At 41.7% G+C, this 144,179-nt stretch overlaps 1 long non-coding RNA gene across 1 annotated transcript; it reads left to right on the top strand.

Annotated features, from left to right (window-relative positions):
- Positions 1-47,570: 47,570 nt before the first annotated feature.
- On the top strand, positions 47,571-114,779 carry LOC132820157 (uncharacterized). Its single transcript, XR_009645175.1, has 3 exons — positions 47,571-47,686; positions 103,189-103,482; positions 113,367-114,779. It is a non-coding gene; the product is annotated as an uncharacterized LOC132820157 (long non-coding RNA).
- The last annotated feature ends 29,400 nt before the right edge of the window (positions 114,780-144,179 follow it).

The following is a 144,179-nucleotide window of genomic DNA, read 5'->3' as shown; positions in this document are numbered from 1 at the left end:
ATTGGAACTTCCATGTTAGTTCCTTAACTGATAAGTCATCAATGTATAATGTATTTCTTAAGCTCCAAATTTTCAAGATATGTTACTCCTACTGATTCACTATATATACAAAAAGATTTTCAACTCATTATTACTTTATTTTTCAATGTGAATGGGTTAGTAGTGAGCCACAATGTTCAAGAATTTATTGTTTGCTCCTGAAACCCAACTGCATTGCCCAATGCAATTTAGATAGCTAGCCTTATATCCAAAACAAGCAGAAGCCTGGTTGCTTTACTTAAATCCAGGTCCAAAGATAGGATTAGGATATTGATGAAATTCTGACTTTCTACATGATGCAGAGCAGCCAAACCAAGGATTGTTTAAGGATTGTACCAAGAATGCTTATGCAAAATCTTTACCTGATATTTGTAAGGCAGACAAAGAGGGACATTCTTCTGTGGCCACAAACATCTTCCCATCCGCTGTTTACCTCTGCATGCTTTGCACCCCTGTCTTTGCCTTTCCTTCCACCATTACTGAGAAGCCTTTGGATCAGCTCTGCACTGACAGTAACAGAGCTCCCATTCCCCTAATGATTTGCCCACATAGTTGATTGGGACCAATTGCCAATATTGTCAGGCAAGCAAAAGTTGGGCCAATATGTGGTAATTATTAAAGTTAATACCCAAAATGTGTTTGAGGTATGGACGGACAGTTTATCAGGAAAGATTAAGTAGATTGGGCCTGCATTCATTGGAGTTGAGAAGAATGAGAGGTGACCCTATAGAAACATGTAAGATTCTCAGGGGACCTGACAGGTTAGATGCAGAAAAGTTCTTTCCCCTTGCAGGAGGGTCTGGGACTGGAGGGCATAACCTCAATGTAATTATCAGACATTTTGGGGTAGGTTAGCTCAGTTGATAGGATGTCTGGTTTTAGATGTAGAGTGATGCCAACAGTGTAGGTTCAATTCCTACACCAGCTGAGGAACTCTCCTTGTAGGACTCTCTTTCTCATCCTCTCCCCTCATCTGAGGAGTGGTAACCCTCTGGGTAAATCACTATCAGTTATCTCTGTCTTCTTTTTCTGATGAGAGGGCAGCCCGATGAGCCAATAGGACTGTGGTGACTTTATTGGGAAGATTGAAATAAAATGAAAATGCTGAATCTACATAATGGTTTCTTCAACATCTGAGAGATAAAGCCATGAAGCTTTATATTGCAGGCGACACCTTTCACCTGCTGTGCACTGGTCAAATTGTCAGTTTTCAACAGACCCATCAATAACAAGTATTACGGTAATAAGTGCCTTCTAATCTCACCAAAGAGAAGCAGTCTATAAATTTAATAATAGCATTTGAATGGTCAGTTAGGAACTGAGGAAGTGTGGCAGAGAGAAATGCAATGAGGCGAAACAGGTCATTTCCCATCAGCATGGCCAACATCTGCTGTCAGGTTTCAGATAATGCAGGATGAAAGGCACTGTATAAAATTCTTTTAGTGCAGATCACAGTATGTGTACTGACTGATACACTGGGTCTATTTTCAGAAACTACTTAGAATGCAAATTCATAAATACCATTGACAAGATACAAAGAAGCATAATTAGAACTGAATCAATATTATAAATAAATGGCTGATTTTGTACTGAGCTTTGTTGCATCTTCCACAGATGAAAATATATAATATCAGTCATTTAATGTTTTCCCTGAGTTTTACCACAGGAAGCTTTTTAATATAATTTCAGTTTCCTAGGCAATGCAATCACTTGTGGTGTTTGTCATGGATAAAAAAGATTTGCTACAGATGCTACAATCTGCTGCCAGATCAATGAGTTCAGTTTCTACTGAGTGAGGATGCAGTCATTCTGTCAAGCAGATATAAAAGCAACATTAAGAGGCATTTAGACAGAAGCATGAACAGGCAATGAATAAAGGGATACAGGCCATGTGCAGGCAGATGAGATTAGTTTAGAATAGCATCATGTTCAGTGCAGACGCAGTGGGCTGAAGGGCCTGTTCCTGTGCTGTACTGTTCTATGTTCTTATTTTATATTCTGTGTTCTGTACATTTCAATCAGCTCAGAGAAAGCTCATTAGGTTGGTTTCTAGGTCGAAGAGGATGTTTTACTCTCAGTGCTTGAACAAGTTTGGCCTATATTCGTTGGAGTTTAGAAGAATGAGATGTGATCTTGTTGGTCCCTTTAAATTCCTGAAGGGGCTTCACAAAGTACAAACTGAAAAATGCTTTACCTTGTCGAGGGGGAATTGTAATTTATGACAAAAGGCTTAATTTCAGAATAAGGGTTCTTCGATTTAATATGGGGATGAGGAGAAATTTATTCGCTTAGAGATTCATTAATCTTTGGAATTTTCCATCTTAGAGAGCAGACAACCATTCCAGATCGAATTGGATAAAAAGTAGTTAAGAATTGGGAGATGCAGTTATGAAAATTAAACAATACAGAGAATGCCGGAAACAGTCAGCAAGTCTGGCACCATCAGTGGAGAGAAATAGGGTTAACCTTTTTGAGTCTGGTTTGACTCTTCTTCAGGATTGAAAGATGTTGGAAAATGGAGTCAGGGCCAGGATTAAATCAGCCATGTTCTCAGTGAGTGGTGGAGCAGATTTGAATGATTGACACCTGTTCCTATTTCTTATGTTCTTACATGATGTGAGTTGGACTTGTTTCACCAACCAGAGCAATGTCTTATTCAAATAAGCATTGGGAACAGAATTATGCACTTGTGCATGATTGATATTAGGAGGAGAAATTCAACTCTTTAAAAGTTGTTTTTTATAAAATAAAATTTTATATTGAATTCGAATATGGTGACTTCCTTCTCTATATTTTCTTGAATGTTCAGTCCCACTGTCAAAGTGCTGTAAAATTTCATATTATTGGATGCTTCTGTTACTCTAAGTATGCAAATTGTGGAGAATCAATGGGAGGTGGTGGTGTAATGGAAAATCACAAGACTGTTGGATAAGGTAATTGTCCTGTAAGCGTTATTCTTTATATTAAATTGGTTCCATTCAAACTATTGAGGGCACACACGGTCTGTGTGTGGAGACAGGGAATTATATTGTAGTTTTTTGCAGGGAGCAGACGCATCTGAGCCAGCTACCTAAGGTACTACTAATTGTGCCTGACTAAATGTAGTTGTACTTATGGTTTTGCTATTCAGGAGCTGAGTCTCATCTGTAGATACTGTACAACGATGTGTCACTTATCACTAACATTAGGTATGTCCAAGACAAAGAAAGTTCTGAGGCAGCAAACTCCCTCAGACAATCCCTGCCCAGTCCTACCTACTGCAAGGGCTGGCAGATATGACAACGTACCAGGAATGATCAACCAAGAAAATACTTGGACTACTAAGCCAGAATTCAGGCTCCCGATTTGGGCTAGGAGAAAGTGAGGACTGCAGAAGCTAGAGATCAGAGCTTAAGAATGTGTTGCTGGAAAAGCGCAGGAGATCGGGCAGCATCAAAGGAACAGGACAATCGACGTTTTGGGCATAGGCCCTTCTTCAGGAATGAGGAGGGTGTGCCAAGCAGGCTAAGATAAAAGGAAGGGAGGAGGGACTTGAAGGAGGGGCGCTGAGAATACGATAGGTGGAAGGAGATTAAGGTGAGGGTGATAGGCCGGAGAGGGGGTGGGGGCGGAGAGGTCGGGAAGAAGATTGCAGTTCAAAAAGGCAGTGCTGAGTCTAAGGGTTGGGACTGAGAAAAGGTAGGGGGAGGGGAAATGAGAAAGCTGCATTCATCCTTTATGGTTGGAGGGTTCCTAGGCGGAAGATGAGGCGCTCTTCCTCCAGGCATCATGTTGCCATGGTCTGGCGTTGGAGGAGGCCAAGGACCTGCATGTCCTTGGTGGAGTGGGAGGGAGAGTTAAAGTGTTCAACCACAGGGCAGTTGGCTTGGTTGGTGCGGGTGTCCCAGAGGTGTTCTCTGAAATGTTCCGCAAGTAGGCGGCCTGACTCCCCAATGTATAGGAGGCCACATCGGGTGCAGCGGATGCAGTAAATGATGTGTGTGAAGGTGCAGGTAAATTTCTGATGGATATGGAAGAAACCCTTGGAGCCTTGGAGGGAAGTGAGGGAGGAGGTGTGGGCACAAGTTTTGCATTTCTTGTGGTTGCAGGGGAAGGTGCCGAGATTGGAGGTTGGGTTGGTGGGGGGGTGTGGATCTGACAAGGGAGTCGCGAAGGGAGTGATCTTTCCGGAATGCTGATAGAGATGGGGAGGGAAATATATCCTTGGTGGTGGGGTCTGTTTGCAGGTGGCGGAAATGACGAAGGATGATATGATGTATCTGGAGGTTGGTGGGGTGGTAGGTGAGGACCAGTGGGGTTCTGTCCTGGCGGTGATTGGAGGGGCGGGGTTCAAGGGCAGAGGAGCGGGAAGTGGAGGAGTTGTGGTGGAGAGCATCGTCAATCACGTCTGAGGGGAAATTGCAGTCTTTGAAGAAGGAGTCCATCTGGGTTGTTTGATATTGGAACTGGTCCTCCTGGGAGCAGATGCGGCGAAGGTGGTCATCCGAGATAGAAATGGAGAGGTCTAGGAAGGGAAGGGAGGAGTCTGAGACAGTCCAGGTAAATTTGAGGTCGGAGTGGAAGGTGTTAGTAAAGTGGTCTGAACTGGTCCTCACTCTGAACAACTTCTCTTTCCGATCCTCCCACTTCCTCCAAAGCAGAGGAGTAGCCATGGGCACCCGCATGGGCCCCAGCTATGCGTTCCTCTTCGTTGGATATGTGGAACAGTCCATCTTCCGCAGCTACATTGGCACCACCCCCCACCTTTTCCTCCGCTACATCGATGACTGTATCGGCACTACCTCATGCTCCAACGAGGAGGTTTAACAGTTCATCCACTTTACTAACACCTTGCAACCGGACCTCAAATTTATCTGGACCATCTCAGACTCCTCTCTCCCTTCCTAGACCTCTCCATTTCTATCTCAGACGACCGACTCAACACGGATGTTTACTATAAACCAACTGACTCCCACAGCTACCTAGGTTACACCTCCTCCCACCCTGCCCCCTGTAAAAACGCCACCCGATATTCCCAATTCCTTCACCTTTGCCGCATCTGCTCCCAGGAGGACCAATTCCAATACCGAACAACCCAGATGGACTCCTTCTTCAAAGACTGCAATTTCCCCCCAGATGTGGTTGACGATGCTCTCCACCGCATCTCCTCCACTTCCTGCTCCTCCGTCCTTGAACTCCACCCCTCCAATCGCCACCAGGACAGAACCCCACTGGTCCTCACCTACCACCCCACCAACCTCCAGATACATCGTATTATCCTTCGTCATTTATGCCACCTGCAAACAGACCCCACCACCAAGGATATATTTCCCTCCCCAGCCCTATCAGCATTCCAAAAGACCACTCCCTTCGCGACTCCCTCGTCAGATCTACACCCCCCACCAACCCAACCTCGACCCTGGCACCTTCCCCTGCAACTGCAAGAAATGCAAAACTTGTGCCCACACCTCCTCCCTCACTTCCCTCCAAGGCCTCAAGTGATCCTTCCATATCTGTCAGAAATTCACCTGCACCTCCACACACATCATTTACTGCATCCGCTGCACCCGATGTGGCCTCCTCTATATTGGGGAGACAGGCCACCTACTTGTGGAACGTTTCAGAGAACCCCTCTGGGACACCCGCACCAACCAAGCCAACCGCCCCATGGCTGAACATTTTAACTTCCCCTCCCACTCCGTCAAGTACATGCAGGTCCTTGGCCTCCTCCATCGCCAGACCATGGCAACATGATGCCTGGAGGAAGAGCGCCTCATCTTCCGCCTAGGAACCCTCCAACCACAAGGGATGAATGCAGATTTCTCCAGCTTTCTCATTTCCCCTCCCCCCACCTTTTCTCAGTCCCAACCCTCAGACTCAGCACCGCCTTCTTGACCTGCAATCTTCTTCCCGACCTCTCCGCCCCCACCCCCTCTCCGGCCTATCACCCTCACCTTAACCTCCTTCCACCTATCGTATTCCCAGCGCCCCTCCCCCGAGTCCCTCCTCCCTACCTTTTATCTTAGCCTACTGATTTGTGCTACAGATCTGGGGGACAAGGGTTCAAATCCAACCTTGGCTGTTGGAATTTAACACCAATTTTTTAAAAAACTCAGGAATTGAAATCTAGCCGCAGTAATTGTATCCGTGAGACATTCTCCAATAGTGGTGAAAATCTGCTGTTTCACCAATAGCCAATAACAAAAGAAATGTGTCAACCTTACCTGTCCTGGCTAACGTATAGTCATAGAGATGTACAGCATGGAAACAGACCCTTTGGTCTAACCCGTCCATGCTGACCAGATATTCCAACCCAATCTAGTCCCACCTACCAGCACCCAGCCCATATCCCTCCAAACTCTTCCTATTCATATACACATCCAGATGCCTTTAAAATGTTATAATTGTACTTTCCTCCACCACTTCATCTGGCAGCCCATTCCACACATGCACCACCCTTTGCATGAAAATGTTGCTCCTGAAGTCTCTTTTAAATCTTTCCCCTCTCACTTAAACCTATGCTGTCTAGTTCTGGATTTCCCCCACTCCAGGGAAAAGACTTTACCTAGTTAGCCTATCCATGCCTCTCATGATTTTATAAACCTCTAAAATGTCAGCCCGCAGCCTCCGACGCTCCAGGGAAAACAGCCCTGGCCTATTCAACCTCTCCCTATATCTCAAATCCTCAAACCCTGGCAACATCCTTGTAAATCTTTTCTGAACCCTTTTAAGTTTCACAACATCTTTCCGATAGGAAGAGTCCAGAACTGCATGCAATATTCCAAAAGTAACCTAACCAATGTCCTGTACAGGCTCAACATGACCTCCCAACTGCTATAATCAATGCTATGACCAATAAAGGAAAGCATACCAAAGACTTTATTCATTATCCATTCGAGGTGTGACTCTACTTTCAAGGAGCTATGAAGCTGCACTCCAAGGTCTCTTTGTTCAGCAATACTCCCTATGACCTTACCAGTCAATGTATAAGTCCTGCCCTGATTTGCCTTTTCAAAATGCAATACTTCACATTTATCTAAACCAAACACCATCTGCCATTTCTCAACCCATTGGGCCATCTGGTCAAGATCCAGTTGTAATCTGAGGTAACCCTCTTCGCTGTCCACTACACCTCCAATTTTGGTATCATCTGCAAACGTACTAACTGTATCTCTTAGGCTCGCATCCAAATCATTTATATGAATATTGAAACGTAGTGGACGCAGCACCGATCATTGTGGCAGTCCACTGCTCACTGGCCTCCAGTCTGAAAAACAACCCCCCACCACCACCCTCTGTCTTCTACCTTTGAGCTAATCTGTATCCAAATGGCTAGTTCTCCCTGTATTCCATGATATCTAACCTTGTAATCAGTCTCCCCAGGGGAACCTTGTCGAATGCCTGACTGAAGTCCATTTGGATCACATCTACTGCACTGCCCTCATCAATCCTCTTTGTCACTTCTTCAAAAAACTCAGTCAAGTTTGTGAGACATGATTTCTCACGTGCAAAACCATATTAACTATTCCGAATCACTCCTTGCCTTTCCAAATACATCTAAATCCTGTCCCTCAAGATTCCCTCCAACAACTTGCCCACCACCAACGTCAGGCTCACTGGTCTGTCATTCCCTGGCTTGTCATTACCATCTTTCTTAAACAGTGACACCACGTTAACCAACCTCCAGTCTTCTGGCACGTCACCTGTGACTATCGATGATGCAAACATTTCAGCAAGAGGCCAAGCAATCACTTCTCCAGCTTCCCACAGAGTTCTAGGGTACATCTGATCAGATCCTGGGGATTTATCCACCTTTATGCGTTTCAAGACATCCATCACTTCCTCCTCTGTAATATGGACATTTTTCAAGATGTCACCATCTATTTCCCTACATTCTATATCTTGCATGCCCTTTTCCACAGTAAACACTGATGCAAAATACTCATTTAGTATCTCCACCATCTCGTGCAGCTCCATACAAACCCTGCCTTGTTAATATTTGAGGGGTCCTATTCTCTCCCTAGCTACCCTTTTATCATAGAGTCATAGAGATTTACAGCATGGATACAGACCCTTCGGTCCAACTTGTCCATGTCGACCAGATATCTGACCCAATCTAGTACCACCTGCCAGCACCTGGCCCATATCCCTCCAAACCCTTCCTATTCATATACCCATCCAAATGTCTCTTAAATGTTGCAATAGTACTAGGTTCCTCTACTTCCTCTGGCAGCTTATTCCATACATGTGCCACCCTCTGTGTAAAAAGGTTGCCCCTTAGGTCTCTTTTATATCTTTCCCCTCTCACCCTAAACCTATGCCCTCTAGTTCTGGATTCCCCGACCCCAGAGAAAAGACTTGGTCTATTTATCCTATCCATGCCCCTCATAATTTTGTAAACCTCTATTAGGTCACCCCTCAGCCTCCGATGTTCCAGAGAAAATGGCCCTAGCCTTTCCAGCCTTTCCCAATAGCTCAAATCCTCCAATCTTGCAACATCCTTGTAAATCTTTTCGGAACCCTTTCTTGATCCACATCATATTTCCAATAGGAAGGAGACCAGAATTGCATGCAATATTCTATCAGTGGTCTAACCAATGTCCTGTACAGCCGCAACATGACCTCCCAACTCCTGTACTCAATACTCTGACCAATAAAGGAAACATACCAAATGCCTTCTTCACTATCCTATCTACCTGCGATTCCACTTTCAAGGAACTATGAACCTGTACTCCAAGGTGTCTTTGTTCAGCAACACTCCCTAGGACCTTACCATTAAGTGTATAAGGCCTGCTAAGATTTGCTTTCCCAAAATGCAGCACTTCACATTTATCTGAATTAAACTCCATCTGCCACGTCTCAGCCCATTGGCCCATCTGGTCAAGTTCCTGCTGTAATCTGAGATAACCGTCTTCACTGTCCACTATACCTCCAATTTTGGTGTCATCTGCAAACTTACTAACTGTACCTTTTATGCTTGCATCCAAATCATTTATGTAAATGACAAAAAGTAGTGGACCCAGCACCAATCCTTGTGGCACTCCATTGGTCACAGGCCTCCAGTCTGAAAAACAACCCTCCACCACTATCCTCTGTCTTCTACCTTTGAGCCAGTTCTGTATCCAAATGGCTAGTTCTCCCTGTATTCCATGGGATCTAACCTTGCTACAGTCTCCCATGGGGAACCTTGTTGAATGCCTTACTGAAGTCCATATAGATCATATCTACTGCTCTGCCCTCATCAATCCGCTTTGTTACTTCCTCAAAAAACTCAATCAAGTTTGTGAGACATGATTTCCCACGCACAAAGCCATGTTGACTATCCCTAATCACTCCTGCATTTCCAAATACATGTACATTCTGTCCCTCAAGATTTCCTCCAACAACTTGCCCACCACTGACGTCAGGCACACCGGTCTACAGTTCCCTGGCCTGTCCTTACCACCCTTCTTAAACAGTGGCACCATGTTAGCCAACCTCCAGTCTCCCAGCTCCTCACCTGTGACTATTAATCATACAAATGTCCTTAATGTATTTGTAAAAACTCTTTGGATTCTCCTTAACTATATTTGCCAAAGCTATCTCATGTCCCCTGTTTGTCCTCCTGATTTCTTTCTTAAGTATACTCCTACTAACTTTATACTCTTCTAATGATTCACTCAATCTATCCCGTCTATTCCTGACACATGCTTCCTTCTTTTTCTTAACCAACCCTTCAATTTCTCTCGTCATCTAGCTTTCCGTACACCCACCAGCCTTCCCTTTCATCCTAACAGGAATGTACTGTCTCTGGACACTAGTTTCTCATTTCAAGAGGCTTCCTGTTTTCCAGCCGTCCCTTTGCCTGTGAACTTCTGCCCCCTATTAGCTTTTGAAAGCTCTTGCCTAATACCGTCAAAATTAGCCTTCCTCCAATTTAGAACTTCAACTTTCAGATTAAGTCTATCCTTTACCTTCACTATTTTAAAACTAATAGAATTATGGTCCATGGCTCCAAAGTGCTCCCCCACTGACACCTCAGTCACCTTCCCTGCCTTTCTCCCCAAGAGAAGGTCAGGTTTTGCACCTTCTCCAGACAGTACATCAACATATCAACGTACAATTTTTCTTGTACGCACTTAACAAATTCTTCTCCATCTAATCCCTTAACACTATGGCAGTCCCAGTCTATGTTTAGAAAGTTAAAATCCCCTATCATAACCACCCTATTATTCTTACAGATTACTGAAATCTCCTTACAAATTTGTTTCTCAATTTCCCTCTGACTATTTGAGGGTCTGTAATACAATCCCAATTAGGATGATCATCCCTTTCTTATTTCTCACTTCTACCCAAATAACTTCCTTGGATGTACTTCTGGGAATATCCTCTGTCAGTATGCTGTACTGCTATCTCTTTTCAAAAATGCCACTCCCCTCCTCTCTTGCCACCTTTTCTGTTCTTCCTGTAACATTTGTATCCTGGAACATTAAGCTGCCAGTCCTGTCCATTCCTGAGCCACATTTCTGTAATTGCTATGATACCCCAGTCCCATGTTCCTAACCGTGCCCTGAGTTCATCTGCCTTCCCTGTTAGGCCCCTTGCATTGAAACAAGTGCAGTTTAATTTATCAGTCCTAGCTTGTTCTCTGCTTTGTCCCTGACTGTTTGACTCGCTTCTGTTCTCAACTGTACCAGTTTCAGATTGAGCTCTTTCCTCACTATCTCCCTGGGTCCCACCACCCTCCCGTCCCCCCACCTTACTTGTTTAAATCCTCCCAAGCATCTCTAGCAAATCTCCCGTTCTGTATATTTGTCCCCTTCCAATTTAGGTGCAATCCATCCTTCTTTTACAGGTCACTTCTACCGCAAAAGAGACTCCAATGATCCAAAAATGTGAATCCTTCTCCTAAACACCAGCATCTCAGCCAAACATTCGTCTGCTCTCTCCTCCTATTCCTACCCTCCCTAGCTTGTAACACTGGGAGTAATCCAGATATTACTACTCGCGAGGACCTCCTTCTTAATTTCCTGCCTAACTCTCTATATTCTCCCTTCAGAATCTCATCCTTTTCCCTTCCAATGTTGTTGGTTCTAATGTGTACAATGACCTCCTGCTGGTCTCTCTTCTCCCTTGAGAGCATTCTGCACCCTCTCTGAGGCATCCTAGATCCTGGCATCAGGGAGGCAACAAACCATTCTGATTTTTCAGTGCTGGCCACAGAAACATCTGTCTGTGCCTTGGACTAGAGAATCCCCAAACACAATTGATCTCTTGGAATCCGACATCCCTATTATTGCATTAGAGCAAGTCTCGATGTCAGAAACTTGGCTTTTCATGCTACATTCCCCTGAATAATCCATCACCCCTTACATTTTCCAAAACAGCATACTTATTTGACTTGGGGATAGCCACAGAAGTCTCCTACCATACCTGCCTACCTCTCTTACTTTTCCTAGAGTTGACCCATCCATGTGACTGTATCTAAAACTTTTCTCCCTTCCTATAACTGCCATCCATCACACACCCTGCACCTGTAAATTCCTCATTGCCTCAAACTGTCACTCCAAACAATCCATTCGATCTGATAGGATTCACAACCAATGGCATTTATTGCAAATATAATCCAAGGTAACACATAAACTCCCCTTAAACTCCCACATCCAACAAGAAGAGCATATCACTCTACTAAGGGCCATTTTTACTTCTTATAATCTGCAGACCCAGAAAATAGCATTGTCTTATTCCTCTACAAAACGCTGCTTCAGGTTAACGTAATACTTATGGCTTATATTTTTAAGTTTAATCAAGAGACTTATCTTAATAAAATATATAATTGAGAAAGAACCCACTCTACTCACTACTGTAGACTTACAGTAATGCCACACTTAAAATATTCAATTACCTGGTTCTGTGCTGTGACCTCTCTCAAACAGGTTCCTCCAAGATTAGTTGTGAATTTCACTGTTTGTTAATTTGCCCAGATGCACTCCAATGTCCAGCAATACATGAATTCAAACAGCAAAGGCAGTAACTGTGCAGGTTCACTGCTGTGTCAGTTAGCAGTGTGGGTTTCTTTCTCTCTCTCTCTCTCTCCTTCATTGACCTCACCGTGTGCTGCCTTTGTCTGTTCCCCTCCTTTTTAAAAGTGCCATTGCTTTGACTTATTTTTTCTCCAAAGTTCCATGGCAACAGCATATAAAACAGTAATTGTTGCTCCTGGAATTCAAGGAAATCACCTCCAACACCTAAAATACCTCAAAAAACAGTAGCCTGTTACAGCCAAAAGTTTTTCCCGTCCTCCATCTTGGATTGCCCAGAACTTATTTTTTTTTTATCCAGAACTTGATTATGACTCCAGATCCACAGCGAGGTGGTTCATTTTTAATTGATTCTTGAAATGGCCTGGCAAATCAGTCAGTTCAAGAGCAGATCAGGATTGACAACAAATACCAGCCTTGCCATGACAACCACATTCCATGAAAGAGTACATAAAATGTCAGGCCTTGTGGTCTAATTTTCCTGTTCATCTATTGCCCAGTTTGAACCTACATCCATCATGCAATTTGAATGACATTCTGGATACAGTTGAAGAGAAACAAAAGCAATCTACTCAGAATCAGCTTTTAAGAATGATTTCCAAGAAATATGTATTCATTCGATCAGGTAAGTGAGATTAGGCTAACATGAGAAATTATGGCAGGCAAATATTTGAAAAGAAACTTTGAGATAAACAACAAAAGATTGAACATTTAATGATGGAGAACTATAACCTCAGATACTGAAAGATGAGAGAAGAAAAAAACTACTAACTACAGTTGAGAGCGGAAAGGTAGAAGAAAAAAATCTAATAGCTGCAGGAAGAGTAAAAACAGAACATGAAACAGACCTCCATACAACAAGGGAAATTATTGAGGAGGTATGAGCTAAGGTGAATGATTTTGTGAGTGGACTATATCTGAGATTGTCAAAATGCCCACAATAGCAAATATTCACTGTGGAGTAAAGGGTCTAATAGTTACTGAGTATATGTGTTAGGAGCTATGTCACTGATGGTGTTTGGTTCATATGGTATTCAGATCTGATGGAAGAAGGCAACAGCAAATTCTTGGTCAACCATGCTTCTGGGCATAGTTTATACACAATAAATTTTAACTGTTTCTACAAACATTGTGTTTAGTCAATGTTTGTCTCAAGCTCCTTGAAACTCCTTATGATATTCCTAAATGGTGATAGGTAGTGCAAAGACTAAGAAAAATGATGGTAAGTGGCAAAAAATTTCTAAAAAGAAACATACTAGCTGCAAACAGTCGCAGGTGAAGTGTTGTGAGGCCAATCAAATAGTTGAAGTAGATAAACTGGCAACACAGTCCAAAACCAACACATGTAACATGTGGGAGACTCAGATTTCAACTAAAGTCAGCAATGAATGCTGCATGAACCCCCACAAAGGTTTACCAGAGTACAGAAAGTCCCAGTCAGGCTAAGTTAAGGCAGATTAGTTGTAAGACTTCCAAGTCATCCACTACAGAGAGTGCAGGATTGAAAGCTCATTGTGACAGTAACAGGAAAATGAGTGTGGAAAAGGTATTAACTGTATGATAGTCCGAAGAAGGTCCACACTCAGAAGGAGTGCCTTGCCAATACCCTGGCAGAGATAACAATGGTTGTTTTAAATCAGTGAATGGCTTTAAAATAAAAACCCTATGTTTATAAACATGCAAAAAAACTGCCTTTCGAGGAAATGTAGCACAAGAATTCACTTTTCTTTGAGAAGTCAAGAATAATCAATATTGCAAGGTGAACGTTGAAGTGAAAAGACATCATCAAAATGAACATAGGGATAGAATCACTGGTTGCCATTAAAAAACCCAGCATAATTCATTTGTCAAACTGCAAAGACCGTGATCAATTCTCCACAATGTCAATGACCATCTTCAGGCAATATGAGACTGGTAAATCTCAGAAAAAGTGAACACAATCAGGTAGGTTCACCAGCAAGCATGGGAGCACGTATACACCTCAGTCTCAGTCATAAAGTGAAAGACGTCAACAAAGAGGAAACAATAAATTAATTGAAATGACAATTTCCAGAAGTCTTTCAAGGTCTGGGAAAACGGAACACTTCAATCACACATCACTGAAAGCATATGCCAAACCCATCTGCCTGTTTCCACAAAGGAATGTCATTTGTCTAATTCTTAAAAGAAGAAGAAGTGTGACTGAGGCAATGCTTTGCTCGGGAATTATTTTGCAAGTCACAGAACCAACCATGTGTTGCTTTGCTGTGGTGCCATTTCTTAAACTGAACAGTTCCAATAGAATAGGTGTTGACTTAACACATTTGAATAAGAGAACACAACAAAAAAATATACTCAATGGTAACTGTAGATAAGAGTCCAGTTAAACTCACAAATAACATTTACCAAGCTGGATTTCAACTTCAGGGATTTTGTCAACTTCTGCTAAATGAGGATCCAAATTAGTAACAACTTTTGAAACACTCCATAAAACTGAATTAACTTTTGAATTCATGTATGCATCTTAGATTTTTCAACAAAAGATATTCAACACGCTAAAATGCACATAAAGCAACATATAGATGGCATTCTCATCCACGGATCCACTGTAAAACAACATGACACAGATATATGGAGAGTCTTGCAAACTTACAAGGTGCAGGATTAATACTTCAAAATAGTATCAATTTTCAAAGCCAATGATAACATTTCTGGGCTACATTGAACCAAGCAATTGTGTCACAGTTGAACTGCTGAGGACAAAAGCCATCAAGGGTTCACAAGCCAGAAATATTCTAAAACCCAAACAGTTTTTGATAATGGTGAACCACATGGGAAAATTGGGTAATGGAGAATGTACGTAAATGCTTCAGTAAAACTGGCTGGTGTCACTACAGTGAACGTTACCATCATATCAGCATTATTGATAGCCTTATAATCAATAATGAGAGATCTTGATCCCACAAGCTCTTCCTCTGGATTCTCCAAATGATTCACCAGGGACATCTTGATATTTTCAAGTGTTGAGCTAGGGCATAACAATCGAATTGGTGACGAAATATCTCACGTTTCCTTGAAAATATGGTCTCCAATTGTACCACCTGAGCTATTAATAAACAGCAAGAAAAAGCTTTATTTTTCTCCTTTTCAGTTATGCATAGAAATACCTTTGTATTTACCATTTTTAATTCAAGAGGATAGTTTTTCTCATAAATACCTGATGATTATTGGACACTGTAGTGATTATAATGAGGTCAGCCAAGTGGACCTCATAGAATATGTGTTCCCTGATTGGGGATGTTAATCTGGTCCAATCAGTGGGCTCTGACTGACAGATATAAACAGCAGTTTCAGAGATTCTATTCATGCTGAAAGCTAGCTCTCAGAGAGTAGGATCAGTATCAAGAACTTCCCGCAAGTAGATAAAGGATGACTTTGTGAGGGGATACTGGCCTTTCTGGAATTATTTCAGATGCCTGAACAAAAGGTACCTTTCAGCAGCAGTGTCTGTAACTGAAAAAGACTCTTCAGAATACACTGTACTCACCTCATATGGAGATGTGGCTATTAAAAGTGTTTTAAAAATAGGCTGCTGCACTTAATGTCTGGCTGGGGAACTAAGCCTTGCAGGAATACCATCTTTGTTATCAAGGAAAAAAAATGTTCAATTTTGCAATTTAGAATAGTTTAATACACATGGACAATCTCAAAAGCGATAGTCAAGAAAGAAGAGCCTCCATCCCATCACGGGTCATAGCAAAGATCCAAATGGGCATCATTGCTTGCTGAGGAACCTGTCTTCCCAATGAGTGGGTGGGGTCGCTGAAGGAACAAGCTGGGGAGAAACATCTTCTCGTGGAAAGACAGATTTATAGAAACCCTTATGTTCACAATTTGGTTTTGCCATCCAGATTAGGATCATGGGTGCCTTGCCAGCAGATCCCAGTTGTGTTAATGAAAATCTTATGCCATTTTACCCACAGCTCTGCTGTAATCATTATGCCAGACCATCAATGTTTATGTCATGGTATTGACTCCATTGAAGATGGTCAAGGAAATGTTCTGCTCTGACTTGATGAAATCAATTGAAGGAAAAATTAACTTTCTGGAGAATTTTAATCCTGTATCTGGAAAAGAGTCATTGAGAAAAATTAGGTGGGGAAAGTCAATGTAAACGATATCTTCCTGCCGACAAAGAATGCTCACGGGTGTGTTATACCTCACAACAAACATGTAGGTTTACCTTTAAAAGAATGCTGATGGTATCATCACTGGGTCCAAGTGTGTGACTTGAGGGTATAAAGGTTCTTGCTACTCTTTGTAGCAAGCTCACTTAAAACAGCCCAGATGCTGAAGTGCCTACGATTATGATATGTGCATTTATCAATGAACTGTAATAAATGTCTACATTTCAACATTGTGGGAAGTGTCTAAGCATTGCTATATTGTAGGTGAAGATAACCTGCTGTAGCACACAACACACCGTGATCTTATTATAGCAAACATTCTGTTTTGCCAGAAGGATAAATACAAAATCACATGAAAGCGTCCGAGATCAAAGCACTGAAACCTCGTAGATTATGCTATCATTCAAGTCAACATCCAAGTGATGCTTGCATCAATCGATCCATCTGGGAGATTCATGCCTGTTGGACAAAATATTGACTTTACATGACCCGAAACTCCAAGGGAATAATGTTCAATGTCTCAGTCATGTAACAGCTAGACTAAATGAGGAATTCCAAGTGCAGCTCACGATCAATCTGGAAAATTGTCACACATCTAACACAATTTCATGAGAATAATGAAGTAAAATAAAATCAGTTGTGCCAGACTTCTGTGTCCAGGCCGTTGGTTTCTCACAGGGTTGTCACCAGGACTGGTTTGATGAAAACAATGCTGAACTGTGTGTCCTCTTTGAATAAAAAACAAGCAGCTGCCCTTGTCTGGGAGAAGAATCCAAGATTGCAAGTCAAGAAGGGAGCAGTCTAATGGCACAAGGCTGACAGCCAAAGACAAATTCTGAGGATAAATAACATGTGATTGGGCAAGAAAATCTGAGATCCAACAATCCATAAAGTCTTAGAGGGCTATAGACTGTGCCAGCCATAAAAAAAACTATTCTAATGCCACTTACCAGCACTTGAACCAAAGCCTTGTATGCCTTGGTATTGCATCTGTACACGTACTTACCGTTTAAATATTATAAGGGTTTCTGCCTCTACTGCCCTGAAAAGCAATGTGATGATTGCGTTAGCTTTACGAGCTTTATTGTCACATATTCAAATGAGTACAGTGAAAAGTTTACAGTCACTGCATTACAGTGCTATTTTAGATACAAAAGTATTAAGATACAGATACTCAGGATCAAATTCTTATGGAAACAAAAAAAAAAAAAGTAAATGAATAGTCCAGCGTTATAGGTCATAGGAATAAATTAGAAACATAAAAAAGTAAGCAGTTCAGAATATCAGTCTTTCCGACCCAGTCCATACTAGCACCAAGCCTCGAGGGAGATCTCCACTACCCCACCACCTCATTGCCTCTGTGCCAGACCCACCAATGTAGGAGTTGCCCCACTTTAGGCATCATTTTTTGGCAGCTGGGTCCCTTTGGCGACGTCACTGAACCCAAACTTGCCCCACAAGCAAAAGTCTCTGGCTCTGCTGCTAGGCCAGGCTGCCACTGGGCCACGATTCCCACTTCGGCTGCAGATGTTGCCTTGCTGGTGCCACCATCTTGAAGAGTCCATTACTGCTATTCCCGATCGCTGGAGGAGCTTTGCTGCCACAGCCGCAACATGTAAGGTGTTTCTGAATCCATCAGAACCATCTCGCAACCAAGGTCAAAGGGACCAACCTCCCCTTACTCGCAGGGTGGTGTTTCTTTTTTGTAAGGATGATAGTGCTGCCATTTTCAGCAACTCCTCAAAATTGAACGCATGGTGACAGTTAATGCACTCAAAGCTTTCCCCAAGTAAGCAATGGGGGAATCCATGGGTGAAGTATCCGTAATGAGAGAGTACACCACCAAGTTTATTCAAACAGCTGAAGATTCGGCTACTTTCATGGTAATTCCAGTTGAGGTGCACAAAACTGGAGGCTTTTGACCAATCACATCAAGACACCATGCATTCATCTCATAAATTCAGGATGGAAAGAAAAGCTGTCCTCAACTTCAAGATGGTAACAGTTGGAGCTATCTTCAATATGGTAGATAAATTATTTTGTGGAAACTGTTGTTGTATTTCCATTTTGTCCGTAAACAGGAAAATCGTGACATGAATTCTAAACCACCTGCTTCCTGTGACTAAGAAAATCCACCCAAAGACATTGTGTGGCTTAAGGCCTCCAAGAGGAACCTCTGACATGACATTCATTTCCAGCTTAATCCAAAATAAATGTAAAGAATAACAGCAAAAGCCCTTCATCACATTCATGATGTATACAATTACCATCCTGTAGCAATTTAATAATACTTTAAACTAGATTGTTCTACAAATGTCACCATACATGCAAGCAAATTGTACTCTTCAATTCCAAGGAAATAGCAAATTGATCAAAGGACATTTGTTTTGAGAAGCAATGTCTGATGAAGGGTAATGATAAAATTGAAAGGGTTTCAAATCATGATAAAACAGTGTGAAGATTGTGTTATGAAAGCCTGAATATTGAAAAGGGAATGCATCAGGAGCTTTATGGAGTTGAATTTAAATGGAGGAGTCAGGGCTCTGATTTAAGGGGAGAAAAGCGACTCCCAAGGCAGCACTTTCTGGCAGTGGGACCTGCTGAGCAAGGTGACTACAGGTGACCTCCCAGCTAAATAGGGCAAGCCATTTACAAACAGGGCTGGTGGATAGTAAGCCTCAACTGTGCCATTAGGAATGGTGAATACTGCCAAAGAATGAAGGTGGCCTGGCACATATTCTAATGAATTTTTAAAAGTTTTTAAAAATGATGGGAGCCAGTGTTGGAGGGGAAATTGTTGGAGCCACAGAGACTTACTCCTCGCTCTTTGCACAATCAACCTTCCTCCCAGTCTGCCCATGAGAAGTCATCTCCTTTAACTAGCAAAATATTGTCAGTATCATAAAAGTGTCTTTAACTTGGCTTTTTTTAATTAAGGAAGAAGACAGCCACTCCACATTCACTTCAGCTCTCAGTAAAATTTCCCAAAGGTGAGAACCTAATCGGAAACTGTTCCCTATGATTCTCTTGGCCTCTGACAACTCCCTGGTGCCTGGTAAAATCTAGCCGTTGTTGTTTTGAAGTACTGAGGAAATAGAGGTTAGAGAAGGTGATGGATGAATGAGTACAGGAATCAGTCAGTGTGACTGAAAATGTTTCAGTGACTTTAGAGAAAAGAAATGATAAAAATTCAGTGGAACACTTATCACAGCAAAAGCACGAAAAAAAGGAAGGAAAGGAAGAAGGGCATATTTCCATTTGTATGTTGTCTTATCTTGTTTTCAAATGTTTCAAAATACTTTTAATACTTACTGCAAAGTTCAGATAATGTTCCAAAGGCTTCACTGTGCAAGGAGAGGATTGCTAATGGTAATAATTGGTCCTTTGAGGAACTCCGAGTCTAACAGAGAAAGAAACAGATCATTGTCTGTATCAATAAGTAGTGACTTACCAACCTCCATTTGACACAGTTTGCGCTGTGACTTCAGAAATATGTGCAAGAAAATGCAAGTCATTATTGCAGTGTCATTGCAAGATTATGTTTTTGTTCTGAAATCTTTTATTTATGCATCTTCTAAAAATCTCAGAATGAATAATGTTTTGATTTGATGACAAAGTCAATATTTTGAAAGATTTAAGAAATGTTACCTCTTGTTCAAGCTGTCTAACTTAAAACAAAAAAGGTGTTGCCAAATGATGCAAGGTTTGTGACACTGTAAACGATGCCAAGAATTTTCAGTTGAAACAAAAAGCCACAATCAGGAAAGAAAGCTGATTCTGCCAGAGTAAAGAACTGCTATTATGTGATATCCTCACATTAACACTCCAGTCCTTTGCTGCCACATCAGCAGTTGTGTCACTTTGCAAAACTAGACATGTTAAAAAGCAATAAATCAGCAACTTGACAAATAAGTAAATCAAAAAAAAAGACTGAGATGATGTAATTTATATGTTATAGTGCCACACATTGCAACTCTTTTTCCAAAGGGCATTCACTGATGTCATCAATCAATTATTCCAGTGAAAGTAACATGTGGCATTGATTCCTGTCAGATCTTTAATAAGTTCTGGGCCTCTAGAAAATGCATCTCTCAAGTAAACCATTATAAAAGAACTGAGATATACTATTGTTGAATCATATTTATGAAAGGAATACATAAATATAGAAAAATGAGCTATTTCCAATCACTGAAAGTTCGGTAATAGCAGTGTAGAGATTTGAAGTGATCGGCAAAAGAATTGGAGGAGACATAACGGGAAAAAAGTGTTTCACAAATGTGGTTAACCTTTGGAATGAATTGCTTTGTGAGACAAAGAATAGAAATTTAAAAGGAGACCTCAAAAAGGAACTGGGTAAATACTTAAATGGAATAAAATTGCAGGAATATGAGAAAATGGAGAATGAAACTAATAGAATTAGTATTCTTAAGAACTGGGACAAATTCAATCAGTCAATGACCTTTTTCTGTGCTGTTAATTTTGTAAGGGAGAAAGCGAGGACTGCAGATGCTGAAGATCAGAGTCGAGAGTGTGGTGCTGGAAAAGCACAGTAGGTCAGACAGCATCCAAGCAGCAGGATAATCGACATTTTGGGCATAAGCCTCATTCTTGATGAAGGGCTTATGTCCGAAATGTTGATTGTCCTGCTCCTTGGATGCTGCCTGACTGGCTGTGCTTTTCCAGCACCACACTCTCGACTGTTGATTTTATGCCTCACAGCTCCAGAGACCTGAGTTCAATTCCCGCCTCAGGCAACTGTCTGTGTAGAGTTTGCACGTTCTCCCTGTGTCTGCGTGGGTTTCCTCCGGGTGCTTCAGTTTCCTCCCACAATCCAAAAATGTGCAGGCTAGGTGAATTGGCCATGCTAAATTGCCCGTAGTGTTAGGTGTAGGGGAATGGGTCTGGGTGAGTTGTGGGTCGGTGTGGATTTGTTGGGCCAAAGGGCCTCTTTCCACACTGTAAGTAATCTGATCTAATTTAAGAGAAAATGCTACAGAGTATAAGCAATTTATTATAATAATATTTATTTTCAAACCTGACAAGGTTTGTCATTTTGGGTCTCGTCACCCTTCCTCAGAACTATCTCTGAGGATGGGTGGCTGAACCTGGAAAGTTAACTCTGTTCTTTCTCCACAGATGCTGCCAGACCTAATGAACTTTTCCAGCAATTTTTGGTGTCTAGATTCTGCAGTTCTTTCAGTTTTTAAATAATCAGCAGATGACTTAGATTTCCTACAACGTGGAAACAGGCCCTTCAGCCCAACCAGTCCACACCGACCCTCTGAAGAGTAACCCACCCAGACCCATTCCCTCTGAATGATGCACCTAGCACTATGGGCAATTAAGTATGGCTAATTCACCTGACCTGCACATCTTTAGACTGTGGGAGGAAATCAGAGCACCCAGAAGAAACCCACGCAGACACAGGGAGAATGTGCAAACTCCACACAGACAGTCACCCGAGGCTGGAATTGAACCTGGATTCTGGTGCTGTAAGGCAGCTAACCACTGTGCCACCCCAAAGGTACATGTCAGAAGTGGGATTCAGACCCATGCCTCCAGTTGGAGACCAGAACACACAGCCTTTATACTGAAGGATTTAATTCCTTGAGTCTGGCATCTTAGACCACATGGTCATCCTGACACCTGTTTACCTCGAAGACCAGTTAAAATTTTGTATTCAATGTTTATTAAGGCTTTCAGGAAGCTATGTACAAATTACATTTTCCCTGTATTGCATCATTTATATATATATTTTATCATTTTTATACAGTTTTGTAGTTAATTTTTTTTATTTTGTGGTGCATGCATTGTGGGCAGCATGGTGGCAGAGTAGTTGGCACTGTTGCCTCACAGCTCCAGAGACCTGATTTCAATTCCCGCCTCAGGCAACTGTCTGTGTAGAGTTTGCACGTTCTCCCCGTGTCTGCGTGGGTTTCCTCCAGGTGCTTCAGTTTCCTCCCACAATCCAAAAATGTGCAGGCTAGGTGAATTGGCCATGCTAAATTGCCCGTAGTGTTAGGTGTAGGGGAATGGGTCTGGGTGGGTTGTGGGTTGGTGTGGACTTGTTGGGCCAAAGGGCCTCTTTCCACACTGTAAGTAATCTGATCTAATTTAAGAGAAAATGTTACAGAGTATAAGCAATTTATTATAAGCAATTAACAAAAAAAAATCTCATTTATGGATTCGAAGTTAAAAGGTTTAATGTATCAATACAGTATTTGGTACTTGTTGCTTTATGTAGATAAGATAGAAATTCCTCCCTAAACATCAACTCAAGTACAGAAACCAGTTTACTTTGGAACTACATCACCTGATAAAGGAGTTAGTAAGCATGAGAAATAAGCCTCTGGAGAGAAAGAAATGTCACTCCTAAAAAACTCAAGAAGAGCCCATAAGTATTTCTTTAATTGGCATGTTGATTCCTGCTACATATTAGATTACTTACAGTGAGGAAACAGGCCCTTTAGCCCAACAAATCCACAATGACCCGCCAAAGCAAAACCCACCCATACCCCTACACGGTGGCACAGCGGTTAGCACTGCTGCCTCACAGCTTCAGAGACATGGGTTCAATTCCTGACTCAGGCAACTGACTGTGTGGAATTTGCACATTCTCCCCATGTCTGCGTGGGTTTCCTCCAGGTGCTCCGGTTTCATCCCACAGTCCAAAGATGTGTGGGTCAGGTGAATTGCCATGCTAAATTGCCCGTAGTGTTAGGTAAAGGGGTAAATGTAGGGAAATGGGTGGGTTGCGCTTTGGCAGGTTGGTGTGGACTCGTTGGGCTGAAGAGCCTGTTTCCACACTGTAATCTAATTTATCCCTTCACCTAACACTACGGGCAATTTAGCATGGCCAATTCACCTGACCTGCACATCTTTGTGACTGTGGGAGGAAACCAGAGCACCCGAGGAAACCCATGCAAACCCAGGTAGAATGTGCAAACTCCACACAGTCAGTCGCCTGAGGCGGGAATTGAACCCAGCTCTCTGGCACTGTGAGACAGCAGTGCTAACTACTGAGCAACCCACGGTGGTGCACTTCTGCTGTTACTCATTGCTCACAGTGTTTCTATATTCTCAGCATTATATTACTGGATTTATTCTGAATCTAACCCATTTAACATTATGTCTTAGGTAGACAAGGTGGTTAAGAATGCATTTAGCACAATTGCCTTCATTACTCAGACCTTTGAGTATTGGAGTTTGGATGCCATATTGAGGTTGTATAGGACATTAATGAGATCTCTTCTGGGTATGCTGTGTGCAGTTCTAGTTGCCCTGTTATTGGAAGGATATTATTAAATTGGACAGGATTCAGAAAAGATGTACCCAGGGTGTTGCTAGGAATGGAGGTTTGAGATGTAGGTGGGGTAGGCTGACTTTCTTCACTGGAGTGTAGGAGCTTGATGGGTGACCTGATAGGGATATATAAAATCATGAGAGGCGTGGATAAGGTGGCTAGCAAAGGACTTTTCTCTTAATTGAGGAAGGTCAAAACTAGGGGGCATAGTTTTAAGGTAGGAAAAGATTTTGGAAAGGACATGAGGGGCAACTATTTTACAGAGAGTGGTTTGTGTATGGAATGAACTGCCAGAGGAAGTGGTGGATATAGATACAGTTACAACATTTAAAAGACATTTGAATAAGTACATGAATAGGAAAGGATTGGATGGATATGGGCTAAGTGCAGGGAAATAGTATTGGTTTAGTTTGGGAACATGGTCAGTATGGCTGAGTTGGACCAAAGGGTCACTTCCCATGCTGTATATCTTTATGATTGTATGACCCATTGCTAGTGCTGTCAGCCCACTTGAACAGTAATGGTGCAATCAATGCCGATGATGATCATCAAAGCCGTGTTCCCAGGTTACATTCCCTTCTACCAAGAGAAGTACTGCAGCTCTGGGGGAATGGTGGTTGGTAATCAGTGGAAAAATTTCTTGCCCGTTGTTGACCTGCTCCTGTGAGTCAGTTTCTTTTAATATCCCAGGCCAGTCCCTCCCACAAAGCTGTCTCCTCTAATGGGGCAGGATAAATTGAGGGAGAATGATGGATGTTACTGGAATGCTGTTTGTTGGTACAATTTGCTGTGAGTGTGACAATATCAAGTTGTGCCCGAATTCAATGTCTAGTTGATAGTTCAAGGGATAGATAAAAGTCATACACCTGTAGAACAAAAGGTAAGGGTGGAAGACTTCTTTCTGAAGGGACATCCGTGAACCAGATAAGCTTTTCTGACATCTTCATGTTTTTTTGATCACGATGAAAGGAATTATTTGAAGGCGATGTGAGTTTCCATCATCAGCTGGAAGCAAGAGCTTTGCATCACCTCTCATTTTTTTGGGAGGAGAGTGTGTGTTATGCCTTGAGTAAGTCTTGAATCCAGCCAAGGCCTCAGGTCAAATAGGGACACAGGTGCAGGTAAATACATGAGTTGAGGTCATGGGAAGAGGTCATGGTTTGACAGCAAAGGCAGAGAGTAGCTCTCAAGAGGTGCCTCCTTCTTGATGCCGCATCTCTCTGACTGCCACTAAACGATTCCTCAAAAAAACAGTCTTATTTCCTGCATGATGTGCTCCCACACAGTACTGGGTTAGGTCCTTAATGGTCTCAATTGGTGGAAGGATGGGAAGAACACCCACGAGCTTTGCAAAAAAGCACTTAATCAGGATGCAGGCAGAAAGGTGGCAGAGTTAACCCTCTCCATCCCACCCAATGAAGTGCCCTCTGCTAGCAAATTCACCATATGACCAGAAGTAAACTTTTACTCCATTTCTGAGACTTTGCCGGGTGTGAGTAAATCCGATTTAAAAGCCTGGTTGACTTTTTTCAAAGAGCCATCATTGAGTCACAATGATTCTATTTCCCCCAGTTATTTGTTTTAATTTGTTTCCCACTTTTATTATCTGTAGGTTTCTGCTGGTATTGTACTTTTTTTCTGCTAACATTGCTTTCTTTAACAGATTATGTTATATAATTAACTTAGGAGTTTTCCTGTGTACATTATGTTAGCAACCTAATCTCCTGGTACTCTGACAATATAATAGGCTGTGCAGCGTCAGTATTGTGTGCAAAAAACTCAATGAATTGTCATTGTCTAGTATAGCGAACACTGCTGGATTTAAATGAACTGATTTTTTTATTTTGCAACGCTGCAGGATTTTATCTTTCCCATTTCCCCCATTCATGGACATCTGCTGCTGAAAACAATCAACCAGTCATCAGCTTGAGGGAAATAAAACTCACATATACTATTGAATGGTGCCTTTTTTTAGGTTTTATTGTGAATTCACATACTTATGGCTGAATATAATGATACCACAAAACTCAGGTAAAAAGCAGATGGTTGGATAATTTTTCTGTCAATCATGTCCAGAAATATCACTGCAGTAAGAATCTAGGATTGCATTTTAAGCTATAATTTGCTCTGTGCAACTAATCTTCCCTCACTCCACTTTGCTAAAGAAATTAGCTTTTTCTTTGGGAGAATTTTCCATAGTTCTTGTTTGCAAAGTGAATGGGCATTATTTGCTCAAGTCTGTAGAATCGGTTGACTTCATCCTTGCCAATCTGCCTGCCACAGATGCTTTTGTCCAAAACAGTATTGATACGAGTGATCACTCCATGATCTTATAGAAATTGAGATACACTTTCACATCGAGAATACATCCATCATTACCAACATGTTCCATGGGCCCTAGGCCCAACCGTTTTCAGTTACTTCATCAGTTACCTTGTCCCATCATAAGGTAAGAAGTGGGAATGTTTGCTCATTGATTGACAATATATAGCACCACTTGCAACTCCTCATATTCTGAAGCAATCTTTGTTTCAATTGCAGCAAGATCGAGACAACATCCAAGCTAATGTTGACAAGTGGCATATTAATGTTTGTGCCACACAATTGCCAGGTAATGATCATCTCCAGCAAGAGTGAATCTAACCATCACCCCTTGGCATTTAATGTCATCTCTATCACTGAATCTCCTACTATCAAAATACTTGAGGTCATTATTGATGAGAAACTGAACTGGACTAGCCATTTCAATACATGGCTAAAACAGCAGGTGAGAGGGGAGGAATACTGCAGCAAATATTTCAAGTACTGATTCCCAAAGCCTGTCCACCATCTAGAAGGCACAAGCTAGGATTATGAAGGAATGCTCCCCGATTGCCTGGATAAGTGCAACTCTCAACAAATTCAACATCATACAGGACAAACAGCCCACTTAATTGGTAATGCATCAATATACATTCAATCCTCTGACAGCAATACTCAGAAGCAGCATTACATAAAGTCTACAAGATGCACTAGCAAATTCATTAAGGATCCTTAGAGAAAACACCCTAGACACACGATCACCTCCATCTAGAAGGACAGTACAGCAGATACATAGGAACACGATGATCTGCAAGTTCCCTTCCAAGCCACTCACAATCCAGACTTGGAAATATATCACCATTCCTTCACTGTCCCTGGATCAAATTCCTAGAATGTACTCGCTAATAACACCATGAATGTATCTATACTATTTGGAGGGTTTGAGCTATAGGCAGAAGCCGAGTAGACTGTTTTCTCTGGAACGCCAGAGGCTGAGGGGTGTGCTTATAGAGCTTTATAAAGTCATAAGGGGCATGGATAGGGTAAATAGAGTAGGTCTTTTCCCCGATGTGGCGGAGTCCAGAACTAGAGGGCATAGGTTTCGGTTGAGAGGGGAAAGATTTAAAAGAGACCTAAGGGGCACCTTTGTCATGTAGAGGGTGGTGTGTGCATGGAATGAGGTGCCAGACGAAGTGGTGGAGGCTGGTTCAACTACAACATTTAAAAGGCATCTGAATGGGTATATGAATAGAAAGGGTTTAGAAGGATATGGGCTAAGTGCTGGCAAATCAGACTAAATATATTTAGGATATCTGGTCGGTGTGGACAAGTTGGGCTGAAGGGGCTGTTGCCATGCTGTACATGTCTATGACTCTATGACTATATGGATTGCAGCGATTCAAGATGGCAGCTCACCACCACAATCTCAAGGTCAATTCACAAAGTGGACATCCCCTGAATTAATAAAAAAGAAGTAAGGATGTGAAAACAAGGGATTTCAGCCCAATAGGTGTGAGGTGAAGAGGGCTGTTGGATCACGAGGGGTGAAGCACAATGTTTGAAACTCCTGGAGGAGCAAGTCATTTCCTCCTCGCCTAAGACGATGCTGAAAATGTACTTAACTAATGGATCCAACTGTTTTCATCTGCAGTCAGCCATCAGGTTTCCTGAGCACTAGGAAACCTAACCTGGAGCTTTTAAATTATAAAATTTTAGCATGCTACCTCAATCAGATATTTTACTGTTTTTCTGAAGAAAAGTCATGTTGGACTTAAAACGTTAATTTTATTTCTCTCTCCATAGATGCTGTCAAAACTGCCAGTTTTCTCTGCGTTTTCTGTTTTTATTTGAATAATTGATCTGCCTTCAACCTGATAACACTGGATATTCCAGGGAGGCTGTGCTGAAGTTTCAGATTTTTGGATGTCTAACCTAGACTCACCCCTTTCCTTTTTTTAACCCATTATGGCTGTTTAAATTCTCCTCCTTATTTAGATTTAATTGTGGATAGTGCCCATTCTATGATCTACTGATTGTTTTTATTGTGGTTACATTGGTTTCCCAATACCTTTAGTAAAAAGAAAATCAGAGATAACAGAGAAAGCAATAAAAGTATCTGAAGCTTATTTGTCCCATCAAGCTCAGTCTTCCATAGATATTTTCTCTCTCACAGATGCTCTGATTCAATCCCATGTGAAAGGAGCTCTGAATAAATACTGCCTAATTTTATGGAACATAGCTGAAGCAAGAAAAGGTTCTAAATGATAATGTACTGAGTCTTACCTCTTTCCTATGCTTCAATATTTTTCAAGTCCAGAAAATAGTGGATTGATTGTCCTCTGTGGCTTGTTACCCTCAAAGATAAAACTGTTTTTTGTTTTTATATTACTATGTCTGTTCACAGAAACATCAACAATTACTGCAGCATGTGAATACTCAAATATGATATTTTGAAAAAATGTCACTGCACTGCAGAATAATTTGGGGAAGTGACATTTGTGGCACAGACTCCATCAAATGCCTTTGCGCAGCAAAGTGCCCTGTAAGGCTCCAGCAACCCTGTACCCTAAAATACAAAAGCACAACACTGTGAACATTGGCTGTCTGGAGTTTAAATGCTGGAAGTGGTCAGGATTAAAGGAAATCAAAACAGTATTCAGCACTTGACCAAATTCATACTGAATTAGCCCATGATGATTAGGATATGACATATTCCACAAAGTTTATATTAGTATAAAATAGCAGCTGGCTCTGAAATTATGAAAAATTATTATGCTACTAGACTAGCTCACACTATTGTATGCAAATTGCTGTGTAGCATTGTTTATACACAGACTTATGAATATTGTCATTTTCAAATTTGTCAGTTTATAAATAGATCACTTCTGTTTACAATTCACTAATAACTTGAGTATTTTGGATTAAACTTTCTAAAATACATTGAGAATTGTGTAACATCCTCAAAATTGAGAAGATTAACTGTTCACTTTGAAAGTGACGTCTCCAATATAACAGGATGGTAGGTTTTGTATTCATCGAGACCATTCTGGTGTGACTACATGACACCATGAGAGATTTAAGTTATAAATACATAGTGATCTTCCAATCTGAATCAGGCCTACAAAGCTGGGAGGACTGGCTAACCATATACAGCTGCAGTGAAAGGGTTTGGTTAGCTTTGTAGGGAAAGACAGAGAAATAGATGCAGGAAAGAGCACATCCACTTCAGATTTAATGTTTGGAGACAGCAACCGTCAGAAAAAGGGGTAGGCTGTTTGAGGTGCAGCAAAATTCAGACAACATGGAGACAGATTTAAAAATAACTGCATTTATATAGTACCTTTCTCAATCTCTGGCCATTCCAGAATGCTTTCAGGTTTGAATAAGTTTTTTTTTATTTGTAGCCACTGTTGCAATGTAGGCACATGGAAGTTAGTTGTTACTCTGCTAATTCCCACAAAGACCAACCTGATAATCTGCTCCCATGAAATCGTTGCTAAGGGCACCGGGGATAACTTCCCTACCCCACTTTGAAACATTGGCGTGAGATATTTAGACCTACTCACAATGCGAAAAACAAAGACAAATTCAATCTGGCCATTTACCACCCCCATTAGTCAACTTTATGAAACTGTAAAGTCATTGAAGGTGTCTGATGATGCTTAGATAGCAATAATCTATTCAACCTGTTTTATTTGGCTTCTGCCAGTGCTGCTTATTTGCTGACTTTATGAGAGCTTTAGTCCAAGCATGTCCAAAAGAGCAACTCAGTGAAGTGAGAGTGACTGCCCTTGACATCAAAGTAGCATTTGACAGATTGTGGCAAAAAGAAACCTCAGAAATTTGAAGTCAATGGGAAACATGGGGAAATTTCTTCATATGCTGGAGTCATATCGAGCACAGTGATAGATGCTTGTGGCTGTTAAAGACCTATTGTTACAAGTGATGTTTGTTCAACAGTTGCCACGATCTGCACATAAAGACACTTATAGCATGCAGTCACATAACAATGTCAAGCCAACCAGCAGATTAAGTGCAATTGGATTTCTTCAAGAATTCCCATTTCCATACAAAAAAATCAAACAATCGCATTTACCATTATTTGTAGTTTTAAGTTACATGTTACCCAAGGTTTGGTTGCAAAGAAAATTATTTTTAATTCACAGAACATTTTGCTAACTCTCATAAATTTAATCAATCTCTGCACATTCATTGCATACATAGAGCTCCTAATGGCATGCATGTACATTTTTGTTATTTTTTTCTCTCTGGTATCCACTTGCTCTTAGTTTGATGTTGACTCTCAGGGAATGTTGTTCCATGAATAATGCTGCTGTCATGCTAACTGTTGTGACTGATTCATTTCTGTGGCTGGGGAACTCATAGAACTCGAGGATTGATGGTCATTCTGTATTTTGTGAAGCTGGTGTAATTATATCTTCCAGGTTAGCAGCCTGCAGTGAGGGCAGAGCTCCTTTAGTTGTACCTGGGTGTCTACAATTGCAATTGTATATCTAGTTATTTATATTCAACATATATGATCAAGGTGAGAACTGCTCAACTCCGGTTCCAATTGTCCCATGAGCTGACTTTGTTTGGGAATGTTAAAGATTTGCACTCTGGCTAGCCCTTCAATGCTCAGCTCTGGAAATATTTGACAATTTCATCAAAGTCAAATTTAGTCTTTTGTTATTTCTTCCTGCATTTATCATTCACATCTATTACTACTTTGTTTTAGTAGCTTTTTATCATTATTGCAAGATTTGCTTGGGTGCACTGTCCTTTAGTTTTTAGATTGGCCTACTTTCTGATGCCCTCACTGGATGTATTTCTCCACTCAAGGACTTCTTCTTGTAAATCTGTGGTTGATTCGCTCAATTACTTTGTGATACCTTTTGCAGTTTCATTGCCTCAGCTTTTCCATTTAGAGTCATAGAGTCACAGAGATGTACAGCATGAAAAAAGACCCATTGGTCCAACTCAACCATGCTAACCAGGTATCCCAATGTAATCTAGTCCCACTTGCCAGCACCTGGCCCATATCCCTCCAAACTCTTCTTATTCATATACCCATCAAGATGCCTTTTAAATGTAATTGTACCAGCCTCCACCACTTCCTCTGGCAGCTCATTCCATACATGCATCACGCTCTGCATGAAATCATTGCACCTTAGGTCTCTTTTATATCTTTCCCCTCTCACCCTAAACCTATGCCCTCTAGTTCTGGACTCCCGGAGCCCGACCCCAGGAAAAAGACTTTGCCTATTTACCCTATCCATACCCCTCATAATTTTGTAAACCTCTATAAGGTCTCCCCTCAGCCTCCGATGCTCCAGGGAAAACAGTCCCAGCCTGTTCAGCCTCTCCCTATAGCTCAAATCCTCCAACCATGGCAACATCCTTGTAAATCTTTTCTGAACCCTTTCAAGTTTCACAACATCTTTCCGATAGGACGGAACCAGAATTGCACGCAATATTCCAACAGTGGCCTAACCAATGTGCTGCAGAGCTGCAACATGACTTCCCAACTCCTGTACTCAATACTCTGACCAATAAAGGAAAGCATACCAAATGCCTTCTTCACTATCCTATCTACCTGCGACTCCACTTTCAAAAAGCTATGAACCTGCACTCCAAGGTCTCTTTGTTCAGTAACACTCCCTAGGACCTTACCATTAAGTGTATATGTCCTGCTAAGATTTGCTTTCCCAAAATGCAGCACTTCACGTTTATCTCAATTAAACTCCATCTGCCACTTTTCAGCCCATTGGCCCATCTGGTCCAGATCCTGTTTAATCTGAGGTAACCCTCTTCGCTGTCCACAACACCTCCAATTTTGGTGTCATCTGCAAACTTACTGACTGTACCTCTTATGCTCATATCCAAAACATTTATGTAAATGACAGAAAGTAGAGGACCCATCACTGATCCTTGTGGCACTCCACTGGTCACAGGCCTCCAGTCTGAAAAACAACCCTCCACCACTACCCTCTGTCTTCTACCTTTAAGCCAGTTCTGTTTCTAAATGGCTAGTTCTCCCTGTATTCCATGAGATCTAACCTTGCTAATCAATCTCCCAAGGGGAACCTTGTTGAATACCAATCTGAAGTCCATATAGATCACATCTACTGCTCTGTCCTCATCAATCCTCTTTGTTTTTTCTTCAAAAAACTCAGTCAAGTTTATGAGACATGATTTCCCTTGCACAAAGCCATGTTGACTATCCCTAATCAGTCGTTGCCTTTCCAAATACATGTACATCCTGTCCCTCAGGATTCCCTCCAACAACTTGCCCACCAACGAGGTCAGGCTCACTGGTCTATAGTTCCCTGGCTTGTCCTTATCACCTTTCTTAAACAGTTGCACCACGTTAGCCAACCTCCAGTCTTCCGGCACTTCACCTGTGACTATCGATGATGCAAATATCTCAGCAAGAGGCCCAGCAATCACTTCTCTAGCTTCCAACAGTGTTCTCGGATACACCTGATCAAGTCCTGGGGATTTATCCCGTTTCAAGACATCCAGCAGTTCCTCCTCTGTCATCTGGACATTTTGCAAGATGTTACCATCTATTTCCCTACAGTCTATATCTTCCATATCCTTTTTTACAGTAAATACTGATGCAAAATACTCATTTAGTATCTCCCCCATTTTCTGCGACTCCACACAAAGGCTACCTTGCTGATCTTTGAGGGGCCCTATTCTCTCCCTTATTACCCTTTTATCCTTAATATATTTTTAAAACCCCTTTGTATTCTCCTTAATTCTATTTGCCAAAGCTGTCTCATGTCCCCTTTTTGCTGTCCTGATTTCCCTCTTAAGTAGATGCCTACTTCCTTTATACTCTTCTAAGGATACATTCGATCTGTCCTGTCTATATTTTACATATGCTTCCTTCTTTTTCTTAAGCAAACCCTCAATTTCTTTAGTCATCCAGCATTCCCCACACCTACCAGCCTTTCATTTCACCCTGACAGGAATATACTTTCTCTGGATTCTTGTTATCTCATTTCTGAAGGCTTCCCATTTTCCAGCCATCCCTTTACCCGTGACCATCTGCCTCCAATCAGCTTTCAAAAGTTCTTGCCTAATAACATCAAAATTGGCCTTTCTCCAATTTAGAACTTCACCTTTTAGATCTGGTCTATCCTTTTCCATCACTATTTTAAACTAATAGAATTATAGTCGCTGACCCCAAAGTGCTCCCCCACTGACACCTCAGTCACCTACCCTTACATATTTCCCAAGAGTAGGTCAAGTTTTGCACTTTCACTGGTAGGTACATCCACATACTGAATCAGAAAATTGTCTTGTACTCACTTAACAAATTCCTCTCCATCTAAACCTTTAACACTATGGCAATCCCAGTCTATGTTTGGATAGTTAAAATTCCTGCCATTCCCACACTATTATTCTTACATATAACTGAGATCTCCTTACAAGTTTGTTTCTCAATTTCCCTCTGACTATTGTGAGGTCTATAATACAATCCCAATAAGGTGAGCATCCCTTTCTTATTTCTCAGTTCAATGCAAATAACTTCCGTGGGTGTATTTCTGGGAGTATCCTCCCTCAGCACAGCTGCAATGCTATCCCTTATCAAAAATGCCACTCTCCTTCCTCTCTTGCCTCCCTTTCTATTCTTTAAAAAGAAGTAGTGTGGAGATGATGCATGGTGTTTAGTTTCTCAATCCTTTATAAAACAGAATAATGTTTCACTCATAAAACCATAAGATGTAGGTGCTAAAGTAAGCCATTCAGCCTAGCAAGTTTGCTGCACCCTTCAATGATGATCTGATAATCCTTGACCCTGCTTTCCTGTTTCTCTATGATCGTCAATTCCATTATTGATTAAAAATCTATCTCAGTCTTGAATATACTTAATGACCCAGCTTCAACAGCACCCTGAAATAAGTATTTCCACAGATTCACTACCCACCCTCTAAGAAAAGAAATTCCTCCTCATCTCTGTTTTAAAAAGGGTTATATCTTATTATAAGATCATGTCTTCAGTCCTAAATATTCCCACAAGAGAAAACAACTTTTCCCCATCTTCCTATTAAGTCCCCAAAGAATCTTACATGTTTCAATAGGTTTGCTTCTCATTCTTCGATATTCCAATGAAAATGCGCCCAACTTACTTAAGTTTGCCTCCAAAGACAATCCCACCATACCTGGTATCGACCTCATGAACCTTCTCTGATCTGCCTCCAAATACAATGTACCTTTTCTTCACTAACTTTTTTGTGTTTATTGGACAAGGACTCCCAAATCCCTCTGGCCCATAGCTTTCTACCATCGTTCTCCATTCTCTATTCTTCCTGCCAAAGTGCAGAACTCACATTTCCCACATTATAGTCTATCTGGCAACATTTTTGTCAACTCCTTAACTGTCTATATTCCTTTGCGGACCTTTGTGCAATCACCAGTACTTGCCTTTTGCTGCTTTGGAATTATCCGCAAACTTAGCTATAGTACATTCACTTTCCTCACCCAAGTCATTATAAAAATTGTAAATAATTGCAGCTTGAGCACTGAATCCTGTGGCATATCCCTTATTACAGGTTATCATTGTGTCTGTCTACTATTAGTTGGTCTATTCTTTAATCATGCTAATATATTACCTCCAGTACAATGACTGCTTATCTTAAGTAGTATAACCATAGAATCCCTACAGTGAGAAGCAGACCATTTGGCGCTTCGAATCTACCTTCCAAAAAGCACCCCACCCAGGCCCAACCACTCCTTCAATTCCTGTAATGCTGCATTTTCATAGCTAATACACTAGCCTGCACATCCCTAGACACTCTGGTCAATTTAGCATGGCCAATCTTCCTAACCTGCACATCTTTTGACTGTGGGAGGAAACTGGAGTACCTGGAGGGTTAGATAGGGTGGACAGGGAGAGCCTTTTTCCAAGTACGGTGATGGCGAGCACGAGGGGCATAGCTTTAAATTGAGGGATGATAGATATAGAACAGATGTCAGAGGTAGTATCTTTACTCAGAGAGTAGTAAGGGTATGGAATGCTTTGCCTGCAACGGTAGTAGATTTGCCAACTTTAAGTACATTTAAGTCGTCATTGGACAAGCATAAAGACTTATATGGAATAGTGTAGGTTAGATGGGCTTCAGATTGGTATGACGGGTCGGCGCAACATCGAGGGCCGAAGGGCCTCTACTGCGCTGTAATGTTCTATGTTCTATGAAACCCATGCAGACATGGGGAGAATGTGTAAACTCCACACAGTTACCTGAAGATGGAATCAAACCCAGGTTCCCATGCTGTGAGGCAGCAGTGCCCACCACTGAGCTACCATGCAGCTGCAGTGTTTGGGAACTTATCAAATGGCTCCTGAAAATGCAAATGTATTGTATCTTTCACTTCCCCTTTATTTATCCTGCTTGTCACCTCCTCAAAGAATTTGAGTAAATGTGTCAGGAATGGTTTCCCTACATGAGTCATGTCAACTCTGCTTGATAATACAAAAGTATTTCTATAAGCTCTGCAATTGCATCCTTTATGTATCCAAAGAAATGTATGCAATTGGCACTCATAACTCATAATGGTTGAAGTGTACTTTCAAGCACTCCACATGCCCTTTGAGGAAAGAAGTTTACCACTCTTACCTGGTCTGGCCTGCACACAACTCCAGTCCCACAGCAGCATTTTCTTTTATCAATTCACAGGATGAGGGCATTGTTGACTATGCCCAATTGCTGTGGATCTTAAGTCACCAGTAGACCAGACCAAGTAAGGATGGTAGTTTTCTTCCCTAAAGGACATTACTGAACTACATATGTTCTTCTAACAATTGACAATGGTTTCATGGTCACCATGAGACTCTTATTTCTAGATTCTTATTGAATTCACATCTGCTATAGTCAGATTCAAATCTGTGCATCTAGAACATTACCCGAGTCTCTGGATTAACAGGGAGAAAGTGAGCACTGCAGATGCTGGAGACCAGAGTTGAAAATGTGGTGCTGGAAAAACACAGCAGGCCAGGCAGCATCCGAGGAGCAGGAGAATCGATGTTTCAGGCATAAGCTGAAGGGCTTATGCCTGAAACATCGATTCTCCTGCTCCTTGGATGCTGCCTGGCCTGCTGTGTTTTTCCAGCACCACACTTTTCATCTCTGGATTAACAGTCTAGAGACAATACCACTAACACTGTTGTCTCCCCTAGTGTGGTTGACAATTAAGTGCCCTCTGAAATGGCTTAGAAAGCCATTCATTTCAAACACAGTCAGAGATGGGCAACAGATGATAGCCTTGCCAGTGATACTTGAACATCCCAAAAAAAGGATAAAGAAAAAACAAAATCTCACAAATAGTTAATGACATCAGTTGGTCTACTGTCAGGGGTCATAATAACAGTCAATATCACAATTTAATCAGTTTCTCTAAGAATGAACAGGTTCACAGCATATTTCAACCATGATATGTCTCGGATCTCAAGCATCAATGGCTTGCTATCTACTGCAGTGGTTAATGTGGTCCTTAATCTCATTGCTCATGCTTAACCAAGTGGAGTGTACCTATCGTCTTCTTTTGACTAAACTCAATTCATTCGTACCTTGTGTTCTTGGCCACTCAATTTTTATAAATTACTGCAGGGGATAAATCGTTTCAGTGTTGCTGGTTTTATCCCATGTCATAACAGTTTGGGGCTCAGGTCCGTGATTTGAACTGGTATAGACAGATTTGAATAGATTTGGGGGTACAAAAATCCCAGCAGATTTAAACACTTGCAGGTTAGTATCCTAGATCTTTAAATAAAACGTAGGTGAGACAATTTGTTTAATTTTGGTGACATGTGGTTGATTAAATTACAAGTGAGAGAAATGCTGAAGAGGTTGGGGTGGCATGGTGGCTCAGTGGTTAGCATTGCTGCCTCACAGCGCTAGGGACCCAGATTCAATTCCCACCTAGGGCAACTGTCTGTGTGGAGTTTGCACATTCTTCCCATGTCTGTGTGGGTTTCCTCCAGTTGCTCCGGTTTCCTCCCACAATCCAAAGATGTGCAGGTTAGGTGAATTGGCCGTGTTAAATTGCCCGTAGTGTTAAGTGTAGGGAAATGGGTCTGGGTGGGTTGCTCTTCTGAGGGTCAGTGTGGACTTGTTGGGCCGAAGGGCCTGTTTCCACACTGTAGGGAATCCAATCTAATTAGGTTCTGGGATTTTGAAGATGATTCTCAAATTTGCCACTAAAAGTTTAGAAGGAAAGAAAAAGGCCATACTTCTAGAATTAGCAAAGAAGTTAGATTTGGGTTTTATCAAGGACAACAATAAAGCTGAAATTGTAAGGGAATCAGTTAAACACTCAGGTGTATCAGAGAAACAGACAAATGCAGTTGAGGTATAAAAACTTAGATTACAATTGAGGAAAATGGAGCTAGAAGATAAACAAAGAGAGAGAACAGATAGAGAGGAAAAAGAGAGAGAGAATGTTCTTGGCTGAGCAAAAAGAGAGAGAAGAAAGGGAAAGCGAAAGAGAGAGAAAAAAAACAGAAAGAGAGAGAGAATTTAATCTTGAGAAGTTGTGACTTAGTCAGCAAAGTCAAATTAACAGGATGGAGATTAAAAGAGAAGGTAATGATATATTTAAACATGTCAAAACTCTGCCACATTTTGATGAGAAAGATGTTGAATTTTTTTTATTTCATTTGAAAAATTGGCTAGGCAGATGGAGTGGTCTGAGGATTTATGGGTAATGCTAGTTTAGACTAAACTGGTAGGTAGAGCTAGTGAGATATTTACCGCACTGTCAGATAAGGGGTCAAGGGATTATGAAGAGGTCAAACAGGCTATTTTAAGTTCTTATGAATTGGACTAGAAGCATATAGGCAGAGGTTCATAAGCATAAAGAAGGAACCAGGTCAGACCTATGGTGAGTTCGAAAGAATTAAATGTAACCAATTTGATTGATGGGTGCATGCTTTCAAAATATTTAGGACATCTGAGGCTCTAAGAGATATTGTTCTGCTGGAGGAGTTTAAAAACTCACTTCCAGAGATGGTAAGAATTCATATGGAGGAACAGAAAGTTCAGGAAGTGAGAAGGGCAGCAGAATCAGCAGATGAGTACATATTGGTGCATAAAACAAGCTTCTGGCCAGAATTTCATCCTGTAAGGGATAGAAGTTGGGAGAAGGGGTGATCCTACATTACAAAACCAAGAGTAGAGCGCACTAGTAAGATTTTACCACTGGATAAAAAGCAAGCCCAAGAGGGTGGAGAGGAGGTGAAAGGCCTCAGATGTTTCCACTGTGGTAAAGTGGGACACGTAAAAACACAGTGCTGGTTGTTAAAGAAAGGCACTGTGGGAAAAGATGTCGCAAAAGAAGCTAAGCCAGTGGCATTAGTGAAGGTAGTAAAGGAGACCCCAAGAAAAATCAAGGAGCTACAGGAGAGTGCACAGCCTATTCGCCTCTGTGAGTAAAGTTTACTCAGAAAGAACTGGGGGAGAAGAACAAGAAGTTATAATTTTGAGAGATAAGGATCTAACCAGTCACTGATGGTAAGAGATGAGCGAACACCTAAGGGGCAACTTTTTCACACAGAGGGTGGTGCGTGTATGGAATGAGTTGCCAGAGGAAGTGGTGGAGGCTGGTCAATTGCAACGTTTAAAAGGCATCTGGATGGGTATATGAATAGGAACTGTTTGGAGGGATATGGGTCGGGACTAGATTGGGTTGAGGTATCTAGTTGGCATGGACGAGTTGGACTGAAGGGTCTGTTTCCATGCTGTACATCTCTATGACTCTATGACTGATCTGTTATGCGAAGTGTGGTAATTTGTCAGATAGATAGACATAAATTTAGCATTCCTCTGTGTACAATCAAGCTGGAGTGCCAACTTAAGACTGGGGATGTAACAGTGGAAGTGATTTACAGAGTGTCAGTTCCATGAATTCAGTTTGTTCTTGGGAATGATTTGGCAGGATCCAAGGTGGGAGTGACACCGCTTGTTGTGGAGAAGCCCAAGGAAATCCAAGAAACTGAGGAGTTAAAACGTAAGTATCCTGGTATTTTCCCAGACTGTGTGGTAACCATATCCCACTATCATAGTCACAGCATAAAGTGAAAAGCAAAGAGGAAGATGAAGGTGTTAAGGTTCATTTAGTGGACACCCTGTTTGAAGTAATGGTGCAGGAAAAGCCTGAACACGCAGAGGGTCACACAGAAATGTTTAGTCCTAAAAAGCTAAGAGACTTGCAATAGCAAGATAAGACGATAAAAGATATATATGTGGATGTGTACTCTGGAAAGGAAGCAGAGAACATTTCAGAGAGTTATTATCTAAAAGATAGAATCCTCAGATGGAAAAGGAGACCACAGCAGGTTAGTGCAGAGGAGAAATGGGTTAAAGTGCCCCAGATTGTGTTCCTGATAGCATACAGACAGGAAGTGTTACAGGTTGCACATGAACTACCTGTAGGAGGTCACCTAGGGGTTCAAAAGACTCAGGCTAAGGTACAAAAACATTTTTATTGGTCTGAAATGCACAAGGATGTGGCTAACATTTGCTGTACGTGTCATATATGCCAAATGATAGGTAAGCCATGAGCGGTAATAAAACTACCAGCTTTGTTGCCAATTCCCGTATTTGAAGGCCTTTCCTGCAGGTTATAATTGATTGTGTAGGTCCCTTCCCAAGAACTGAATGTAGGAACCAGTACTTGTCAATCATAATGGATGTATCTACCAGATTTCTGGAGGCAATTCAATTACGGTGTATCAAGGCAAAAAAGGTGATAGAGGAGTTAGTCGCTTTCTTCACACAGGATGAGCTACCCAGAGAGATTCAGTCAGACCAAGGGTCAGGTTTTACTGCTCAGCTGTTTAAGGAGGTTATGAATAGCTTAGGTATACAGCACTTTAAATCCAGTGCATATCATCCTGAATCCCAGGGAGTTTTAGAAAGGTAGCATCAGACCTTGAAGACCATGTTGAGAGCATACTGTCAGGATTACCCGAATGACTGGGATAAAGATATCCCATTTGTATTGTTTAACATTAGAGTTGACCCAAATGAATCTACTCAATTTACTCTGTTTGAGTTAATATTCAGTCATGAAGTGAGAGGCTCTTTGAAATTAATGAAAGAAAAATTGACAGGACCAAAGTAGGCGATCTCACAAATAGATTATATAGTGGAGGGGAGGGAGAGATTCAATCGAGCAGGTGAGTTAGCTAAACAGCACCGAAAGAGAGCACAGTGCGGAATGAAGCAGGTGGCAGATAAAAATTCTGAGACTCAGATGTTTTCCCAAGGGGACAACATGTAATTACCGTTACCAATGATTGAAAATTCCTTCAAATTCAGGTTCTAGTGGTCTCTATCAAATTGAGAAAAAGTTTTCAGGTGAAATATTTAGTAAAGATGCCAGATAGAAAGAAAGGGTATCAGATATGTCATGTGAACATGTTGAAACCGTATTATATTGGAGAGAAAGAACTGGAGAACTGTTAGTTACTGCCCCTCAGCCTGAGGAATCAAACCAGATGATACAGATTTTGAGGTGCCTCAACACTATTTAAAAATGAAGAAGTCCTTGAGGAATGGATAGATTAGTAAGTTATCTGTCTCAAGAGCATGGAACAGAATTGAAAGATTTGTTGCTACAGTTCAGGGACATATGTAAGAATCAGGCGGGGAGGACGAGTGCTGTTGTGCATGAAGTAGGTGTAGGGAATACTGCTCCAATGAAACAACACCCCTGTCGGCTTAATCCTCTCAAAGCCAGACAGGTCCAGATGGAGGTGGAGGCCATGCTCGAGGAGGGCATCATCGAACCAAACCAGAGTGAGTGGAGTTCGCCGATTGTCTTAGTTCCAAAATGGACAGGACTCAACGATTCTGTGTGGATTATCAGAAGGTCAACGCTGTTACAAAATCAGACTCATATCCAATTCTGAGATTACAGGACTGTATTGAGAAAGTTGGACAAGCCAGTTACATCACCAAGTTTAACTTAATGCTTGGTTACTGGCAGGTACTTTTATTGGAGATGGCAAAAAAATTTCAGTGTTTGAAACACTAAATGGGCTATATCGGTTTAAAGTAATGCCCTTTGGAAAGAAGAACACACCTGCCACATTCCAAAGACTCATGAATGGAGTTGTGGCTGGGTTAACAAACTATACAGCCTTTAGATCAGAGTGGTGCTGGAAAAGCACAGCAGGTCAGGCAGCATCCAAGGAGCAGGAAAATTGACATTTCGGGCAAAAGCCCTTCATCAGGAATAGAGGCAGGAAGCCTCCAGCGTGGAGAGATAAATGGGGTTGGGGAGTTGTTGGGGGGCTGAGGTGAAGGTAGCAAAGAGTCTAATAGATGAATTTGGGTGGGGATGGAGGTGATAGGTCAGAGAGAAGGATGGGGGAAGGTAGCAAAGAGTATAATGGGTGAATGGGGTTGGGGATGGAAGTGATAGGTCAGAGAGGAGGGTGGAGCGGATAGGTGGGAAGGGAGATTGGCGGTTAGGACAGTTCATGGGGATGGTGCTGAGCTGGAAAGTTGGAACTGGGGTAAGGTGAGGGGAGGGGAAATGAGGAAACTGGTGAAGTCCACATTGATGCCCTGGGTTGAAGTGTTCCGAGGCGGAAGATGAGGCGATCTTCCTCCAGGCATCAGGTGGTGAGGAGAGCGACGGTCTGTTTGGACGATGTAGTGATCTTTAGTAATTCCTGGAAAGATCACTTGGTACAGTTGGCAGAGCTCTTTGAATGACTATGAGAAGCAAAACTGGCGATAAACATAAATAAAACCAAATTTGCAAAAGCAGAGATGACGTTCTTGGGACATATCATCGGTCATGGAAGGTTGACCCCATGGAATGCAAAGACGAAGGCCATTGAGGAATTTCCACTACCAACCTCGAAGTAGGAGGTGCTTCATTTCTTAGGACTCAGCAGATTCTATCAGAAGTTTATTCCAAACTTCAGCAGTATGGTGGCACCGTTAACTGATTTGCTGAAGAAGAACACAAACTTTCAGTGGACAGAACCATGCCAGGAGGCATTTGACCAATTGAAATTGATACTAACCACCAAACCAGTTTTAGTTACACCAAACTTTTTTAAACTCTTTAAAGTCACCATCAATGCTAGTAACACTGGAGTTGGAGCTGTACTCCTCCAGGAAGATGAGGATGGGATTGAACCACCAGTTGGTTACTTTTTGAAGGTCAACATCCAGCAGAAGAAAATTGAAAAGGAACTATTGTGTTTTGTACTGGCCTTACAACATTTTAATGTGTATGTCACAAACAATGTGTCAGAGAGGAGTGTGTACACTGACTACAATCCACTTACATTCTTAGAACATTTCAAAGATAAGAATATGAGGCTATTTTGTTGGAGTCTTATGTTACAGATTTTTAATTTAAAATTCATGTTGTGGGTCAGAAGAATGTAATCGCAGGTGCGTTATTGTGGATTTAACTGATAGAGTTTAGATGAGATTTGTCTTTATATATTATTTTATGTATATACACAGGTATATGGGAAGAGGTTAAGGTGAACTTACATTAAAGTTATCTGTATGTTAGCATAATGTGTTTAAAAAGTAGAGAAAAAGTGAAGCCATCTTTTCATTACGATGGTTTATTTTTTCTTAAAAGGAGAGGTGTTATCAAGATATGGATCTACCTTTAAGAGAGCTAAAGGCAGCAGAACTACTGGACAGCACCATGTGTTCTCAATAACGCAACAATGCATGTAACACTGGGGTGATCAACTCGAATAGTTCGTTGGCTGGAGACAAAAACAAATTTGAATTCGGTCAATCAGTTTAAATTATACCCCAACAAAAATACCAATTTCCAAGCAAGCTTGAATTGAGTATATTGGGAATCTTAAAAGTCAATGACACAATCCAATGCTCTGGGGTATAAGACCAGGAGAAAATTGATCAGTTGAGAGATCTGCCATGTCCTAGCATGCGACAGACTGCATGAAAAAATGTCCCTCTAAAAAAGTCCCTTTTTAATCAGTAACCTGTGACACAGAAATTCCTAACAAGGAGAAAAAAAGACACAGGAAGATCCAAAGACAAGAACCTATAGCTGCCTGGTTTTGAAATAAGAAGAGTTTTGAAAATTTTAATTGTGAGTTTTGTTGGACTAGTATTATAGAAGGGAAGCTAAAAGATAGGTTATAGAAAGAAATTGTAAATCATGGTTAGTTAATGTAACTCCAAGGGAGAAGCAGTAATATAATGGTCATGTACCAAAAGCAAATGTTGCTGGAGAAACTCGGGTGTGCAGCATCTGTGGAGAGAAAGCAGTGTCAATGCTTCAGGTCCAATGAAGCACTTGTTACACTTTAAGAAATAAAGTTGTTAATTTTTACTTTAAATAGTTCTTGGCTACTTGGTTTTTACAGATTACTGCAAGGGACAAATCTTTTCTGTGTTGCTGGTTTTAAATTAAGCAGGAGGGCTTACCCCGTGTCGTAGCACCTATCATTGCCTGCCTTCTTCACACAGTTAACTTGCTGTATTTGTTATGGGTATGATACACTCAACACGTGTGCAACCTCAGGAGTAGGAAGAGAGGATGTGACAAGACCAACAGCAACATGATCAGCAAGACAGATTGTTCAGAAGGCAGCGATCCACTGTGGGAGATAGGCACTGTCATGTAATTTTGTCTTCAAGATGAGAATCAACTATTTATAAACGTAAGAGAGACAATGCCAGGCAGGAAATGAGGCTATCCAGGGAGGCAGTGACTGAGGTACGTGTAATTCTGCAGCAAATTGTGTAGTCACATGGATTTGACTGGAATCTTATGCCTATAGCCCTAAGCTGACTACAATATTCAATTTTCTCACCAGCGATTATCCAGGGACTTGTGGGTGACATGTAAAGCATTTAAAAGACTGGCACACATGGGTATGTAAAGGGGGTAACAAAGTTCTTTTCTATGATGCAACATCAATTTCTTCACAGAGGTGGGCAATAGTATTGGGCTTTGCGACCATTGCTTGTTTCTGTAGAATGCCAGGGTTCATCGATCTGCACCTATGTGATTATTGGAATCCCTTCGGGCCAGCCATAAAATTGTGAGTGGCAAGAGCTTGTCTCACTTTGGGCATGCAGTTGATCTGGAATCACAGGAAAGTTTCATTCATGTGTGTTCCCATTCCCAGGGAGCTCTCAAGATTCTTACATTTTGTGTGATTAGCAGAAAGCTACCATCGGTCCCCAACAATACAACCTTGTCCTGAAATTTCTTGAGGTTCCAGAACAAGTTGATAGCTGGAGACTGGATGATGCAGAAGCATCTTAATTCCTGCACCAATATGGTTAACAACTCAGCTTCTCCAAAAGTAATGGGAAAAATGGCCAACTTTAAAGGCAGAGTCATGAACCGGTAATTGCTGAAAATGTGTTGCTGGTTAAAGCACAGCAGGTTAGGCAGCATCCAAGGAACAGGAAATTCAACGTTTCGGGCCAGAGCCCTTCATCAGGGCTCTGGCCCGAAACGTCGAATCATTCCTGATGAAGGGCTCTGGCCCGAAACGTCGAATTTCCTGTTCCTTGGATGCTGCCTAACCTGCTGTGCTTTAACCAGCAACACATTTTCAGCTCTGATCTCCAGCATTTGCAGACCTCACTTTTTACCCCATGAACTGGTAATTAACAGACATCTAGTGATAAGCGCTGCCTGAACTTTGTAATTATCAAGATCACAAAAGTAAAGACAGAAGGGAGGACAATGAAACAGATGTATTTTATGACCTTTGGATGGATGATCTCAGAGTCATGAGGACCATCCGCAGAAGTCAAGCTTTCTTGAAAATCAAGAGAAAACATATGAAAGTAGTAGTTTTGAAAACATTGAAAGTGGTAACTAGGATCAACCATCGCAGAAGCATGACCCTGACCTCAGAGCTCAGAGACAAAGGACACAGCCAGCTGTATGACTGGAGCCTGATCAACTGTGCTGGTAGTGTCTGAGTCTCTAGTGAGGCAGAGGCAGCTTTATGTTTTAACATGACACATTTTTATGCTTTAGTGATTTCAATAGGTAGATTGCAATGACAGTGCAGACTGTAATCATTGTATCCACTGACATTGATCTGCGGAGGACAATGGACAACAGTGACCAGGCTATCCTCTCCGTACATGATTGTTGACACCAGAGAGGCATTCCCATATACACCAGAAGAGTGTTACAATGCAGCTTGTATCTCCACTAGAATCATCAAATAAACTATTGACTAATTGAAAAAGCATATGCTCTGCCTTGACTGGTCCACATGGGCTCGACAGTGCACATCACAGAGAGCAACACAAGTATTCTTGGTGTGCAATGCACTGTGACCATGTGACATGGAAGACTATTGTAAATTGATGTGAGGTGATGAACAGCATTCCTCCTCAGGTGACAATAAGTTGGATGAGCCTGTGGCAGAGGCCATGAATGTAGTTGATTTCAGGGCAATGGAGAAACATGCAAGAGATACCGGGTCAGTAAGCCACTTGGTTCACCCAGGAGAAAGGTATCTAGATTTAGCTTTTATTGTCATGTGTACTTGAATACAGGAGTACAGTGGAAAGTACACAATGTCACCATTCTCCCATGCCATTTTAGTATACAAAAGACAGAATTAAAAACAGAAGCAGAAATAAAAGAAAAAGCCAAATGAAAAAGAAATGTCCACATTATCCCCACACCTCTGCCATGAATCCTCGCTGCCAGGAAAACAAAGCTACAAAGTCCATCCCTCAGTCGATGAGCATTCAGTTGCCCCAAGTCCATGCACACTGCCACAGCCAGAACACCTTCACCATGGGGTACCTGGCCTATGTCCTGGAACCATGCCACTGGAAATGTGTCACCATTCTTCAATGCCATCTTGTCTCCATTGATGTCGCTGCCATGAATCCACGCTGGGTGACTCTCGCCACTGAAGCTGGTGGGTCCCGATCTGGGCTCAGACCCAACAATAAGCCCACCCCACACTGAAGTTGCCAAATCCCAATCTGGCTTACTTTGCTGCTGCTGCTGTCTTCCCCACCATTTCAGCCACTATCGACGCTGCTGAGAAAAGAGAAAAGGAAGCCAAACGAAACAGTAAAGAAAGAGAAGGAAAAAATAAAGGCAGATGGAAACGGATGAGCCACGTGTCCCATCTCTGGAATACCATTGCATTCTTGGGAAATCCTATCAGCTCCTGTCAGCATCTCTCTTTTAACTACTTCTGAACTTAAATTTTATTCCACTTGGAACAGCAAGGTGAGTGAAGCTTTGTTCCAAACAATCTCTAATGAGACATGTTTCACTCATATTGATATCTGTATTTTTATCATTAATATTAGCCAGTTTACCACTCATTCTGATCCTGCACCAACATTACAGAACCTTGAGTGTATTTACAACAGTCTATTTATCCGCATTAGAAACAGTCTCCAACTATCTTTCCTTGGTGATGCATATAAGGGAAGGTTAGCCAAGCTTACATAGTCAGCTGTGTTCACAGGGCAAGTGAGTATGACACTGGACAGCAACATGATCCTCAAATAAAGACCAAATGCAAGCTTTGTTTCCTCTATCTCTCTCTCTCTCTTAGATAGACAGTTTCTTGGAGTCAAGAATGATTTGCTGCTGAGGTGGCTGATCAGACCTATCGCACAATCTGGATACTCTGCCAAATATGGAATAAGTCATGCTTCAAAGTTTGTGCAAGGTTAGGGTTTATCACGGTGGCACAGTGGTTAGCACTGCTGCCTCACAGTGCCAGAGACCCAGGTTCATTTCCCACCTCAGGCAACTGTGTGTGTGTGGAGTTTGCACATTCTCTGCGTGGGTTTCCTCCGGGTGCTCTGATTTCCTCCCACTGTCCAAAAATGTGCTGGTTAGGTGAATTGGCCATGCTAACTTGCCTTAGTGTTAGGTGAAAGGGTAAATGTAGGGGAATGGGTCTGGGTGGGTTGCTCTTCAGAGGGTCGGTGTGGACTTGTTGGGCCGAAGGGCCTATTTCCACACTGTAAGGATTGTAATCTAACTTATGATGTGTCAGCCCTTTTGGGCCAATCACATGTGAGCAAAATCAGAGTACACATATTCCTAGTAAGAAACATGGAAACTTGAAAGCTTTACAAATAAGCCTCTCAATCCCAAATGTGGTGAATTACAAGAGATGCAAGAAAATGTTATCTGGGAAGATCAATTTCCAAGGACCATTTGAGCCTCCAATACCAGTCAATGAGACAGGAGGGCTCTCCTTGTGATGACTATGGATAGGAGTACAGAATGGGGTTAAATTTCCATGGAAGCTGCCTGTTATAGATTCATTATATAATCTAAGGACACTTTGAAAAAAAAAGGCATGGATGGATATTGCACTGAAGTTCTTGTCATTGACCAGGTAAACCACAAAGCAAGTTGATAGCCTATAGCTTGCTGGAACAACTGATTAATATCTAAGTTTATTTCCCATTTGCTGATGTTGTTCAGTCGAAGATATTGGCTGGTTTTCAAAATGAAACTCATAATTTCCCTTTCCCCGCTTCACAAATATATTATTCATTTCAAATGCTGTAATACTAAATCCCCCAGCTTCCCAGTTGCTGGATTTCTTTTATGTCTGCTGTGTCTGTGTTTCTGTAAGGGAAGAGATAACATAGCCAGGAAGCTTGACTGCAAACATCAGCATGAATTCTCAAAAATAGAACATCATATCATGTTCTATATAGTTACCAGTAGTCGCACGTATCATTTGATACAGCCAAGGGACTGTATGGCACCATCTGGCCTGTCATTTACTACAGTCGCTGTCCAGGACAGGAACGTCTCATCTGAGTGCTGTATGAAGAAACTTTTGGTCAATTTCTTTGATGGACAAAGCAGCATTACAACACTTGGTAAGAAGCCCAAGTTGTACTCCTGACTGTTTGATATAGAGGCATGGCTGGCTGGGTAAAATAATGGTGTAATATTACAAATATTCCAATGCATTCTTTCAGCCCACTACTGTAAATGCACAGTTTCCATAGGTGGATGAGGCCATGCCTCTATCCTACAGGCATGCATAGCTCTCATGAGTAAAGCTAACTTGAGAATCGCAGCGCTATTTTACCTAAAACTAATTTTGGTGAAAGTTGAAAGCTTGACAGAATTGTGTGGGGAATAGAAAATGTATTGAGAAGTGAAGAAAGACAAAATCAGCCACAATAATATTGAATGGTAGAGAAGGCTTAACATGCTGTATGTTCCTCTTGTGCTTCTGTTTCTTGTTTTCCACCTTATTACTAGATTTTGGGCACAGCACTGTATAATTTTTGTCATAAAGCTTTTGATTTACTAACTTTGGTGACTCTTATAGAACAAAGGAGCCAAAATTGTTTAATAGCTTTTCAGAGCTGATGGACTGAAGGTGGCAGAAACCCTTTTGTTAAATATTGGGTTAATGTGGCATAGAAGTAATCAGGAAAATTTCCAAAAACATGTACTTCAGGATAATCAATTCACATGCTCTTTAATAGCAGATAAAAAATGTAAGATTATCAGTCCACTCTGATTCAAAATAAAATAAACACAATACAAACTGGACACTCCTTAAACCAATTTAGAATGATGGATGGTACAAATAAAGTAGCCAAATAGCCTCAGTGGGATATAAAATATATTACAACTTAATAGATGCAGAAACACATTCTAGTACAAATGATACAGCATGGATCGAACTGAAACTTGCAAAAAGAGAAAGATGCCGATGGTAAAGTTTGAGAACAATTACCTCCATAGACTCAAGGATGAGGCCGTTGTCAGCAAGGTGTGCTTGTTTTCCAGTCTGGAGGCTGTTGATCTTGATCACAATGCTGTTGGGTATTGTGAACTGATGGGTTCTCCATCTCAATACATCCTCCACGTTTATATTCTTAGAAGAGTTTCAAAAGGAATAGCTGTAAATAAATAGTATGGTCGATATTTGAACTTACACACTTTCATAGTGCATTGGGGACAATTTCTTAGAACAATATGTTGTGGACCCAACCAGGAATTAGGCTACTTTGGATCTGATGGTATGTAAATAAGCAGGCTTAATAAATGATATGAGAGTAAAAGGTCCCTTAGAAAACAATGATCAAAATTTCTCTGGATTTAAATCTCTGTAAAGAAATGATGTTGGAAAATGTGTCAAATGTTTTTTTGTGTGTGTTTAAAGATCTTTTTAACCATGTTCTACACTGAGTTTTTTAAAATTTTTTTTTACATTGTGTTCAAAGTTTCAGTTTTGTTGTTAAAGAAACTCTGCAGTCTTATGTGACTAAATTTTGACTGATCATGTTAACTAAAATAAAATTTTAAATAATCCTATCAAGCTGGATATCTTTTCGGGATCTGACCTGTCCAGTAGTACTAGAAATGAAAACACAATGCACAATGACCCTACCAAATTCACATCAGAGTTCTGCCATAAAGATATGGCTGATCATTCACTTTTGGAGTGAGGATTCTTGTTTTCATAGTCTTATTGTTTGAAGGGCCATCTAGAAAGAAATCAATGGTAGGTAATGGCATTACATGGACTAACAGGTTATGTTGCCAGAACCCACTTTGAGGATACTTTGACAAGTATTTACTTTCTTTTAAAGTTAGTTTTATGTCCCCAAACTTGCAAGATAAAGTGATAGAAGCAAAATCTTATTAAGGTTGCTGAAGTTTATTGTTATGTTAGCAGGTTGTTGTGGAGCTAACAGGAGATCAATAATGAGAAGATCGAGTCCATGAACAACTTTTGCTTTTCCAATTAACATTATCAAGGTGAATTGCAAATTGGCCATTTACTGTACAGTAAAAAGTGAGGTCTGCAGATGCTGGAGATCAGAGCTGAAAATGTGTTGCTCGTTAAAGCACAGCAGGTCAGGCAGCATCCAAGGAACGGGAAATTCGACATTTCGGGCCAGAGCCCTTCATCAGGAATGAAGAAGGGCTCTGGCCCGAAAGGTCAAATTTCCCGTTCCTTAGATGCTGCCTGACCTGCTGTGCTTTAACCAGCAACACATTTTCAGCTCATTTACTGTACATCCTGTCAGTGTAACTAGTAGTGCAAAGAAATGTTGACACTCTTAAAATGGTTTTTTTGCAAGTCTGACACAGAGTTTTTATTGTACTTTGAGATGCAAAGTTATAACCCAGTCAGCATTTTGAACTTAATGGGAAAACAGTTCATTGAATATAAACCTTCATGGACATCAGTTATTTGGTTCGGAGTTGTGTGCAAATTTGTAATCTGTTAAAGTTTTAGAATTACTTGAGTTAATAGTTATGAAATAATTAATTATTTTGTGTGGCAAGGAACACAGCAATGAAAAAGATCGCAAAAAATCTGGAGGCAAAGTTTGAAGTATAATAAATTGATAATAATTAAATTGTTCCTGATGGGAAATATATTGCCCAGCATGGACCTGATATGTAAAGGCAAACAAGTGCAGATTTTATACTCAGTTTTATGCCAAGTTAACTAATCTCGAGCTGTATGTCTACGATATTGTTGCTAAGTTTGCAGATGGTGCAAAGATAGGAGGAGATACAGAGATGATGAAGTAGGAAGGTGACAGAAGGAGCTAGGAGTGTAAGCAAAGAAGTCACAGATGTAATATAATGTTGGAGAGTGTCAGATCATGCACTTTGGAAAGAAGAATAGAGGTGTAGACTATTTTGTGAACAGGGAAAGGCTTCAAAAATCTGAAGCACAAAAGGACTTAGGAGTCCTAGTTCAGAATTCTCTTTAGGTTAGCATACAGGTTCATATGGCAGGTGAGAAGGCGATTGAAAGGTCAGCATTCATTACAAGAGAGCTAGAATACAAGAGCAGAGATGTACTGCTGAGGCTGTATAAAGACGGTCAGATTGCATCTTGGAATGTTATGAGATGTTTCTGGCCCATATCTAAAGAACAAAGTGCTAGTCTTGGAGGAGATCTAGTGGTTGTTTACAAGAATAATCCTAGAGATGAAGAGCTTGTCATATGAGGAGTGGTGAAGACTCTATCAGGGGTGTCTCATTGAACATTACAGAATATTGAAAGGCCTGGGTAGAGGGAACTAGTTTGATCCTGGAATTAGAGGGACTTTTTTATGAGGACAGATTGGGCTTGTACTCAGTTTAGAAGAACAAGAGGAGATCTTATTGAATCATATAGAATTCGTAAGGGGTTTGTCATGGTGGCAGGGGAAGAATTTGTTTTCCACTTCAGAGAATGTCTAGGAACAGAGGGCATAATTTCAGTGTAAGGAATTCTATCAAAGTCTACAAGGTGGTTCCTCTATTGATCTTTGAGCTTTTTTTTACTGTTTATTAAATGCTCAGTCACCTCTCCTGGTCCCAATCTCTGTTGTGTCTAAGACCAGGAGTGACATTCACAATTTTGGAATAGAATACAACAGGAGCAGCTGGAACTTTATCAGAATGAGATTTCTACCCTTAACTGGGACTAGATAGTGGGTCAGCTTTGAACTGGACCCAGAGCCTTGCTACAATATTCTTGGACCCTTCGGTGCTACAGGTTAAAATCAACCTTTTATAAAGTGCAAATCTGACAAAATCTAGATGAACTGACTGCTGGTGTGATACAAGCAGTCACTTGCACTCTGCAGCTCAGGACAGGAATTCATCCTATTGTATTGATAGGCAAAGCAGCATAGGATTCCACTTAGATTCAGTTGAAAAAGTTTGATGAAGGTGAATTTACTAAGGATGCATGTACTGAAGCATGATAATGCTTTTACCACCATGAGGACTCAGGCATAACTACTTACCAATCACTTAAAAGCATCTTGCTTTTCCTTCCAAAATCATTTTCTTGATCATACTAAAAAAGAATAATAGGTATCCTTTCTTTTTCATGTTAAAAAGCAAGCAATCAACAATCCAGCTGTTTGGCTGAAATCCAGGAAAGATCCTATCCAAAGTCAGCTGACCTTAATTGTAAAGTACTTTGAGAGGTATTGGAATCAAAAATGATACAAAGCTGCCACCAAAACTCATTCAGCTACCAATAAGCCAGCAGAATGACTCCAAGCTAAGCAACCCACCATCAGGCAAATAGTTAAGGGAACTAAATGTGACATTTCAGAAGATCTGACAGACTCCATTCTTTAAAATAGTCTGATATAAAACTACTGGGACGACATTCACAAAAGTCTGTAACAAAAACAGTCTGGCTCATAAATCCTTTAAAATTGGAAGCACAAAAGGAACACACAGCATCAGCTTTATGACTGAACACAAATAGAAAATGGCAAAAAGTATGTAGACTGTAAAACAGAGCCAAAACACAAATGGTAATCTACATAATATAAATTGACAACAATTAAAACTTATTCAATTAAGGACAAACTAAACATGTTCATTTGCAAATAATTCTGAATAAAACTACCTCAAAACCATTGAAGGTTATGTATAGTTAACAAGACCTATGCTTACAATTCAAACAACCTTCAATTTGTTTAGTGATCAAGCTGGCCATGCATTTACATGACTCTCTGAGACTCTCATCAGATATTTATTGCCAATCTGCAGGAGCAGAGTTGCTCCCACTCAATTTTCAATTGCGTGTTTCTGTTATACTCATGCGATTAGTTAAGGATATTCCTTCATCTGCTATTCTCATACAGTGATTATTCTGTCCCTTTTTTTATAGTTTGCTGCCAATTTAGGAGGGAGAGGAAAATATGATGAGAAAATTAACTAAATATAAATGAATGAATAACATTTTTGAATAAAGAATCATTATTAGTTGTATGTCAGGAAAGGTAGTCTAAAAAGCAGAGGAATAGATTTGATAATGATATCATTAAAATGGATGCCCAGCTGCTCAGTTGATAAATTGGCTGTATGGTCTGTTGTGAAGCTTGCTAAACTCACCTCCCCCATTCCTAACAAACATTCTCAAATGCAAGGCAATATTATTTGTAAAACGAACATTCTTTTCAAAGAAAACATTTCATTTACAGCCTGTTCTATAATCAGACTTTCCCTACAGCGTGGAAGCAGGCTATTCAACCAATTGAGTCACATTGACCTCTGAAGAGCATCCCACCCAATCTCTGTAACCCTGAATTTCCCATGGCTAACCTAACCTACACATCTCTGGAGACTATGGGCAATTTAGCATGGCCAATCCAGCCAGCCTAACTTTGGACTGTGGGAGGAAACTGGAGCACCTGGAGGAAAGTCGCGTCGACTTGGGGAGAATATGCAAAATGTACGCAGTCACCTGAGGGTGGAATCAAACCTGGGTCCCTGTTGCTAACCCCTGAGTCACCCATTATATGGAAAATAAGGTGCTGATAAGGCATTCTACAATCTCCCTCTGTAACTTTGGCAGAAGATCAGAAGAATCCCTGGAAATATTTCCTAAATAATCATTCACAGCACTTAGTAATTTAGAAAATGGGAACAGGAGTAGGCTATTTGGCCTTATGAGCCTGCTCCACCATTCAATATCATCATGGCTGATCATCCAACTCAGTACCCTGTACCCACTTAGACCCATACCCATTGATCCCTTTAGGTCTCAGAATTATATCTATGATGTTGATCTATTTCTCTGGATTTCAACTGATCTTCCACTGAAGTTAAGTAAGCTGGCCTAAGAATCCTTTAAGAAATTACTGCCTATATTCTCATATTTTCTGCCATCTTTTAACAATGTGTTCGTATCATCACCATTCTTTTTCTTCAAGTTGTCTTTTCAGAAAGCTTTAATGAGTGTTGAAACAAAATCTAGCTGCATTACCTGCTCAAGTAGCTCAGTCCCTGAGAACTCACTGTTCTTGCCCATAAAATGTATTGGTAATTACCTGTTATCTGTAAGACATCAGCTCTGTCTGTTGAACTCTAAAGTTCACTTTTATACAAAGCTAATCTTCCAACATTGCCCACAGCTTAGCAGGATCTCCAACACCTTTCAAAAAGGCCTGAAGTATTGACTGTCTGCAACTCTTGGCTCCAATGGTTATTTTTATTTTCATTGCTTGCTGACCTGGTTGTGCAATGGCTAAATCTAAAATGCACTGCCCCATCTTCTATTTAAGAAACTTTCATTCAGAATAAGATATCTATGGCCTTCCATTTCATGCTTGGGAATTTGGTTGTTGTCTTCCTGTTCTCTTTTTTTTTCAAATGCTATCAACATAAAGTATATTTAGAAGCAAGACTAAAGACTACTCTGTGGAGACTCAGCAGTGCAGCTGCTGTACATCTTTGCTTTTTTTGTGAATGGTTCCCTTTACGAAATTCAGCTGCAATACGTTTCCTGTAATAAGTTAAGTTTTTTTTAACTTGCATGTATTCTTCTTTTTGCACAAGGATGGTATATGTGGTCTCAACAGCCTTGCAGCTTTTACCAACCAGTTTGAGAATGTCTCACCATCTGGCTTGACTCCCAATTTGGCCCACTCACAAATCAAGTACTCGCATTTCACCTCATGTATGGTGATTTTTTTTATCCTCTGGGGTCACGGTGTAAATGTTACTCCTGTGTTGCTTCAGATCTTATCTCAGGCTTTTTCCTGTGGTTTTCAAATGTGCACCACTAGCTTCGATTTTTGGGGAAAATCGCTACTGTTCAAATTGTCTAAATTATTCCAGTGTTGGGTTTCTTAACACAGGAAACGCCATTCTTAAACTGGATTGATAACTCGAGTAGGCACAAATTATTTAAGTCTCAAAAAGTGCTTTCAAACAAAACTGGTATTTTGCAGCAACTTGTGTGTACATAATCCACCATGCTGGTGCTACTCCTCATGGGTTCATAATGGCTGTTGGCCATGTTGTGTTATCTTGGTCTTTGCCTTATTAACAAATTCAGCTGTTAAAGGAGATACATGACACTATACAAATTCAGCTTGTTGTTGCTGAATACTCAGGAATTAAAATACAATTCATGGATAATTTAAATAAATTTTGGAGTAGGCTTTAAGAATTAAATCTGCAAATGTGTTGCTGGTCAAAGCACAGCAGGCCAGGCAGCATCTCAGGAATAGAGAATTCGACGTTTCGAGCATAAGCCCTTCATCAGGAATAAGAGAGAGAGAGCCAAGCAGGCTAAGATAAAAGGTAGGGAGGAGGGACTAGGGGGAGGGGCGATGGAGGTGGGATAGGTGGAAGGAGGTCAAGGTGAGGGTGATAGGCCGGAGTGGGGTGGGGGCGGAGAGGTCAGGAAGAGGATTGCAGGTTAGGAGGGCGGTGCTGAGTTGAGGGAACCGACTGAGACAAGGTGGGGGGAGGGGAAATGAGGAAACTGGAGAAATCTGAATTCATACCTTGTGGTTGGAGGGTTCCCAGGCGGAAGATGAGGCGCTCCTCCTCCAGCCGTCGTGTAGTTGTGTTCTGCCGGTGGAGGAGTCCAAGGACCTGCATGTCCTCGGTGGAGTGGGAGGGAGAGTTAAAGTGTTGAGCCACGGGGTGAGTGGGTTGGTTGGTTCGGGCGGCCCGGAGGTGTTCTCTGAAGCGTTCCGCAAGTAAGCGGCCTGTCTCACCAATATAGAGGAGGCCACATCGGGTGCAGCGGATGCAATAGATGATGTGTGTGGAGGTACAGGTGAACTTGTGGCGGATATGGAAGGATCCCTTGGGGCCTTGGAGGGAAGTGAGTGTGGAGGTGTGGGCGCAAGTTTTACATTTCCTGTGGTTGCAGGGGAAGGTGCCGGGGGTGGAGGTTGGGTTGGTGGGGGGGTGTGGATCTGACGAGGGAGTCACGAAGGGAGTGGTCCTTGAGGAACGCTGATAGGGGAGGGGAGGGAAATATATCCTTGGTGGTGGGGTCCGTTTGGAGGTGGCGGAAATGGCGGCGGATGATACGTTGTATGCGGAGGTTGGTGGGGTGGTAGGTGAGAACCAGTGGGGTTCTGTCTTGGTGGCGGTTGGAGGAGCGGGGCTCAAGGGCAGAGGAGCGGGAAGTGGAGGAGATGTGGTGGAGGGCATCGTCGATCATGTCTGGGGGGAATCTGCGGTCCTTGAAGAAGGAGGCCATCTGGGCTGTGCGGTGTTGGAATTGGTTCTCCTGGGAGCAGATGCGGCGGAGACGAAGGAATTGGGAATATGGGATGGCGTTTTTACAGGGGGCAGGGTGGGAGGAGGTGTAGTCCAGGTAGCTGTGGGAGTCAGTCGGTTTATAATAGATGTCTGTGTTGAGTCGGTCGCCCGAGATAGAAATGGAAAGGTCTAGGAACGGGAGGGAGGAGTCTGAGACAGTCCAGGTGAATTTCAGGTCGGGATGGAAGGTGTTAGTAAAGTTGATGAACTGTTCAACCTCCTCGTGGGAGCATGAGGCAGCGCCGATACAGTCATCGATGTAGCGGAGGAAAAGGTGGGGGGTGGTGCCAGTGTAGTTGCGGAAGATGGACTGTTCCACATATCCTACGAAGAGGCAGGCATAGCTGGGGCCCATGCGGGTGCCCATGGCAACTCCTTTAGTTTGGAGAAGTGGGAGGATTGAAAAGAGAAGTTATTCAGGGTGAGGACCAGTTCAGTCAGTCGAAGGAGGGTGTCAGTGGAAGGGTACTGGTTGGTGCGGCGGGAAAGGAAGAAGCGGAGGGCTTTGAGTCCTTCGTGATGAGGGATGGAGGTGTACAGGGACTGGATGTCCATAGTGAAAATAAGGCGTTGGGGACCGGGGAAGCGAAAATCCTGGAGGAGGTGGAGGGCGTGGGTGGTGTCCCGAACGTAGGTGGGGAGTTCTTGGACTAAAGGGGACAGGACCGTGTCGAGGTATTGGGAGATGAGTTCGGTGGGGCAGGAGCAGGCTGAGACAATGGGTCGGCCGGGGCAGGCAGGTTTGTGGATTTTGGGCAGGAGGTAGAAACGGGCGGTGCGGGGTTGTGGGACTATGAGGTTGGAGGCGGTGGATGGGAGATCCCCTGAGGTGATGAGGTCCTGGATGGTCTGGGAGATGATGGTTTGGTGGTGGGAGGTGGGGTCGTGGTCAAGGGGGCGATAAGAGGAGGCGTCCGCGAGCTGGCGTTTGGCTTCAGCGGTATACAGGTCAGTGCGCCAAACTACCACCGCGCCTCCCTTGTCTGCGGGTTTGATGATGAGGTTGGGATTGGAGCGGAGGGAGTGGAGGGCTGCACGTTCTGAGGGTGAGAGGTTGGAGTGGGTGAGAGGGGTGGACAGGTTGAGTCGGTTAATGTCACGGCGGCAGTTGGCTATAAAGAGGTCGAGGGCGGGTAGGAGGCCAGCACGGGGTGTCCAGGTGGATGGGGTGTGTTCGAGGCGGGAGAAGGGGTCATCAGAGGATGGGCGGGAGTCTTGGTTGTGGAAGTAGGCACGGAGGCGAAGGCGGCGGAAGAATTGTTCAATATCTCGCCGCGTGTTGAACTCATTAATCCGAGGGCGTAGGGGAATGAAGGTGAGGCCCCTGCTGAGGACTGATCTTTCATCCTCAGAGAGGGGGAGGTCTGGAGGGATGGTGAAAATCCGGCAAGGCTGGGAGCTAGGACCTGGTGTGGGACTGGAGCTGGAGCTGGGGCTGGGGGCGGGGTTAGGGGCGGGGACAGAGATCGAAGTGGGGCGGAGTTAGACGTGGTGACGTTGCTCGATGTGGGGGCACAGCCCAGATGGCCTCCTTCTTCAAGGACCGCAGATTCCCCCCAGACGTGATCGACGATGCCCTCCACCGCATCTCCTCCACTTCCCGCTCCTCCGCCCTTGAGCCCCGCTCCTCCAACCGCCACCAAGACAGAACCCCACTGGTTCTCACCTACCACCCCACCAACCTCCGCATACAACGTATCATCCGCCGCCATTTCCGCCACCTCCAAACGGACCCCACCACCAAGGATATATTTCCCTCCCCTCCCCTATCAGCGTTCCGCAAGGACCACTCCCTTCGTGACTCCCTCGTCAGATCCACACCCCCCACCAACCCAACCTCCACCCCCGGCACCTTCCCCTGCAACCGCAGGAAATGTAAAACTTGCGCCCACACCTCCACACTCACTTCCCTCCAAGGCCCCAAGGGATCCTTCCATATCCGCCACAAGTTCACCTGTACCTCCACACACATCATCTATTGCATCCGCTGCACCCGATGTGGCCTCCTCTATATTGGTGAGACAGGCCGCTTACTTGCGGAACGCTTCAGAGAACACCTCCGGGCCGCCCGAACCAACCAACCCAATCACCCCGTGGCTCAACACTTTAACTCTCCCTCCCACTCCACCGAGGACATGCAGGTCCTTGGACTCCTCCACCGGCAGAACACAACTACACGACGGCTGGAGGAGGAGCGCCTCATCTTCCGCCTGGGAACCCTCCAACCACAAGGTATGAATTCAGATTTCTCCAGTTTCCTCATTTCCCCTCCCCCCACCTTGTCTCAGTCGGTTCCCTCAACTCAGCACCGCCCTCCTAACCTGCAATCCTCTTCCTGACCTCTCCGCCCCCACCCCACTCCGGCCTATCACCCTCACCTTGACCTCCTTCCACTTATCCCACCTCCATCGCCCCTCCCCCTAGTCCCTCCTCCCTACCTTTTATCTTAGCCTGCTTGGCTCTCTCTCTCTTATTCCTGATGAAGGGCTTATGCTCGAAACGTCGAATTCTCTATTCCTGAGATGCTGCCTGGCCTGCTGTGCTTTGACCAGCAACACATTTGCAGCTGTGATCTCCAGCATCTGCAGACCTCATTTTTTACTTTAAGAATTAAATGACTTACTTCCATGTTTTCTAATACTGATGGTATGCAGTCCAAGCTTAGAAGCCCCTCTCTCAAACCTTCCATTATCTTTGAGGTGTCAAGACATTTTTCCAACATCTATTGTTAGATGAACAGAATTTTTTTCTGTAGTCTTCAGGCTCTATCATAAGCTCAATTCTACAGTCACTAACTCCATCTGCACCCTGGCCACTTACACGCTTGCCAGCAAAGCTACATCTTATTTTGAAATGCTTGCCATCATTTTGAAATCTTTTCATTACTTCACCCTTCCTTCCCTCCATAACCATCTACATCTCTGTGTTCCTCTAATTTTTGGTGTTTTGAGCATACCTGATTTTTAAAGACTCTATTTATAAGCTTTTAGCTGTTGAGAATTTGTGTTCTGAACTACTTTCCTTAAATTATTCGGCCTCTCCAGCTTTCTCTTGCTCTTTGTATATTTCAATGTATTTAGATGAGTTTTTGGCTATTTATCCTATCATCACTCAATTAGCCTGGAGGTGTTGGTGTTAAACTATGTTACAGGCACAATAGAGATATGAGTTGCTACCTTTTTTGTAGCACACACAAATGGAGTATGAAGCCATAAATTGACCAAAATGTGTTTTATATCCTTTTTGTAATTCTGTTCCTGATTATTAGTAATTAACCAAACTTTGGAAAAATAAGATAAAGTAGTTTTTCCAACTTATTACTGTCATGAAATCAAGAATCATGCTGTTACCAGAATAAAACAGAAAATACCTCTCACAGTTTTGTGTAAGGAACAGATTCATAAAGCAACAAGTTTTCTCTCTTTGTTTTAGTTTTTGATGTTTGAATTTAATAATGTTCTTCAACTTTGTGAGTTTGCAAATATAGGAATAAGCTTTGCATTCATGGTTTGAAACATGGATGTTTTCTTGAGATGTTAGATACTTGTATTTATTGTATATAACAGTTCAAGTGCAACTCTCCACTAAATTTCAATAAATGCCTTTCTAACTCCATGGTAAATGTTTCAATTGACTGTCTAGCCTCATTAATGCATGCTATGGGCCAAGTCACAAGTTCTCCTTGTCTACATTGAGCCTCAGTAGACTTGAGTCTGCAGCACAAACATAGCTGGAATTGACCTGATTTTATCTGATTTGCCAGATTCGTCATTGAAAAATATTGCAAGTGTGAGGATTAGAATTACTGAAATTAAAATGTAAAACTTTGGAAATATAGCATCTGGAGAAAAAAAATTAAAATTTCAAGATTCATCAAAACTTGCTTTGGACTAAAATGTTAATATTGTCTCCCTTCACAAATGTTGGCTCACCCCCTACTGAAGATTGCTGGCATTTAATCTTTTTATTTCAGCTTTCCAGCATTTGTATTATCTTGCTTACCTATTAGTTGTAAAGACAGAAAAGATATTATTGTCTTACATGAGATTTTTAAAGATTGTAAACAGTACAAAGATGCAGACTTTTCTAGCTGCAGCAATCTCAATAAAGGGAATTGATTTTTAATGGATTATAAACTAATTTATCCACATTTTCATACATAAAGATTTTGGGCATCAAGTTTACTTAAAAGTAGGGATGAAAGGAAGGTGGAACCCTGAACTCAAGGTGGATTAGTTTGGATTACTTTATCCAATCCTAAGGTTTTGATAATTATTAGAGTGCTGATTAGCTGAATCCTTTCCAAACATGTAGTTCATTGAGTGGGAATCATTGAATTCCTACAGAAGATTTGTTAATCTGCGGATTTTCAACTGTATCCAACTAATTCATAGTGTTTTACTGAGAAGAGAATTTAATAGAAACTTAGAAACATCGAATTAAGAGCAAGAGTATGCTATTCAGTTATTTGAGCCTCCTCCGCCATTCATTATGATCATGGCTGATCCATCCAACTTTCTCTGTAACCCTTTAGCCCTAAGTGCTGTATTCAACTCTTTCTTAATAAATTCAATATTTGGCTTTGACTGTTTTTTGTGGTAGTGAATTCCACAGGCTCCCCCCCCCTCTCTAGGTGAAAACATTTCCCCTCATCTCAGTCCTCAATGGTTTATTTTGGAACCTCAGACTGTGACACCTAGTTCTGGATTCCCACTGTCATTAGGAATATCCTTCCTGTCTATACCCAGTTTTGTCTTCTTTGAATTTTACAGTATTCTGTGAGATCCCCATTCATTCTTTTGAATGCCAACAAATATAAGTTTAAGCTATTCTGCCTTCCTCATACAACAATTTTGCCATCCCCAGAATTAATTGGTAAGTCTTCACATCAGTCTCTCAATGGCAAGAAGTTGAGATAAGGTAACCAAAAGTGTACACAATATTCTAGGTGCGTTCTCACCGAGGCCCGGTATAATTGCAGAAGACATCTTTGTTCCTGGACTCAAATCCTCTCACTATGAAGGCCAGCATACATTTGCCTTCTTGACCATCTGCTGCACTTACATGCTTACCTTCACTGACTGGCGTACAAGGACAGGGTTGTGAGTGTGGTGGTGGAAAAGCACAGCAGGTCAGGTAGCATCCGAGGAGCCGGAGAATTGATGTTTCAGGCATAGGCCCTTCATCAGGAAGACTCACTTTCTCCCTGGTACAAGGACATCCAGGTCTCAGCCATTCAGATAATAACCTTCCTTCTTGTTTTCTCCCTCAAAATGAAAAACCTCACATTTATCCATATTATTTTTCATTTGCCTACTCACTCAACTTTTCCAAATCACACTGAAGCATCTCTGCATCCTCCTCACTGCTTACCCTCCCACCTAGCTTTGGGTCATCTACACAATTGAGGATATTACATTTAGTTTCCTCATTAAAATCATTAACATGCATTGTGAATAGCTGGGGTCCAATCATTGATCCCTGTGCTAATGCACTCGTCACTGCCTGCCATTTGTTCAAGTACTCATTTATCCCTACTATGTGCTCCCTGTCTGCCAACCATTTTAATTTTCCATGCTAATATCTTATGTGGGTCTTTATCTGAATCGTGTTGGAAGTCCTACTAGATCACATCTACTGGCTTCCCCTCAACAATGCTACGAGTTACATTTTCGAAGAATTTCAGTAGATTTATCATGCATGATTTTCCTTTCATAAGTCCATGCTGTCTCTATCTGATCCTGCCACTGTTTTCCATGTTTTCAGCTTTTAAATCTTTTAAAATATATTCCAGCACACTCCCTACTATTGACATTAAGCTGACTGGTCTATAATTCCTGACTTTCTCTCTGCCTTCTTTTCTAATAGTTATATTAGCTATCCTACAATCTGCAGTAACTGTTCTAGAGTTCAATAAGGGGCCTTGCTCAACTAGCTTGCCAATTATTCATTTCCCATTATGCAATATCCAGTCTCGGATGGTTTGTGCTCAGATTGGTTCCTCAATGTATTGGTCCACAAAACCAAACCATAAGCACTGCAAGAATTCTTCCTTTACAGCATTGTTCCTGAATTGATTTGATCAATCTACATGCAGATTAAAGTCACCCATAATTACTGATGTTCCTTTATTGCATATATCTCTCATTTTTTGTTTACTGCAATTTCCTTCAGTTTGAGGGGGTCTACATACAGCCCCCACTAAAGTTTCTCACCTGTGGTGATTCTCAGTTTTATCTATACAGATTCCATGTTGTTAGAATTAACATCTTTCCTCATTATTGTATTAATTTTCTCTTTAACCAGAATTATAAGTTAGGCACCTTTTTCCTTTCTGTCTGTCCTTCCTAAATACTGAATACCTCAAGACATTCAGTTCCCATTCGCTGGTCAGCCTGCAGCCATGTCTCTGTAATCCTGGCTATATCTTACATGATTTTATTCATTTGTGAGATTAATTCATCTGCCTTATTGTGAATGCTCTTCTCATTAAGGCACAAAGACTTGAGGCTTGTCTTTTTATGATTATTTGACCCGTTCCTTTTATTTTTAACTGTGGTACTGTTACATTCTCGCCCTTGACTTCTCTGTCTATCACATTTGTTTTTTTCCCTTGTCTGCTGTTTGCTCTTGGTTCCTGATTCCCTTTCCTCTGATTCCTTTCATACTTTCACATTTCACTGCCATTTAGTTTTAAGCTCCCCAAACCACTCTAGTTAATACTCCCCCGAAGGCATTGGTTCCAGGCCTGCTCATATAAACAGTCCAGTTTGCATTGGTTCCATCGAACCTAAAAGTGCTCCCAATGCCCGAGGAATACGAAACATTTCACCTCGCACCATTTCTTCTTGTATTCATTTAATGAAGCTTGCTATTTCATCTCTGATGAGCACCTTGCTTGTAGTAGTCCTGAGATCGCTATCTTTGAACTCCTACTTACAGTTATGAAGGTATAAGTGTACTGTACCTTCAAGAGAGAGAGGAAGCTGGTAAGGACTGACTGAAAACATGGAGTGTGATGAGCAATTTTAAAATATAACATTTGGTTGAAACAAATAGCTGGAGTTGCGTCGCCATGGAACAAAACAGTTAGTAAGTTTGCAGATGACACCAAAATTGGAGGTTTAGTGGACAGCGAAGAGGGTTACCTCAGATTAAACAGGATCTGGACCAGATGGGCCAATAGGCTGAGAAGTGGCAGATGGAGTTTAATTCATATAAATGCAAGGTGCTGCATCTTGGGAAAGCAAATCTTAACAGAACTTATACACTTAATGGTAATTTCCTAGGGAGTGTTACTGAACAAAGAGACCTTGGAGTGCAGGTTCATAGCTCCCTGAAAGTGGAGTCGCAGGTAGATAGGATAATGAAGAAGGCATTTTTTATGCTTTCCATTGTTGGTCAGAGTATTGAGTACAGGCGTTGGGAGGTCATGTTGCGGCTGTAGAGGACATTGGTTAGGCCACTGTTGGAATATTGCGTGCAATTCTGGTCTCCTTCCAATTGGAAAGATGTTGTGAAACTTGAAAGGGTTCAGAAAAGACTTACAAGGAAGTTGCCAGGGTTGGAGGATCTTAGCTGCAGGGAGCAGCTGAATAGGCTGGGACTGTTTTCCCTGGAGCATCAGAGGCTGAGGGGTGACCTTACAGAGATTTACAAAATTGTGATGGGCATAGATAGGATAAATAGACAAAGTCTTTTCCCTGGGGTCAGGGAGTCCAGAACTAGAGGGCATAGGTTTAGGGTGAGAGGGGAAAGATATAAAAGACCTCAGGGGCAACATTTTCAAGCAGAGGGTGGTACATGTATGGAATGAGCTACCAGAGGATGTGGTGGAGGCTGGTACAATTGGAACATTTAAGAGGCGTTTGGATGGGTATATGAATTGGAAGGGTTTGGAGGGATATGGGCCGGGTGCTGGCAGGTGGGACTAGATTGGGTTGGGATATCTGGTCGGCATAGATAGGTTGGACCGAAGGGTCTGTTTCCATGCTTGTATATCTCTATGACTCTATGACTCTAAAAACAAAGTCAAATTTGGCCAATCAGTTTAAACGATGCCACAGATACCAAATTCCAATCGAATTTGAATTTTCATGTTTGGAATGACATCAAACCAATGATCTGATGTGTTGGGCTATAAAATCTGACATTTTGAATAGTTAGGGGAGAACAGCAAAGAGTGCCCACAGTAAAGACTACCACAGAATAGGTCTCTGAAAGCTACCCGTCCATAAGAAATTTGTGCAGCAGAAGACTAAAGCTTGATCTAGAGAATCCACAGAGAAAGTTTGACATCTGAAGATGACAGCTGGGTTTGCAATTTATTTGCTGTTAATGTAAGAGGGAAATTTATTAGATCAATATTGTAGAGTGTGCCCTAAAAGATAGGTTTACGAGAAATGAGTTGCAAATAGCTGTTGTTTTAATGTTCTCTGCTGGACTTAAAAAATAAAATTGTTAATGTTTACTTTAAGTAATGAAATCTGGGATAGTTCTTTGCCTCTTGAAATTTAACAGATTATGGTGTGAGGTGAGATTCTGTGTCAGGTTTAAATTAGCAGAGGAGTTTACCCTGTGTTGTAACATTATCAACTTACCTCCTACCTCCCTAAATTCTGCTTTTAGTGTAACTTGATGTAATCTTAAGCCTCTGTACTTCAGCCTGATGTACACAGCCAGCAACCAGATTTTGCTGTTAAAGTAAGAGTGAACCTAATGATGTTTGCCCTTATTTCTAGGTTAAAGTGCAGCAACTTCAGACAAGGGCTGGGTGTATGACTAAATGAAAAATATTTAAACATTGATGTCTGAGTTGCATTGTTCTCACTTTTAGTGTCATGAAGGTTGAATTTTGCTGCCTGCCTTATTGTTGAGTGTTATGAAATTGCTGTATTTATGGTGTTTATGCAAACAATACGAGGTACAAGTATTTAGGGCTAATGATTACAAATGCAATCTCTCTTTTAACAGTGTACATGCCCAGCAAAATCTCAGGCAATGAAAGTTAACAACAAGAAGAGTACAGTCTTCTTTTATCAGAGTTTAAATTGTCTTAGATAGCAAAAATACCAAATTCTAAATTTTCAAATTATTTTTCTTTTCTTTTTTGTTCCTTTCCCTTCTCTTTTAGTCTAATAATTATCTACCCCCAGTCTTTCCTTTCTGTAATTAATTTTACATTGAGTTCACCCACTCTGCTTCATCTTTTTTTCTCAACCATTCCCCTATTTATTTCCCAGCCCCTAAATCCAATTGGTTGCTGGTTGTCTATTACTTGGGTCTCAGATGCCTGATTTCCCTCACTGTGCTATTTGCAGCTAATGCTACTCACAATGATTTGAGCAAAATGTTGTTGTGCCAAAAGGTGCAAGGGCAAGATTAAGCAAATTGCAGGTGCTGTTAGACTCTCTGCTACTTAAAATCTGGCCAGTATATCTACTTCACTACAACATTTTGTAAGAGTGTATGTTTTACTTAAAGTAAAACTTATTATTATTAAATCTCTATCATTAACTGGATTTCCTTGTATCCCCATTGAGTGACCTGTAATGAAGCCATCAAATCTAGTGTTAGTAAATAATCTCAACTAATCTCAATCAGGAAACCAAACAGTGTGCCAAATGGTGACAACATCTGGATAGGTTTGATTCCCTCTAATTGAACAACCATGTATATTCATTTTAATAAATATATGAAGAGTATCTGCTTGAATACAGCTATATGAACCTAGGAAGAGGAAAAGGGCCATTTAGACTCTTAACTGGGTCCCAGTGTTGAGTTTTGGCTGATCTGTGATATCAATACTAACTGTCTCTGTTAATTCCATTGGTTCACAAAAATCTGTTAATTGTAGATTTAAATGTTACAATTATCTTTCACCAACTGTTATTTACAGAAGGGAATTCTAATTTTCAATCTTCTCTTGTGTTTAAGAAGTGTTTTATAATTTCACTTTTGTAGGGCCCGACACTAATTTTTGGATTTTTCCTCTCTTCTATACTCTCAACCAAGCTATTTTTTTAATATCTATTTTTATGATCCTAGCTGATGGTACTGCTATCAGAAACTTTGTTGCCTCAGTGTATGCATTATCTAAGAAATAAGAACGGAAGAATTTCAGGTTATTCAGGCCAATGAACCTGTTAGCTGTCACAGCAGTTTTTTAAAATCCTAGCCTCTTGCTTTTGCTCTATAATCACCTAATAATCTCACTGCTAAGGTAGTAGCTACCTCTTTGTCAAACAGCTTAAGCAATTCTGCCTCAATAACCCCTGGGTAATGCATTCTTTAAATCTTTTTGTGTGAAGACTTTTCTTTTGGGTTAGTTTTGGTCTGAGTTTATAAAAGTATATTCATCAACCTTGTATTTACAACAGGCTGGCTTTACATTTGAGTTTAGCAGATGTAGTGAAGCATTCAGGGAATTCTATTAATGCATATTACCCTTTCCTTTTCCTTTATTTTAGAATTCAAATAAAGTTCTCACACATTTCAAGAAGAACACATGCAAGCAAATAGTTCATGCAATTTGTGATTAAGGCAAATCGATGAATATCCTAGGAAAGAAGTACTTTGCTTTTTACTGGTATAATTTTACAAGTTTCCTGCCAGTCAGACCTCAGCCTGTAATATGTCCTCTGGATCACACTGTTGAACTTAACTTTTATGGTTACAATTAACTATACTGTGTTAACTGAGATAAATTCAACAAAATTGAAAGAGAAAAAAATCCTTATTTGACTGAGATAAGATTGGTCAGCTTAATTTTAAAATTTCAGCGGCACATTTCTTGTGTTAATTGTGCACATAAATAAAACCCTGCAGGTTGATAATATTGCCTCTTTCAGAATCCCTTGTGATTCTCAGTGAGATAAATCAATGCAAAGTATTTTATTGTGAAAGTGTAACCCATGGAACTGCAAACCATTGCCTTCAAGCTGTGAAACTTCAGTGAATTAAGATGTGAAAGCAGTAATATCTTTTCCTCATTTATCTTTTCGCATCAAATTAGATAATCTCTTATTATGAATCAGCTCGCTGGAAGATATTAAAATGTGTTTGTACTGAAATCAAAAAGCCCATATGCTCCACAATTTTTTTTATCAAATTGCTCCTTGGTATCAGCATTATCAACAATGTATACATAAAAAAGAAGGCAGAGAAAGAACTTATATTTAGTCCATTTGTGTTTCTAATTATTTGCTGTGCCTGCATGCTGACACTTTGTGATTCACGCACATTAACACCCAGATCATTTTGTACTGCAACATTCTGCTTTCTCTCTGCATTTAAATAATGTCCGGCCTCTCTATTCTTCCTGCCAGAATCTTTGCCTTTTTTTTTACAGAACATCTCCAAGTGTTACATTTGCTTTTAAAAAATGTAGCCTATGCCAATATACACCATTAGATATTAGAATATGATTTTCAAATTAGGTGATAAAATGGAAATATTTTACATGAGAATAAAGAGGGACAATTACTTATCTGGGATAGAGCACATTTTGGGGTGAAACTTCAGGTTCTGTATACTATGGGTTTTTACTCTCACATCATACATCTTTTACCCTTAGTGGATTTCTTCTCAGTAGTTAGTGTCATTGGCAGAATTGGCGTTTAGGCAAATAAGGTGGAGGATTCCAACATAGGTCCAATTTTTAAACCTTGGGCAGAAACATGGTCTTGAGGTGGACTTGATCATAATCTTGGGAAGGGAGTCCAATCCCAGATGTTGAAGAGAATTAGATTGATAATCCCAAAGTGTTCAGTCCGAGGAGACATTTATTCCTTGATTCTGCAATCTTTCTCTTGATGGGAGGACCTGGGTTAAAGGACGGAGTGCATTGGAACCAAGTTTGCTGGTATAAGAATGTCAGCTAAAAGATAAAGTTTAAATATAAGTCGTGAGTAAGGTATAAAAGGTTGTCAAAAAACATAGACAGTTTGAGTGAGAGGGGAATAATTTGGAAAATAGAGCAGGCAGTGGGACAATGTCAGGTTATCCATTTTGGCAGGAAGAATAGAGAGGCTGGACATTATTTAAATGCAGAGAGAAAGCAGAATGTTGCGGTACAAAATGATCTGGGTGTTAATGTGCGTGAATCACAAAGTGTCAGCATGCAGGCACAGCAAATAATTAGAAACACAAGTGGACTATTGGCCTTTATTGCAAGATGGATGGAGTATGAAAGTAAGGGGTATTTCTGCGTTTACACACTATTACATACTATTGTCTCCTAACTTAAGAAGAAAGATTACTTGCATTGGAAGAAATTCAGAGAAGGCTCACATGGCAAAAACCTAGCATGAAAGGGTGTCATGTGAGAAGATGTTGGGGAAAAAAAAATACTTATTGGAGTTTAGAAGAATGAGATGTGACCTTATGGAAAAGTAAGATCCTGAAGGATCTTGTAAACCCAGATGTTAAAAGGATCTTGCATCTCATGGGGCAGATTAGATTTAAAGGACTTAGTTTAAAAATAAGGGTGCCCCATCTAAGATGGAGATGAGAAAGATTTTCTTCTCTCATTCTTAATCAATCCATCTGGCATGATCTTGTCAAAAGTCTGACTGAAGTCCATGGAATTCTCTGTTGTATGACTGGAAGCCAGCTGACAATATATTTAAGACTAAGTTATGCAGATTTCTGATCTACAGAAGAGTCCAGAATTTTTAAAGACAGTCAGGAAAGGTGTTTTGTGGCTAAACTCAGTTCTTCATGCTTTAATTGGATAGCAGAGATGTTTCAATGGACCAAACAATCTACTAATGCTCCTATTACTTTTGATCTTTTACATTGTACTTCACAACTAACTTTGCTCAGCTATGTTGTGTGTGATCACCCAACTCGTACATTAATTTCTTGTGACACATTGGTTGATAGCAAAGAAATCACTGTGAACATAGCCAACTGCAATAAAACACACCAAGGTCCTGCAATAAGGGACCAATCATTCCTTTCCAAACTGTTCAATTTTGACCCTCATTCCACACAATGCCATTAAATGCCAAAATACGACCTTGTCTGTACAAATACAAATGTACAGATCTAAAAGATCGGTACTCTTAAATACTTTATTGAATATCAACAAAATACTTCAGAACTACATAAACAACTCACCAGACCAACCAATTGAGAGCATGCACAGTCCAGTCAATGTTAATGTCTGCCTCCTGCTGCACCTGGATGTACATTTCAAAAGAAAATGCTCAAAGTCACAAGCCCTCAGACATTTTAGAATTATTCATTAACTGAAGAGATTACACATTTTAATTGTCATTTACTGTACTCATCACTTTGAAGTTAATTTTATTCTTCTTTTCCATTGTATTTCGGTATCAAGTACCATTAGGTTTCACTTCTTCTTCTCCTCTTTCAGTATCAGGCATTTTGCCTCTTTTTATAAGTTGGCTTAGTTGATGCTTGACTCCATGCTCAGATTTATTTTCACTTTCACCTGAAGCATCACTTTCAGATCCAGATTCATACATTCTTTTTGTTTCTCCTCTTGATTTTTGTCCTTCCTGTTCAGTTTTATCTTCCTCGGATTGACCCCTGCTTTAAAATGCTGGAACAGATTTGTGGAGAGAGAACTGCATAAAATACTTGAAATGAATCATTGTTTGATTTGCAATGTTCATAATATTTAACATAAGGTCCAAGTAAGCTTACAGGTAAAATTAACTCTCAGAATTATTTGCACTGTTCAAGGACAGTGTGCCTGTGTGGTATGCTATCAAATTTGCCACAAATGTAACATGGTGGAGCAGTAAGCTGCATTATGTTTCTTGAAATTAAGTGTTCAGGCCTAGGAACAGACTACCTCCTTTTGGGTGTGGGCAATCTTCTCTCTCTGAACTGGATTCTTCTCAGCTCATTGCATCTGTATGCTTGGACATAACACAATCTCACAGGCAGAAAGTTCTGCCCCCTATAGGGACCTTTTAAGCTTAATACTTAAAAGGCAACCAGGTAGCATTTCACTCCCTATATCTCAGGATCATCAACTCAACTTCTACTCATCACCCTTCCCCACCTCACACTCTAGAGATATCAAGGACCAGGCAAAAATAGAGTCATAAAGTCTGGAAACAGGCCCTTCAGTCCACCTTGTCCATGCTGACCAGGTATTCCCCCCAAGCTGAACTAGGGTCATTTGCCTGTATTTGAACCATATCCCTCCACACCTTTCCTATTCATGTACCTGTCCAATTTTCCTTTTGAATATTGTAATTGTACCCACCCCTATTACATCCTCTGGCAGCTCATTCCATACACACATCACCTTTTGCATGGAAAGTTGCACTTCAGGTCCGTTTTAAATATTTTCGTTCTCACCTTAAACCTAAGCCCTCTAGTCTTGAACTTCCCTACCCTTGGAAAAAATACTTTGGCCATTCGCCTTATCTATATCCTTCGTTTTTTTTTCAACAAAGCACTAACATACATTTGAAACCCTTTGCTAGAGATTCTCCTTAAGGTTGCTCAGGAGAGAAAGCAAGTTCACTAGCCTATGGAGGGCACGAGGAGGCTGTTCTGACTGATGGTGGCAGCCCAGACAAAGGAGGGTGTGGAGCACAGCAGCTGTGGGCAATTGAAGAGACCCTGTTGCAGAGCCATAAGAGGATGAAGGGTCTGCTACACTGCACCAGATTATATACCATTGTGTATCCAATTCTTCATCTCACCTCTAAGTGTGAGTTAGCATTATAGGTTTGCCACTCCAGAGAACTGTCACACAAGATTGGGTACTATTCAGATGCCTCATGTGCGCTCAATGCTTGTCACTTCATTGCAATGTAACACCACTTACACCACAGTGGTACTACCTCTCATATCTGCCAGACTTAGGCAAGTATGGATAGGCAATAAATTGTAGGCTAACCAGTGACATCCACAACCCATAGATAATAAAAAAGTGGAAATTTTCTGAGCATTTTACTCAAATTCAGGAGGAAACCAATTTCTACTGATTTCACTATGTAGAGAAATGTGAGGATGAGTTAGTGGAAATCAATGACCTTTGTTAAAGATCATACATAACGACTGTCATGTGTAATTGGCTTGTTGATAGCCACTGAACAGTTTGTGTAGAAAAGACGCAATATTGCAACTCTAACACAACATTCGCAGATGCTCGTGAAACTGCACTCCTGTGAGTAGTGAACAGCTCTCGGGAAAAATTATCTTTCCGGATTTGGAAAAATTGCACTACGTGGAGGCTATACCAGTCACAGACCTCACATAGTTACTGCATACCCCAATAACCCTGGCTTAGTAAATTTTGATCAACTTCTACAATAGACAGGATTCTAGGCAACACAAATGTCTGCAGGAAAGCTTCACAGCCGGAAGCATTGATGCATGAACCTTCACCACAGATACACTGTACACTGATTAATAGTTTGTTCCTTCAGCCTGTCTGACACTCATCACCTGAACTAGATGGTTTGAGTTATAAGGAGAGGCAGGATAGGCTGGGACTTCTTTTTCTTGGCACATAGAAATGGAGGGGTGACCTTGTAGATATTTATAAAATCTTGAGGGTCATAGATAAGGTGAGTAGCAATGGTCTTTTCTCCAATGTGGGAGAATTCAAAATTAGATATTTTAAGGTGAGAGGGGAAAGACTTAAAGGGACTGAGCGATGACTTTTTCATACAGTAGTGTGTATATGGAATGAACCAGCAGGGACGAGTACAATCACAACATTTAAAAGACATTAGGACAGGTACATGAATATAATAGAATATCCTTTATTGTCAAATGTCATCATGTACAGGAGGACGCTGAAAAGTTTATAATATTAACCCGTTTGGTCCCATCTTAGGTACAAAGTACATAGTTACAGATCTAAGATATAAAATACAGAAATAAAAGGGAAAAATAGAGTAGGAAAAAAACTTACATTATTTTTGGTTATTCATAGAAAAGTTAGGAAAATGAGAATAAGTTTAAAAGGTGAGCATTTCAGTCTTCCAATAGATCAGTGCAGGGGGATTCCACACGTGGTCTGACCAGGCTCACATATCCCCAGTCCAACAACTGTCCCCACCCCGCTCGGGGCCCCCGGCCCGCTGCCAGTCCCCACCCCGCTCGGGGCCCCCGGCCCGCTGCCAGTCCCCACCCTGCTCGGGGCCCCCGGCCCGATCTCCCTCAGGAGAGAATCGGGAGGGGGAAGGAGGAGAAAATGTGCAATAAAAAGAGCGGAGGAGTTCCAGTTGGATCATCCTACTCAACTGCCATCTTGACCAATGAATTGACACGAGTGGGAGGGGGACTTTAACTCCCCCTCCCACTCCACCAAGGACATGCAGGTCCTTGGACTCCTCCATCGCCAGACCATAAGAACACGACGGTTGGAGGAAGAGCGCCTCATCTTCCGCCTAGGAATCCTCCAACCACAAGGGATGCTCCAGCATCTGCAGACCTCACTTTCTCCTCAATGAATTGACATGACCAAGGACTGAGCTCAATTGGAACTTCATGAAAGGGAATGTTCTTTGTCCCTTCCCCGCAGCCTTAGTCCCTTTGCCTGAACTGGGAGAAAAAGGAAATTGAAGAATAAAAGGTTTCGAAGGATACAGGCCAACTGCAGGAAAATAGAACTAGTTTAGTTTGGGAACGTGGCATGGACTGAAGGGTCAGTTTCCTGTTGTATGATGCAATGATTGTATCAATGCTACCTGGAGCTGAAGTGTCACAGCTTGGAATGCAGCAAACAGATTTTCTCCTCATTCTCACCCTCTGTCCATCTAGCCCATTTTGCATTGGTTGAGCAGGGAGGAATCAGTTTTCTGAAATGCAAGACCTTTGGGGAAGTCTTGCCTCTTTACACCTTCCTTTATAAAGACAAAAATATAGCAGCTAGATAAAGAGGTCAAAAGGAGCAAATACTAGACGTATTCAGCATATCTGTCAGCATTTCTGAAAGGAATAGATGAGTAAATGTTTCAGATTGGCACAGATCTCACATAGGATACATTCTCCAAATCTAATAGGTATATCTGATCCACAACTCCTATGGCCCTCAGACTATTCCAGAGTCCTGACACTCAACTGAAAATCAATAATACACAATTAGTTGATTTCTAGATGCAGAGGCAGAGGCAAAAGTAAGGACTGCAGGTCAGAGTCAAGATTAGAATGTGGTGCTGGAAAAGCACAGGTCAGGCCCAAAACATCGATTTTCCTGCTCCTCGGATGCTGCCTGACCTGCTGTGCATTTCCAGCACCACACTCTAATCTTCTAGATGCAGAGCCTATAAAGGACAAAGGATTAACATTATGCTCATACTTACATAGCCTGTCCCTTTTAGTGATTTTAATGAGGTCCTCCAAATGACTTCCCTGACTGGGGCAGTTAATGTAATCCAGTCATGGAGCCTGGACTAACATAAACAGCAGTGTTTTTCTATCTTCCTGGTGGTGGAAATTGAATAAAGATTCGAGCACCTTGTCTCTTTCACTGTCTCACACCTGCACACACACACCATGGGTGCTGGGGAAAAAATAAGCACTACTGCAGTTAGGTGGTAGTGTGGGGGTAAATAAAAAAATGTAAACAGGAGACATGAAGGGCACTGCTGGTCACTGGACTACCCAGGTGTTTTCCTGTCTGAGTTGGATCAATGTGTGTGTATGTGTGCAAGGACTCTCCCCCTTGAAGGTGTCGGAGGGGAAAGGGACTATCCCTGAACCAGCTGCCCAACATCAAGAGAGCTAAAAGGAAGGAAGGAAGAAAAAGGAAAACAAAGGAGGTGAGAGCTTTGAGTCCTGGGCCTACTTTTGGAGCTGCAGCCTGGGTCTTGCCCAGGTCAAGGGAGTGTTGCTGCTGACCTGGGGCCCACTCCCACTGCTGGTCTCTGGGACCCCACCCAGGCCTGCCTCCACCACCACTGCCTGGGACTCACCTAGGGCCCCTTCCAACACCCTCCACCACTACTACAACCTGAGGCCCACCTCCACCACTGCTACCTGGGAGACCCTCCCCAATAGGTCTGCCCCACCACTGTGACCAAGGGCCTGCCTGGGACTCGCCAGAGGCCTGCCTCCACTGCTGCTGTCGCCTGATGGCAGATGTCACACCCAACCCGCACCCCATTACAGAAACCCCAGGGGGCTTCAATGCCTGCCCCTGGCACTGTAACACCTGACCCAGAGGCACCCAAGCTCAGGCACTAACCTGGGGGAAACCATCACTGCTTCACCTCCTGCAGTGACCATGTCTCTGAACCCCTGCCCACCCCACCATCACCTGATAAACCAGGGGCAGGAAGTGACATGGCTGACCACACCCCCTGTCTTCCCCCAGCCAATCGTATTCTGGGAAAGGCTGGGGGGGTGGGGCCTTGGGCCCCATGACCACCAAGGCAGGTGGGGAGGGGAAGGCCCATAAATTCCCCCCTGTCTCTCTGGGGAAGAGGTGTAGGTGGTGCTGCTTGCCTCTAGGGGATGAGCCAACAGTGTACCCTACCCTACCCTACCCTACCCTACCCTACCCTACCCTACCCTACCCTACCCTACCCTACCCTACCCTAAGGGCAACAGCTGGACCTTTTGCTGCTATAACTCCTCTGGCCTGTGGTGCAGATGACAATGTTGAATTCTCTGCTGGGTTGTTGAGTGGTGGAGGGGAGGGAGGTATTATCCTTACTCCTTCCTCCCAGATTGTTTCCCTGGGGGCCTTGGCCCTGGGGAGGACCTTTTCCCTGAGGAGCTGGGCATCCTGGTGTCGGGAGAGGAGTGGGACCCTGAGCCTCTGCTGCCCGATGACCCCAAACTTGGGGTGTTCTGGGAAGGGGTGTGCTGAGGAAGGTACCGCCAGTGACCCTGGGGGTTTGAGGCCAGTTGGTGGTGCTGGACTAGCCCCCATTCTCTTGGTAGGGAAGGGTCGGAGACCGAGGGTGACCTCTTGGAGGAGGGTTCGGGATCTGTGGTGAACACTGGGGACAATGCAGGGTCTGTCTCCAGCGACACTTTTGAGTCTCAGGTGCCCCCCCACTGATCACCTTCTCATCCCCCTCGAGGAACTCCGGGAGGTTGTCGAGGAAACTGAGTCACTGGGATAGAGCCCAACTGGCACTCGACCGCTGGAGATCCTTCGAAAGAGTTTACTGGTCAGCCCACGCTGCACGCCAGGTGCCTGGGCTCGATGTGAGTGAACAAAAGCACATCAGGAACTTCCTGGGGGCGCTCCAGGTGTGGGCGAGGGACTTCTGTGCCCCTCTCTCGTCCTCCCAGTAAATGTGTGTGTGTGTGTATACATAGTTTTTTAACTGTGTACTGGTGGTGGTTGCACTATGCTTCCAACATGGAGACAACTATAGCCAGCCTCAACATCAACGGCAGCAGGGAGTCACAGCGCAGATTCCAGACCCCCTCGGTCCTCCGGGACGGGAGGTATGCGGTGTGCTTCCTGCAAGAAACCCACACCAGCCTGGGAGATGAAGCCACCTGGCTCCTGGAGTGGCGAGTCACCTCACCCGCAGATCTGGTGGGGTGGCTAACTTGTTGGACCTGCGTTTTCAGCCAAGGATCTTGGGGGTCAGGGAGCCCATGCCAGGCCGTTTGCTTCACCTGATGGTTCGGCTGGGGGGGTACGGTGCTTCACTTGGTGAACGTCTACGCTCCCCTGGCCTGGCCGAGGCAAGCGAGCTTCTTCGGACAAGTGTCCGCTCATCTCACCTCCAATGACGAGAACCAGTACATCGAGGACAGGGATCATGGTGGTGCCCGTACCAGTTGGGCATTGAGAAGGAGGTTGGGGGACTTGGTCAAGTCCTTCGACCTGGTGGACGTCTGGCAGAATCTCCATCCTGACTCCATCGCCTTCACCTCCGTGAGGCCTGGGGTCGGAGTTTCCAAAATCGACTGCCTGTATGTTTCGCGGGTGTACGCCTCCCGTTTTCTGACAGCCTCCATGCAGCAGGTGTCGTGCACGGACCATCACCTGGTGTGGGCAGAACTCCTTCTGTTCGGCGCCAGGCTCGGCTCTGCATACTGGCACTTTAACAACCTGCTGCTGGAGGACGAGCGGTTCCGGGACTCGTTTCGTGGTTTCTAGGCCGGCTGGAGAAGGAAGCGGGGAAGCTTCACCTCCCTGAGGCTATGGTGGGACGTGGGCAAGGCTCACGCCTGCATCTTCTGTCAGGAGTACGCAAGGGGGACGACAAAAAGGCGGAAATCCAGGATTGGGGAGTTGGAGAGGAGATGTTCAACCTGGAGTCACGCCACGGTCAGCCCGACGCAGACCCGGCCCTGCACGGGGTGTACAAAGAGAAGAAGGCTGTGCTCCGGGACCTGCAGCTTGTCCGGGCTCTGGGCGCGTATGTGAGGTCGCGGATCCAGCTCCTCCAGGACCTGGAACGCGGCTCCCCCTTCTACTCGCTGGAAAAAAGTCGTGGCACCTGTCAGCAGCTCCTTGTGTTGCTGGCCGACGACGGGACGTTCGTCTCGGATCCGGAGGGTATCAGGGCCCACGTCCGAACCTATTACACGGCTGTTCTCTCCTGATTCGTCCAGCGAGGATGCTCGCAGAGTTCTGTGGGAGGACCTGCCGCAGCTCGGCCCGGAGGACGCCAGGAGGCTCGATGCTCCCGTCACTTTAGAGGAGCTGACCGGCTCTTGAGGGGCAAATCCCTGGGGCAGGACAAGTTGATTGGAGTTCTTCAGGGCGTTCTGGGATGTCCTAGGGAGCGACTACGCACAGGTCCTGGGGAGTGTCTAAATTCTAGAGAGCTGCCCCTTTCTTGGTGCAGGGCGGTCATCGTCCTGCTGCCAAAGAAGGGGGACCTTTGTTCTTTGAAGTACTGGCGTCCGGTCTCCCTGGTCCTATATCGACTGCTGGTGCACACCGTCCACCTCTTCTCCCTCATTCACTGTCCGGACACGCCTTGGTGTGCCCATTTGCCACTGGGCGGTGGGGATCCCCAGTGGAGTGCTCTCTACGCGGGAGTCCTCCCCCTTTCTCTCAGGGATATGGGGTTGAGGGTGCTGCACGCAGCGGTCCCCTGCAATCACAGATTGCGGTGGTTCACGGACTCCCAACCCAACTGCTTGTTCTGTGGAGTCCGTGGACCATGAGTATATTGGGTGTGAGCGTTTGCACTCCCTTTTTGATTCTCAAAAACCTCCTCCTCCTCTGCTTTTGGTTACACTTCAGTCCCACGCTCCTGATCTTTGGGCACCTGGTACGGAGGAGGTAGGGCAGGTCTGGAGACCTCCTCGTAGGTCTGCTCCTGGGCCTGGCCAAACTGGCCATAAACAACAGGTCCAGGCAGTAGGCTGTGGAGGGAGTCGTTAGGGCTGACTGCCTGCCCCTCTTCCACGGTTATGTTAGAGCCTGGGTGTCCTTGGAGAAGGAGCACGCAGTGTCCACCAACACCCTGGAGTTGTTCGGGGAGAGGTGGGTGCCGCAGGGACTGAAGTGCATTATTTCCCCCTCCAACTCTATTTTGATTTAGTCCCAGCCCTTCCCTTCACAGTTTGATCACAACATTGCCCTTTGATGTGAAGGGCACTGCTTGTCACTGGCCACCCAGGTGTTTTCCTATCTTCCTGGTGGTGGAAATTGAATAAAGATTCATGCACTTTGTGTCTCACACCTATGCATACACCATGGTTGCTGGGGAAAAATAAACACTACTGCAGTTAGGTGGTTTTAAAAAATATATATTAGGTCCAGCAAACTAGAAAGAGCGATGTTGGGTCTGGTGAAAGTTTGAAGGGTCCAGGAGTAGAGGAGGCAGGGAAGAAGTGTCTGGGTTGGTTACAGCAGTGTGAGCATTATCAATCAGGGTCTGGACAGTGTAAGTAGTCTAGAGATGTTGTTGAGTGCAAATGATGAGTTGGAGGGTGTCAGTTTAATAATTAGCCAGGAGTTGGATTGGACTTTTAATCTTCTAACATTTGTTGAGTAGCTATTAACTGTTGCAGAACCCTCCCAAGTCACTATGCGTTCAGAAGGGGTCCGGGCACAGGGGCATTTCCTATTGGAATCTTCAGTTTCGAGGAAATTCCTTGGATTCTGAAGCAATGGGGATTCCATAGAGTCTTACGTGAAACTCCGAGTTTGGGCCTCACAGCCATTTTATCTGGCCTTTGGACCATTAAGTCAACAAATAATAGAGTCCCATTTAAGTTTTGTCCACTGGGGAAATGATACCGATAATTAGGCAGGCACTAAATGGTGGGGACACAGCAACATGAATAAATTGACTTATCCACCTATCCGATGTCATTTTTATTAAAAGCCTCCACCATTCACTCTATCTCACCTCGACCACCTTTCTCCTCACTTAAAAACCAAGCTGCGATTACCAGAAACTCAGCTGAGGCTGTGAAAGCTCAGATGAATGTTCAACTCAATCAGACTTGTTCTAGTATTTCTAGCAAAACCTCTGACAATTTTTTTGTGCAGCAGTTCATTTAAATGTTACTTGAGAAACGCAGTCACTGCATTGAGAGAACTGTTTGTGTAGTGATGCTTGACCTTATGAAAATTTTAAATGAACAGTTTGGCATCTTATTAATTCACATGCATGCAGGATATTTTCAACTGCTTGAACGATGAGTGTTAACCCAGTAAACTCCGCATCATTAATGTTGAGAAGAAAATTATCTTGCACATGCATAAGTAACTAGAGGTAATTAGTCAATCTCATCAAACTATTGGATTTTGCTTTCTTGCAAAGTTAAAATTGATTGCAAATAAATTCAGTCAGCAGCTGATGTAACATTGTGCCTTCATACATCTACAGTGGCCCCAACAAACAGGGAAGTGTCCGAGAAAGGAAGATTCTGAAGACAGACACGCCACTAAGAATGCAAGAGAGAGGATGGCACAAAGATAGTCACATAATGGTGTAAGAAGGAAGAGGATCCGGAGACTGGGAAATTTCTAAGCAGAGACTGTCAGACCTGTGGGAGGCAAATAAAGTGAGGGTGAGGCTCAGGGCCTTCGCTCGCTTTATTTGGAGCAGAGACAGCAACAGGGTCCCAGGTTCAATTCCAGCCTCGGGTGACTGTCTGTATGGAGTTTGCACTTTCTCCCCATGTCTGCATGGGTTTCCTCCGGGTGCTCCAGTTTCCTCTCTCAGTCCAAAGATGAGCAGGTCAGGTGAATTGGCCATGCTAAATTACCCATAGTGTTAGGTGCATTAGTCGGAGGGAAATGGGTCTGGGTGGGTTACTCTTCGGAGGGTTGGTGTGAACTGGTTGGGCAGAAGGGCCTGTTTCTACACTGGAGGGAATCTAATCCAATCTAATCTAAACCTGCGGGAGGTACCTCCACTAAGGGCTACTTTGCAACTGTGCTGACTGTAACTGAACATCCAATACAACAGGAAAATGTTAAGAGCTTGGATTGGTGCAAAGCTGCTGTTAAGGATAAGTTTGAATAGCTTAAAAATACTTTAAAAAAATATTTATCATGAAGAATTAGCTATTTGAATTTCCATAAGAAATACTACTAAAAAGGAAGTAAAGTTACAATAAGATTACGTAAAATAAGGTAATACAGTAAACCTGAAGGAAAAATACAAGTTAACATAAGTTAAATAAAGTTACTAATATGCCTTTTTGTAGTAATGTTATACTTATTCCATGGGTAACAAATAGGTTTTTCAAATTACAGGATAGTAGATCAGTTAATTCAAATGGAGTGTGCATGTTGCAGTATTTGTGAGTGTTTGGACATACATGTATCCCAGGTAAAAGCATCTGTAGCAAGTGTCATCAGCTGCATAAGCTTGACCTTCTGGTATGTGAACAATCCTAAAGCCTCTGTTGTGTACCCATAGCATAGCACATTTAACGAAGGTGGTCACCACACATGTGAGGAGCATAGAGGGACTGATAACCATCAGGCAGTCCTGGGTAGGTGGTGCAGCTGTCCCCTGAGAAAATGCTGCTCACTAATAGTTTCAAAACTGCCTTTAGGTGTGAGTGACAACAAGTATGGTAGATCTATACACTGTATTTGAAAGTGAGGCGGTCATTTTAAACAGAAACAATGGTGTTAAATTTGAATAAGGGAAATAATGAAGACATGAACCATAAATTGGCTGAGGTGAATTGGGAAAATACAGTAAAAGGTATGACTGTCCATAGGCAATGCATAGTCCTTGAAAAATCATCACATGGCTTACAGCAACTACTCATTCGTTCAGGATATAAAAATTCAAAGAAGGATCAGCCAATTATTTACGACAAAAAAGTGAAGGATTATACAAAATTAAAAGAAAAGTCTTGCTAAATTGCCAGAAATATTAGTAAATCTTAGGATTACAATACTTTTTATAATCCAGCAAAGAAGGGAGTTCCATGTAAATTGAACGAGCAACAGTTTATGGAAAGATGAAAATGAGTGAGTGAAATCCACAGGGAATTTCCACTCCTCAAGGAAGATATATCCTTTTGGGTTATTTTCCTTACTTCTCTCCTTTTCTTAAAGAAACAACTTTTTACAGATGTATTACGATACACCTCAACATCATCACGTGGGACTTACAACATGACCTTCAGTTAAGAGGTAGGGGAACTACTACAGCACCTCAGGACCCCGGCACTGTTTACTTTATACCTAACTCTCTCATTCATGCACTTAGAACATAGAACAATACAGTGCAGAACAGGCCCTTCGGCCCTATTCTCAGCTCGTTCCCCTACACTATCTCATAATCATTCATGCACTTATCCAAGGATTGTTTAAATCTCCCTAATGTGACTGAGTTGACTACATTAGCAGGTAAAAAGTGAGGTCTGCAGATGCTGGAGATCAGAGCTGAAAATGTGTTGCTGGTTAAAGCACAGCAGGTTAGGCAGCATCCAAGGAACAGAAAATTCGACGTTTCGGGCCAGAGCCCTTCATCAGGGCTTGATTCCTGATGAAGGGCTCTGGCCCAAAACGTCGAATTTCCTGTTCCTTGGATGCTGCCTAACCTGCTGTGCTTTAACCAGCAACACATTTTCAGCTACATTAGCAGGTAGGGCATTCCACGCCCTTACCACTCTCTGCGTAAAGAACCTGCCTCTGATGTCTGTCTTAAATATATCACCCCTCAATTTGTAGTTATACCCCCTCGTACAAGCTGACGTCATCATCCTCGGAAAAAGACTTTCACTGTCTGCCCTATCTTACCCTCTGATCATCTTGTATGTCTCTATCAAATCCCATCTGAGCCTTCTTCTTTCCAATGAGAACAGACCCAAGTCTGTCAGTCTTTCCTCATAAGACCTTCCCTCCAGACTAAGCAACATCCTGGTAAATTTCTTTTGCACCTTTTCCAATGCTTCCACATCCTTCCCGAAATATAGTGACCAGAACCAGGACAGTATTCCAAGTGTGGCTGCACTAGTGTTTTGTATAGTTGCAGCATGATATTGCGGCACCGGAAGTCAATCCCTCTACCACTAAAACCTAAAACACCGTATGCCTTCTTAACAGCACTATCAACCTGGGTGGCAACTTTCAAGGATCTGTGTACATGGACTCCAAGATCCCTCTGCACATCCACACTACCAAGAATCTTTCCATTTACCCAGAACTCTGCCTTCCTGATATTCTTCTCTGTTATTTAGCTGCATTGAACCCCATTTGCCACCTCTCAGCCCAATTCTGCAGTTCATCTAAGTTCCCCTGCAACCTGTACTATTATTCCAAACTGTCCACTACTCTACCGACTATAGTGCCGTCTGCAAATTTACTAATCCATCCATCTATGCCTGCATCTAAGTCATTTATAAAAATGGCAAACAACAGTGGTCCCAAAACACACCACTAGTAACTGAACTCCAGGCTGAATATTCTCCATCAACCACCACTCACTGTCTTCTTTCAGAAAGCCAGTTTCTAATCCAAACTACTAAATCACTCTCAATTCCATGCCTCTGGAACAGCCAACAGCCTCCCATGTGGAGCCTTATCAATGGCTTTACTGAAGTCCATGTATATCACATCAACTGCCCTACCCTCATTTACATGCTTGGTCAACTTCTTAAAAACTCAATGAGGCTTATGAGACACGACCTGCCCTTGACAAAACCATGTTGACTATCTGAAATCAAATTGTTGCTTGCTAGATGATTATAAATCCTACCTCTTATAATCCTTTCCAAAATCTTTCCTACAATAGAAGTAAGGCTCACTAGTCTACAATTACCTGGGTCATCTCTAGTGCCCTTCTTGAAAAAGGGTACAACATTTGCAATCCTCCTGTCCTCTGGTACTAAACCTGTAGCAATGACGACTCAAATATCAAAGCCAAAGGCTCTGCTGTCTCCTCCTTAGCTTCCCAGAGAATCCTCAGATAAATCCCATCCGGCATAGGACTTGTCTACATTCAATTCTTCTAGAATTAATAACACCTGTTCGTAACTAACTTCGATCCTTTCTAGTCTAATATCTCTACTTCATTCTTCTCCTCTACAATATTCTCCTTTTCCTGAGTGAAAACCGATGTGAAATATTCATTTAGCATCTCTCCGACCTCCACAGGGTCCACACTCAACTTCCCGCTTCTGTCTTTGAGTGGCCCTACCTTGTCATCCTTTTATTCCTTACTGCCATCATCTGTTAACACCAGCTAATTCTTCTCCTCATCTCTTTCAACAAAAGTTCATGAAAAGTACCTGCTGCATCAAAGATCAGGAATTTGGAATGTTAGTTTTCCTGCACTCCTAAAATGAAAGATGCTCATTAATACTGTCACCACATTTTGAATAAGCTGTCTTGTGTGGCCCTTTTCATGCAAAAATGTTCTGAGATGCAAAGTAGCCAGACATCCTGCACACAGACTGGTGAAATTCTTTTTAGTGCTCTTCTAGCTTCTATTTGGGCCCCAGCATGGTCTAAAAATCAAATCTCCTTTCTCGAAAATACCCCAACAATATCATTAGTTGATATTAGCTAACTCAAAAGTTAAAATCAACCCCTTGCTCTGCAGACCAATCCCACCAGATTTTCCATCATAAGTTCATTTCGCTTTGAATGCAAATTGCCTCTGTACTCCACTAGAGCATTGTAGTGTCAATGCTAATGAGAGTAAGTAGTTTTGGCATGGCAAGTTCATGTGGCCATGTTTCATTATAGTATAAATGTGGACAAAGGCAAAATGGAAATACAGAAATAATCATTTTAAGGTAGAAACTCATGTACAGGTTCTCCAAATATCTGTTGAATTCTACCCCTGCTTCACCTGTAATTGACAGTTGGTTTTGAGTCACCATATGTGATGATTTGTCAATAATACACCAATGATCTTTATCAGTATCACTGTGCATCTTAGAATACTTTGATAATACCCATACTGTTTAATTACACACTGCAATGTGTAATATATTTAAGGGGAAGCAAGATGAGCACATGAGAGACAAAAGATGTGAGAAACGTATTTAATGAATTAACTGCAATACAGTGAGCAGAGAGTCAGATGTATCATAAAGAGCAAGAAGGACAAGAGGGCTCATTGGTCTGTTGCTGGCCTGTCCATTCAATGTAATTTTGATGTAATTCTCAGTGAAAAATGTATTAAAGACTTTTTTAAAATCCTGAAGCTATTTCAAAATTTAACCATTCTTAAATATCTGTTACGTTCTGCAGCTCTGCAAAACCTTAACATTAAAAAATGAAAGTATTTAGAACCGTGTCAGGACTTTCAACAGTGGGGATATATTTTTTGTAATGAATGATTGCTGCAAAATATTCATTTCTATTGTGTGGAATCCCAAGAAGAATATGACTGGTCATAAATCTCTATTTATAGGTTTATGGAAATCTGAATCTATTATTTAAATGATATAATTACTATGTTTTATGACATACATGTTAATTATGCATGGCAATGCTGTCATTGTGTCATTAAGCAACTATGAATTGTTTTTATGAGTAATTCCAAAGTCTTTTAAAATGTTATTTGCTAATTTAAACGTGAAGTGTCAACTAGTGTCTTTGAAAAGCACATCTCATTATAAATTTTATCTTACAAAAAGTTATGAAAGAATATTGTTAGTTTTCAATAAAGTAATTGCTATTTAACAATATGTTTATGAATAATCTGTCCCAAATGAAAGAAGGATTGTAATAAATACTTCAGAAAGCTTTTCACTTTTCATCTGCAATGCAACATTTTTTTCTGCTGTTATTACATTAACATAAGAAACACAAAATAAAGGCTATGAATAATGCTTTTATTCAGCATTAAAGAAAATATTTCAATGTGATACCACAACAAGGAGAAGTGGAGGGAGATAATTATAAATGTAAGAGGTTAAGACTGCTTCAGTGATCCACTGTGGAGAAAAAAAGGCACCGATCTGAAGCATACAGTCGAAAGGTCCTAAGTTCAATCTATACCATTAATCAATCTGAATTAGTATAGGAATTGCTGTACAACTGGACCTGTTCAGAGTGGCCTTTGATTACTAGGCGTTCTAACTCCTCCCTGTTGTTGAGTAGGACTTTCTAGTTAGTGCATATATTGATAAGGGCAGGGTGGGCTTAGCTATGATTTCCCCCTTGAATAGCATATTAATGTATGCTTAGGCTCATTATAAAATAAAACTGACTTAGGTGAGACATCTCCTGTACCCAACTCCTTAGCCATAGGGTTAGGTTTTCATTCATAACAGGGAAGGGCCTGGTAAGACCACAGATTGCCTTTGGACAATTTGAGCTTTTAATTACAACATGCATTTTTCAAAAGATGGTGTGTAGCCCGGAAAAGGAAAGAATGTAAATTTTGATCAATGTAAATCAGTGACTGGCTGATAGACCTGTGTGGATTGCCCTCAGCCTTCAGAGAAAACCTGGAATGTCTCACCTTGCAAGGTGACAAAGAAGCTTCAAAGAGCAAGACTTTAATACCATCTAATTATGTCTGCTGGCACAGGTACAGTGGCACAGTGGTTAGCACTGCTGCATCACAGCGCCAGAGACCCGGGTTCAATTCCTGCCTCAGGCAACTGTCTGTGTGGAATTTGCAACTTCCAATGTCTTCATGGGTTTCCTCTGGTTTCCTCCCACAGTCCCAAAGTGTGCAGGTTAGGTAAATCGGTCATGCTAAATTGCCTGTAGTGTTAGGTGTAGGGGAACGGGTCTGGGTGGGTTGCTCTTCGGAGGGTCGGTGTGGACTTGTTGGGCCGAAGGGCCTGTTTCCACACTGTAAGTAATCTAATCTTAAAAAAAAAGCCTGCAAGTTGATGTGAGATGGAAGATATGCTTATGTTTTACCTTTCCAGAAATATAAACTGAAAGTCAACTCCAATGCCTTGTGTGTGTGCTCGCAACCTGACATGTGTGGACTAGTGCAGTGCGAAGATCAAAGCCTGAAGGCAGCCATTCAATACCCATGCACTCCAGGTGAAAAGACTCTCTACGTCTGAATGTTGCATGTCAGAGATTATTGGAAGGAAACTAGATATAAGAATTCTGCTGAGCTACAAAACCAAGCATTATGAAATCAACTTGAGAGTGTGGTGCTGGGAAATCACATGCAGGCCAAGCAGCATCCGAGGACCAGGAGCATCGACATGGTGAAGGGCTTATGGCCGAAATGTTGATTCTTCTGCTCCTCAGATGCTGCCTGACCTGCTGTGCTTTTCCAGCACCACACTCTCAACTCTGATCTCCAGCATCTGCAGTCCTCACTTTCTCCATTATGAAATCAAGTGCTCACCTACTAACATCTCTGCTACTGGTATCATCCAAAGTAATGGTCTAGCATCCTAATGTTTACTTTTCACAATGTCAGAGGCTGATCCATATAACTTTTTAAGATCTTAACTTCTCTGGATTCAATTCTCATTTCTAATCTGTGTGCATGTGGATTTCATATTTCTTATGCGGTATTTCATGTTTCACAATGAATAAACTCAATCTTTCATGAAATCAAGAAAACCTAGTTAAATGGTCTCCTCTCAAAACATAAAGTCATTTTATGACTGAGAGAAAACCATTCATAAGCGTGGGGATCCTTTCCAAACCAATCCTGTTGTGATAAGAGGAGACGGGGGGTAACTGAAAGAGGGGAGTAAGTTCAACCTTCTTCACCCAAAAACTTGACAATTTGAGATATTCCATCTGGAACCAATATAACTTGGGGATCCTCTCGTCAGAAGGCACAATACTTGATTTTATTTTCCTTAAGTTTAAAGACACCAAAACATCAAAGGAAGCAATCATATGGATTTCTGTAAAATATACTACCACGTATGACTTTCAATGTAAAGATTATAGCAATGAAATATTTCTCCTTTTTTTATATTGCATGGACTAGAACTCCCAAGTCTCTTTGCACTTCAAACTTTTGCATTTTCTTCCTATTTAGAAAATAGTCCATGCCACTGTTCTTCCTACCAAAGATCAGGACCTCACACTTTCCCACATTGTACTCCATCTGCCACTTCTTTGCCCATTCTCTTAAACTGTCCAATTTCTCCTGCAGCCTACCCACTTCCTCAATGCTACCTGCCTCTAAGTTTGAAAGATCCTGTCCAAGGATCCACAGTGAATTTCTGCAGTACATCATGTAGACAGTACACACTGCTGCTACTCTGTATTGGTGTTGGAGAGAGTTAGTGCTTGTGGATGTAGTACCAATCAAGCAGTCTGCATTGTCCTGGATGGTGTCCAGCTTCTTGAGTGTTGCTGGAACTGCACTTACCCAAGTAAGTTGGGGTATTCCATTGCACTCCTGACTTGTGCTGGTGGACAATGTTTGGGGAGTCAGGAGGTGAGTTATTTGATGTAGTATTCCTAGCAACTGACCTGTCCTTGGAGTCATTGTATTTATATGTCCTGTTCAGTTCCTGGTCAATGATAAAATTTACACCTTCCACTACTTTATGGATGATCAAGAGTAGACTCATGATATGGTAATTGTTCAGGTTGGACTTGTGCTTCTATTTGTGTGCAGAATATAGCTGGGCAATTTTCCACATTGTTGAGTAGATGCCAGTGTTATCTCTGTACAGGAACAGCTTAGCTAAGAAAGCAGCAAGTTCTGGGACTCAAGTCTTCATTGCTAGTGTTGGAACGTTGCCAGGGCCCATAGCCTTTGCAGTATCCAGAGTGTCCAACCATTTCTTGATATCATATGGAGTGAATGAAACGGATGAAGACTGTAATGCTGGGGACCAGGTCACGAGGCGGCCAGGTCCGTCAATCAAAAGTTGGCGCAGAGACAGAGTGGTAGAGTCGGACATCGCACAGAGCCGTGGTAATAGGGGACTCCATAGTGGGAGGAACTGACCGGGGTTTTTGTGGCAGCAGACGGACTTAAGGATGATGTGTTGCCTTCCTTGTGCCAGGGTTAAAGACATCACAGAGTGCAGGAAATCCTCAAGGATGAAGGTGAAAGCCAGAGGTGATGGTACATGTCGGCACAAATGATGTTAGGAAGAAGAGGAAGAACATACTACAGAGGGACTTCAAACTAGGAAGAAGGCTGAAAAGCAGGATGTCCAAGGTGGTTATCTCCGGTTTGCTTCCAGTTCCTCGGGCTGGTGAGGCCAGAAACAGGGAGATAATGGACTTGAATGTGTGGCTGGGGAACTGGTGCAGGAAGCAAGGATTTAAATTTTTGGATCACTGGGGCATGTTTTGTGGTAAGCATAAATTCTACAAGAGAGATGGTTTGCACCTTAATAGGTTAGGGACCAGCATTCTGACAGGCAGGTTTGCTACTGCAACACAGCTACATTTAAATTAAGTAGCGGGGGAGGGGAGGGATGTTTAAGAAGGAAATTGGAAGGAAAGTTAGAAAAAGGGAAGTCAAGAAAGACAACTGTATCAATGAGGCAGAAAACTCAGAAAAGGATTATGCTGTAAGGTTGAGTGAAATAGGAGTTGATGGGAAGGGTGAGGGCAGTAACAAATTAAAAATACTATACATGAATGCACAAAGCATTAGAAATAAGGTGGATGAGCTTGAGGCTCTTTTGGAAATTGGCAGATACGATATTGTGGGGATAACTGAGATGTGGCTTCAAGTGGACAGGGCCTGGGAAATGAATATTCAAGGCTACACATGCTATCATAAGGACAGACTGACGGGCAGAGGGCGTGGGGTGGCCATGTTGGTAAGGGATGATATTCAGTCCCTTGCGCGGGGGGACCTAGAATCGGGGGATGTAGAGTCAGTGTGGATAGAGTTGAGAAATACTAAGGGTAAGAAGACCCTCTTGGGAGTTATCTACAGGTCTCCAAACAATAGTCTGGATGTCGGATGTAAGTTAAATCAGGAGCTGAAATTGACCTGTTGCAAAGATGTTACTACAGTTATTATGGGGGATTTGAACATGCAGGTAGACTGGGAGAATCAGGATGGTATTGGACCTCAAGAAAGAGACTTTGTGGAGTGCCTCAGAGATGGATTCTTAGAACAGCTTGTGCTGGAGCCGACCAGGGAGAAGGCAATTCTGGATCTGGTACTGTGCAACGAACCAAAATTGGGCAGGGACCTCGAAGTGAAGGAGCCATTGGGAAGTAGTGACCAAAATACAATAAGCTTCAATCTGCAATTTGAGAGGGAGAGGGTACAATTGGAAGTGACAATTTTTCAGCGGAAAAAAGGGAACTATGGAGCTATGTGGGAGGAGCTGGCCAAAGTTCAATGGTGCAATACTTTAGCAGGGATGACAGTGGAAGAACAATGGCGGATATTTCTGTGTACAATGCAGAAGTTGCAGGATCAGTTCATTCCTAAAAGGAAGAAAGATCCCAGGAGGAAGCATGGGTGGCCGTGGCTGACGAGGGAAGTTAAGCAACATATAAAGATGAAAGAGAAAAAGTATAACATAGCAAAGGTAAGTGGGAAAACGGAGGACTGGGAAGCTTTTAAAGAACAACAGAGGATTACTAAGAAGGAAATACACAGAGAAAAAATGAGGTACGAAGGTAACCTGGCCAATAATATAAAGGAGGATAGTAAAAGTTTTTTTAGGTATGTGAAAGGCAAAAAAATGGTTAAGACTAAAATTGGGCCCTTGAAGACAGAAACAGGGGAATGTATTGTGGGGAACAAAGAAATGGCAGAAGAATTGAATTGGTACTTCAGATCTGTGTTCACTGGGGAAGACACAAGCAATCTCCCTGAGGTAACTGTGGCTGAAGGACCTGAACTGAAGGGAATTTATATTTTCCAGGAATTGGTGTTGGAGAGACTGTTAGGTCTGAAGGTTGATAAGTCCCCGAGGCCTGATGGTCTACATCCCAGGGTACTGAAGGAGGTAGCTCGAGAAATCGTGGATGCTTTGGTGATTATTTTCCAGAGTTCGATAGATTCGGGATCAGTTCCTGCGGATTGGAGAGTGGCTAATGTTGTACCACTTTTTAAGGAAGTTGGGAGAGAGAAAGCAGGAAATTATAGACCAGTTAGTCTGACCTCAGTGGTGGGAAAGATGCTGGAGCCTATTGTAAAGGATGAAATTACGACACACCTGGATAGTAGTAACAGGATAGGTCAGAGTCAGCATGAATTTATGAAGGGGAAATCATGCTTGACTAATCTCCTGGAATTTTTGGAGGATGTAACTCTGAAGATGGACAAGGGAGATCCAGTAGATGTAGTGTACCTGGACTTTCAGAAAGCTTTTGATAAAGTCCCACATAGGAGGCTAGTGAGCAAAATTAGAGTGCATAGTAATGGGGACAAAATACTAACTTGGATTGAAAGTTGGTTGGCTGATAGGAAACAAAGAGTAGTGATAAACGGCTCAATTTCGGAATGGCAGGCAGTGGCCAGTGGGGTACCTCAGGGATCAATACTGGGACTGCAGCTTTTTACAATATATGTTAATGATATAGAAGATGGTATTAGTAATAACATTAGCAAATTTGCTGATGATACTAAGCTGGGTGGCAGGGTGAAATGTGAGGAGGATGTTAGGAGATTACAGGGTGACCTGGACAAGTTAGGTGAGTGGTCAGATGCATGGCTGATGCAGTTTAATGTGGATAAATGTATGGTTATCCACTTGGTGGCAAGAACAAGAAGGCAGATTACTACCTAAATGGAATCAATTTAGGTAAAGGGACAGTACAGAGAGATCTGGGTGTTCTTGTACACCAGTCAATGAAGGTAATCATGCAGGTACAGTACGTAGTGAAGAAGGCTAAGAACATGCTGGCCTTCATAACAAAAGGGATTGAGTATAGAAGCAAAGAGGTTCTTCTGCAGCTGTACAGGGCCCTGGTGAGACCACACCTGGAGTATTGTGTGAAGTTCTGGTCTCCAAATTTGAGGAAAGACATTCTGGCTAGTGAGGGAGTGCAGCGTAGGTTCACGAGGTCAATTCCTGGAATGGCGGGATTACCTTACACTGAAAGACTGGAGTGACTGGGCTTGTATACCCTTGAGTTTAGAAAACTGAGAGGGGATATGATTGAGACATATAAGATTATTAAAGGATTGGATACTCTGGAGGCAGGATACATGTTTCCGCTGATGAGTGAGTGCCGAACCAGAAGACATAGCTTAAAAATACAGGATAGACCATTTAGGACAGAGATGAGGAGAAAATTCTTCACCCAGAGAGTGGTGGCTGTGTGGAATGCTCTGCCCCAGCGGGCAGTGGAGGCCCAGTCTCTGGATTCATTCAAGAAAGAGTTGGATAGAGCTCTCAATGATTGTGGAATCAAGGGTTATGGAGATAAGGCAGGAACAGGATACTGATTAAGGATGATCAGCCATGATCATATTGAATAGTGGTGCAGGGCAGAATGATCTACTCCTGCACCTATTGTCTATTGTCTGTTATCTATTGTCAATTGACCACTGTGGGAGGCTGAGATAGATCACCCACTCTGCATTTGTCTGCTTCAGCCTTATCTTTTGCATCAATGTACTGGGCTCCTCTATCATTGAGGATGGGGATATTTTAGAAGCTTCCTCCTCTGATGAGTTGTCTAATTGTCCACCATCATTCACAACTGAATGTGGTAGTACTACAGAGCTTAGATCTGGTTGTGGGATTGCTTAGCATTGTCTATCACTTGTTGTTAATGCTGTTTGGCATACAAGTAATCTGGTGGCTTCACCAGGTTGACTCCTAGAGAGAAAAAAAGCCAAAAGGTACAATTTAAATATACAAGAGAATATATGTAAGCTTTAATTTCATCCAAAGAGCTCTTCATTTTCACAAAATTGCATTGAAGAGAGAGTGAATGCAATAGCACCAGTTTTGTATAGCATCAGTTTCATGCCAACGATTTCTTTTTCTGTATATTTCAAAAAATGTCAGCAAGTCATATTGAAGGGCCAATATTTACACACTGACACAAAAGTTCCTCTTAACCTCAGCCACAGGCATTGTATAGATTGAACAAATTATTGTCAATATATCTCTATTAGCAGATATCTCCAAACATGATATTTACACCTGAAGTGACCAGAAGATAAAGAACCACTTTGTTCATCATTTTATATAAATGATATGGGTGAGAATGAAGGAAGCATGGTTATTAAATTTGCGGATGTCACCAAGTTTGGTGGCATAGTGGACATTGAAGAAGGTTATCAAAGGTTATGAAGAGATCTTGATCAATTGGGTCAATGGGCTGAGGAGTGGCAGATGGAATTTAATTTGGATAAATGTGAGGTGTATTTTGGTAAAACAAGTAAACGCAGGACTTATACAATCAATGGTAGGGCCCTTGGTAGCATTGTAGAACAGAGAGACCTAAGGGTTTAGGTACATAATTCTTTGATATTTATGTTACAGGTAGGTATGGTGGTTAAGAAAGTTTTCAGCATGCTTGCATTCATTGCACAGACCTTTATATAGGAGTTGGGACATCATCTTGAGGTTGTATAGGAGACTGGTTAGGCCACTTCTGGAGTACGAGGTGCAGTTCTAGTCACCCTGTCATAGGAAGGATATTATTCAACTGAACAGGGTTCAGAAAAGATTTATCAGGATGTTGCTGGGAAAGGAAGGTTTGAGATAGACTGGAAAGTATGGGAGCTTTTTCCACTGGAGCATAGGAAGTTGACTATGTCCTTATAGAGGTTTATATGTTCATGAGGTCGTAGAAAAGGTGAATGACAAAGGTCTTTTCCTGAGAGACGGGGAGTTCAGAGCAAGGGGGCATATTTTTAACTTGAGAGGAGAACGATTTGAAAAGAACATGAAGGGCAACTTTTTTTTTAACAGAGTGTGGTTTGAATTGCCAGAGAAAGAAACGGTTGCGAGTGCAGTTACAACGTTTAAAAGATATTTGGATAAGTTCACAAATAGGAAAGGTTTGGAGAGGTATGGGCCAAATACAGGGAGGTGGGACTATTTTAGTTTGGGAACATGGTGGACTTGGACTGGTTAGACCAAAGGGTCTGTTTCCATGCTGTATGAATCAATGATCAAAAATATATAATTGATTTTACATTATTACAACTGCCACTGCAAAAAAGGTCTTGTCATCAATACCTCAATTAAAAATGGAACAGTTCCAATTAATTATGATTTGTTTTGAAATTCTTTTTTTGATCAAGTATTCAGTTTTTGAATATTGACCTCAATACTTAGTGAACGTATAGTGCTGGAACAGAGCATGACACGCAACAGCTACTTCGCAATGTAAATTTAAAATGTATTACAAATGTTGCATTCAATTTCTAAAACTAAGCAGATCCAATGAAGAAATGCTGTGACACTTAGCTTAGGATGCAACTTAAGAACTGTGATATTTTCTGGTCAACTGAGGTGAAGAGTTAAATTCAGGAGGCAGGGGAAAATTGCAGGTTCCTCCATTTCTGGTAGAAGTTAATCCCCAATTGAAAGGCATGGAGAAGACCAAATAAAGAGAGAGAAAAAGAAAACAGCAGTACAATGATGAGAGATGCTTCAACTTATTATGAGCAGAACCACATGAGATCCACAGAACTCTGTATAAGCTATTCACTTTTCAATGAGTTTCTGACAGTAAAATTCCCCATTTAGCACTTCCAACCACATATAATAATAATGAAATAACTTTCAATAATCCAAACTCTTCCAGAATTATTTCAACTGCAATATAATTAGCTGTGCCCACCAAGCAGGTTATAATTTTTATGCTGCATATGTTTAATAGATGAAAATTTTTGTTTTGCTGTGAAATCCAATTAAATATTTTTGGCAATGTAGCTCATTAAGTCTATTCAATGCCAATGGAATTCAAACCAAATTTAAATTTAAAATGTAAAGATTTATCGATAAACATTTTATTTACAATTTACTACATGATCTATCCTTTCCTGACACATTCCATTCCTCTACCATCCCCAGCTCCTTCACAAAGACACTTTGCTGAGTCTTCTGTATTCTCTGGTACCTTGCCCAAATGATCATGTGGGCTCATGAAGTAAATACTGACAGGTGCATGGGCAGCAGCCTTCAGCAAGAATGTGCCATGAGTAGAAATCAGTGAACACTGGCTGATATTCCCTTCACTAACTTATGAGCATTCAGGCTAAATGTACCATTGCACAGCTGGAGATCAACCAAATCAATATCACTGGGGATCAAGCATGCAACTTTCTCCAGTGTTTATAACAGAAATGGATGTGATAAAGAGATTGAGACATATTACATGAAGCAACAGAGACATCAATAATGACATGACAGGCATAGTTTTGAAAGGATGGAATTACTTCGTTATATACCTCAGAGACCATGGCAGGGTAAACAAAAAGATTTGCAGAAACTTGTAAAGTCAAACAGCTACCATTTTTAATTATGGGAAAAGCCATAAAAGCCACAAACTAACAAAAGAAACAATAGGATAATGAGAGAGTGTAACCATGTCCAGAGATTTCTGGGAATAGTCAACAAGTAGAGAAGTTTATTCCAAATTGAGTTTCATTTATAGAAGCTTTAAAAGATATTTTGAACAAAGGTCAATCATGGCTTTGGAATATTGATATTTAGAAGATAAAAGATAAATTAATTTATTCGGTTCTATGTGGCATTAGAAACCAAGATTATCCAATGGGGTGGCTGTGGTGTCAAGAGGTTTTTGAGCAGGATAATGTTAGAGGAAAGTGAAGACTGAAGATGCTGGAGATCAGAGTCAAGGAGCCTGGTGCTATAAAAGCACAGCAAGTCAGGCAGCATCTGAGGAGCAGGAGAGTTGACGTTTCAGATGCTACCTGACCAGCTGTGCTTTTCCAGCACCACACTCTTTGACTAATGGTAGAGCAGTCTACTTCAGATTAGACTTACAGTGTGGAAACAGGCCCTTCGGCCCAACAAGTCCACACCGACCCACCGAAGCGCAACCCACCCATACCCCTACATTTACCCCTTACCTAACACTACGGGCAATTTAGCTTGGCCAATTCACCTGACCCGCACATCTTTGGACTGTGGGAGGAAACCGGAGCACCCGGAGGAAACCCACGCAGACACGGGGAGAACGTGCAAACTCCACACAGTCAGTCGCCTGAGTCGGGAATTGAACCCGGGTCTACAGGCGCTGTGAGGCAGCAGTGCTAACCACTGTGCCACCGTGCCGCCCACTTCACTTCCAGCATTAATTGAAACAGAACGATATTACATGACCAGAGAGAAAGGGACGCTAGCAGTGAGAGCAATTTTCAGATTCTCTAATCCGATTAAAGTCTCAGATTGAAATTAATCACAAACCATTACTAAATTCCAAAAATAATGAAACTGTCATTGTATATCTAAAGGTTGATTACACAACAGTCTTTATACTAGGAAAAAAAACTCATCACACATGGCACATTGTCTAGAACTACAATATATCAAGCTGAAGCAGAAGATTTAGTCCTTATTCCAGAAGTAGAAACATTTTTGTTGGTCATAATTTCTTCTCAGAAGCTAGTAAATAATTTATATGAAACCTGAAAAGCACAAAAGGCAGTTAAAGAACGTATCCAGATCAGGATATTCCATCAAGGAGTTGGTCAAAATAAAATCCAAATGATCAGTTCAAATTAAAGTATCATGAAGAAAGGAAACATTCGACTGTAGTGGTTGACCTTCTAGTCTTTAATCCTGGTAGATAATGAAGTAAGAGTGACATCAGCAGTCACATGTTAGAGATGGTGAAGAAAGGATGGAGTCATCTGTAATAGAAACATGCATTACAGCGGTCAGTAAGTATAAAATAGTGAAAATAAATCATAATCTAAGACATGTAATCTTTCCCCATGAACTGTGAATAGGTCTTTTGCTACTTTTGTCCATGGAGGAGATGAAACATCATCTGGATGTTGAGACTCCCTTTGCTGTTTGGGCTTGGTAAGTTTGGTATGCCTCACATGCATTCATGAGTCATTAAAACTTCTGACTCTTCCCTGACCAGTACACAGATTCACATAGTACCCTTCTTCTGTGCTCAATTACCTATGCAACCGTGAGATAAAGATGCCATGATGCTTAGGTACATAGCTTTCAATGTTGGGATGTGTTTTCCCTTGAAAATAGCTTATCATGACATAACAAATTTGTCTCAACATGGACAAAATTTATGAATATTCTCAGGAACTTTGTTTAATAATGTCAGGCTATCCTTGGATAATAGTCTTTTGCAACATTTGTCATTGCTCATCTTTGGCAGTTACTGTTTACACTGTTCATACTTGCTTCAAGGAACATCAAATAGATGTATCTTCAACTGTCTTCAACCTCCTCTGATTTGATTGCATCATATGTGGTCTATTCTACCACAGGCGGATATAGTTTGAAACTCATTAATTATGTCTGTACTGAGAACTGTGCATACAGTCTTGCCACTGGTGGGTCATTGGTACATATCAAGTAGTAGATTTCGGATGGCTAAAGTAAGTATTGGCATGGCTGTAAGATTGCGCGGATGCACAAAATTGGTGAACTCTAAGATGCTGAAAGATAATCTCCCATAATTGTACCATTTGCTGAGGCACATGTCTTTCAGGATGAGACATGGTAACATGTTTGCACCAGTTCCTATGTAAATTTTAGTTTTTAGTTGAATTACTTTTTCAAGACATGTGATGTTAATAGTCATAGAAGCTTCAGATTAACTTATACCACCAACATATGATTTGAGATTAATGACATAGAAAGCTTGATCATCTTCTCAGTTGACTGTGCACCTCAACAATGTGTTTCAATTTACATACATTCTTAAGACGTTCCTTGCTAAATGGCATAGTACCAATTTGTTGATGACCTGTGTTCTTTTCTAGGGTTTGAGTGAGCCTTTGGAGCCAGATGTCCTGCACATGCATACCCAATGTGCTTTTCATAGAGTCATGGAGTCATAGAGATGTACAGCATGGAAACAGACACCTCAGTCCAACTTGTCCATTCTGACCAGATATTCCAACCCAATCTAGTCCCACCTGCCATCCAGATGCCTTTTAAAATGTTGCAATTGTACTAGCTTCCTCCACTTCCTCTGGCAGCTTATTCCAAATATGTGCCACCCTCTGTGTGAAAACATTGCCCCTTAGGTCTCTTTTATATCTTTCCCATCTCACCCTAAATCTAAGCCCCCTAGTTCTGGATTCCCCCACCCAGGGAAAAGACTTTGTCTATTTATCCCTCATAATTTTGTAAAACTCTATAAAGTCACCCCTCAACCTCCAATACTCAAGGGAAAACAGCCCCAGCCTCTTCAACCTCACCCTATAGCTCAAATCCTCCAACCCTGGCAACATCCTCGTAAATCTTTTCTGAACCCTTTCAAGTTTCACAACATCTTTCCAATAGGAAGAAGACCATAATTGTGTGCGATATTCCAACAACTTGACCTCCCAACTCCTGTACTCCATATTGTGACTAATAAAGGAAAGCATACCAAACGCCTTCTTCACTATCCTATCTACCTGTGACTCCACTTTGAAGGAACTATGAAACTGCACTCCAAGATCTCTTTTCCAGCAACATGCCCCAGGACCTTACCATTAAGTGTACAAGTCCTGTTAAGATTTGCTTTCCCAAAATGCAGCACATTGCATTTATCTGAATTAAACTCCATCTGCCACTTCTCAGCCCATGGGCCCATCTGATCAAGATCCCGTTGTAATCTGAGGTGACCTTCTTCGCTGTCCACTACATCTCCAATTTTGGTATCATCTGCAAACTTACTAATTATACCTCTTATGCTCACATCCAAATCATTTATATAAATGACGAAAAGTAGTGGACTCAGCACCGACCCTTGTGGCACTCCACTGGTCACTGGCCTCTGAAAATAACCCACCACCACAACCCTCTGTCTTCTACCTTTGATCCAGTTCTGTATCAAAATGGCTAGTTTTCCCTGTATTTCATGAGATCTAACCTTGCTAACCAGTTTCCCATGAGGAACCTTGTGGAACGCCTTACTGAAGTCCATATGGATCACGTCCACTGCTCTGCCTTCTTTGTCACTTCTTCAAAAAGCTCAATCAAGTTTGTGAGACCTGATTTCCCCCGCACAAAGACAAGTTGACTATCCCTAATCATTCCTTGCCTTTCCAAATACATGTACATCCTGTCCCTCAGGATTCCCTCCAACAACTTGCCCACCACCAACATCAGGCTCACTGGTCGATAGTTCCCTTGCTTGTCCGTACCACCTTTCGTAACTGGTGGCACCACATTAGCCAGCCTCCAGTCTTCCGGCACCTCACCTGTGACTGTCGATGATACAAATATCTCAGCAAAAGGCCCAGCAATCACTTCCCTAGCTTCTCACAGGTACATCTGATCAGGTCCTGGAGATTTATCCACTTTTATGAGTTTCAAGACATCCAGCACTTCCTCCTCTGAAATCTGGACATTTTGCAAGGTGTCACCATCTATTTCCTTACAGTCTATATCTTCCATATCCTTTTCTACAGTAAATATTGATGCAAAATACTCATTTAGTATCTCTCCCATTTTCTGTGGCTCCACACAAAGGTCGCCTTGCTGATCTTTGAGAAGCCCTATTCTCTCCCTAGTTACCCTTTTGTCCTTAATGTATTTGTAAAAACCCTTTGGATTCTCCTTTAATCTATTTGCCAAAGCTATCTCATGTCCCCTGTTTGCCCTCCTGATTTCCTTCTTAAGTATACTCCTACTGTTTTTATACTCTTCTAAGGATTCACCCGATCTATCCTATCTATACCTGACATATGCTTCCTTCTTTTTCTGAATCAAACTCTCAGTTTGTCTAGTCATCCAGCATTCCCTATATCTACCAGTCTTTCCTTTCACCCTGACAGGGTGCCCGATTTTCCTGTTCCTTGCAGTTTAATTTATCAGCCCTTCCTTGTTCTCTGCGTTGTGCCTACCCTGAGTGTTTGACTCATTTCTGTTCTCAACTGTACCAGTCTCAGATTGATCTCTTTCCTCATTATCTCCCTGGGTCCCACCCCCTCATCTTACTAGTTCAAATTATGCTGAGCAGCTCTAGCAAATCTCCCTGTCAGTATATTAGACCCCTTCCAATTTAGGTGCAATCTGTCCTTCTTTACAGGTCACTACTACCCCAAAAGGGATTCCAATGATCCAAAAATGTGAATCCTTGTCCCATACATCAGCTCCTCAGCCATGTATTCATCTGCTCTATCCTCCTATTCCTGGCTTCACTAGCTCATAGCACCAGGAGTAATCCAGATATTACTATTCTCGAGGACATCAGTTTTAAATTCCTGCCTAACTCTCTGTAATCTCTCTTCAGAACCTCAACCTTTTCCCTTTCTGGGTCATTGGTTCCAATGTGTACAATGACCTCCTGCTGGCCCCTTTCCCCTTTGAGAACATTCTGCATCCTCTCTGAGACATCCTTGATCCTGGCACCAGGGAAGCAAAACACCATTTTGATCTCTCGCTGCTGGCCACAGAAACATCTGTCTGAACCTCGGAAAGACAGTCCCTTAACACAGTCGATCTCTTGGAACCCAACGTACCCCTCTTTGCATTAGAGCCAGTCTCGATACCTGAAACTTGGCTGTTTGTGCTACGTTCATCTGAGAATCCATCACCTCTTACATTTTACAAAACATACTTGTTGGAAATGGGGATAGCCACAGAAGGCTCCTGCATTACCTATCTACCTCTTTTACCTTTCCTGGAGTGAACCCATCTGTGACTGTATCTGCGACGTTTCCCCCTTTCTATAACTGCCATCCATCACCTACCCTTACTCTTGTAAATTCCACATTTCCTCAAAATGTCTTTCCAACCAAACCATTCGATCTGATTGGATTTTCAAACAATGACATTTATTGCAGATATGATCCTCAGTAACACATAAACTCTCCTGAAACTCCCACATCCAACAAGAAGAGCATATCACTCTGCTTAAGGCCATTTTTGCTTCTTTCAATCTGCACTGTCTTATTACTCTACAAAACACTGTTCCAGGTTAAATTAATACTTATGGCTTATATTTTTAAGTTTATAAATATTCACTTATCTGTTTCTGTGTTGTGCCCTCTCCCAAACAGATTCCTCCACAATCAGTTGTGAATTTCATTGTATGCACTCCGATGTCCAGTGATACATAAATTCAAACAGCAAAGTCAGTAACTGTGCAGGTTCACTGCTATGTCAGGGAGCAGTGTGGACTTCTTTCTCTCTCTCTCACTCTCCTGCACTGACCTCACCTTGTGCTTCCCTTGTCTGTTCCTCTCACTTTTAAAAGTGCTGTTGTTTTGACTTTTATTTTTCTCCAAAGATTCAAAACAATGCAACAGTATAGAAAACAGTAATTGATGCTGCTGGAATTCAAAGAAATCTCCTCCAGCACCTAAAATACCTCAAAAAAGGAGCAGCTTGTTACAGCCAGAAATTTTTCTGTCATCCATCTTGGATTACCCAGACCTTGTACAATATCTTTGCACAGTCACTCAACGGTTAGCACTGTAGCCTTACTGCAGCAATGACCTGCGTTTGATTTTAGCCTTGGGTGTCTGTTTGTTTGTGTTTTCTCCATGTATCTGCAGGGGTTTCCTTCGGGTGCTCCACTTTTCTCCCACGGTCTAAAGGTGTGCAGGTTAGGTGGATTGGCCATGCTAAATTGCCTTGTTGTGTCTAGGATTGTGCAGGCTCGGTGAGTGAGCAATGGTAAATGCAGTGTTACGGGGATAGGGTGACGCTGATGGAATGCTCTTTCCAGGGTCGGTGACTACCTGATGGACTGAATGGCCTCGATCTGCACTAGAGGCATTCTATGAAGAAAAATTGTTAGGATAGTTTACAGTTTTTATTGGTTTGGTTTTCTTTGCTGATCATAACAATATTGTTGGTGTACTTAAAGCATATAATTGTTGCCAGCTTCTCACTATAGCTTCATGGTGGCTTCCATTTTCTAGCAATATGCTAATGGTCACTCCTTTTCTTTTGCCCAGATAATATTCCCCGAAAGCTATAATTGGTGAAAAGCTCTTATAATTCGGTTAACCTCTGAGAGTTCTTCTTCAGAGAAATCAGACTCTCATCCTTTGCTTCATCATCTTGCAGTAAGTTAGTCAATTATCTCCTGGGATTATGAGATGGTTTTTGTTCTAATAAATCAAAGAACTGCAGATGCTGTAAATCACAAACAAAAGCAGAAATTGCTAGAAAGTTTCAGAAAGTCTGGCAGTATCTCTGGAGAGAAATCAAAGTTAACATTTCAGGCAGAGTGACCCTTCCTCAGAACTCCAGTCACTGGACCGAAAATGTTAACTCTGATTTCTCTTCACAGGTGCTGCCAGACGTGCTGAGTTTTTCCAGCAATTTCTGCTTTTGTTATACCTGAAGTTAATTCTTACCATGAGCTGAATTTTGCATACTTTCCAGATCTTTTCTGGATTTTTCCAACATCTATGGAAAGACCAGATGTTTTAATTTTAGGAAGTACCTCCTCATTAATAGCAAGTAAGAGTTTCATGGATCTCTTCTCAGAATCAACTATCATTTGATCTGCAAAATAATTATGCATAATAAATTCAGTGACAGTATCAATCCACATTTAACTGTTCACCTACAGTTAGATTCCCTACAGTGTGGAAACAGGCCCAACAAGTCCACACTGACCCTCTGAAGAGTAAGTCACCCAGACCCATTTCACTCTGACTAATGCACTTATAACTATGGGCAATTTAGCATGGCCAATTGACCTGACCTGCAAATCTTAGGCTTGTATGAGGAAACCAGAGCACCAGAGTAAACCCATGCAGACACGAGGAGAATGTGCAAATTCCACACAAACAGTCACCCAAGGCTGGAATCAAACCTGGGACCCTGGTGCTATGAGGCAGCAGTGCTAACTGCTGAGCCACCTTGCTGAAGATGTGTTGTATTTTTATTCAAGTATAGTGCAGGGCTTTTTTTTTATTTTTTAACTTCTTTCTGCTGTTCCGTTAGTTTATTTTCTCATCTTTTGCTTTTTTCACCATGGCTGTTCCTGAATTGGTTTTAATGACATTCAGACTTTTCCTTTAAGTAGTACAGGCTTGTAGTAGCAGGTTTCAGTCAATAGATGGCATTTATGTCAGATAAGAAATTATGACATCATGCGAGACACCTCTGCCTTGACAATGAATTGATGAGATAAAATGGCAGAACCAACTGACCTCTGTGCAAAGGTCAGTTTTCTTAATTTATTAAGCAGCTTTTGGAGTTCTAACAGGTGCACATTGCTTGGTAGAACTCTGCATTTAAACTGAGATTGGACTTTGATGGCTTTTGTTTTTAATGTTGCAAAAATCCTTTTCCTTTCTAAAAGAAATCTTTTATATTGGAAAACAAGATATCAGATTTAAACAAAATGGGGATTTTGGCTTGACAAACCTTATATTTTAATGCAAAAGCAAATAACTCTGCCACTTGAGTGTCCATCTTTACAAATCATCTACTTACAAAAATTAGTTCCTTTTATTTTCCAAATGCTTTGATGTTGAGGCTTGTCAGCTAGCTGATCTTCAGTGAGGTTTCCAAGTGTCTACCACCAAGAACCTGGATTGTTTTATAATTAGGCACTGCTGCCTACTATGTTCCTTCCATGTTGCAATCATGATCTGCCAGTTCGATGTTGACTATTGACTTCAACGGGCTATTTGTATTTATATTTATATTTATGAGGAAAAGCTTATGCTAGCTTCTGTAACATGAGAGCTAGGTTTACGTAACACATTACTGAAAGATTCAATAGACATTTATTATAACTGTTGATATATAGAGTATGTTACAGCCTGGACACTGAAGTGCCTGTGACTAATTATAACCTAATCAGTTACAAACAGAAGCATGCTTGCATCAGCATATCGTGCTATCCCAGTTAAAAAGGAATCTGATACCTTTATGTCCTCAGTCCAAATGCCATGATATAGTGCTGATATTGTAAATTTGTCTCTTAAAGCTGTACTGCACACAAATGTGAGACAGAACAAATCACTTGTCCTTTCAACTTTTTTGATTATTTGGGCAGTGATCTAGGCATTACCTGTCACTGTTACATATTGGGATTTATGGTCATACTGCCACAGGAGTCCAAGAAAAAAATGTGTTAAAATGCTACCATTGAACTAAAATTAGGTGTTGAGGGTAGCATTTATAATGGGGTGGCATGGTGGCCCAGTGGTTAGCACTGCTGCCTCACAGTACCAGGGACCTGGGTTCGATTCCCACCTTGGATGACTGTTTGAGCGGAGTTTTCACATTCTTCCTATGTCTGTGTGGGTTTGCTCTGGTTTCCTCCCACAATCCAAAGATGTGCAGGTCAGGTGAGTTGGCAATACTAAGCTGTCCATAGTGTTAGGGGTAAATATTGGTTGGGAAATGGATCTGAGTGGGTTACTCTTCAGAGGGTTGGTGTGGACTTGTTGGGCTGAAGGGCCTGTTTCCCTGTTTCCACGCTGTACGGAATCTAATCTAATACTGTTAAAATTGTTGCACTAGTTTTAAGTTTCAAATCAAATGGATGAATTTGTGCACTTCTGACAATGGAAATCAGTTTGGACATTTTGGAAATCATTCTGTTTGAGATTGTTCAAAGTACTTGAACTCGTCATTTAGGATAGAGTGATGAGATTCCTCTCTTTGCGATCAGAATTAACAAAAGGGAGAGTAAAACCTATTTCAGGGTCAGTTAAGTATTACAAATGCTGCAAGAATATAGGTCTTGGCTGAACAAGAAATTTAAAAATTGCTGGCTGATGATCTGAGCAAAAATTTTATAAGAAAAGAAATAAAACTGCAAGTAAACATTCAATTTGTTGTTTGATCATCCTACAGCACAGACTTTCTTGTAATGTTTTTTACTTCACAATTCCTGAAATTAGCCTAAATTGCATAAATGAGCATAGAATTTCAAACAAATTTCAAATAGGACTTCCCTAGACCTTCACTAATTAGAGTTTTCCATCTGCTGTAGGATTTCCCTGAATCCACATTACACAAGAAAAAGTTGACTGTCTCCATGGTTGTGAAAAAGAAAGACAAGCTTGCCAAGAGGTCATGAAGAAAGCAGAGAAGAGAGCACCAGTGAAGAGTGGCAAAAGAAGGAGAAAGTCCAGGAAATAAAGTTACAACATTAACATCAGCAAAGAGATGAAAGAGGTTTGCACCAACACCGGCATCACCTCCAAAGCCATGAGTATCATGAACTTGTTTATCAACAGTATGTCCAAATGCACCACAGGATATGCTTCCCTCCTGGCCAATTACAGTAAGTGCTGCACCATCACCCCTGGAGATCCAGACAGCTATGCACTTGCTGCTGTCCATGTCAGAGTGGACAATGCCAGAAACCATGTACACCATTTCCAAATGGGAAAACATATTGTACACTTAGCAGCTCAGTTAACAGGCATACCTCTAACATAGAATCTCTGTCACTGTTTGCTAGGTAGAATTAACTGTAGCCACTTAACAACTCTTACAACTTAAGTGAGTTATGAAGGTTACTATTAATGTTTGCTGGCTTCCAGCAGAAAATGCATACAACAAATAGTAAATGGATTCCATCACAACTGATGCAATTCAAACAAGCATGGAGGGTACTCCTGGTATTTTCAGCAATGTTCACCCCTTGACGAGCACAAAACAGGTTATGAATTGTGCAAATGACTACGATGTGAAATGTTTGTTTTCTGGGAAATATTAATTGTGCTTCAAAAGTAGTTCATTGGTTGTGATCTGCATAACTGAGCAAGGAGCTGAACTGATTTCTATTGAATTTTCATTCCATCTTTATCTCAGCACGCAAAGATCCCCCCACCATCTGTGTTTGTAATTGGAACTATTGGTCATAATTAAATTTTAAAAATTGAGTTGATATGACTTCCCAGTACATTCAAGAGGAGTTATACTCAATCTTCCATTTAAATTGCTTGTAATTTCTGCCAGATTGCCTGAGCTTTGCTTCTCATTCAGGCAGCTCAGTTATTACGATCAAACTGAAGTATGAGTCAGGAGTGACCATGGGCAGCTGCACAGACAAAGTAACTTCCCTGCTTCTTCAATAACGGGAAAACCAGACTTTAGCTGTAACTGGTGCTCGGACACCAAAGGAGTAGGAACTGTTAAATCTAACCTTTATGGGTTTACGAGGATCAGAGATGAAGTTCTTATTTTCTCCGTTATCCTAGCCAAGAGCAAGGGGATCTTTTTCAAAAATGTAGTAATGTCAGGTTGTAGAGCATGTTGCTGGGTTCACATCCTAATTGTTGCTTTCCTAGCCTCCTTCCCTAAGATGGGAAGAGTCCTGACTCCTTCTGTCTGTAAGTTACTGGAGAAAGGGATGGGCTTAATAAGGCACACTACTTCTTTGTTTCCACCACTGATTCCACCATTCCCACACAAAGTCACAAGAAGGTTGTTAGTAATCCCCGTGGATGTGATGGACACAATCCTGGATTCCTTTCAGATGACTGAGGAATAATCCTGAGCATTGCTGTCTTAAGCTCCCAACAAAATACTGAAAGAAACTCTCAGCCCATTATAAGACACAATCAGAAACTGTTTACTTTTTAAAAGACTCTTCTGCACGCTTTAAACAGCCACTTTCCCTTTGGATGTTATAATGGTTCTGCTGAAGAATTTTCTTCTGAAGTTTGAAATATTCCCTTGACTACAAATTGGATTCAACTTGTAATTGAAGAAATAATATTAGACCTAATACTAAATGGATAGGTTCAAAATAGCTGCAGACTGTTAGATATTTTTGTTTCAGTTATAAAAACAAAGCCATTTAAATAATTATGTTTCCTGTGTTACTGTAAAATATGATGAGCTATGCTTACAATTTCATTAATAATTCATGTTATGCAATCCAATTTTAATTTGAAAGTTGAAAACAAAAAGTGCTGGTCATTTTACAATATTGCAGTTGTAATCTATCTCCTGAGATCACCTTTCTCTATCAGTTCAAGAAACTGAGCACCATTAATCATTAAGTAATGATGTGTCGATGAAGTGTATACTGCTGCCTAAGAACCAATGGCGTAGATTTTCAACCTATCATCTGAGCACAAATCTGACATTACAGATTAGCCGGCCACTAATAAACTGCATAGTTTTTATTTCTCTTCTGGAATTGTAGAATTCTGCTACACGCAGATGAATAGATGAAAGATGATCTAATTGAATAGGACATCAGCTTCAAACAATCATTGAATAGATATAATGGTACACAGTACTGCACAAAGCATGCATCAAAGGATGGTGGTTTGCTGTTGGCTTTATGATAACATAACGTACTCAAAAAAACACAGAGTCACCATTGGATGAGGACCTAAACTATGGTGTGGAAGGTGGGAGAATTCCTACAAACAATGCTTGTGTCATTTGTGCCATTTCCTTCATTGTTGCTGAAACGTTTGAGCACCCCATCATAAAATTAAAAAATTCAGAGCATTGCCCATCACATCTGTGTCAATCCATTAACAAGGATTTCTGCCTTCTTGGCTTTTCAGTTTGAATTGCATAACGCATCTTTCTCACACCCGCTTTAAATTTATCCCCACATCTGAGTCACTGCTAAGGTAAAAATGCTCTTCTCATTCGCTGTACCCATGCCTCCTCACAATTTTGTACAGCTCAATAAAATCTCCTGTCAGCTTTTCTGTGATAAGCAGAACAAGCCCAACACATGAGATGTTTCATCGTAGCTGTATTTCCCAGTTGTGACAACATTCTTGTAAATCTGCTCTCTAACCTCCTTTACACTGAGATGAATGGAACTGTAGCCTGTAATGATTTATGCACATTATATTTCCTACAGTGTGGAAACAGGCCCTTCAGCCCAACCAACCCTCCAAAGAGTGACCCACCCAGACCAATTTCCCTCTGACTAATTTAGCATGGCCAATTCACCGGACCTGCACATCTTTGGACTATGGGAGGAAACCCACGCAGACACAAGGAGAATGTGCAAACTCCACACACAGTCGCCCAAGGCTGGAATCAAACCTGGGACCCTGGTGCTGTCAGGCAGCAGTGCTAACCACTGAGCCACCGTGCCACCCCTTAGTTCCAACACAACTCTCTGCTATAATAGATAGCTTTAATGAACTTGTTCAGAGGTCTGCAGCAGGTTGAACTTGAACCTGGGCTTTTTGACTCCATTCCTGACTCCTCAGATGCTAAAGCAGTCCCTGTCCAAATGTAACAGCACGGTGGGCACAGTGGTTAGCACTGCTGCCTCACAGCGCCAGGGACCTGGGTTCAATTCCCGACTCAGGCGACTGACTGTGTGGAGTTTGCACATTCTCCCCGTGTCTGCGTGGGTTTCCTCCAGGTGCTCCGGTTTCCTCCAACAGTCCAAAGATGTGCGGGCCAGGTGAATTGGCCATGCTAAATTGCCTGTAGTGTTAGGTAAGGGGTATATGTAGGGGTATGGGTGGGTTGCGCTTCGGCGGGTCGGTGTGGACTTGTTGGGCTGAAGGGCCTGTTTCCACACTGTAAGTAATCTAATCTAAGTAACACAGCCTGGCATTATGCAGATTAGGGCTGAAAGGTGACGAATGGCATTTGCACCACATAAATGCCTGGCAATGACAATCTCCAAGACAGACAACCTAACTGTTGTCCCCTTGACATTCAAAGGCACGACCATCTCTGAATTCCTCCATTATCAACAGCATGTAGGGTTATAATTGACCAAAAACTGAACTGCACTCATGATATAAATGCAGTGACTGCAAGAGCAGGTCAGAAGCTAATAACTCACCTCCTGATTCCCCAAAGCCTGTTTACCATCTATAACATACAAGGCAGGCATATGATGGAATACGTGCTCACGTTTCTTCTTCCAGAAGTTGCACAAAGAGAGCTCCATGCTCAGCAGCCTGAAGGAAGAAGATGGCTCGATAACGTCATCTCAGGCTGACATCATGAGGATCAGCAAATCCTTCTATGCCAGTCTGTATGACGCAAAGCCAACCAACAGCACGGCCTCCCAGTCGTTCCTGTCCTCTATCACGGAAGTCTTAGATGACAGAACGTGGGAGAGGCTGGACCAGCTGCTATCTCTGGACAAGCTGACCAAGGCCCTCAAGTCCTTCGAAAAGAATAAAACTCCCAAGAAGCGACGGCTTACCAGTCGAGCTCTATTCTGGTCACTGGGACTTGATTGGCCAGGACCTGCTGGAGATGTATGTCAGTATGCTTCGGCAGGTACCATGAGTGAATCCATGAGGAAAGGCATCATCATCCTCATCTACAAGTGGAAGGGGGAGAGGGAGGAAATCAGAAATTGGAGACCAATTTCACTATTGAATGCGGATTACAAAATTCTGTCAAAGGAAATCGCCAACCGGGTCAGGCCTGCTCTGGGATCGGTGATTCACCCTGACCAAACCTGTGCTGTGCTGGGCAGGAAGATCACTGAGAGTCTCGTACTCCTCAGGGATACGATCGCCCACGTGCAGGACAGAGGGTTGGACACCTGCATGATCAGCCTGGACCAGGAGAAAGCCTTTGACAGGATATCACACAGGTATAAGAGAGATGTTCTCTCCAAAATAGGCTTTGGGGAGGGTACCTGCAATTGGATCAGACTGCTCTACACCAACATTGTTCGTGCAGTCCAATCTCAATCAATGGGTGGGAATCAGATAGCTTCCCAGTCAGATCTGGAGTCAGGCAGGACTGCCCTCTCTCTCCTGCCTTGTTTGTGTGTTACATAGAGCCATTTGCCGAGTCCATTCAGCAAGTATGCAAGCCTGGGAGGGGTGACTATGCCTGGCAGCAGGGCCGCTGTCCGTGCATAGGCTCATGTGCATATATGACCGGATCGAATGGGCCTCGGGGGCCAAGGTAAACCGAGGCAAGAGCGAGACCATGTTCTTCAGGAACTGGGCCGACCAATCCTCGATCCCCTTCACCGTCAGGACCGACCACCTGAAGGTGCTGAGTATTTGTTTCGGGGGGGTTGGGACATGCACCAAGTCTTGGAAGGAGCGTATCAGCAAAGTGAGGCAGAAACTGGGCAGATGGAAGCTACGGTCACTCTCCATCGTGGGAAAAAACCTGGTCATCAAGTGTGAGGCACTGTCATTGCTGTTATATATGGCACAGATCTGGCCTATTCCCAGAACCTGTGCCACTGCAGTCACCCGGGCCATCTTCCAATTTATATGGTGCTCAAAGATGGACCTGGTCCGAAGGGACTCGATATATAAAGATCTGGGCACTGGGAGAGAAAACACACCCAATGCCACTCGCCCTGATGGCCACCTTTGTGTGTGGCTGCATCAAGCTGTGCGTGGATCCCCGGTACGCAAACACCAACTGTCACTATGTACTGAGGTTCTACCTATCCCCGGTGTTGCAAAGGATGGGCCTGGCCCCGCTGCCACGGAACGCTCCGAGTAGTTGGACCGTTCCATATCACCTGTCCTTCGTGGAGAAGTTTATGAAGAAAAATACCTTTGACCACAAGTCCATCAGGAAGTGGTCAGCACGTAGTGTCCTTGAGACCCTTCAGGAAAATGAGAGGGTGGATCCTATCGAGCAGTTCCCTGAGCAGACTGTCAAAGTCATTTGGCAGAATGCCTCATCGCCAGAACTTTCCAACAAGCACCAAGACATGGCTTTGCTGGTGGTGAGAAGGGCTCTTTCTGTGAGATCCTTTATGCACGCCCAGACGCTCAGCCGCACCGCACGCTGCCCTCGAAGTGGCTGCAGGGGGGACGAGACTGTCACACACCTTCTTCTGGAATGTGCCTATGCAGAAGAAGTCTGCAGTGGTCTTTGTCGAGGTTCGTCCTGAGCAGCGCCGTGATGCGGGATTCCATGCTCTACGGTCTGTTCCCCGGGATGCACACTGAGACGAACATCAACTGTGCCTGGAGGATCATCAACTCGGTGAAAGACGTTCTCTGGGCAGTCCGAAACCTGTTGATCTTCCAGCTGAAGGAGTTGACCCTGACTGAGTGTTGCAGACTGGCACATGCTAAGGTCCAGGACTACGTGTTGAGGGCTGCACTGAAGCTTGGGGCAGCTGCCGCCAAGGCACGGTGGGGAAAGACCACCGTGTAACATCTGCCTGCCTAAGAAGGACAGGGGGCCCATGCGGTCTTTTGGGCTCTGCTGATGCCTCAGCTATATATATATGGACATATGATTGATAAGCGTACAGACCTTAATACACAAATGATAAATCCTGATCTCTATATGCAAATGTTTACATATGTATGGATGACCAACTGTACAGACCATCAAATTACTTTATGAATAAAGTATATTTTTGAAATAAATAAAAAAAAATGGAATAATCCCCATTTGCCTGGACATGTGTAGCCCCAACAACACTCAAGAAGTTTGACACTATCCAGGACAAGGCAGCCCACTTGATTGGCACCACATCAACAGATATTCAGTCATTCTACCACCAACGCTCAGTAGCAGCAGTGTGTATTAATTATAAGATGGACTGTAGAAATTCACCAAAGATCCTAAGACAGTACATTCCAAATCCACGACCACTTCCATCTTGAATGATGAGGGAAGTAGATACATGAGAACACCGCCACCTGCAAGTTGCCCTCCAAGCCACCCGCCATCCTGACTTGGAAATATATCACTGTTGCATCAGTGTTATTGGGTTAAATTCCTGCAACTCCTTTACTAACAGCATTGTGGGTCTGCCTACAGCATATTGTCTACAGCAGATAAAGAAGACAGTTCAACACCACCTTCTTAATGGGATTTGGGCAATAAATACTGGCCAAGTCAGTAATGCCAAATGATTTTTTTTTTAAAAGTTCAAATGTGCCCACTGCATACGAGAGCCCTCTCATTGCGAATATAACTTTTGTTTTGAATTAGCCTGTTCAGGCATTTTGGCATACATCTCTAGCACAAGTGGGACTTGAACCCATATTCTGCCATTCTGCCACAAGAGCCTTCTCCCTGATGTTATGAATATTTTTAAACAACCTGTCCAGAGATATCATGATACACTTTTGGAGCAGGTGGGTCTTGAACACAGGTATCCCAGCTCAGAGGTAGGGGCGCTAACACCTGGACCACAAAAAACATCCAAAATCCCACTGGAAACAGCTTTCAAGTTACAAAAACACCTGATAATAATTACTCTTAATTGCCCATCCCTGATTTAATTTTGTATCCAGTTTGTTATGTTCCCTTGATATCATGGCTACTTTATTAATTAGCAGAAAATGAAGACTGCAGAATCTAGAGAGTCAGAGTCAAAAAGTGGCTCTGGAAAAGCGCAACAGGTCAGGCAGCATCTGAGGAGCACGCAAGTCAATGTATCTTCCATAAGCCCTTCATCAGGAATGTGGAGAGAGAGTGGTGAAGGGGGCTGATGATAAATGGGACATTTCCAGATGTTTCATCACCCTGCTAGGTAACATCTTCAGTGGGCCTCCGGGTGAAGCACTGTTCATGATTCTGCTTTCTATTTATGTTTGGATTTCTTTGTGTTGGTGATGTCATTTCCTGTGGTGAATTCATGTCCCGTTCTTTTTTTCAGGGGGTGGTAGACGAGGTCTAACTCGATGTCTTTGTTGATAAACAGGCAGAAAACTAGCCACCAGGATACATGAACACTATCTAGCCACAAAATGACATGACCCTCTCTCACTAGTATCTTTACATACCAATAAAGAAGGACACCACTTCGACTGGGACAACATATCCATCCTAGGACAAGCCAAACAAAGACACTCACAAGAATTCCTGGAAGCATGGCATTCTAACTGGAACTCTATCAACAAACACATTGAGTTAGACTCCATCTACCACCCCCTGAGAAAAAGAACAGGAAATGATATCACCAACCAAAGAAACCCAAGCATATAAATAGAAAGGATGAATCATGAACAGTGTTTCGTGCAGAGGCCTACTGAAGATGTTACCTAGTAGAGTGACGAAACGTCTGGAAATGAACGTTGCAGCTCAGTGAGCAAACCTACATCCAGACCTCGAACTAAGCTACAATCTTCTCAAAACTTGCTAATAAATAGGACAGTGGGGGTGGAGGAAAGGCAGCTGGGAAGGCGATAGGTCGATGTAGGTGGTTGTGATGGTGATAGTTTGGAGAGGGAGGGGAGCAGATAGGCAGGGAGTAAGATGGACTGGTAGGACAGTTCAAGAGTTGAAGGGCTAGATCTGGGATGAGGTGGGGGAGGGGAGATGAGAAAACTGGTAAATTTGTCTGTCATGAGGGATCCTGTCAATAGCCTTGCAAAATATCAATGTAAACCACAACAATTGCACTGCCCTCATCAATTCTCCCTGTTACTTCTTTAAAAAATTCAGTCAGATTTATCAGATGCAACTTTTTTTTAACAAATCCATGCTAACTCTCCTTGATTAATAATCATGATGCCATTATTTCATCTATCAGACACTCCTTTCATAAACAAAGGAAAAGCATTAACAGTCGACCAATCTGCAGCACACTTACATCCCATGAGGTTGAAAAGTAATCACTGGACTTTGTTATTTTCACCCAGTTTCTTTTAGTAGCCTGCATTGCATTTCATCCATCCCTGGTGGTTTATCCACTTTCAAAATTCTAATCTCATTTATCTTTTCCCCCCAATCTTTACTACTTCCAACACTTCACACTTCACACTTCCCCTCCTTAACTACAATATGAGTAATGTACCAAACTCTTCCTTTGTGTAGATCGACACTGTCAAAGTGCTCAAATAGCCAAAGCAGATCCAATGGGCACAATGGGCTCCTTTCCACAGAATAACATTTCTGTTTTTCTATTATTGTGATGCTGTGAAATGGATTTGTAAGCAAGAGCTGGAACTCTCTCTCTCCTTCTGCCTGCTTCTCACACCATCTCTGAAAACAATCCTGACGAAAAAGCAAGTTAGGAAAGTCGCTAATGACGAAGACTTAAAGATAGGGACATATCTTGGTAACAAGTCAACAAATAGTTAACTTTGACCTCAGGTCAAAGACTCTAAGGGTCGAATAAAGAGTGTGGCCTTGTTTCTCTCTGTCTGTATCTCCCTTTTTAAAAAAGTTATGTTTTTATGTTTGATGTTGCAATATTTTTATTTTCCTCAGGATTAAGAGATAGTAAAGTATTCTTTCATTTCACACAAGTAAGCCTTGGTCATTGGCTCTTCATTGTCTAGTCTACATTTTAATTAAAGTGTGTTGTTTGCGTATTAAAAAAAAATTAAAATTATTATGAGACCAAGAGGAGTTAAGAAGGGAAAAGTTGATACCTTCTTCTCACCTGATTATTCCAATATGCATGGAAAAATTCATATTCCATGTAGTGCTCTTTCCTAAAGCAGTCTGCGAGACATTTTACCAGTTTCTTATTAACAGTCAGCTCATCATTTTTGGCAAACTAGTCACTGAAATGACAAGGTCTTTCAATTTTCCACACACTATTGGTCACTGCCAATATTCCCTTTAAGTTTTTGCATGTATAATCCTGGAGGTGAGCATCTCATCCAGCAGTTAAACCATCAATTCAATAGAAATACTCCATTTCAAGGTCTCCTCTTCTGCTTCTCATTAATGAAATGAGTCATAATTCTCTCTTAGATGAGGCTTATGCCATTACTTTCCAAAGGACCAAATCTCACATTATATGTCACATATACCACCTTCATCACTACCCTTATACATCATTGTACTTTAACACATTCGGTAACCATTTTATCATTGTTTTATTAAAGGTTGTTGTGTTCAACTTGATGTCCAACATCTTATTCAATGTGTTGCAAAAGTATCTAGCATTTGCATTTGTGCCTTTATCAAACTCACTTCCACACAGAGCAATGTACATTTATGTTGAAGTATTGTGTAAAAATCAAAACATTTAAACGCTTCATAAACAAGGTGTTGAAAAAAAACAGCTGATTTGCAGCCATTGAATGGTGCTGAGTTGGCACTTAGCTCTTGATAACAGTTTTAGCTTTCCTGAGCTCTGAACTCAATCACCCATCTCCTTCCTTAAGCAGCCAGTCAGCACAATATTGTTCAATAGTGCTTTTATAACATGAGCAAGATGTTTTTTTGACACTTGCAAGATTTAATGAATTCATTTTAAGTATTACAAATGGCTGAAAATCCCTTCACATTTTGCTTTCGTGCAATATTCAGGAAATGCAGACTGAACATACATCCACGAATGAAGTTGTTTATCATGTATGCTAAATTGTGTGAATCCAAGGAAAGTAATGGGACCAAACGGAGTACCAGGCTGTGCAATCAGAGCATACGCAGATCAACTGGCAGAGGTCTTCTCAGACATTTTCAACCTCTCCCTGCAGCAGGCCACTGTCTCTACTTGTTTCAAGAGGGCCAACATCATCCTTGTACCTAAGAAGGCTCATGCAGCATGTCTCAATGACTACCATCCACTGGCTCTAACTTTGGTGGTCTTGACGTGCTTTGAAAGGTGGTCATGGTATTAATCAACTCCAGCCTCCCCACCATCTTGACCCACTCCAATTTGCCTATCTGACCAACAGATCCCCGTCAGATGAATGTCATTTGCCCTTCACTCCTCTCAGGAACGTCTTGACACCAAGAACAGCTACATAAGAATCCTACTCATTGACTATAGTTCAGCCTTCAACACGATTATCCCCTCAAGACTAATGATTAAACTTAGTAATCTCAGATTCAGCTCCACTCTCTGCAACTGGATCCTCAGTTTCCTGACCCACCAGCGACAATTAGTGAAGACTGGGGACAATATTTCATCCTCACTAACATTCAACACTGGAGCCCGCCCCCCCTCCCCCACCCCACCCCCAGGGGTGCGTACTCAGTCTCCTACTGTACTCACTGTATACCCATGCCTGCTTCATCAAGTACCAGACTAATGCCATTTACCAAGTTCGCTGATGACATCACCATAATTGGTTGAATCTCAGATGGCGACAAAACAGACTACAGATGGAAAAATGGTGTACTGAGAACAACCAAGCTCTCAATGCTAGCAAAACCAAGGATCTCATTATTGACTTTCAGCGGGATGTTACTCATGCCCCCTTATACATTAACAACACAGAGGTGGAACGAGCAGACAGTGTCAAGCTCCTGGGAGTGGTCATCAACAACAAGCTTTTTTGGACTCTTCATGTGGATGCACTGGTTACAAAGGCCCAGCAACATCTCTTCCTCCTCAGGCAACTGAGAAAATTTGACATGACGGCAAATACCCTTGCCACCTTTTACAGGTGTGTCATTGAGAGCATTTTTTCTGGATGTATCACTATCTGGTATGGCAACTATACTATTCAAGATCCGAGATGGTTACAGAGTGTGGTGAACTCAGCCTGGGCAATCACAAAGGCCAACCTTCAGAATCCATCTATCAGGTCCACTGTCAAGGAAAGGCTGACAGCATTCTCAAAGATCCATCCCACCCTGGCAATGTTTTTCTACAGCCTCTACCATCAAGAAGAAGGTACAGAAGCCTGAACACATGCACCAGCTGGTTTCAAAACAATTTCTACCCTACCGTTGTTAGAATACTGAATGGACTCAAACTCTTAGCATTTTCCTGTACCTGTATTTTCGTTTTGTCGCTTTTTACTTATTACTTACTTGTCTATGCTACTTAACTGTATGATCTGGCTGTATTGCTTGCAAGATAAAACTTTTCATTGTGACAATAAACTTAATTCATTCATTTTCTGTTATTATTGATTTATGCAAGCATTTTGTTTCACATTTCAAATAATTTGGAAAAATATCAAAATGTAGGTTTCTTAATTATCACTAATTATTCTTTTTTTTTCACTGTTCTGCTTTCCACATGATTGCTATTTGCTATTCCCAGCAGCTGATACCATGTCAAAGTGATCATTAATCAGGTATGCAGCTCCAGTACATATTAACAGACCAAGGGGTCACCACAACTTTATCCTCAGTTGTTGTCTATGAAGCACACTTCCAGCAATTGGAAACAAAAGCCTGGATGATCGACAACACCCCACCCACACCACCACAACCCCCTCGCCATCACCCCGCCCCCCCCCCATCCCTCACCGACCCACCCCTAAGGGATGGGACTGGCTTTGTTGCCGTGGAATGCTCCAAGTAGTTGGACCATTCCATATAATGTGTCCTTCATGGAGAAATTTGCGAATGAAAACACCTTCAACCACAAGTCCATCAGGAAGCAGTCAACACAGGTCAAGACCCTGTGGGAAAAAGAGAGGGTGAGTTCTGTCGTGTAGATTCCTGAACAGACTGTCAAAGTCATTTAACAGAATGCCTCATCACCAGAACTTTCCAAGAAGCAGCAAGATATCACTTGGCTGTTGGTGAGCAGGGAGATCCTTCATGTACTCATGTACTTCATAGCCACCGCGTGTTGCCCTCAAAGCAGCTGTGGGGCAGTTGAAACTGTCACGCATCTACTTCTGGAATGTGCCTTTGCAAAGGAAGCCTGGAGAGAGATGCAGTTGATTTTGTGAAGGTTCATCCCAAGCAGCTCTGTAACACAGGACTCTGTGCTCTATGGTCTGTTCCCCAGGACACACACTGAGACAAACATTAACTATAACTCGAGAACCATCAACTCTGTGAAAGATGCTCTTTGGGTTGCCTAAAACATTTTGGTCTTCCAGAACCAGGAGTTGACCTCGACCAAGTGTGGTAAAAACAATGACTGCAGATGCTGGAAACCAGAGTTTAGATTAGAATGGTGCTGAAAAAGCACAGTTCAGGCAGCATCCGAGGAGCAATAAAATCAACGTTTCGGGCAAAGGCCCTTCATCAGGAATACAGGCAGAGTGCCTGAAGGGTGGAGAGATGAATGAGAGGAGGGTGGGGGTGGGGAGATTGTAACCTAGAGTATAATAGGTGAGTGGGGGAGTGGATGAAGGTGATAGGTCAGGGAGAAGGGTGGAGTGGATAGGTGGAAAGGAAGATAGGCAGGTAAGACAATTCATGGGGACAGTGCTGAGCTGGAAGTTTGGAGCTGGGGTGAGGTTGGGGAAGGGGAAATGAGGAAACTGGTGAAGTCCACATTGATGCCCTGGGGTTAAAGTGTTCCGAGGTGGAAGATGAGGTGTTCTTCCTTCAGGCGTCGGGTGGTGAGGGAGTGGCGGTGAAGGAGGCACAGGACCTCCATGTCCTTGGCTGAGTGGGAGGGGGAGTTGAAATGTTGGGCCACAGGGCGGTGTGGTTGATTGGTGCGGGTGTCCCAGAGATGTTCCCTGAAGCACTCAACTAGGAGGCGTTCAGCCTCCCCAATGTAGAGGAGACCGCATTGGGAGCAACAGATACAATAAATGATATTAGTGGATGTGCAGGTAAAACTTTAATGGATGTGGAAGGCTCCTTCGGGGCCTTGGATGGAGGTGAGGGAGGAAGTGTGGACATTTTTTACAAACCCACCAACTCCCACAGCTACCTGGATTACACCTCTTCCCACCCTACCTCCTGCAAAAATGCCATCCCCTATTCCCAAATCCTCCACCTCCGCCGTATCTGCTCCCAGGAAGAACAGTTCCACCACAGAACACACCAGATGGCTTCCTTCTTTAGAGACCGCAATTTCGCTTCCCACATGGTTAAAGATGCCCTCTAAGGCATCTCGTCCACATCCCGCACCTTCGCCCTCAGACCCCACTCCTCCAACGTAACGATGCCAGAACGCCCCTAGTGCTCACCTTCCACCCTACCAACCTTCGCATAAACCAAATCATCCACCAACATTTCTGGCACCTCCAAACGGACCACACTACTAGGGATATATTTCCCTCCCACCACTTTCTGATTTCTGCAAAGACCGTTCCCTCCGTGACCACCTGGTCAGGTCCACGCTCCCCCCTACAATCCACCTTCCCATCTTGGCACCTTCGCCTGCCACTGCAGGAATTGCAAGACCTGTGCCCACGCCTCCTCCTTCACCTCCATCCAAGGACCTAAAGGAGCCTTCCACATCCATCAAAGTTTTACCTGCACATCCACTAATATCATTTATTGTATCTGTTGCTCCCAATGCGGTCTCCTCTACATTGGGGAGACTGGGCGCCTCCTAGCAGAGTGCTTCAGGGAACAACTCTGGGACATCCGCACCAATCAACCACACCACCTTGTGGCCCAACATTTCAACTCCCCTCCCACTCAGCTGAGGACATGGAGGTCCTGGGCCTCCTTCACGCCGCTCCCTCACCATGCGACGCCTGAAGGAAGAAGGCCTCATCTTCCACCTCGGAACACTTCAACCCCAGGGCATCAATGTGGACTTCACCAGTTTCCTCATTTCCCCTTCCCCAACTCACCCCAGCTTAAACTTCCAGCTCAGCACTGTTCCTATGACTTGTCTTATCTGCCTATCCTCCTTTCCAGCTATCCACTCCACTCTCCTCTCTGACCTATCACCTTCATCCCCCCCCCCCACTCACCTATTGTACTCTATGCTACATTCTCCCCACCCCCACCCTCCTCTCATTTATCTCTCCACCCTTCAGGCATTCCGCCTGTATTCCTGATGAAGGGCTTTTGCCCGAAACATCGATTTTACTGCTCCCCGGATGCTGCCTGAACTGTGCTTTTCCAGCACCACTCTAATCTAAACGCGACCAAGTGTTGCAGACTGGCACATTCCAAGGCCCAGGACTCTGAGCTGAGGGAAACGCGAAGGATTGGGGCAGTTGCTACTAAGGCGCAGTGGGGAAAGATCCCTGTCTGAGGTCTTGCCACTGAAGTTAAATGGGGCACCATGTAGTTATTGAACCCTCCTATTGCCTCAAATGCATCTAAATCATTTCTGGTTCAAGCAAGAGATGCCTTTGGTTTGTTTAAATAAAGTCAAACTCCAGTGTTTGCTTGTGTTCTTGATATGCTTTTGTACAGAACTAAACTGCATTTGTGATTATGTACATATAAAAAAAACTATTTGATGAATAAAGTATATTTTTGAAATAAAAGAAAGATCTACCCTTTAATTAGTGACCTTGAGGCTGAGCTCTCGACCTTGATTGTGACCAGCAACATTAGAAAGCAATATATTTGCTTTGGATTTAAAACATATTTATGTGATATCAAGGGACAGTGTTTAAAAAAGTACTCTGAGATGCAGATTACAGAGGAGTAATACTTCAAAATTGATTGCTATTGTTACAAGGGATGAATTATTTGACTTTCCCATGCATCTGTGATCATTGACCTTTGTTTTTCAGGATTTCTTGAATTTCTGCTAATAATTTGTCTTTCTGCAAGATCTCAACATTATCTTAAGACCAGTTACGGATGAAAAGAAAATGTCCTTGGCAACAATGTTTGGTGATTTTTCATAAAAACAAACTTCGTCTGACTCTGCTGTCAATAGAGTCATATTACCTCTTACATGATGAAAAGGGATGTCTGATGAATGTCATATAATTTATGTTTCACCATAACATAGTTGTGAAGAATGTAGATGAAAAGGTTAAAACCTAAAAGGTCAAAAGGCCTAGATCTAAATTAGTGGATTTTTGTTGGTCACTTGATCAAAATGAAACGTACATTTGCCAGAGCTATTATAGTAAATGGGACTCTGGAATTCACAGAATCACGGAGTTATTAGAGTGCAGAAAGAGATTATTTGACCCATCATTTGTGCCAGTACTAATTTATGGCTTTTTCTCCATATCTTTGAACACCATTACTGCATAAAATAAACATTCAATGCTTCTTTGAAGCCTCAATTGAACCTGCCTCTGTCACGTATCGAGGCAGCACATTCCATACCCCGAAACTCATTTTCTTCTCATCAACTTTGCTTTCTTTGCACATCACTTTAAATCTATGCCCTTCATTCCAATGCTTTTTACAAATGGAAACAGCTTCCCCCTATCTACTCTGTCCAGCCTACTCTAAATTCAAAAACCTCAAAGAGATCTCCTTACAGCCTTCTTCTCTCCAGGAATAATAGTCTCAATTTCTTCAACCTACCCTCATCATTGAAGTTTCTCATTCATTAAACCATTCATGTAACTTGCTTTTGTGCTCTGTCCAATGCATTTACAACTTTCTTATAATATGACACCTACAACTTTACACAACTTTTCAGCTCAGGTGTAACAAGTATTTTATATAAGTTTAACATCACTACCTGCGCTTATACTCAATACCTCATTGACAAAGCTGAGAACATGGCATGCTTCATTAATTGAGCTTTTCACCTCTATTGCCTCCTTCAACGATCTGTGCATATGTCTACCCAAGTTCCTCAACTCCTGCACCCTTTTCTAATTGAACCCCTATCTTGTAGTATCTTTCAGTGCCATTCCAAAGCGAAACTCACAGTTGTCTGCCTTGACCCTCATTTGTTACTTTCTGTCCATTCCACCAGCTTATCCTTGGACTTTCATATTATCCTCCTTACAGTTTACAATTTTTCCAAGTTTAGTGTCTTGGAAATTGTCCCCTGTACGCCAAGATCCAAATTGTGAATATAAATCTGGAAAAGCAAGATCCCAATCCTGATTTCCTCCAGACCAAAAATTACATATTGATCATTGCTGTCTGTTTTCCATCACCCATCCAATTTTTTTTATCTGTGATGCCACCGTTCCTTTCATACCATGACCTATGATTTTCCTCACAAGTCTGTCCTCAAAAGTGTTACCCCCTTTAACCCATTGTGATACAGCTTCAGAAATCTTCAGCAAGTGAGTGAAACATGATTTTTCCTTTCAAAATCTATGCCGAATCCTCCTAATTGTTCCATCTTTTTCCATGCGACTACTGATTCTATACCAAATGCTTGTTACCAAAGGCTTACTACTGAGGTTAAATTAACAGGTCTGTAATTGTTGGGTTTAATGTTTAAACCTTTTTTTTAACAAGGCCATTACATTGGCAATTCTCCAGTCTTCTGACCATCCCCATGAAAATCAAAGACTTAAATATTATGATCGATGCCTCTGCAATTTGGTGTATTGGTTAAAGGTCTCACTCTACAACAATTGTTGCAGGAAAATGAAACTGATTTTCTTCAGGTTTACTTTGAGTTTTGTTTGTAAAGAACAAAGAGCACTACTGAATTGGGAAAGACTGAACACTTCTCCCTCTCTGTAACTTGCTACCAGCTCCAAGCTGTTCATTTATCTAAGAATCAATCACTCAGTTGTTGGTGGGCAACAAGATCTGTATCACTTATAACTGGTCACTAGTCCATAAACCGACCAACTTCTTGTTGCCAACAAAAGCTATATCTGTACTCAGCTGTTCAGCTCCAAATTATCTCTAAAATACCCTCAAATTGCTGTTTGTTCAAACAATTCTTTGTATAACTCCTGGCATGGGTATCAGGTTACTTGCATCTAAATCATGTTGCCACCCTTTGAAAATGTTGTTTTAAAACAGCTCTTTCCTTTTTCAGTCCACAGTTTAAAAGAAAACATACTGTCCTTGCAAAACATACTGTCTCCTCACATTCCTTGTTCTGACAGTTCCATCACTGTTTCTGTTTTACCAGCACTGGCCATCATTCCTGGTGCTGCGGCCTATACTGGGGAGTTACACCTCTGTTTGACCAACAGCTCTCAGAGACAGAATGTCCAGTTTGAAGATCATGAGAATCCCAACTCTGCTCAGGCAAATGTTTGCCACTGAATCGAGTCAGTGAGGTGTTTTGTGATGATGGCATAGTGGCCATCATTTCTTTAAGCAGTGGATGGACCCATTGCCATGAGCAACTTTGTCTGTGGAACTGATACTTTTCCATTGTGTTTGTAGTGAATGTTAGCTATGTTGGGGCTTATGGGTAAAATTGCATCTTTGAGAAATCAACTGAAAGCCAGCATTTTGGGCAAGCTGTTGCCTATTAGTGATGAAAATCTGGAATGGGTAAGACGATGAGCCAGTTGAGAGAGAAACATCAGCATGCACAGGGCCCGAATATGTAGCTCATGAACTGGCCCATTTTGAGGGCTGGACCAATCAAATGGCATGCTCCATAGGAGAATCCAATTCCAGTTAATTTGTTTCAGGACAAAATTATATCAAGTATGACTGAAGACACAACCCAATATCTTGGTATGTCTAAGACTTGTGGTTTAAACTTTTAAAAAGGCAGATATCTGGGCATAAAGGTTGTGCTAGCTGAAGGTGAACTGGAATATTAGGATAGGAGGTAGATCAATAGAGAGGTAATGACAGACACTTAAATGGATATTTCACAATAATCAGAGTTAATGCATTCATATACATAGGAAATTCACAGGGGATATCCACCATTTGTAGCACCTAGAAAAGTTAAGGAAAGCATCAGACTTAAAGAAACAGTATTTAATTGGGAAAAAGTGGGTAACAGGTCAGATGACTGGACAGGATGAAAGAATAACAGAGAATGACTTAATTTACAGGTTAATCAGGACAAATAATTAGATCATAAGAGGAAGCTAGTATGAAATATAAAAACAGATAACAAGTGTTTCGATAGATAACTAAAAAGGAAAAGAGTAAATAAAGTAAATGATGATCTCTATAGGGTGAGAATGGGGAGTTAGTGGTCAATAATAAAAACAATGACAGATGTAGTGAATAAATATTTTGCTCCTGTCTTCACTAAAGAGGATATAAAATAAGTCCCACATATTCTCAAGGGGAGCAGTACAGAGCAAACTGATGACACTATGAATTGATAAGTTCTAGAATCCTGATGGACATTATTCTGGGGTCTTAAAATGCAGGGTTGAAAAATGTGATGCTGGAAAAACACAGCAGGCCAGGCAGCATCCGAGGAGCAGGAGAATCGAAGTTTCGGGCATAAGCCTGGCCTGCTGTGTTTTCCCAGCATCATATTTTTCAACTCTGGTCTCCAGCATCTGCAGTCCTCACTTTCTCCTAGTTAATCTTAAAACACAGGGGCTAATAAAGCAGTAAATGTGATGGAGTTAACTTTCAAAAAATTATTAGATTCTTGGAACATTCCTTTAAACTCTTGAGAGTTTCCATTAGACTGGAAAATAGTAAATAGGATCCCTACTATTCAAGAAAGGTGGGAGGAAAAAATAAACAGGAAACTAGAGGCCAGTCAGCTGAACATCTCTCAAGAAGTCATTAAGGAAGTTATAACTGGGCACTAGGCAAAACCAATCTAATTTAAGAAAAATATGGTTTTCTGTAAGAGAATTTGCATTTAAGCAATTACTGGAAACCTGCGAAGAAGTATCATGTTCTGTGGATAAAGGGGAGCTTACTCATGTACTGTACTTGGAGGGATTTAACAAGGTTTCACATAAAAGTGTACTACACAAGTTAGGAGCTCACTGTAATAGAGGTAATGTGCTAGCGTCAATAGGAAAATGCCTGACTGTCAGTTAACAGTACAGGACATTGGTGAGGCCTCTTCTGGTATATTGTGTCCAATTCTGGTTGTCCAGTTGGTGGAATTATGAAGCTTGAGAGGGTTCAAAAGACCTTTACCAGGATGTTACCAAGTATGGAAGGTTTGAGTTATAAAGAAAGGCTGGATAGGCTGGGAGTTTTTTCACTGGAGGAGAGGAGGATGAGAGGTGACTTTATAGAGGTTTATAAGACAATAGGGGACATTAATTGGGTTAATGGTTGTCGTCATTCCCCTAGCTTGAGCAATCTCTAGACTAGAGGGCACATTTTTAAGCTGAGGGGAGAGAGATGTAAAAATACATGAGGGGCAAATGTTTTTGCACAAAGTGTGATTCTTGAGTGGAATGAACTTCCTGAGGAAATGGTGGATGTGGGTGCAATTGCAACATTTGGATAGGTATATGCACAGGAAAGGTTTGGAGGATGTGGGCCAGGAGCATGTAGGTGAGACTAGTTTAGTTTGGTATTACAGTTGGCCTTGACTGGTTGAACCAAAGGGTCTGCTTCCATACTGTATGACTTCATGACTCTATAACATGGCAGATGCATAAAAGAGCCTTTTTTCAGATTGGCAGAATGTGACAAGTGGGGTCCTGCAGGAGTCAATGCAACTTTTAATAATGATTCAAATGAGCAGATTGAAGGTGTAGGGGCTAGATTTTCACACTTACCAAAGATTGGCAGGGAAGTATGTTGTGAACAGGACAGAGTGAGAATACAGACCAATTTACATACTATAGATTGAATGGGTGGTAAAATCAATTAGCAAATGTGGTATAATATGAAGAAATGTGAAGTTGTGCGCATTGGCAGGAAGAATAAGGAAGCAGAGTATTATTTAAGTGATGAACAGAGGTGAAGAGGGACCTTGGTGTCCATTGCAAGAGTCATAAAAAGCTACAACACTAGCACAGCAAGTAATTGGGAAAGCTAATGTATTGCTACCCTTTATTACAAGATAAATTAGACATAAAAATAAGGAGATACATAAAAATAAGGATTCAGTTATACAAGGCAATTACAAAATCATATCTACAATACTGTGCGCAGTTTTGCTCTCCTTATTTATGGAAGGACATATTTGAAGCAATTCAGGAGAGGTTTACTGTATTGATGCCTGGAATGATTATGTTGTCTTATAAGGAATGATTAACTCAGCTTGTTTTCATTAAACTTTAGCAAAACATAGATGATTTTATTGTAATTTATAATGTCCTGGATAGTCTTGACTATTATGAGTGAGTCTAGAGCTGTTTTAAAGTTAGGGGATATCCTATTAAGACAAAGGATGTTTCTGTCAGAGGGTTATGCAAATTTGAAAATCACTGCCTCAGAAGGTGGTTGAGGTGGACTCATTGAATATATATTGAATACAAAAGGCAAATGTAGATAGACTCTTGTGAGGCAAGTGGAATATGGAATGTGGAATTCGAAAACAAACAGATTAGTGATGATCCTAATGATTGGCACAGCAGGATTAAAGACCAAATGGTATTGTTCAGCTCCTAATTCATATGTTTATAAGCTTTGAGGTTAGGTTCATGATCATGAAGGGAGCCAGGATGGAGTAGAAGTGAGAGAAGGAGCAGGCTGGGATGAGGAACCTAGAGTACCTGTGACATAAATTATGTTTGTGCATGCTGGACATACCCTTGCTGCAACACAAAACTATTTTCTACATTTGAGGGCTTCTTTCATGGTTTACTGTATCATTCACTTTTGAGGTTCTAATCAGTTAATGGGGCTCTAGTTAAGTAAAACAACCCCAGAATTTAAATATATTCATGAGGCTCTTGATTGACTCATGTAGGTGCCTTAGCTGCCTACAAATCCAACAGCAAAAAAATGATAGTAGGGCAGAGGACCAGTATAGCATTATTAAAGTCCCTTCTTCTAATGATGCAAATCATAAAATTAAGCCACAAATTCTATTTCTGAAATTTTGATGAGTTGTTTTATTGTAATCACATTTGATAGAGCTGTCACTATATTTTACACTTTAGAATATTTTAACAGGTATATTTATTTGACTTTCAAAGATTTTGTACACTATATTGCAAGTAGCCTTTACTCTTTACTATCCTTTTGTGGTATTGCAGCTGTTATATTTTCCATTGTAGTCAGTGATCCTGTTCTATATTGCCAAAATTAAAATTCACTCTGCCAGTTACCTCATCCACCCCTAACCTCCATTCATACTTCACATCCAGATAGTTGCACCTTTAATAGTGTGTCACCAGATGAAAACTGTAACAAGGTACCCCAGTCAGTTTCTTTATTTCCCTAGACTGGGGCTAATTCTAAACATTTCAGTTTGTATCTAAAGCAATAATTTGATTACTCACTGACCAGGTAAAGGCCAATTAACTTGATTCAATAAGAATTTGCAAATTCAAAGCTAAAAGAAATAAAATAGATTAGCCAACATGTTTGCATTAGCTTAATTAACATTTATCCATACACAATAAATACATGGCAACATATTAATTCATATTTAAAATCGAGAGACTCAGATGCTTTACACTGGAAACAGCCAGTTTCAACTCAATAATTTTCTTTAAATAACTTTGAACATCTCCATTATTTTTCAATGAACAGCTGAAGCAACATGTCAGCATCTTAAGACTCATGTCAGCCAAGCTGCAGTGTGCAATACAATCTTTTTCTAAAAAATATTATTGATTTTTCAATGACATAATCAACATTAACACATTATCGGAACAGGCATTGGCCTTTGGAACATCAATAAAGAACAAAAGACCGTTACTTACCGCTGTGATAGTACATGGCAAAGAGGTTAAAATGCAGGTAAGCACTACACTGCACAAAAGCAGCTAAAGCTCCATGAAAGACATGAAAGGGGTGACTACAATATGTATAAGTGATCCTCACAGTTTATTTATTGAGCCCCATCTGACTGAATCAAAAGGATAGTTCACTTATCCTTATTTCTTACTCAGAGATTATTTTAGTATTTATCAGAGACAGTCTTAGAATTGTGATACAAATTGCAAATAGAATATATCTTCCTTCCCAACTGGCATTGTCCAATCTTAGGTAAGTTTACTTTTTAATTGATTTTGATGTTAACTACTATTGTATGAACTATGGTGCTTGCAATGTCATTTCCATGTGTGTCTACATCAATAATGTGAAGTTAACCCATTTCCAAAAGTTATTGCAATAATTTATAACAACAACAATTTATATCCTTCTGAAGAAGGATCACTGAACCGGAAATGTTAAGTCTGCTCTGTCTCCACAGATGCTGCCAGAGCTATTGAGTTTTTCCAGCAATTTCTGCTTTTCTTTCTGATTTCCAGCATCTGCAGATCTTTAGTTATTTTGTTCAACAATTTATATTTATTTAGTACCTTCGATGAAATATCTCTAGTCACTTCACAGAGGCATTACAAAACAAAATATGCCACTGAACCTTATAAAGAGATATTCGGCAAATGAACTTCAAATCTTTTGTGCATCATTTTCCAAATAGGCATTACTCTTTACAAACCTCATGTGGCACTGCAATTGATTTTCCTTTCCTTTGGAGCTTGTTACCATGTTCCACAGAGCTAAAAATAAAATTCCCTCTGCCACTCATTCTCCCCAATCTGTTCTGGCCTCATGTCATACACTTGTACCTTTAACAGGGAGTCACTTGATTGATACTGAGAGTTGGAGAAAGCTTGGTGCTCAAGGTAGGTGTTAAAGAGTGTCTTAAAGGAGGAAAGAGAAATATAGAGTGGAGTAGTGTAGGAAGGGAATTCCAAAGCTTGGTACCCAGACCAGTTATTGAGTGATTAAAATTGTGGTACTCATGAGGCTAAAATGAGAGGAACACAATTGTCTCAGATGTCCCCAGAGTTCAAATTATTTATTACACCTGTAGGGAGAGGCAAGGTCATGGAGGATTTTGAAATGAAGGATGATGAATATATCTGGTGCAAGTCAGGACACAGGCAATAGATTCTTGGATAATCTCAAATTTACCTCCACCACAACTTCACACCTTGCAATACTGCCAACCTGACATTCATCTTTTGTTGCATTCACATGCCTTCAGCTGTTAAGCTATTCCAGATACAATGCCCAAATATAATGCAGTGCAATCACTGGCATCTGCTTTTTCTCTTGAGAGAACCAGAGAACAAGCGATGGATTGGCAACGCTCCATTCACTGAGCTCAGCAGAAGAGATGGTACTCTAATTGATAGAGTCAGACTTGACTGAATTCATTTCATCTTGTGCTGCCACAATCATCGAGTTTGGGTGGTATGTTGCTGACATTATACCTCTTTTCAATTCCCTCCAGTTTCAGAATGGCACAGGGCATCACTCTGGTCTTGAGCCAATCCTTTCCATTAAAGAATGCAAGTGAACTCTGTGACTGCAGTAACATAATTAACCATGATGGTTGGCTACCTTGCTACAACACAGGCCAAAGCTGCACATCGATGTAATATTGTAGTGGAGGCTCAGACTTAGTTCATGTTTCCTGCTGTGCAGTCTCAGATTATTGCCATCATGGCTATGGATCTAAATGCTCAAAGGGACATGCAGGCTTTTGTGGCTGTCCTGCAGTCTCTTGTCCAATGCATGACTATAACTATGATGATGTTGCCCTGTAGGAGTAACAATTACTCTGTGGAGGGCAAACTTGGCTCCTCTTTCATTAAGACAATATTTTTGCTCCCAGCACTGCCACAATTCCAGTACCCTTGCTGGAACCTCTCTGCCAGAGAGTCCTGACAGTTGCCATCCATACCAAGATGGTGCAGTCTGATGCCTGGCCTTCAAAGTCTGGAGCAGCTGAGGTTACCTGACAAGACCAATACTAAGTGTCCTTCATTGAAATCTAACAGTCTTTCATCAGCTATGCTGCAACAACTTGTCAGTGCTTCATGGGAATAAGGCAACAGATGCCGCAAGATGTGAGAATTAAGAGATTGCACTAAAGGGAGTAGACTTTTTTCTACTTGAAGCATAGGATGTCTCAATGAATAAAGATGTTAATGAGAAAGATTTGGTATGTGGGCAATATTGTTGAATGATGGTCTTTATTTGTGGATTGGTGGTTAAAGACATGATGTATTTGGACTTGTCAGACATGCTGGATGAAGGGTGATCCAGAGAAGTGGCTTCATCAAATCTGAAGTCTTATAAAATGTTCTCTGACTTCTAGAGCCCCATACATTCAGAGCAATTCCAGCTTCTGCAGCATTCTGTCAGCAGTACAATGGATTTGACATTAGCCTGTAGTACCATTGTGAAAGGTAAAGGCGTAGATGAACTATTAGCATCTTTTCCTCCTGCCCTGATGTGGAGTTCTTACAGATTTAACAGATTTTATCACATTCTTCAGCTCAGGTACCAGTTTGAGGATACTGAAAATGTGTTAGTAATTCTCTTTATTAAATCATGTCAATGATAAAACATGATTTTTATATGCATATGCAACATTAGTATTAATTACACATTCAAATTCAAAAAGGATGTCACTTTGGAAATTACAAGCATGCCATCTTGACCACTGATACTATCCTCAGCAAGAGCTTCAGTGAATTGTAATCTTACAGGTTCTATCAGGAGGACAACTGTGAGTATCCTATATCACCCAGACCTCTCTACCTACATGCAGCTACTATTTGCTGTTAACAGTAATCGTGTGGCTTCTTTGCCTGGCTCAAGGAAGGCACTCAAATGAGAGGACAACAAAGGAATCTTTCACAAACTTTCCTCAAGAAATGCAACATAGATGTTATTCATGGGACACGTTCACTCAAAAGAAACTGACTTGGAGGAAACTCTGGTATGAAGGCACATATAATTCTTAAGAAACCTTGTCAGCAAGATGAACTGGTAAAAGGGTGATGAGCACTTCCATCTCCTGGAAACATCTGACAAATATGTGATCAGAAACGTGGCTCTGGGATTCAGCTCATCAGCCCCACAGAACCCATGACCAGTGACACTGATTTTCCAAGGTAGAAAATCATACTTGTTAATGAGTGATTGCTGACAACGGGTCATGTATGACTTTGATGTTTTATCTCTTTCAATCTCTATTGCCACATATTCATATTTACTTATCAAGACCATAGTCAGCCATCAAACTACTTTCCTTACATGCCCACCTGTTTTGTTGAAAACCTGTCTCTTCAGCTTTATGTCTATTTGAATTATGTTGCTGCTAGACAAATTTAGTCCAATTCTCTATGATGCCAATCAGCACGTTCCATTTAACAGTTATATGAGTCTATTCTCACTTGGATCTATTGCTTCTCTGAATTCATCCCAATGGGCAAGATTGACTCTGTGAATGTGGGTGTTAGGTTACTCTTTGAACACGCAGTGATTCGATTGGCCTGCTACTTAATTGTACACTAAGACAATGCATGCGACAAATACAGTGTAATCTGAAATTCAAAATCAGAGCTTGCAAACTGGATCCTACATACAGGGAAAAAGGACCATAGGCAAACCCAAATGGAAGAGTGAATGTCTGTATGCAATTCCGACATTTGAGGTGAGCACAGTCAAATGACGTTAAGACAAATAAGTGCAGTACAAAGTCATTGCCTCCATTTAATACTCCAACAACTATTTCATATGCAGCATTTTCAACCAGCTATGGCTATTGAGACTTGGTTTATTATCATTCATTTGTTGAAGTGACAAGAAAATCTATCATCACACAATAATTGCATTGATTTATAAGATCTCTCATTCACTTCACATTGCTTACATCTATCTTGTCTCATTTTGTTGTACAGACAGGTAAATAATCTGAGATTTTGGAAGTAGCAGTAAGTGTGCTAAATATGCATCCTATTTTGTGTGATTATAAGGTATGCATCATTTAGTTACATTGTGTAGCCGATAAAAGCAACGTGCTATCCAAGCTTTTCATCTTGCAATCATCAGGACAGATGCAAGAGTGGCAAACTCCAAAGGAAGCAACAAGATAGGCTGCATGATAAACAGTACTAATTGGTTGACCAGACTATTCTGAACAGTTGAGGGATTGCCATGGAGAATGTACCAGGGAACTACACAGGCGTACTTTTGCCTAATTAAAAATGACACAATGCCTGAAAATGTTCCTAATTCAAATTCTCTGTATGTGACCCCTCAAAACAGCATCTCAACCTTGCTAACCAGTTAGCCACAGAAAAGTCTATCTGATACAAGCTTTTATTCATCTTTATCTCTCAATTCTGTGCAAAACTTTGTTGCCAACTTAATGAGAATTCGTTAATGCAGAAACCTATCAAAACCCTTTTAAATTTGCAGTTACATTGTCTCATAGGGAATTCTGCTCACTGCTTTGTCTCATCAAAATCTCCAGAAAAAAAACTTACCATATAGTCATAGAGCTGTACAGCATGGAAACAGACCCTATGGTCTGATTCATCCATGCCAACCAGATATCCTAAATAAATAGAGTCCAATTTGCTAGCATTTGGCCCATATCTCTCTAAACTCTTCCTATTCATATACCTATCCAGATGCCTTTTAACTGGATTAATCATACCAGCCTCCACCACTTCCTTTGGCAGCTCATACAATACACGCATGCATGAAATATTGCCCCTTAGGTCCCTTTCATATCTTTCTCCTCTCACCTTAAACCTATGCCCTCTTATTTTGGATTACCCCACTCCAGGGAAAAGGTCTTGTCTATTTACTTTATCCATGCCTTCATGACTCTATAAACCTCTATAAGGTCACCCCTCAGCCTTTGGTGTTTCAGGGAAAATAACCCAACTCTATTCAGCCTCTTCCTATAACTCAAACCTTCCAACCCTGGCAATCTTTTCTATACCCTTTCAAGTTTCACAACACTCTTCCTATAGCAGGGAGACCAGAACTGCACACAATATTCCAACAGTGGCCTAACCATTGTCCCATACAGCAGTAACATGACCTCCCAACTCCAATACTCAATGCACTAACCAATGAAGGAAAGTATACCAAACGGCTTCTTCACTATCTTATCTCCTGTGACTCCACTTTTAAGGAACTATGAACCTGCATTGCAAGGTCTCTTTGTTCACTCCCCAGGATCTTATCATGAAGTGTATAAGTCATGTGCTCATTTGCCTTTCCAAAATGCAGCACCTCACATTTATCTCAAGTAAACTCCATCTGCTATACCTTGGCACATTGGCCCATCTGACCAAGATCCTGTTGTATTCTGAGGTAACCTTCTTCACTCTCCACTACACCTGCAATTTTCATGTCATCTACAAATTACTAACCATACTTCCTATGTTCACATCCAAATCATTTATATAAATAACACAAAATAGTGAATCCAGCACTGACCCTTGTGTTGCATTGCTGGTCACATGCCTCCAGTCTGAAAAGCAACCCTCCACTACCACCCTCTGTTTTCTACCTTTTGAGCCAGTTCTGTATCCAAACAGCTAGTTCTCCTAGTATTTCAGGTATTAATATTAAAGAAAGAGTCACTATGAAATGACAGGTGCCCTGAACCACACCACAAGAAATAGCATCATGTGTATCCTTTGAATTTTATCATTTTCATTTTCTCTTATGTCTTTTCAATTGTCTTCAGGTATTGATCTATTATAAAGAAGCATTCACCCTTGACTGGGACATTATGGCATCTGAGAAAATTGTACTAATCATAGGGGCACATCTGAGATATCTTCACGTATGAATGAGCCATAATTCACAAATAACTTCTGAAACTTTTTCATAAAAGGAGTAAAATCTTGTCATGCATCCCATGCGGAACCTTCCCTTGCTGCAGCAAGAGGTGTAAAACCTATGCCCACATCTCCCCCTCACCTCCATCCAAGAGCCCAAAGGTTCTTTTCATATTCGGCAGAGATTTTCCTGCACATCCACCCACCTCATCTGCTGCGTCCATTGATCTCAATGTGGTCTCCTCTACAGTGAAGATGCCAACTCACAGAGCATTTCAGGGAACATTGCTGGAACACACATACACACACACACACGCACACACACACACACCCCACAAACCCTACTGCCCTGTGGCTGACCACTTCAACTCTCCCTCCCACTCCACTAAGGACATGCAATTCCTGGGCCTCCTCCAAAACCAAATCCAAGCCACCCAATGAGGCTTCAACTTCCACCTTGGGATCCTTCAACCACTTGGCATCAACATCAACTTCATTAGTTTCCAAATCTCCCCTTCCTCCACCTCCTCCCAGATCCAACACTCCAACCTAGCACTGTCCTGTTGACTTGTCCCACCTCTCCACCTTCTTTCCCATCTAGTGTTCCACCTTCCCCACCAACCTATCGCAATCACCCCCCCCCCCGCACTTGCATCCACCTATCACCTTCCCTGCTACCTTTCCACAGCCCACACTGACACTCCTATTTACCTCGCAACCCCCTTCCCTCCTTACATTCCTGATGAAGGACTCATGCCCAAAACATCGACTCTCTTGCTCCTCTGATCTTCCTGACCTGCTGTGCTTTTCCAGCACCACACTTTTCAACTCTGACTCTCCAACATCTGCAGTCCTCACTTTATTTTATGCATCAAAACCTACAATAACAGAAATTTTCTGGAAAGTCCTGACAGGAATTTAGTATGTAGAACATTCAGATCTAATTGTTTTCAGCCTGTTAAATGTCAAAACATTAACATGGCCAGAATCTTTTATTTTTGTAAGTTGTCTTCTTAACTGAGTTCCAATGTTCCTCAAGTTGTAAGTATTCACTATTGATGTGTTCAATCTGGATTACCTTCCTGTTCAGCAGCTCTTGTTTGTTCCAGCAACAACACATCATCCATTAAACATATTTAATTTAACTTGTTAATTATTTACTGTGGTACAGTAGTTAGCACAGCACCAAGGCCACAGGTTCAATTTCAGTCCTTGGGTGACCGTCTGTTTGCATATTCTCCCCGTGTCTGTGTGGGTTTCTGCTGGGTGCACACATTTCCTTCCTCAGTTCAAAAATGTGCAGGTTATGTGGATTAGCCATAGTAAATGCAGAGTTACAGGAATAAGGTGGGACGGTGTGGGTTTGGGTAGAATGGTCATCAGAAGTTTAGTGTAGACTTTATGGGCCAAATGGCCTCTGTCTGCACTGCTGGGATTCTATTGTATCCCTGCTCTTTCCGCATGAAGATACACCCATTCTTTACACTTTATTGAAATTGTTTTTTTATATACTGGTATTAATCATATACCAACCAAACTATCTGTTGAAAAGAAGAGACAAAAATAATTTAGAAGTCTGAATGCCAACTAATGGCCTTACTTTTATCATAAAAGCCAAAAATACCCATCAACCCTAGCCACATTACCTGGTGGTTCATGATATCACTCCACAGTTAGTGTCATTCCATGTAGGCTGTATATGTTCTCCCAGTCAAATCCTGCTCAAAATTCTTGAAGTGTTCAACTTTCACTCTCGAAGATAAGTTGCATTTAAGTGCTGAGCTGACTTATATGTGCTTCAAACATAAAAGGTGTATTTGAGGTTATTTGATGTAGATCCAGTTTTATCTGGTTCTTATTCAAGGTGTTGTTTCTTCTCGGACCCTTGAAGAAACCCTGCTTAAGTCTGGCAACTACAGAATTTAAACTTTAACTTTCAGCGTAATACTGACTACAAATTAAATTACATTGGTACAAAATGAAAACTTAGACATTTTTAACCAACAATACACAGATTGGATCCAAATGGGAATAGGTCTCAAGAGGTCATTATTGACTTCTTAAAGGCCTCAGTTGGTGACAGGGTGGGATGGTTGACCTTGGGCTTTCCCATCCATAAATTATTTTGGATAGCAATAGGAATGTTTTAAGGTTCTGGAATTTCACCATCCTGCAGAATGAAGTTGCCTTCTTGTCCTAAGACATGCCATCCTGTTTCTAAAGGGATCCTGCCTTTTGAAATAATTCCCCCAACATTTGGTATACTTCCAACATAACATTCTACAAAAGTCATCCACCATACATTTACCTGGACCATCCTTATCAGAAGACCAGCTTAAATGAAGTTCAGGAAAGGGAGAACCATGACCAGTGGTGATCCACAGGGATCCGTGCTGGGACCACTGTTGCATGTGATATGCATAACTGATCTGGAGGAAGGACTAGGTAGTCTGATTGGTAAGTTTGCAGATGATACTAAGATTGGTGGAGTAGCAGACAGTGAAGGGGACTGTCAGAGAGTGCAAGAGAATATAAATAAATTGGAGAGTTGGGCAGAGAAATGGCAGATGGAGTTTAATCTGGGCATATGTGAGGTGATGCATTTTGGAAGATCCGATTCTAGAGTGAAGTATACTATAAATGGAAAAGCCCTGGGAAAAATTGATGTACAGAGAGATCTGGATGTTCAGGTCCATTGTACTCTGAAGGTGGCAACACAGGTTGATAGAGTGGTCAAGAAGGCATACGGCATGTTTTCCTTCATAGGGTGGGGTATTGAGTACAAGAGTTGACATGTCATGTTACAATTATATAGGACTTTATTTTGGCCATATTTAGAATACTGCGTACAGTTCTGGCTGCCACATTACCAAAAAGACATGGGTGCTTTAAAGAGAGTGTAGAGGAGGTTCATCATGACATTGCCTGGTATGGAGGGTGCTACCTATGAAGAGAGATTGAGTAGATTATGATTATTTTCACTAGAAAGATGAAGGTTGAGGGGAGAACCCCTGATTGAGGTCTACAAAATCATGAGAGGTATAGACAGGATGGATAGAGAGAAGTTCTTTTCGCCCCAGAGTGGGGGATTCAATTACTAGGGGTCACTGATTCTAGGTGAGAGGGGAAAAGTTTAAGGGAGATAGGCGTGGAAAGTTCTTTAACAGTGGTGGGTGCCTGAAATGCATTGCCAGCAGAGGTAGTAGAGGTGGGCACACTAGTGTCATTTAAGGTATATCTAGATAGATACATGAATGGGCAGGAAGCAGAATGATTCAGATCCTTGGAAAATAGGCGACAGATTTAGAAAGAGGATCTGGATTGGCGCAGGCTTGGAGGGTTGAAGGACCTGGTCCTGTGCTGTAAATTTCGATGTTCTTTGTTCTTTATTATTCAAATACTGGCTAAAAAGGAAAAGGAGATGGGGTAGCATTGTTAATAAGGGATGTAGCCATTGCATTTATAAGGACGATCTTAGATCTGAAGAGGGCAAAAGTGAGGACTGCAGATGCTGGAAATCAGAGTCTAGATTCGAGTGGTGTTGGAAAAGCACAGCAGGTCAGGCAGCATCTGAGGAGCAGGAAAATCCTGATGAAGGGCTTTTACCTGAACATCGATTTTCCTGCTCCTCGGACGCTGCTTGACCTGGTGTGCTTTTCCAGCACCACTCTAATCTAGACTTAGATCTGAAGAATGCAATGTAAAATCTGCATTGTGGAACTAAGCAAGAATATTTGTCAGCAACCAGTTGTAAGAGTTGTTTATGGGAGATCAAGCAGTAGTCGTAATATAAGGAATGGTTTAAACCAGGAAATTAGAAGTGCATTTAACAAGGGTAATGTAGTAATAATGGATGACTTTAATTAGACTGGGTAAATCCAAGAAGGACAGATGCTGTGGAAGATGAATTTCTGAAATGTATACAAAATTATTTTCTAGAGAAATGTGTTGAGGAGCCAGTTAGGATAAAATATTATTTAAATCTAGCATTACACTTTGAGAGGAGATAATTTTTTTTTTGAACGTGATGTCGTTCAATTTAAAATGTGGGTCTAAAATATAAACAAAACACAAGTGTAAGGGAAAAGTGGTTGTCATAAGTAAGAAAAAATAGCATTGACATGTCATGGCTAGTATTTAAAAATTTTAATACATACTTTACAGCAAACACTTTCCTTTAATACACAAAGATGCAACATGGAAAAGCTGAATCAATAGTGGCTAATAAAGCAACTTAAACATTGTCTTAGATCAAACGAGAAGCCTTACATAGTTATAAAGAAAATAGTAAATCTGAGGAACAGGAGCATTTTAGAATTTTGCAAAGGAGGCATAAGAAACAGATAAATGGAAGGAAATTAGGATATGAATGTAAACTAGCAAGAGTCTGTAAAACCTTCTAACTGTGTAAAAAGGAAAGACTAACAATGGCAAATGTGGGTTAATTACAGGAAGAAAAAAACAAAATTTATAATGGAAAACAGTGAAATGACAGCAGCTAAATAATTAATTCATGTCTTTCTGCATGGAAGTGCCATACAAAAAGCTTCCAGCAATATTAAAGTCAGAATAGGAGAACTAAAAGATTATTTTAAAAGAAGTAGTATTGGAAAACAAATTAATGGGACTAAAAATTGAAAAATCTGTAGTATCTGAATATTGACATCTAATGGTACAGATACTGTTCACTATTCAGAGGGTGAATGTTCTAAGAGTCATATTTTAAAATTCTATATATTTTGTCAATAAATTTGAAGTTGTTAAATGTAACCCTACTATCTGGAAAAGGAGAAAGAGAGAAAATACAGAACAATAGTCCTATTAGTCTGAATTCAGTAGTCATTAAATTACTGGAATCTGTCATGAAGGATCTGTCTGGGCACTGAGAAAATAATGATCGGACTGGGAAGAATCAACACAGATCTAGGAAATGAAATAATGTTTGACAAGTGTGCTATAGTTTGTGGGGATATTAGATGCAAGGGGTTTGGTACATTTGGATATTCAGTGGAGATTAGTAAACAGATTGTGGGCTACGAGATTGGGGATAATATAATCGTATGGATTAAGAATTAGCTAATGGAAATCAAACAAAGAGTACAAATAAATTGGAAATTCTCACGATGGCAGGCTGTGACTAGTGGCAGTGTCACTAGGATCAGTGCTAGGATTTCAGCAATACATAATAAATATCAACAATTTTGATGTGGGGATTAAACATAATCTTTCAAAATTTGTGATTGACATAAACTAAATGGGAATATGTGCTGTGAGACTGATGCAAAGAGGTTTCAAGGGGATTTAGATAGGCTGAGGTAATGGGCAAGAAATAATATGGCAGCTGGAATTTAATGTAAATAAGTGTGATGCTATCCAATTTGATCAGAAGAACAGAAATGTAATGTATTTCTTAAATACAGAGAGATTGTGAAGTGTTGATGTTCAAAAGGACCAGACAGTCATTGTTCATAAGTCACTTAAAGCCAACATGTAATTACAACAAGCAAATAAGAATGCAAATAGTACATTGATCTTCAGTGCAAGAGGATTTGTGTTAAGAAATCATGATTTATTTTTCAATTGTACAGAATTTTAGTGAGACCATACCAGGAGAATTGAATACAATTTTGGTCCCTTTGCCTAAGGAAAGATGTATTTTCATACGAGGAAGCGCATGATGATGACCAGCATGATGGAAACCAGGCACTGAAGTCTCTGAACATGATCTATTGGCATTGGACACTGCACTGCACATTCATGAACATTGGCATCCAACATGTGCCAGGCTCTGAGAACCCTCCTCGCTCATGTCCAATTCACTGACAAGTCACTTCTGCTCTTCAATACTGCAATTCAGGCTGCACTGAGTGACGATACTATGCCTTTACGAAGTATATTTTGTCTTTTTTTATGATGAGAGGTTGAGATAGAAGCACCGAGAGGTCTATTCCAAGCAATAAAGTAAGCAGCTTGTGAGGCCTTTTTTTTATAATTGGAACAATAGCAGCAGCATGAATGAGAGAGATCAAGCCCCCACAGGTCCAGGGGTTTTAGTTCAACTTTCAGTAGTTATTGGGGGTCTTGAAACTGGATATTAAAGCTGTTATTTCTCTCTCTATTATAGCTAAAATAATGGGTCCTCTTCCTGCTGCCAAAACCACACGTGAGACAATCTATTTTACACAATTTGCCTTTGCCAAAGGTGAGTTGATGGGTTGTTACTGTCCTGGAACAGTTGCTGTTCAGTTCATAAATAATCTATTATTGTGTAAAGTTTCCAAGTGAGTTAAATTATTCTAGTTCTTCTTTGTTTTGTTTGTATTTCAAGTGTAGAGTAAGAATGAAGTGTGTTTTGCTTCAGGTCTGGTAGTCTGACAAATCAATTGTATCTGGAACACAGCACCTTACATTTGTCTTTAAACTAAAAAAGTGGTGGGGTCTAAGCCATCTTCTTAAAATATTTTGACTGGGTTTGGTCTGGTCCATAACAACTACCATCTATTACTGTGTTACTGCAGTAATGATATTGTATGTTCAAGAACAGTCACCCAGCTGAAGGCTGGATAGCATACCTTTCTGAGCTCTTAGCTCACTCACTTGGAGCCTACCAGAAGACTTACAGCATCCATTCTTGCATTGTTTTGTCTTTTCGCACTTTACTCCTTTGGCCAGAGATTCTAGGACTATTTTGCTGCTGACTCAACTCGCTATGTAGTGCAGACACAAAGCTAGGAAGCTTGTCATACTTAATAAAACTATTTATGAAGAAAGATCATACTGGACTGAAAATGTTGACACTGTTTCTCTCTCCACAGTTGCTGCCAGACCACCTGACTTCCTATAAAAGTTTCAATGACTGTTTTATCTTGTCATCATTATCAACAGATCTCAGTCAAGTCATTCAGGTGGTATCAGCAGACTAAATCAAGAGGAGTCCCTGATTCCAGCCCTGACCCTGCTCAGAGTGATCAGAACCAGGATGCACTCACCAGGAAGGTATGAGGAAACAAATATCATGCACCACACCACCTGTCTTGACTCTTGTCATCCTATTGTGGGCTTTTATCCTCCTGAAATGAGAGAGAGGCAAGTATTAGGGGAAATGACAGTGGGGTGCCACAGCTACTTTTGGCACGGGGGGGGGTGGGGCGGGGAGTGTTCTCGAGTGGGTGAGTAGGCAGCATAGGATTGGTGGAATGGGGGTTTGAGCTCAGTGTGAGAAGGGAAGATGCTGCAGCCAGTAGTGAGAATGGTAGGGCATGAGTCTTTTTGGGAGGTGGGGATAGTATTAGAGATACAATGAGTTTGAGGTTGTGGGGAAAAGATGGCAGTACTTACACTGGCAGTGTATTCCTACAGTACTGAACTTGCATGATCAGGTGCCTTACCCTTATTGTTGGGTCTGCAACAAGAGGAAATCCCTCCTCTGCACCACCATCCAGCAGGACCTTGCCTGTAAAGTGGGCATTGATTTCCCCTCTCTGCCATCTCCATGAAATAGTCCAGTCCTGATTTTTTTTAAATTCTTCCTAGTTCTGGACTTCCCAACCAATGGAGATGGTTTCTCATTTTACCCTATTCTGTTAATACCATGAAAATTTTGATCAAATCATCACGACTTTCTGGGCCCAAGTTTGCACACTTTTGTTTTCTCTTAATTTAACTTTTCAATCCAGTTCTCATTCTGAAATATACATTGCAGCCCTTCCAAATATAATACATCTTTCTGAAGTTGTGGTCAAGAATTATTCAGTTTTTCCAAGTAAGGACTAAGCAGAGTTTACGCGTAGCTGAAGCATAATCATTATTCCCAGTAATCTCTTCCTCTAAATATAAATGCCAGCATTCCGTTGTCTTTTTTTTATATTCTGAACTGCTTCATGACATTTTAATAACTTGCACACCTAGATTTTAAAAAGTCTCTAGCACATTCTCACCATGTCTGCAATTGTTTCCTCTGGGTGCTTTGATTTCCTCCCATAATCCAAAGATGTGCAGGTTAAGTGAATTGGCCATGCTAAATTGCCCATAGTCTTTGGGGATGTATAGGTTAGGTGCATTAGTTGGGGGAAATGTAGAGTAATAGGTGTCGGGGAATGGGACTGGGTGGGATACTCTTCGGAGGGTCGGTGTAGACATGTTGGGTCAAATGGCCTGTTTCCACATTGTAGGGACTCTAAATCTAATTACTTCTACAGGTTTTAGATTCTAACGATTTAAAAAGTAACCTGTTCTGCCCTTTACAGATTCAAAGAGAATAACATCACATTTGGCCACATTGAAATCCAATCTTAATTAAAAGTCAAGCACTTCTTATCCTAAGAAGATAAAGCCCACATCTGTGTAGAATGAACTTTAGGAAATTTTCTGCACTGTCATGTCATCTAACTTTGATATACAGAGGAACCTTGATTATCTGAATATTGGATTATCCGAAGGAGAGCTCAAGGTCCTGATAGAAACATTACGTCAAAGAGCTGTTTCATCCCTGTTACCCCACAAAAGGCAGCAGCAGTCTTACTGTTGGTGTACAGTCCGGCTGCCCTGGTGGGGGTGGGGAGGTGTGGGTCAACCAGGTGGGCAAGGGTCGGATGGTGGGTGCAGAATTGGGGAGTAGATGAGGTTTGGGGCACAGGTGGGGTTTGGGGGCACATGGCTTTGGGGTTTGACGGGGTTGGGGACAGACAGCTTTGGGGAGCGGATTGGGTTGAGAAGGGCTAGGATGGGGGGCAGGGTGGGAGCAGATAGCTTTGTGGGTTGGGATGGGAACGGACAGGGTTGAAGGGCGGGATGGGTGTGGGAGCGGGGTCTCACATGCGGTACGTAGCGACCTTGTCTCCTGAATGTGGAGCTGACTTACCAGAACACTCTGAGCCCCAGAGGAAATCAAGTAACCAAATAATCAATTATCTGAACGAAGTAGTGCCTGCCCATGTCATTTGGACAAAAGAGGTTCCTCTGTAGCGTGCTTAATAATGACATACAACCATCTCTCTCTCATACTTATATTCCTCTCTCTGACAGTTGGGTTTTTAATTTATTCTCGGAATGAGGGCATCTCTGGCTAGACCAACATTTTGCCTGTCCCTAATTGCCCAGAGGGCTTTTCAGTGTCATCCATATTACTGTGGATCTGGAGACACATGCGGGCCAAACCAGGTAAGGATGACAGATTTTCTTCCCTAAAGTACGTTAGTGTATCCAGGTCAGATTTTCCGTCTGCAGTAACAAAATAAAGAATGACTCCAACTTTCTGAACTGGATAAGCTTTTTTTTTCAAAATCTTGTCTTGATTTAATTTTAAAAAGTACAAAAAAATTTATCTAGCTTCAGGTTATAACATGAGGTGCTGAACATCCAATTTTTTTGACATGGACTGAATTATGTGAAAGTTTCTATGAGTTGTTATGACTATTTCCTAGGGAGATAAAGTCTAAGCATGAGTATTTATGCAAGATCACACTGTGTGGTGTTCAATATTTCCATTATTCTGCTGAAGTAGCATTGGCACTTGGCGATGAGGTGCAGAGCCAGCATAAATAAATATACCAACCCAGAGTGTTAACAGCAATTGCAGCTGTGTAAAATTGAGAGGATGTAAACTCAGCAAATTTTAGGCAACTCTAACAATTTGTCTCAGAAACTACAAGAATCAATTTCTTCAATAAGCATCATGTTCATTAAATAGTGTTGGACAAATAAGTGCAAATGCTTTGCAAACATATTGTTGCAAAACTTGTGTGTAAAAATGCTCCAAAGAAAATTATACCTCTGTTTACTCTAGTTCTATGTCACCTCTCCAGAAAAGCTTGCTAAACACTTTTCTTAAGAATAATGAGCCTATCATTTTTTGGGCATAGGTTTATGTATGTGTTCACCATGAAGGTGAAGAATCTCACTGTTAGGAATAGATAACGTTTTCTTACCTTTATTTTCCAGCACCAGCATCAGTTCCCTCTGGTCAACATTACAAAGGCCAAGTGCTCCCCTTCAATGAGGCTGGAGGATAGCATAGGTCTAGTGGACTCGTATCCACTGTTCTGTACTCATGATCTGGATAGCTCAAAGTTCATCATATCTGCTTAAGAATATGAATTCAGTTTATGAATTACATACATTTTGATGTATCAGGAATAGTGAATATGCAATTAATGGAATGTTGCAAAAATAATAACTTAGAGTTTTCTGGAAAAAATCTAGTCTTCTTGCCACTCGATCTGTATATATCTTGAGAGCAACAGCAACCTACTTAACTTTTAACTGGCCGCTGAAATAGCAAAGCAGATGACTCAGTTGTATTTAAGAAGGGAGCCCAGAAGCACTTCCTCAAAACAATTATACGATGGGCAATAAATTGCTCAAAACCAACAAAATGTCATTAAGTCAAAAAATGGCAGGATCAAGTTCCACTCCAGAGACTTAAGTGCATAATTTGCACTGACACTTCAGAATGGTACTCAAGGATGACTGCACAGAGGTGCCAGTATCAGTGAATTTCAAAAAGTGCATTTGGACACTTTGTACTCATGGTGTGATAGCAGCTTATCAATGTGTTGGATAATCTATTAACTACACATCAACTGCATTACCCTACCAGCCCATTCTGTTTCTTCATGCAAAACTCAATCCACATTAATTAAACATGCTTTCTTATTATCAAATCCATGCTTGGTTTCCCCAATTAATTCAAGTGCAAGTGATGGAAAATGTTGCCCCGATTATGACCTTCAAATGTTTTTGTGCCACAAACATTAAATTGACAGTCAATACTTATTGTATTATCCTTAGATCCCTTTTTGAATAAGGGTGCAAGAAATATTTGCCTGGTAATACAGAACTTGATAATTACTAACAAACAAACATGTTGTTAAAGCTAAAACAAGAACAGAAATTGTTGGAAAATCTCAGCAGGTCCGTTTGCAGCTATGGAGAGAAGCCAAAGTTAATGTTTCAGGTCCAGTGACCCTTCTTCAGAACTGGTAGAAGCAATTAAAACTGTTGTTAAAGCTTTTTGTCTCGCATTCAAAGGGACAGAATCACAAGAGTGCCAAATTGTAAATCGAACAGCCATCTATACACTCAGAACAAAGGGGTGCCAAGTTAATACTGTGATGTGTAGGAAATTCTTCTCTCAGAGTGTTGTGAAGCTTTGGAACTTTTCTGCTACAGAGATCTGTAAGGGAAAAGTCCTTGTGTATATTTAAGGCTGAGATAGACAGATTCTCGATCAGTCAAGTAATCAAGGGTTATGGGAAAATCGGGAAGAAAATGGCCATGAGGAAAATCAGATCAGCCATGATTCCATTGAATAATGGAGCATGCTCAAGGGGCTGCGTGGCCTCCTCCTGTTCCTGTTTCTTATGGCCTTATGTTGTTATGGTTTAGCAGGTACTGCCCAATCACAAACTCATTTATTATGTGTGTTGCAAACACAGGTTGTTATGATCATTATGCAAACAGCTGAAGGGATGTGCTGTTTCACATGATGTGCCAGTCTTTGGAACATTCAGTGTACAAACCCAACACCACACTGAGACTGCAATTCATACACCACATTTCTGATTTCTGTTGTGGGTAGAATATATTTTTTGCTTGACAGCAGCTTCCTCTTAACAGAAAAAAAACTGCTAGAGCTGTCATTATTTAGAAGCAGTTTACTACACATGTTTTGAAATATCTTACACTTCCAAGGTAATCAAAGGTAAGCTGGGCACTCTTTAGGATTGAAGGAATCCATTTCTCAGTTATACAATGTGCAGTTTTGTAATCATGATAGCCAGTATCCTAGAGGATAGCTTTGATGAATCACATTTCAGCCATTAGCAGATTGTAAAAGACTTCTCGATTCCCTTGTTAGTTGCTATTCTCTTCTCCTAGCCTTTTAGTCTTCCTGACATTGTTTGTCTTATCCTCTCTGAGCTTTATATATTCAGCCCATTTTTACTGCTTAGCATGTCATCAAATATTTTACAATCTTATGTTTAACACCTTCAACACCATAGTTCGCAATGAACTCATCTCTAAATTCCAAGACCTAGCGACAGCTCCCTCTCCCCCTAGACTTCCTGACCCATAGACTGCATACAATGGGAATAGGCAACAACACCTCCTTCATCGTAATCCTCAACACTGATGCCCCACAAGATTGCATGCCAGTCTCCTACTATACTCCTTATACACTCACAATGTGAGGCCAAATTCTGCCCCAACTCCATTTAAGAGTTTGATAATGACACCACTGTTGTAGGATGGATCTCAAACAATGACGAGACAGAATACAGGAAAGAGATAGAGTTCTTGGTGACATGGTGTAAAGACAACAATTTCTTCATCAATGTCAGCAAAACAAAGGAGCTAGTCATTGACAGCAGGAAGCAGAGTGGAGGACATGCCCCTGTCTGTATCAATGGTGCTGAAGTGGAGATGGTCGAGTGTCCAGTTCCTGTGAATGATGATCATCAACAATCTGTCCTAACCCACCCACATCGACTCTGTCATCAAGAAAGCACAACAATGTCTCTACTTCCTCAGAAGCCTAGGGAAATTTGGCATTTTCACAAGGACTCTTACCAATTTTTATAGATGCACCACAGAAAGCATTCTATCCGGATGCATCACAGTGTGATATAGCAACTGTCTTCCCAAGACCTCAAGAAACGACAGAGAGTGACGAACGTAGACTAGTCCATCACACAAACAAGCTTTCCATCCATTGACTCTACCTATACTACCCTCTGCCTCGGGAAAGCAACCAGCATAAGCAATGACCCCTCCCACCCCAGTTATACTCTCTTCCAGTCTCTTCCGTCGGGGAGATGATACTAAACTTTGAATATACATAAGAATAGACTCAAGAACAGCTTCTTCACCACTGTTATCAGGCTTTTGAATGACCTCTCATATGTTAATTCTGGAATTTTCTCTCTGTGCCTCC

This window comes from Hemiscyllium ocellatum, chromosome 11 (assembly GCF_020745735.1).
Source record: "Hemiscyllium ocellatum isolate sHemOce1 chromosome 11, sHemOce1.pat.X.cur, whole genome shotgun sequence".
NCBI lineage: Eukaryota > Metazoa > Chordata > Chondrichthyes > Orectolobiformes > Hemiscylliidae > Hemiscyllium > Hemiscyllium ocellatum.
Note: the sequence above shows the minus strand (reverse complement) of the source record. Positions and strands in the feature narration are given on the sequence as shown.